The sequence below is a fragment of the Petaurus breviceps genome, unplaced genomic scaffold (genome assembly GCF_028583685.1).
Source record: "Petaurus breviceps papuanus isolate PSGF00001 unplaced genomic scaffold, PetGlider_PUasm1.0 185, whole genome shotgun sequence".
NCBI classification, from domain to species: Eukaryota; Metazoa; Chordata; class Mammalia; order Diprotodontia; family Petauridae; genus Petaurus; species Petaurus breviceps.
This window is the reverse complement of record NW_027185797.1, coordinates 24,103,094-24,225,169: the sequence shown is the minus strand read 5'-3', so window position 1 is coordinate 24,225,169 and position 122,076 is coordinate 24,103,094. Positions and strand designations below refer to the sequence as shown.

General features: G+C 41.9%; 2 protein-coding genes across 8 annotated transcripts in view; both read left to right on the top strand.

Annotated features, from left to right (window-relative positions):
• The first annotated feature begins 37,622 nt into the window (after positions 1 to 37,622).
• On the top strand, positions 37,623 to 108,719 carry TOPAZ1 (testis and ovary specific TOPAZ 1). The gene is made up of 20 exons (XM_069088593.1): positions 37,623 to 37,709; positions 39,169 to 41,557; positions 62,432 to 62,499; positions 65,746 to 65,873; positions 67,525 to 67,589; positions 74,287 to 74,426; positions 75,727 to 75,812; positions 76,559 to 76,687; positions 78,498 to 78,561; positions 81,958 to 82,109; positions 82,321 to 82,413; positions 83,859 to 83,974; positions 85,988 to 86,054; positions 88,113 to 88,287; positions 88,879 to 88,979; positions 91,053 to 91,218; positions 96,516 to 96,680; positions 102,600 to 102,803; positions 103,289 to 103,472; positions 108,423 to 108,719. Exons 1-20 carry the CDS (start codon positions 37,694 to 37,696, stop codon positions 108,634 to 108,636), a joined length of 4,722 nt encoding a protein of 1,573 aa, XP_068944694.1. The 5' UTR covers positions 37,623 to 37,693; the 3' UTR covers positions 108,637 to 108,719.
• Positions 108,720 to 114,827: 6,108 nt separating this feature from the next.
• The window catches only part of TCAIM (T cell activation inhibitor, mitochondrial), a 39,042-nt gene continuing 31,793 nt past the window's right edge, over positions 114,828 to 122,076 (top strand). The window contains exons 1-2 of one of the 7 annotated variants that reach the window (XM_069088591.1): positions 114,828 to 115,071; positions 121,607 to 121,679. In XM_069088591.1, coding sequence (XP_068944692.1) covers positions 121,651 to 121,679 — 29 coding nt within the window. In that variant the 5' untranslated portion in view covers positions 114,828 to 115,071; positions 121,607 to 121,650. Of the gene's footprint in view, positions 115,072 to 115,535; positions 115,780 to 121,606; positions 121,680 to 122,076 lie in introns of those variants that run through there. The other 6 variants (XM_069088592.1, XM_069088586.1, XM_069088590.1 and 3 more) reach the window with 6 other exon arrangements.

The following is a 122,076-nucleotide window of genomic DNA, read 5'->3' as shown; positions in this document are numbered from 1 at the left end:
AAAGAAAGAAAGAAAGAAAGAAAGAAAGAAAGAAAGAAAGAAAGAAAAAGAAAGAAAAGAAAGAAAGCCAATACCCTCCTCTCAAGGAGCTCACATTTAATGAGGGAGACATAACAGAGGTAGGGGCTGTTATGATTAATAAAATACAAGTTCATTTAAAAATGTTAGTGAATCCCTCGTCCCTTTTTGCCATCATGTCTTTAAGCCCTGACAAGAACAATGACTGAGCTAGACCAGGAGGCAGGAAGCCTGGGAGCCAAGTTGGGTCTTGGGAAGGACTATAAGAACTGGTGCTTCCCAGGTATACAAGTCCTTTTCCTATGAAGCACCTTTTCCCAAGTAGATCTAAGCTTAAAAGGACAGACTCTATGCATTTGCACTGGCTGTCTCTCATTCTTGGAATTTTAGCTCAGTGGGAGGCTCCAAAATAAAGTGTAGGAGAGAAGAGGTATTAGACTGACTTCCAGACTGAAGGTCTACACAGCCATGGTGCTGACCTCACTGTTGGATGCCTGTGAAACCTGGACAGTCTACCAGCACCATGCCGCCAGGAAACTGGATCACTTCCATTTGAATTCCCTCAGGATTCTGAAGGTCACCTGGCAGGATGAGGTAACAGGCACCGAGGTCCTTACTCAAACTAAACTGCCAAGCATTCAAACTGCTTCAGAGTTTAGAATGTTCTACCACACTCAGGTACAAATATTCCATTGGCCATTTAATCTGACTCATTTTACAGATATGGAAACTGAGGCATGGAGAGGTTAAGTGGTTTGCCAAAGGTCACCTAGGTCCACAAAGGAGCTAAATCCACAAGCCTGAGGCTTCAGAAAAAGTTCCCTCTCCTCCCCTCCACACACTAATTGTTATTAAATGCCTAACACCGTGCTTAATCAATGTCTGCTCAGTTGGGCTTAATTTAACAGGTCTCTAATGGAGAGAGATACCCCCAATTTAAGCGATCCTGCCTCGGTGTTCCTTAATTTTACACAATTTTTTTCAATCACGTCCAGATATATCAGAGAAGGGAGTGTGGCAAAACATCCCCCTCCTTTCACCACACACACACACACACACACACACACACACCTCCATTTATATGGGTTGTACTTAATCTGTTTCTCTTAAAATAGCATAAAATGTAAAACTGAATTTTAGACATGTTACCATTCTTACTTGATGAGAATATTTTAAGGGGAAAGAGCATTGGATTTGCAGATAGAAAACCTATGTTTGAAGCCCAGCTTTGGAGCTCAGCCTGGGTGACCTTGGGATTTCAGTTACTTTTTCTTTACAATGAGAGGCTTGGACTAGAGGACCTCAAAGTTCAGGAGAGCCTGAGCTTTGGAACCAGAGGACCTGAGTTCAAATTCCACTTCTGTTACTTATGCGTGTGACCTTGGGCAAATCACTTAACCTTTGTTGGTCTCAGTTTCCTGATCTTTAAAATGAGGATAATGGATTAGTATAGCCCTAAGGTTCCTCACTGCTCTAAATCTCTGAGCTTGATGGGGAAGAAGGGTAAGAGAGTCTGCATCCTGGCCATCTGAAGACGAGAGGGGGTGAAGACAAGGGAGAGCTGTAGAGAAAGCATCATTCAACAGAGCTAGAAGTTACAGGGACAAGCAGAAAGGAGTTTGTCAATGAAACCAAGAGTGAGTCACTTCACTCAGATAAATGGGACTTGGAGTGGGCAGTAAGAATTTTGGCAGGCAGAGAAGAACTCAGGCCAGGGAAGGTAAAGATGCGTGTCTGGGCCATCTCTGGGGTTAGGAGCTGGAAAAGGGAGGAAGCTTCTAAAAGCAGGACCCAGAGAATAAGGGCTCTGTTAACTGAGACAAACTTCGACCCAATTCCAGGGAAAAAACAGCCTGCAGACCCCTATCACCTCGGACCAAAATCCTCCTCTCCTGTCCCTCTACTGCTTCAATACAAGGAGATCCCTGGGAGTAGGCTGGAGATGCCAAGTGTGCCCATCGTTGTGGCCCAGGAGATAGCAGCACTGAGTAAAAAAATGACTTATCACGCACCTATTCTGTGCCAGGCACCACGTGGGAGTAAAAAAAATGACTTATCGCGTACCTATTCTGTGCCAGGCACTGCTTGGTTGGTTGGTGGGGGTCCTCTGTTCTTGAAGAAGACCAAAATGACATCACTATGTTAGAGTCAAGTTACCATGGTCAGCATGGGCAAAGGAAGGCAAAAGACAGCCCCTGCTCCCAAAGGGGAGACAACAAGCACCCTGCATATGGACAAGCTAAGAGAGAAGAAACAGGAGATGGTCCGCAGAGGGAAGTCACTAGCATTAAGAGGGATTGGGAAAGTCTTCCTGTAGAAGGGGATCTTTAGCTGGGACTTGAAGGAAGCTGGGGAAGCCAGAAGGTGGAGAGGAGGAGGGAGGGCATTCCAGGCATGGGGCACAGCCAGAAACTCCTGAATCCTCAAACTGGTGCTTGGAATTGACATCCCTGCCCCCTAAGTAAGCCTTGGGCAGGAAGAGGGAGCAGGGAAGGGCCAAACCTCTCTCTGCTGCCTAAATAACTCCTTAGTGTAGTCCTAGCCATGGCTCCCAGTAAGGAGTTAAGGGGTTAGACCCCAAGGTCAAGGGCTAAAGAAGAGATGCCTTGATCCCTTGGAGCTGGGGTGGCAGAAGTCACCAGTGACAGAGATGGGGGAGTGTCCTGTTTGAGGGGGCTCTGTGCAGTCATTTAGTCAGAGACCCACCTTTCCAGCAGGACTCTCTCAGATCAGAGGCCAGGAACAACCCAACACTTTTAAGCTGCCATTTTCTTCCCCTTTATAGCCTTTACCTATAATATCATTAGAGTTCTGGCAAGTTCCAATCCTATTTTTTTTTAAAAGGCACTTTGGAGTCCTGAGACTCATGAACATTCTCTGAAAAACAATGTCTTTACCCAGAAATTAACAGCTCATTCATTCCTTAATTATTGTTCATTTTAAACTTTGTAGTCGAATTCATACTTATGAGAATACTTCACCCAGTTCAGAAACTTGCCATGTTAAAAGACCTTGGAAACACCTATGACCTGGGGAAGGGGTAGAGAAAAATGGAACATATGAGAATGGTGAAGAAACTGGGCATGTTAGACCTGAATAAAAGGCTAGCTAGACTAAAGCCAGGAGGCCTGGGTTTGAATGCTGCCTTCCCCTGGCCCTCGCCCCGGCCCTCCCCCAGCTCTGTTATTAACTAATGTGGATGAGAAACGTGGCTCTCTGAAACTCCATTTCCTGGTTTCAAGAAGAGAAAGTTGAACCAAATGATCTCTCTATAAGATCCTTCATTTTAATTATTCTATTCAATTCTGCTTTCCTGAGAGTGTATTGTGGAGCTACAAGAATGGGTTATTGAATGTTCTTTCCCTACAAGTCGCTAAAAATGGAATAGATGTATCTGCCTGGTGTGGAAGATGGGGCATGGGTCCAGGGAGACTGTAAAAAGCCTGATCTCGGGCCCTTTAAGTGCTAAAGGACAACTCCCTAGGATATACACACACACACACAAACACACACATACTCACACATATATACACACTCACACTCACACACACATACACACACACTCACACACACACACACACAGTGACTGGAGCAAAAGACATTCATTCCAAGAATCAACAGCCCAAGGCTCAAGACACTTCTTTGTTCATAACAGTTAAAGTCAAAAGACAAATCACGGCAATTACTGTAAAACAGAATTCAACCTTAGGCTCAAAGACTTTAGAAGAGGCTTGTGGTCAGCCATGGAAAACTTTACCCATGAAGTCGTTAAAAGCCTCCAAGCCCACACAGTAACTCCTGCACTTTTGTACAGGACATTTCTATTTATTTCAGTACTTTTTTTCACCACACATTTTCCCTTGACGATCTCTATTCCCAAGGCTTCAAAAATATCACCTCTCAGCAGAGCATTCCTACATCTCTATTTCTCTAGAGACAGACTCTCTCCCTGGCTCTAGATGAACATTTTAAAAAGACCACTGGTCATCTCCACTGCCAATTGAAACTCGGCCCAAACCGAATTCTCTCTTCTCTCCAATTCGTTCTCCTCACAGTGGCCAAATTGATATTCCTAAAATATAGTTTGGACCAAATCTTCAAATCTTCACCATCTCCCTATTGCCCCCAGGATAAAATACAAAATCCTCAGCCTGGAACTGAGTGCCCTCCATGATCTGGCAGCCACCTACACTTGCACTTTTATTTCATTTTACTCTGCATTAACAATGTCATATTTAGAAAGCAATTCTCTGGACTCAGTTTACAGAAATGCCTGGGGTTCTGGTCAAACTGGCCAGTCTGCTGTTCCCAACCCTCCGTACCTTGGACAGACTCTCTCCCTCCTTACCTTTGTCTTTTGAGAATCCCTCTTGAATCGACTTTGTATTGACTTCCTCTGATAACCAAGGGGAGCTCCACTGGTATTTCCCTGAGGACAGGGATCACTGCTGTTGAGTTCGCCGTCTCCATCCCAAATCTGCTCCTCCTCCTCCCCTCATTTCTGCTGGTGATGATTTCACCATCGTTCCCCTAGTGGTCCATGCTTGAGATCTTCGGGGCTCTGCCACCTCTTTCCACCCTCTTCTCCTGAAGGCTGCCGAGTCCCAGTGATCCTGGTCCCATAATAGCCCTCATAGCCCTTTCTTTCCATTCCCACTTTCACACTCATCGACTGTGTGATTATGGACAAGTCCCATGACCTTTCAGGGCCTTAGGCATCTCCCTCAGGCTACAAGGTATGGAGGAGGAGCCAATGCACATCAGTGGAGAGAGATTTCCCTACCGGGAGTTAAATCACAAGTCCAAACAAATAATAGCTAATGTTTCCACAGAGATTTAGCATCTGCAAAGCCCTTTATGTATATTATCTCCCTTGACCCTCACAACAACCCTGGAAGGCAGGTACTGTAGGTGTTATTACCCCCATTTCACAGAAAACTGAGTTCCATGGAGGTTCAGGGACTTACCCAGAATCACACAGCTAGAAAGACAGGATTCAAATCTGGGTCTCTCCTAACTCTAAGTTCCTCATTGTCACCTTGCCCCTGGACTCCGATGACCCTGGAGGAGACAATGAGGTTGATGACTCAAATCCAATTCACCCACATGTCAAGACATCACCCTCATGATGTCATCGATTCTCTTTAAGAATGAAGGAGGAACAGAAACAGCAATCTCTCTAACAAATGCCTATTTCTGCATTACTTGTCTAGAAACTAGGAAAAGGAAGAAAAGAAAGAGGAAGGAGAGGAGGAAGTTGGAAGAATATGGCTCAGCCTAGAACCTTGTTCTAGAGTCTGTGAGACATCTAGGGGCAACAGTAATTTTCACATCCAAGGTAAGCGGATTCAAAATAGACACCAAAAAATTATATTGTTAATATATATATACATACATAGGCACATATACATGTATATATGTATGCATATATGTATGTGTATGCATCTATGCATATGTATGCCATTAAGTTTGTTTATGGACTGAATTTGTGACAGCCTTTGAATTTTCCAGACCAAGCTCCAAACTTTGAGAGGTTAAAAATCTTTTTTGGTATTATGGACTCCTTTGGCAGTCTGGTGACACCTGTGGACCTCTTCACATAATTAGATTTTCAAATGCATAAAATAGGAGATTGCAAGGGAAATCAATTATATTTACATAGTTATCCAATTTTTTTTAAATCAAGTTCATACTCCCCAGTTTAAGTACCCCAGTTTTAAAGCATGCTGAAGAGCACAGAAAGCAGGTGAACTTTTATTCAGGGCTTTTGTTCAGTGCTTCATATATTGGGGTGATTTATATTTAGAATATGTATCAACAGGTAACTTTTTTTAAAAGTTCCTATGGGTGCTGGTGGAGAAGTCAAACTATCCATCTATCCTCCCTCTTTCTTGCTACATGCCTAGCCCACCTCCTTATCTTTTCATGCATTTTATCCATGACATCTGTGATAGGAGCAGGAAATCTGATAGGTGTGAGGTAGTACCTTGGAGTTGTCTCAATTTGCATTTCTCTAATCAATAGTGAGTTAGAGCATTTTTTTTCATGTAATTATTGATAGCTTTGATTTCTTCTGAAAACTGCCTGTTCCTAGCCTTGGACCATTCATCAACTGAAGAATAGCTTTTATTTTCATGAATTTTGTTCAGCTACCTATTTATTTGAGAAATAAGGCCTTTATCAGAGAAGTTTTCTTTAAAAAAAATTCCCAGTTTCCTGCTTTCCTTCTAATTTTGACTGCATTGGTTTTGTTTATGCAAAACCTTTTAATTTCATGTAATCAAAATTATCCATTTTATTTTATATAATCTTCTCTATCCCATAAATTCTTCTCTTATTCATTTTTTCTCATGTTCCCCTAATTTGCTTGTGGTATCATCCTTTATGTTTAAATCACATACTCACTTTGGTCTTATCTTGATATATGGTGTGAGATATTGGTCTGCACCTAGTTTCTGCCAAACTGCTTTCTAGTTGTCCTAGCAATTTCTTTCAGAGAGTGAGCTCTTGCCCCAAAAGCTTGGATCTTTGAGTTTATCAAATCTAGATTCCTATGGTCATTTACTACTGTGTATTGCGTACCTAATCTACCACTCTTTCTTAGTCAGTACCAGATTGTTTTAATAATTACTGCTTTGTAATACAATTTGAAATCTGGTACTCCTAGGCCACCTTCCTTCACATTTTTTTTTCATCGATTCCTTTGATATTCTTGACCTCTTGTTTTTCCAGATGAATTTTATTATTATTTTTATTAGTTCTATAAAAGAATTATTTGGTCGTTTAATTGGTATGGCATCGAATAAGTGAATTAACTTAGGTAGAATTGTCATTTATATTATATTGCCTCAGCCTACCTGCGATCAATTAATGTTTCTTCAGTTGCTTAGATCTGTCTCTATTTGTGCAAAAGATGTTTTGTTATTATGTTCGTACAGTTCCTGGGTTTGTCTTGACAGGTAGACTCCCAAGTATTTTATATTATCTGCAATAATTTAAAATTTGAATTTCTCTTTCTAGAGAAAGAACTTTACAATAGAATTTTCCTAAACAAATGGGAATTTTTATAAGGTAGTGAGTGCCCCAATCTAAAAGTATTCAAACAGAGTAGATAACCATCCAGAGGTGGGTTGTGGAAGGGATTTCTTCTTGGGTTAACCAGTGGAGATTAGATGTACCCTTAGGCGTCTTCCTATTCAGATTCTATGGTCCAACAGAGAAGAAGCTTGGGGCAACCAAAGGCAGGAATTGTGGACCAGAAGGAACATAGATTTTCACATAAGCAGGGAGAGAAAATTCACCTTGGACTAGGAATAAAAGCAGACTGCAACTAAAAAGAGAACACTGGCTTCTCAGTGAGGGAAATAGACAGGAGAATCTGGGCCAGGACAGGACTGGCCTCTGGGGACCAGGCAGAAGCACCTGGGATGGAAGAACTTTATCTAACAAGCTTGGTCATTAGTTCTAGCTTGAGCTGTGTGCTTTCCTGTTAAGTCCCTCAGCATCTCTGGAGCTGCCAGCCTAGATGAGCTCTGAAGTTACCTTCTACTCCCATGTAGGATTGCTGGTCTTTTCATCTGTACCCTCAACATCAGACTTGGAGCCAGAAAGACCTGAATTCAAATCCAGCCTCAGATACTTACTAGGCATGACATGAGCAAGACGCTTCACGGCCATAAGCCTCAATTTCCTCATCTGAAAAATGGGGTTAATATAGCACCCACTGCACAAAGTTGTTGTGAGGACCAAAAACTTGCTTTTTGCAGACTTTAAAGCCCTATGTGTGTTAGCTATTATCATATGGTTTTATTATTGTTTTCATGTCATTATAATCCAGGTTTCCAGTCTGTCACATTCACATCATTCTCCCCACCATTGATAAGAATTTTATGCAAATTCTCCAGGTTTGAAGCCTGCTTTGGTTTCACAGGTCCTAATGGATGGACAGCTGGTCTCTGAGCCAGGGAGGGCTGGGTTCAAGCCCTGCCCCTAACACACCTTGGCTGTGTGGCCCTGGATAAGTCACTTAACACCTCAGTGTCCTCTGGTCTATCAGCGGCTGAGAAGGAACTGACTAGTGATGGTAGAGGGAGCTTTCTCATGAAGAGGAGTTGCCTCTAGCAGCAAAATCACAGGCTCGATCCAAAAGCAAATGGCAAAGTTCTCTCACCACCTATACTAAAAGACTTTCTTTTTTAATTTAAGGAGATGGACCTGAACATGGTGCAAATTTCTCACCAAGAAAGAAAAAAGAGATGGAATTGCAGCCCCTTAAGGAGTGCCCCAAGTCCCCTGAAAGTGATGGTCAAGCCAGGGTCCCTTTGTGTTACTATAGAGTGAGCCAAATAGAAATGACTATGTAGAAAGAGGAGCCTGCTCCCCATCAACAGCCACACCCCCAGGCACCCCCTCAATAAGTGTCATGCCACATTTATTTTCTTTTCCTGTGATTTCATTGCTGTGGGGACCAAGCTGGTGTGACAACTCCCTCTGCTGACACAAATTAGCAACTCATGTGTAATAACCAGTTCTGGTGAATTCCCCAAGACCCTAAGAGATAAATAGGGGTAGCCTGGGATAACAGAGTGCTGGACGCAGAGTCCGGTCTCAGAAGAACTGAAATTAAACAAAGATCACCTATGAGGCAGTGGAGGGGCCCAGGGTGGACAGGAACAGGCTGTACCACATACAGGGGAAGCAGCTTGAAGGGTCTCCTCAAAAAATTGTGTGACCAAGAAAAAAGATGGGCTGTTGTCATGGGGGGAGAAGCCCCAGGCAGTGGACATCCTGAGACGTCAGGGGAACGCAAGAAGACCTTGAGCATGCTGGTCACTGCCTGTGGGGACAGCTTATCGGAAGCCCCGGATGAGGGTCCCTGGAGATGGGCGGGCACAGATGTGCTTCCACCTGCTTCTTTAGAGAGAACACACCAGCGGAGGAAGACGCTTATCCCTATCACATCCACATCCTATTCAGCTCCCAAAAGCCTGCTCTCGTGCTGGTCTTTAACATGTATTGGAGCATATACTAACAATAAGTATTTCTATATGAAAGTATTTATATTCTCTCAATACTCTTACATTTGATCCTTACAAAAACCCTGGGAGAGAGATGCTGCAATTATTGCCACTTTAGAGATGAGGAAACTGAAGCAAGCAGAGGTTAAGTGACTTGCCCAGGGTCACACTACTAATACATGAGCAAATCCCTAAGCATTTCAGAGCCCCAGGCAGCCACGTTAGACATAGGTATGCTAAATCTTCACTGGCAGAAAGAATGCCCTTTCCTAGAGTTCCCAACACCAGTGAAATCTGGACAAAAATTAAACTAAAAAATGTTACTTTTTACTCACTAATAAGAGAAATTCAAATTCGAATAATTCAGATTTCATGTCATACCCATCAAATTGACAAAGATAACAAAAGAAGGAAAAGGTCAGTATTAGAGGGGCTGGAGAAGACCTTTATGATGGGGAGGGGGGAACCTTGAAAATAAAATGGGTGCCTTTCCACCAAGGATTGACTAGGGGAAAATATGTGTGTGTAATGAGAGGGTGGGCCAGAGTTGCCTGACAAGCAAACAATGGACTGGTGCTGCCTTAGCAGGAATATATGGGCAGGTTAAAAAGGGTGACCAAGCTACTTTCCACTTACATCTAAGGCTTCTCTTTCCTTGGCAGTGAAAGGGAATAATAATAATAACAACAATTAATAATTGCTAATATTTACATAGCATTTGAAGGTATGTGAGGCACTTTGCATATACCATCTCATTATGATTAGGGATGTACACAGTTCTTCACTTAGAATTTATTAATGACTAGAATTCATTGGTGCTTAGGGCCATAGCTAGGGAAGGGTGATCAGGACTTGGCTCTGGGTCACTGATATTTAGAGGGCACTGTCGGCTCTTATATTCCTTCAGAAATAGAGAAATAATTGGACTTAGTACCTAGTCATCAGGAATCATTAGCGAAGACAGGAAGCTGCAAGATGGTGGACTTCCTGGCCATCCCATGGTGTGCTGCTCCCCAGGTGAGCTCCTTCCTCATCTGGCTATAGTTTGCTACCCACCCACCACAAGATTCCCAGCCAGCAGTGGCCTCAGTCTCCAGCTGTGGCAGCTGGCATCCAGGTGTCTCTCCCTACCCCTCACCATAGAACCTTGTGATCTGTCATCTCCTACAAAATTGAATTTGTCTTTAAAAAGTTGGTTTGAGGGCTTGACCCAGGCACCAAAACCACATGTGCATGAAACAAACAACTCAAGGGATCTCAACATCCACATGCTTATAAACAAAACTCCCATCAGGCAAATAACAGTAAGAAAAGAACTCAGAGACTTTCATCATCCCATTCCATATGAAATCCCTGCTATGTAAAGGAACAAGATAGAGCTTGGCCATTTTTTATATAAGTTATCTATACTTTTAAGATGTAAGTTCTTCAAGCCTGGGACTTGTCTCCTGCATCTAATTGCTGGAAGGGGCAACATAAAAATGCATTTATGGCCCCATAGAAATAGAAGCAGCCATCAAAGAAGTAATACCGATTAAGGAAATAAACATATAATTGAATGAGATTGCATTGGTCTCGGTGCAGTGATCAGAGATATGGTTTCAGAAGGGCCAGGCTCCAGTTACAACAAGCAAACAGACAGCCTATTTTCCTGCCAGCATTTGGGGAAATGTCCTTTTCTGGAGATATATACACAGAAGTTCTTTAAAATGGGGAGAGGGGTAAATTGTGTCTAACGGGCTTAAATCCAAAAGGTTAAAATTCAGTTTACTTAACTATCTCCTCAGCATAGGTTCAGAGCTTTTAGAGATGGAAGGAACCTGCGAGGTCAACTCCCTCATTTTTCAGGTGGGAAAACTGAGGACCAGAAAAGTAAAGGCATTTTCCCAAGTTCACACAGAGTCCAAGTACAGGTCCAGGATGTGAAACCTGATCCCCTGACTCTTTTGGTGTTGTGTAAATGAGTATGACAGAAAGATTCCCCCACAACCGAGCTCTGGTCCTTCTGGAGGACGAGCTTCTGGAGGGTCCTGGAATTCAGAGCTATCAAATCCAATCTCCATTTTTTAGATGAGTCAACAGAGGCCAAGAAGTCATAGGGTCATTGATTTCAAGCTAGAAAGAAGCTTGGAGATCATCCAGTCCGATCCCTGCATTTTACTAATGAGTGACTTGCCTGAGGGAACCCAGGTCCTCCTCCAAATCGAGTGGTGGAGTGACTTCCCCCAGACCATACAGACAGCAAATGACTTTCAAATCAAGGTCATCCGACTAAATCCAGAATCCTTCTCCAATATCCCACAGAATCTCAGAATTTGAGAGATGGAAGGGACCTCAGAAACCATTCTAGTCCAACCCATGCACCAAAGGAAATCCCACTAAGACATATTCTACAATTGCCCAAGTCTACTTAAAGACCTACAAGAAATTGGAACCCAATCGACCATCTTTCCAAAGCAGTCCATTCCACTTTTGGCCAGCTAGAATTGTCTGGAAGTTTGCCATGACATGAAGTCTAACTTTCTTTCTTTGCACAACTGCCCTTTAAATACTTCAACACCACTACCACATCAGTCAGTCAATTAACATTTATTAAGCAACCAATTTGGACCAGGTACTGTGTTAAGTGCTAGAGACACCAAGAAAGGCAAAAACAAAACCAGCTCTTGCTCCCAAGAAGCTCACAGTTGTACGGGGGAAACAGCAGGCAAACAACTATGTAGAAACAAGACATATTCAGGATAGATTGGAGGTAGGAGGGGGAAGGCGCTAAGATTAAGGAATACTGGGAAAGGCTTCTTACAGAGTGGGACTTTAACTAAGGCTCCAAGGAAGCCAGGAGGTGGAAATGAAAAAGGAGAGCATTCCAGGGATGGGGAACAGCCAATGAGGTGGAATATGGACTGTAGTGTTCAAGGAAGACAATGTATGGGAGGGGAATAAGGACTGTCCGGACTAAGCATGGAATCAAGGCTCTTTAGTATCCTGGTTACCATCTGGGCATTCTCCCAACTCATCAATGTCCTTCTTAAACTGTGGTGCCCAGATGGTCATGATGCCAACACCCCCAGATGAGGTCTGATAAAAGTAGAGAAGGGTACTCTCCCTCCCTCTGCTTGGGAGCTGAACCCCTCCCAATGCAGCCCAACATCTTAGGATTTGTGGCTACTATATCATATTGAGTTTGCAGTCCACTGAAACCCCCAGATCTTTGTCAGAATACCAGCTCTCTACCCATGCTTCCCCATCTTATACTCGTAGAGCTGAATTTTTTGTGCTCAAGTGTAAGATTTGACCCTTAGCCTTCCTTTAATTTCAGCTTATTAAGATTTCAGCCCAATGCTCTGGCTTGTTGAGATAGTTTTCAGCTCCAAACTCTCATTCCCAGTGTCCGTGCTCCCCACTGCGCGTCATCTATCCATTTCAAAGAATACCATTTCTGCCTTTATCCGATATTTAACGTTTATATTTAACTTCTTTATATCATGACTTTATTTTTATTTTTAATGTATCATAATATTTCTATTTAATATTAACGTTTATCCAAATATTGGATAAATAGCACAGCGGTGACACATTTGAACACAGTTATGGAATCTCATAGAACTAAAATGAGACACTAAATTTTCATATGCACGGTAGCTATTGTACAGGCTGCCAGCAAAGCCTTCTCTTTAAAATATTGATTAGGGGAAAAAAATGCCATGATGCTCCAGATTCTCAGAGAGTAATAAGATGCTCCCGCAGCCGACTGAGAGGACGTGAGCCACTCCACAAAGACGTTCTTCAGATGAGTGCACACGCAGGAGGAAAGCTGCATGAAGGCTGGTTAATTATCTAACACAGAAAGGATATTAAGCAATGTCAGACTATTGCATCCTCATGAAGCCGAATACTTCCTCAGTGCTGCCTGCGCCTGAGTGGTTTTTTCCCAGCTCACTCCCTAGAACTCTCTTCTTGCAAACTGCAAGGCAAATATTGACACTCAGGAACAAATGGTACTCGAGGCTTCCGATTTCCAGGCTGCATCCCCAAGTATGTCCATCAGCACAGCACCATCTAGTGGCTTCGAGAGAGAACGCTCGGGAGAAACGCTTACATTGGGGAAGGCCCAGGCCAGTGTGGATCCCAATGGAACTCTGGAGATGTTTTGTTTTCTGGACTGATTTGCCTCTAAGGAGGCCGTGCTTACACTTGTAAACCATTTACAGATGAAACTCACTACTATTTCACAATGCCTTTTTTTATCTCTTTTGGACACTGTCAACCCAGTGTCCAAGATGTGGCCTGTAGGCCACGGGCAGCCTTCCTGACCCCAACATGTACCCAACTTTAGGCAAAAAAGCCATATTTAAGAGCAGACCCAGAAGAGTCTAGACCACGGCAACAGCCCTCCTCTCTCAGTTTCCTCCCTTTTCAAATCCATCCTCCCCCTAGTAGCTGCTAAAGGCACAGTCTGATCACATGCCACCCCTTCTCAATAAACTCTACTGAATGGATCTCTATACAAACTGGTCCCAACCTCCCTTCCTAATCTTTTTGTACAACAAACACTCCCCTCCCTGCACTTGGCGGTCCAGCCAAACTGCCCTTTTTTCTCTTACCATTCTTCCTACATTATACTCCACCTTCAGACTGGGTGACTACCACCGGGTATCAGGCTACCAAGGCTTGAATTAATCATTGAAAGACATTCATGTCATTTGCATACACTGCCTATTACCCCTGGTGGCAGGGCTACTCTACTCTCCATAAAGTCCTAACCCTAGCCCACCCCTACCCCCCTCTTACTATCAGGCAATGGCGTCGTCTCCTACATTAGTGAGAAGATGAGTCCTTTAGGTCTCATCCTCCAAGCTCCAAGCTTCTGCACCTTCACTTTCCCTCTCTTGCTTCTCTCCTATTTCAAACAAAGAGATACCTCCTTGCCAAGGCTAATCTTCCATCTTTGGGCCTGATCTCATGCATCCCTTCCTCCCTCCTCTGGGACTTTCCTCCATCAGGCATCCCTTCTCTCTTGCCTGAATCCAATCCACTAAGCACCGATTATGTGTAAGGTGTTTTACTAAACACTTGAGATATAAAAACATAAAGAAAAACCTGTCCCTGTGCTAAAGGAGCTTATATTTATTTGAGTTTATAGTCTACAAATTCCTTTAGATGTGCCTGTCAATATAGTCAAACCTCCTCTGTCTTGAAAATCCATCCCCTCTGCCACCTCAAGCTACCATTCCATCTCTCTTTTCTTGCCAGGATAGTTCTAAACAGTCTATACTGGTCACCCCAACTTCCTTACCACTAACTATCTCTTCAACCCTATGTAATCTGGTTTTGAATCCTGCCACTCTAATGAAAAGCCACTTTCTCAAGAAGTCACCAGTCAATGACTTCTTCATCACCCGATTCAATGGTCTTTTCTTGATCCCTTCCTTCTTGACCGTTCTGAAGCATGTGACCCTACTCATCACCAATTTTTCTCATGATTTCCCCTAGTCTCGTTGGTTTTGGGGATACCGTACTCTCCTTTTCTCCTACTTCTATCTTTCTCCTTTTCTGACTTCTGTTCCTCTTCCTACTTTCTAAATTTTGTGCTCAAAACCTCTTTTCTTCATACTATAAACCCCCTCTTTTGGCAAGTCAGCCACTCCAATGGCTTCAGACACCTCTATACCAATGACTCTCAAATCTACATCTATAGTCCTAGTCTCTCACCTAAGAACCACACTTGCATTTTCACCTGCATATTTCCAACTAAATGTATCACTGGGATTTCAGGTTCAATGCATCCTAGGCCAAACTCATCACCTCTGACTCAAGAGAAGCTTTTTTCTATACTATCCTATGAAAAGTGCCTCAGAGCCTTGCTCACGGCGGGAGCTTGATCAATGTTTGATGAATTCTTTCTGTTTTTGGTGCCCTCCTTCTTCTACCTGCTCAAGCTTAAAAGGCATCCTTGAATCCCTTACTCTTCACATATTCTAACAATTCTTCCTTCAACATCTTTTACGTCTTTCCCCTCCTTCCTATCTCCATTGCCACTACCATAGGACAGTTTTTAATTGCCCTTCACCCCATCTATTGCAGTAACTTCTTTTTACCTCTAGTTTCTCCCTGCCCCGATCCACTCAACACACCCTTGCAGGCCTGCTGAAAGCCTTCAGTGTCTCCTCAACTCTGAGAAAATATGGTTCAAAGCCTCTTAGTCTGCTATTCAAAGCCTCTGCAATCTTCCCCAACAATCTCCAACCTACCTTCCAACATGTCTCCCATTTCCACCTGCAGTTCTTCAACCTTCCAATCCTTTTACATCAAGATGGGACACCAATCACTTTGATTCAACTTAGAAATTAGAGATCCCCTTGTCTAGCCTTCTTATTTTTCAGATGAAAAACACTGAGGCGCACAGAGTGAATGCTCACAGAGGTAGCTAGTGGAGAAGCAGCGTGTCAATGACAAACCCTGGTCTCCTACATTCTAGGGCCATGTTCTTCCCAATACTCGGCACTACCTTAAAACACACAGTCTGTATCACAGGACTAGAGAGAACTTTCAATATCACCATACTCAACCACCTCATTTTACAAATAAGGTAACCAGGATCCAGAAAGCTGAATTCACTGCTCATTATCACATAGATGGCAAATGGCCCAGTCTGGATTCAAACCCAGATCTTCTGGCTCCTAATCCATTGCCCTTCTCACTGAACCAATTCACATTTGGAGCATACCAAGATGATGGAAAAACCAGAATGGAGGCCAGCAGATGCTTCTATCTTCAACACCAGTTAGGAGCTGTTGCAATTCCCAGCTCTGTCTTCCTGCCTCAGGCTGTACAAAACCTAGAAAGCAAATAGTTGCCACAAGGCATATATTCTTATGTTACCAAGCAGCAAATCCCACTAAAAATTAGAAAAGGCAACTCTATCAGGGGGACCAAAAAGAGCCAGAACTAGCACAGGCAGCAGGAACTATATACTGACATCCTAGGGGGCACACTGCCCCTCTCCTTCCACATTGGGCTAGAGCTCCAGCTGGCCATGTTCCTCCCCTGTCCTCTCACCAAACCCCCAAGCTTTTGCCCCTATAGTTCACACCCTTCTAACCAGGGTGGGGCAGAGTGTCCCCAGCCCAGATGCCCCTTTCACCATGCAGGACACCCAGGATCAGCTCGGGATGAAACTCAGCATCAAAGGCAGCTGGTGCTGCCCACTGCGTTTTCCTTGATCTCTTTCTCTTGTGTCGCTTCCATGTTGGAAACTCACTGGAGTCTAGCTGTCTTCCGAACACCCCAGGTCCCTTGGTACCCTTAGAAAAGCTCACTACTCCTCCTCCCACAGCCCCAGGGGTACATGTCATCTTTTCTGGCATAGGACAAGGAGACGTACTACCTCCGTATTGTTTTTGTATCCTCACTGGCCAGCACATAACAGGGGCCCATTGATAGATGGACTGAGAAGTGTGTACTCTTCTCGCTTCCTGCTGTTACTCTCACTCCAAGGCTAGCTCACTTCTAGTACAGATCACTCTAAGTCCAACCACACTCAAGAGTGTCATGCCTTTTACACACACACACACACACACACACACACACACACACAACTGAGCGTGCCCAAGGGGCCAGAATTCCTAGCTATGGATCTGATCAAATATTTTCTATTTCATTTCCAGTCTATCTCCGAAAGGCCATAATGACTATTGAAAACTGGAAGCTGTTGTTGTAGCATATAAGGAAGTCTTCATCCATTTCCCCTCCTCATTCAGATTCTCCTCCTAACATCTACAACCAGCCCCTTGCCCCCTAATTGAGATTCTCAGCAAGAAGAAAACATTTCAGTAGAAATCATTTCGCGGAGAGAAAGGTTGACCCAGCCCCTTCAAGGACGCCGGTAACAACTCCAACGCTTCTCCCTGCCTTCACCTCCTCAACCCATGTCTCCTTAGAACAAGCGACAGGCAGGGAAGCTTGAGGGCTTCTCATGGGCAGTCGAATTGGCCCCAAACAAACGGAGGGTTTGGGGACGGCCAGGTTGGCTGAAGTCACTGGAGCCATCTCTGCCAGCGTACACGAGTTATTTTCACCCTTTCTGAAGTTAACATCCAACTATCTGATACTGTTTGGGAAGGCTCCAGTGCATGAGGCATCATGGCCCTCATGGTAGAGATTGAAGTCTGGGCTTGGCATCAGGAGAGACTTGGGTTCAGAGCCCATCTCCAATGCTTACCAGTAGTGTGACCATGGGTAAGTCATCTGATCCCTCTGAGCCTCAGTTCCCTCATCTGTAAAATGATCAGAGGGTTGGACGAGTTCACAACTCCACCAACAATGCATTAGTGTTCCAATTTTCCCACATCCTCTCCAATATCTATCACAAAATGAAGCATTTGTAAAGGACTTTGCAAACCTTGAGGTGCCACATAAATATTTGTTAACATGCTTGATTCTCACAATTACCATACAAGCCAAGTGCTATTATGCCCATTTTATGGATGAAAAAATGGAGCCTGAAAAAGGCTAAGTGACTTACCCAGAGTCACAGACAGAGCTGGTAAATGAATTTAAATTTGGGTCTACCTGGCATTCTTATACACTGTGGCACCCCCTCACTGCCAAAACCAAACTTAAACATACCCATATGCCCCCAAAGCCTTCTCTGTGTATTCCAACACTAATTTTTAAAAAGGAAACTGGGTACAAATAGAAAATAATGTTTCTTTTTTATGCAATATAACAATTATCTTGAACAGTCTTCCATTGCAAGGTCAAAAAGAGAGCCAAAGCCTTCAAACTGGTGTGTGGAATTCCTCTGATCATGGAGGTAGGTGATCCTGGCTGGGGTCTTGAAAAGCTCTATCAGTAAACCACACATCCTGGCAGGATCTACAAAGCTAGAGAGGCTTTGAATGTGGTGCTTTTGGGAGGACTTTGGTTAACTCTACTGTCTAAGGGCTAACTCTTCACCACCCACCCCCTACTCATTCAGGGAATCCCTTGCCCCAAGGAGCAAACACAAACCCCCTTATTTGACTTTTAAAGCCCTCCACAACCTGTCTCCTTCTTGCCTTTCCAGTCTTCCTACACTGTCTGCCCCATTCTATATTCTTCAGTCCAGCAACACTGGCTTCCCTGATGTTCTTCTCCAAGATGCTCCATCTCTTAACTGGGAGTTTTCACTGACATCCCAGCAGAATCTCTCCCTCCTCCCCTCTTCCTCCCAGCTTCCCTGGCTCCCTTGAAATCTCAGCGTAAGTTCTATCCTCTACAAGAAGCCTTTCCCAGTCCTCCTTAATCTTAGTGCCTTCCTTCTGAGATGATCTCCTACTTACTGATATGGAGATAGACAGATGCAGATATACATGTATCTCCTGTTTGTACAGTTATTTGCATGTTGTCTCTCCCTTAGATTAGGACTCCTTGAGAGCAAGGACTGTCCTTTGCTTTTTCCTTGTATCTGCAGTGTTTAATAAATGCTCATTGAAGAGCTGACCAGTCCTAGGAAGTGGTAGGCAGGGAGGGGGAAACTCACCACCAGGTTAGCCATGGGTCATTATTTTTTAGGACTTAGCAACTCTTGAAGACCTGCTAACTAATAGAGGGATTGTGATCTGTGTCAGCAGAAGTAGTGTTCATACTGACAAAATCACAAGTCCATCACATATTTAGATGGATACAGATAATAAACTATCCGGAATAGCCGTTCTGGAAGGGTGAAGAATACATACTTTCCCCATTGCGTTGACCCTCTTGATGGAAGAGAAACTCATAAGGTTCTAATCGATAGGTAGCTGAAATAGATGACAAACGCCCATACGAACACAAAGTGGAGCCCCTCAAAGAGATTCTGCAGGGATGGGGAACAGTCAGTGATAATTACCAGTTAGGAGATGTAGCATGTTGGAGAGGAGCATCAGGGAGGTCCCCTACAGCTTTTGTAAGAAGAATATGGCCACAGGCATGGGTTTTTCTCATTACAACATGAAGGAATGGGCCAATCCAGTCATTTTCATTGTGACATAAGGTCAACATTATTGTCACTAGGATGATATGCAAGAGATAAATTTAGAAGCATATTAAAGGTTTGGCCAGGTAGTCAAAGGCTAATAATATGCCAGTTATATTGAGACAGATAGCGATTAATAAGAAGATAACACAGATCACAGATTTAAAGTCGGAAAAGGCTTTCAAGATCAAGTCCAGCACCATAATTTGACAAATGGTAAAAATTGAAGTCAGGAAACATTAAATGAGAAAATGAATATGAAAAACTACGTAAAACAAATGTTAGCTTTTAAGTGACTTATCCAAGGTCATACAGGTGGAAATGGAAGAACCAGGGTTTGGAAGAGGACAGTAGGGGGAGAAGGGAGTAGACCTAGTAATTGAACAAAAGGCATCCATGTTGTACTTGGGCAAGCACTCTAAAGGGTAAAAAGAATTCACCATCTCTCCTAGCGAGGGCAATTACAGATTCTTCTGAGGTATACCACTGAGCTAATTAGCCTAATGACCCCAGGAGCTCTCTAATGGACAAGGAGAAAGGTAATATTGATTGCAGGGCAGGACAATTCAAAATAGCATCTGTCACCGGAGCTGTTAACTAGCAAGTCAGGTCAAGTCAACAAGCATTTACTATGGCCTACTATGTGCCAGGAACTATGTGAAGCCCTGGGATGTGAAAACAGTCCCTGACTTCAGGGAGTTCACAGTAGTCTACTGAAGGAGACAACAAGCAAATAATTATGTACAAGTGAGACATACACAGGGTAAACTGGAAATCACCTCCAGGGGAAAGCACTGACGAAGGGCACTGGGAAAGGCTCCTCATGAAGAGGAAATTCAAGCTGAAACTTGAAGGAAGCCACAGAACCAGCAGGAAGGAGGGGGGCAGTCAGTGCAAATGTCCAAAGCCCAGGAGTCAGGAGATGCAGGCATTTTCTTGTGCCCGAGGAAGAACAAGGAGGACAGTGTCATTGGATCAGAGTACACACGGAGGAACCAAGATGTAAAAACCTTGGAAAGGTAGAAAGGGATTAGATTATGAAGGGCCTCCAAAGTCAAAGAAAGGATCTTATATCTTATATCTTTGGGACCCCCTAGAGTTTACTGAGTAGGGTAGTGACATGGTCACACCAGTGCTTTAGAAAGATGACTTTGATAGCTGAATGGGAGAGACCAAGGCTTTGGCCGCCATATTACTACATGGACTCAAGTCGAGTTTACAATCCACTAAAATGCCTTGATTTTTATCAAACAAAGCACCATCTACATACCTCATTCTTTACCAAGGTGATTTTCTATATGATGAGATGAAATGAATCAAATTTGAGTAAAAAATGGTGAACTGATGAAAGAGTAGGTGGTGGAAACTAAGGCCTGAGAGGTGAAGGGGTACGAGGTGTTGGTAGACAGAGATGTCACAGAGCATGAAAGCCAGAAAGGCCGATTGGTGCTGGTTATCGGAGACTTTTAAGAAGGCAGTTCCAGGAGAATATGGGAGATGGGAGGTGGCATGTTTTGTACAGATACAGAAAGTCAGGTGAGTTGACTGGGAGAATGAGATGGAGAAGCTAAGGAAGGTGGGCTGGAGTCAGATTGGAAAGGGATCTAAATGTCCAATGGTCACTGGCAAGTGTGGCCCTGGGCAAGTCACTCTACCTCAGTTTCCTCCACTGTAAAATGGAGGTCACTACCTCCCAGAGTTGCTGTGAGAATAAAAGGAGATATTCTTTGCAAAGTGCCTAGCATGGTGCCTGGCATAGAATGGATGTTGTACAAACACTTCCTTCCTTCTTTCCTTCTGAACACTGGGGGGGGGAGCCGTGTTAGAAGCAAAAGCAACGAAAGCAGAATTTAGATCCAACCTTTTTACTTCAAACCTTGTACTTTTTCTACCACTCGCTGCCTCTCTCTAAAAAGGGATGGATTGGGATGTCCAGAGAGCAGCAGGACTGTCTGAGTCTGTGGAGAAGCTGAGCTATGAATAGCTGACCTCAGGGTCCCCTCCACCCCCAGGACACTGATTCTAATGGGTCACAAGGCCCTCGTCAACCTCTCTGCCCACTCCTGGAAAAGCACGGTAAGATTCTGATTTCTAAAGGCTTTCAAGCCCTCTCCCTCCTTGCCTGAATTATGGTTTTTTTTTTAAAAAAGCTCGTATAGAAAACCACTCGACTCCTCCCAATCTCACAAGAGGAGTGAACAAGCAATTGAAGAAAGAAGAGGGTCACCTGACAGAGTCTATTTATAGGCTGGGATTGGTTGGAGGACTCAGGTGAAAAGACTAATTCTACTCAAGTGCTTTTAAGTAGGGGAGGCCTGATGTTGGCAGGATGGCTCTATTTCCTAAATGTCAACCATTAACTCTTCTGTCCTCAAATAAATAGGAACCAGAATGACACTTAGCCTGTCAAGGCATGAGCCAGGGACCAGAGCTCGAGCTCAGACCTGGGGCTTCCCAGAAGCCTGCATGTGGGCTGGGAACAGCCATCTCTCCTCTGAGAAGCATTTGGGAAAATGTGGGGAGCAGTTAGCTGCTGAGGCAGGCAAAAGCTTATTATTGTTCTACGATCAGTTTATATGCTTCCCAATCTCATATGTGATATTCTTTCCAGCACAAGAAAATATAATACCTCAGACATGGTCAATATGTTGGTTTTGCTAGACTGATTTTTTTTTCCTTTTTCTTCTAAAATTTTTGTTATGAAGGAAAGCTTACTGGGTGAAGTGTGAGGGATATATTCAGAGATAAATGTGATGAAAAATCAAAAGATATAAATACCAAATGACAGAGTTGGACTGGAATCTGGGGTTCTTAATGTTTTGAGTGTGTTAGGAGCTTGTGGTATAATGAGGGAGACTATATGCAAACAACGATGCACGAGGAAGCTACTGACCAGATAAACTGGAAAGAGTCTCAGAGGAAAGGCTCAAGCAACAAGGGCATCCAGGAAAGGCTTTAGGAGAGGGATTTTAGTGGGAACTCGAAGGAAGTAAAAAAAAAAAAAGCAGGAGGGAGAGTCTCCTATGAGAGAGCAGGACAACTGTGTGGAAGACGGATAGGGAGAGGTTTGGGGCAAGGAGACCAAGTCAAGGGAATTAGAGTGGACTAGGGGTGAAGCAATGAAGACCCGCACCAGGCTGACAGAAGCGTTAGAGGAGAGGGAAGGTATGTGCTAAAGATGTTACCCATGTAGGATGGACGAGCCTTGGCAACTGATTGGAAAGACAAGAGAGGGTGAGAGAATGAGGCAGTGAAGATCATCATACCTAGATTTTGAGCCTGGGTGACTAGGGATGGTGGTGCCCTCAATAGGCAGGTGAAGTCTATAGATGCCTTCTCAGAATAATGTTTTAAATGCACAAAATAAAATACATAGGATACCAAGGAAACCAATTATATTGAAATCTAGTTACCAAAATATAAAAAAAAAATGTTCTGTACTGCCCAGGTAAAGAAGTCCTGAATAATCTCCAAATTCTGTTCTTACACTGAATCCTATCATCTGTTTCATCAAATCTCACCAAAATCATCTTAGAAATTTCTACGAATGAGTAAACTGAGGCCCAGACTAATTGAGTAGCCTGCCTAAGGTCACACAGCTAGTTAGTGGCATAACCCAATTTAAAATAACAGGTGTTCTCATTGCTAGACCAGTGCTCTCTCCTATAAACCTAGAGTTTGTGTACAATGACTGAAGTTGGATTCCAAGAATGGAAAATGTACAAATTGTACTCATTGTATTCTACAATCTAAAATACTTTGAACAGTCCTATTGCATGTGACTACAATCAAAAGATGGGGCTTTGTAAGGAAAGCTGGTGCTCTGCTATGAACTGCACCTGAGGACTTGGCTTACCCACAGGAAATCCATTCGGGCCGATGCCACCCACTTTTCATGTACAGTGAAGAGGATATTGATCCAAAGTTCAAAGCCAACAATTGCACCCAAAAGGCAATTCAAGGTTATTATTTCTCAGTGTAATTTCAGATAGCACAAGAACCCCTGTGACCAACAGACAAAAGGCTGGCCATCACAGTTTGTCCATTTCCAACAAACTTTAAAGAGAATTAGTGATACTGTTAGAAGGAAGTCCTTGTGTCCAAAAGTAGAGAAACAAATTATACTCAGAAGAGTGCTTTGCCATGACTGTCTTCTTCCTTAAGTACTTCCAAAGGACCTGCTCAGTTCCCAAACTGTGGTTAAGCTGTACGTTACTTTTTAAAAAACAACAACAGCCCTGCTTCAAAGAGCTTCTGGTACTTAAAATTCAATGCCATTAGTCCCAGAGCTCTGAGTATATGTACAATTCTGCTAGGCCTGACCTTGCCTGTCACTGTCGAAAGAATTGAAATATGATATTCAAAGGTAAAGATTATTAAAAAAACCTTCATGGCACTGAGTCAAGCTGAAAGGAACTGGGAATAACAATCCTTGACTATTTTAAATGAAAGAGGAAAATTCTCTTTAAAGTATACCTGAGTGTAAGACTCCTGCTACACTGGAGTGCATTCTCTGGTCTAGTGTCTTTGGGGCCAGAAATAGATAATATGCTGCCCAATGACATTGATAAGACTGATTAGAATGGATCTTTGGGGATCAGAAATTATTAGCCAGGGTATGGTTAGCAAAGACTGTTAACTTTGAAGGTATACATTATCATTTAGCCATTTTTAAAACTCAGTAAATAAAAAATTGTTATACTTTTTTCACAAAAGAATAAAAGATGATCAGGAAGGTTAGTCTAACATGCTATCATGTTAACACCAAAATATGTTTAAATAATAAACCCTCCAGCCCCATTAGAAATCTCAGAAAGGTATCCATTCTTTAATTTTTCTTTTTAAATTTTTTCATTATGAACTTAATCATCAAAAAACAAACATTTCAAGATACAAAGAACAAAAAAGAGGATTGCCTAAGAAACCATTCCTTATTCTTTAAGTGTGAAATACTCAGCATCAGAGCAAAATGCCCCCATCCTTTCATGTCCTCCATTCCAGAAGTGCAAGAGCTTCTCAAGTATCCATTATAGTCACTTATCCTGGGTTCATAAGAGTTATAAAGAACCTTTTTTTAAGTATGAGTCTTTGTTTTGTTACAATTTCTATTAGTTATATTTAAATACTGTCTCTAGATATCAATTTTGTCATAACAAATATCAATTCAACGAAAATGTCTATGACCAGTCTATTTGTAACCCCAGTACAAAGTCCATTTGCTTTCAGCACTATGCTAAGGAGCAGTGTAATGGAAAAACGGGACCAGCAGTCAGTAGAGTGCTAGGTATGAATCCTGATATTTACTAGTTATGTGGCCATGGGAAAATCCTTCCTCTGAGCCTCAATTTCCTCATCTGCATAATGGGAATAATTATGTGTATTCTCCTTCTCACAGGGTTGTTGTGAGGCCCATTTTGCAGTCCTTAAAAGATCCTGTGGATTCTTTTATATATTGTTATCCTAAAAAGTTTTAATGCAATCTTAAGCCATTATAGCTTAAAACTTTACTAAGACTTTTGGAACATGCAAAACTAAATTCCAATAACTAAATTGAAGGCTCTTTTTTTCCCTTCCTTGGACTACAAATCTATGTCCTACTGGAATGTTTCAAAACTTTGTAATTTTTCTGTTGATGTCGTAGCTAATTAACTAAGGCTTTCAAAAAGGGTAAGATTTATTTGTGATGGCTAAGGCAGTTTATTAGTGGTCATAAGTAAATTTATACAGATCCTATGTAGAATCCACTATCCTTTATTCTAAGAATCTTAAAATGGGGCGGCTAGGTGGTGTGGTGAATAGAGCAATGGCCCTGGAGTTAGGAGGACCTGAGTTCAAATTCGGTCTCAGACAGGTGACACTTAGCAGTGTGATCATGGGCAAATCACTTGACCCCAATTGCCCTGCCTTCTCCCCTCCAAAAAGCAAAAAAAGAAAAATCTTAAAATGGGTACAGAAAAAGTACCATCACATATTTGCAAATAGTTGTGAAAATCCTTTGTTTTCTTCTAAATGTTTTTACTTTTTAGAATAAATTTTTATTGCTATCTTTTTGTTTTTATATCAGCAAAATGTCTCCCTACATCCCTCCAGGGTATCTAATAGCTTTTGATTGACAAGCTTACTTACTGAACTTTATTTGCATTTAAAATCAGACAAAGTTTCTAAGTATAGTTTGGAGTACACATAAAAATGAATAATGGGAATTAGAATTCTAAAAAAATAGATTTTTGTCTTCTAAGCTGTTTCACAAATCTATTTTTTCTCTTGCCTCTTTTCATACATATATACACTGGAAATAGTTTAAAACACACACACAAAAATTACCCCTGCATCTCTTTACCAGAATTCCAACAACCAACTAGGGCATGTAATTCGGCACAATTTGTAGTTATAGGTTCCTTGAAATAACAGTTCCTGGTTTGGTTCACAGCCAGGAGTCTACAGCAGGTTCCTGTTAGCTCCAAATGAAGAAGCAGGAAGGGATGGAAACCAGCTCAGCTGAATGGAATCAAATAAGAACCAGTAACAGGAAGCTGAGGGTGAGGCCTGGGGCTTTATAAGCAGAGAGAAGCCTCAATCCCAGAATCAGAAGCAGGTTGGAGATGGAATACTTGAGATTTGGGGGTGCTCATCTTGAAGTTTGGGGGTGGAGGGGCACTTTCCAGGGCCTGAACAACTTCTTTGGATGACAGGATACTATAGCAGCATAACCAAGAAATATTCCAGTGTGAGGTCAGTTAGGGATTCTACTCTTCTGTAAGACCAAAGGCTTTTACTTGGAGACTCTTCCTTTTCAAACATAAGCTTTCTCTCCCTGTCAGCCTTGACCCCCTTGGATGAGAAGGATGTAGCCGTTATCTTAGTCTCTAAACAGTCCCTCTTTCTTGGGGTTTCTTTCTAACTCAATTCTCTCTGGCTAGCATTTCTTTTTTGTATCAGGTTCCAAGATCGGCACTGATGGAAGTAGTTTCCATACCAGGATTTCCCTACATTTAAAAAACTATAAATCCTGAAGGGAGGAGAAAATTTTGTAAAGTAGAGGGATGTTTCTTGAAACCCCATTGTGTCAAATCAATGTATAGGATGAATATAGGGTTTTGTTTTTGTGTTTTTTCTGTTTTCTATTAGCCATGTGATAGTCAAGTCTTAACTGCTCCAACTAGATTGACATTACAAAGGGCCCAAGGTTATGTCTAGAGAAAAGACAGTTCTGCTGTAGTTCTACAACGGTCAGACCCTCTTTGGGGTACTGAGTTCAGTCCTAGGTGCCACATTGATAAGCTGGGAAACCGAGGAAGGGACCAAAATGGAGGAGAACCTTGGAAATCATATCTTATGAAAATTGTTTGAAGGCGCTGTACCTGTCTAACCTAGAAACAAGAAGGATTATGTCACATATTTGAAAAGGCTGTCACAGGGGAGAAGGTTTAGGATTATTCTTCTTAGCACCAGGACTATTGATCAATGGTTCAGTAAATTCAGGTTTTATCATAGGGAAAAGCTTCTTAAGAATTGACCATCTAGTAAAGGGTTCAGCCTCAACAGAAGTCGCCTACTAAAGGTTAGATGGCCATATGTCTGCAGTACTGAGAGTGTACTTAGGTAAGGATTACTGAGTAACTAGATTTCCAGTAAAATGTACTTCTGAGAAAATCTGTCCTAATTTCTTGAAATGGCACCATATTGAGCTATATCTTCTCTGACCTTAATTATCCTTTCTTTCTAAATGTAGGTATTATTTATTTGAATGTTTACTTCTAGAACTTGGTCAGACAGATAGGTCCTAAACCATAGGAATCTGTAGGAAATAAATGCCTAGGTCAACAAAGGCATGGGAGATCTACTTTCACAACTTTTGTTCACTGAGGATAGAAGGATCTGAGTCCAGCAACTTCTTTCTTTGCTAATCTTTTTACTAAAGTTCAATGACAAAGTTCAGGTGTGGTGAAATTGACTTGTTCTCAATCCCCTAAAATTTCTTCCTTCATTTCTTGTAATGTCCCATTTAGACCAGGGATTTTTCTCCTTCTTGTGTCCTGGACCCCTTTGGCAATCTGGAGATGCCAAGGGACCCTGTCTCAAAATCATCTTTTTAAGTGTATAAAATACAGAAAATTACAAAGGAAGCCAATTTTGTTGAAATACTGATCAAAATACTTTTTAATTAATTCATGGATCCCAAGTTAAAAAACCCTGATCTAGAGCAAAAGACCAGCAAACTTTCCTTATTTCTTCTTTCTGGTTATTTTTTTTAATGGGGGGAGAAAGGAGGAAGAAAAGATTAAAATAAAATAATTGAAAGCTGGTGTGATAATGCATTTTAGGAAATGTTTTTTCAAGTTTCCAATTTGGAGTTTAAGTTGCCTTGATTTTGAAGGAAGGGCCCTATAGGGACTGTACCCCTCCTTCCACAGAGTTGGAGGTGAGCTAGGACTCCCAAACATCTTGCTTTCTTGAGGTGAGAAGTGGGAAGAGGCACGGACTGATTTCAACCTCTAGTAAACTTACAGCAAACGTCTTAGTCCTGAGAAGACCGTTGGCAATGGACTTGCCAGCCAAAGACAGGAAAGGAGTACCGTGTCCTGTAAAAGAAAGGTGGTCTCTCCCCTTTCCCCTTGAAAAATGAAAGTAGGAAAACATACCCAAATGAGATAGGGAGAGACATGATGCAAGAAATAGGTGTGTATAAGGAAAAGCAACCTCATTGTGGATTTTTATCACCCGAGTTGCCTAATTTGAGCTTAAAACTTCTATTTTCCCAAACGGTGAAAGGAGTGAGACAGAGGCAAAAACAAAGAACCTGGGTGTCATTCACAAATGCTTCTGGGAATTATCTAGAGGCAAAAAAATTCCCCAAAGAAAATAATGAACAGTTTACCTTCCGAAATCAAGGATCACAAATCTGTGCCAGAAGAGGCCTCTAGTCCAAGCTAAATGACTTTACAATTGAGGAAACCAAGGCCAGATATTGGACCTCTGGTAAATTGTTTACTTAATAAGACATTGTGACTTGTATTAAGCATAAGGGGCAGGGCCTCTAAACAAATGCTGAATGTCCTCTTCCAGTATGGGGCAGAAGAGATGTCTTCAAATATGGGCAGAATTGGCTGCTAAGGTTCCCTCCCAGTTCTGAGATTCTGACCCCACCATAATCGAGGACTAATCTGTATTTTGCTTGAAAAGCCTCAAGGGGAGGAGAAGACAGGTGGAGGAGAGATTGGCCGGTGCCTCTATCTAGTCCCAGATGGCAAAACTAGGAATAAGAAGTGACTGACATTCCAGCCTCTTCCCAAAGGCCATCCAAACATGGTGGAGTCTTCCCCTCACTCCCCCCCAAAAGACATCAGTGGGTAAAAGGAGCTGCCTAAGTTTCCACAGACCTCTTAAAACAGAGAGACCTTGAAAGTCATTTAAAGCATGACCTGAATGGGCACAGTTGGTCTCTATGAAGCTTCCAAGTAACTTGATTTTCAGTAAAAATGTACTTTGGAGAATCTGCAAAGCAGCCTTTCTGAAAGATACACTTTTGGTTAATTCTAGACTCCAGCAAAAAATTGCTAAACTTGGAGTTAACAGGTTGTTGAAAGGGAAGTCAGAGCAGGTGCTAAGGACACTGCATTAAGTTAAAAAAAAAAGTTGAGTCTGTAGCTAATTAGCTCGTTCGTGATATGACTAAAACATGAGCTGTGGTCTGATCTGCCTCTGGGGTGGGAAGTTTTTCTTTTCTGCCCTAGATCCATGCCTGCTTCCTTGCCTGATTACCTGTGTTCCTGCTCCCACACCTGGATAACTTTGTGCTTGAGTTGGCCAAATGGTTATTTGTTCTTTCCAGGTACACTTAGAACTTGATTTCTGTATTGTACAACGTGCAATATCAGATATCGGACTTCCATAATAAGATATACTGGATTTATCAAAACATCTGGGTTGAATCTTTATAATTCAAAGTATGTCTTGTTTGGGGTTTGGGGGGGGGGGTTAGTGGCTTTTTTCCCTCTTATTTAATGTGACTGTGAGAATATTAGCTTTGTTGGAGGCTGTAAGGAAAAAAATCATCACAGAATTAAATTTAAAATCACCCAACAAAAATGTTGCAAAGCCTCGCCTCACTACATCTGGGCTCAAAAATTCTAAGATAGAAAGGTCTTCAGAGGTCACGTCCAAATGCCTCATCTGATAAATTAAGAGACTTGATTATGGTCAGGAAGTGGCAAAGATGGGATCTGAACCCAGGACCTCTTCCTCTAAATTGGGTGTGCTGTTCACTATATCACACTACTACTTTCACATTCTGGGTTTGTCCTTTCCTTGGCCCCAGGGCACTACAAAGACTATACTTGCATTTAACTGTGTCCAAGATCATAGAAACCTAATGGTGGAAAAGTCCAATGGGGAGAAATCTGGTTCCTCTATTTGCCTTCATCCTGGATAGCCCTAAACCTTCCCACCTGTCATGCGCAGGTGCACTAACAAATGAGGTCGATGAAATGAACTGTATCCCCAAACATCCTTTAAAAGACAAACCAGAAGCTTTCGTTGGTGCAATGGATGACAATTAATTGAAATTAGGGGTGACAACTGTTTACCTTTTTAAAAAAATATTTAATTCAGTATCTAGTTGCCTAATGATAGGAAGCACAGTCCTTGCCCTCAGGTGATACTAGAACATTTGGACAAATTTTTTGGTCCCACAGATTTGCATCCCATCCTAAAAAAAAGTTTAGTAGGGCTAGGAAGAAGAAACTGGCTAAAAATTATAGAGAGCTTTGAATGAGGAGCTGAGAGGTTCCTTTCACAAAGTTTTTGGTCTGTTTTGTAAAATAGTTCATTTTGTGCCCATGTCCTCTGTCCTACTGGATCCTTAACCCCTTAATTGACAATGTCATGTTCTCCACACACACACACACACACACACACACACACACACACACACACACACACACTCAGCACATGGTCTTGAGGAAATGATATATAATTTATAAAGGTTCTATGCATGAACCCAGGGATTTCCTTGGGTAGGAATCAATGCCCTTAAAGAGCTGACTATCCAAAAGATGTCTGATCCAAGTTTTTTGAGTTTTCTCTGCCTCTTCTCCCTACTTCTGACTGATCAAAATCCCTGCTTGACCTAAATTTCTTTTTTCCCCTATCTCATTAATAGAAAAAGCTCTAACCTTACATTTCTTGACCCATAGTTTTTTTTTCCTCCAATATCTTGGCTCAAAATATTCATTTCCTCAATCCACATCATCAGAAAATGCAGGACTACCTTCATTTAGAGTTAGAGATCCTGGGTTCAAATCCCAGTTGTCTCATTGCTTGAATGAATAAGTCCCATTTACATCCCAAGCCTTGGTTTCCTCATCTGTAAACTAAGGGAATCTGGCTGGATGACCTCTACAGTCTCTTCCAAAGAGCCTTCATTCTGTTGAAGCAGCACAGATCTTATTCAGCCCAGTGCAAACTCATTAGGTGACTAAAAGGGAAAAATGCCTGACTCTTATTCCTTTTGGATTTCAAAGGGCTTTTCTTACAACCTCCCTGTGAGGTCAGGAGTACAAGTATTAGTATCACCTTCTCATAGGCAGGATACTGAGATTTGTAGGTTGTGATCTGCCCAAGGTTATATCACTCAAACCCAGGTTTTGTGACTGTAAGGCCACCATGTTTCCCATTATACAAACTGCCTCTGACACTTTTCTTCCTCTTTTATAAAATGGAAGTCTTAATACTTGCCTGTCCATGGATTGTTCTTATCAAAAGAGATAATGTAACTGATCTGCTATATGCATGCAAACTATTATTAATCGCAGATACAGAAATCTCCAGGGAGAAAAACAACAGCTGCTGACAGCTCTCCTTCATTCTCATTCTCATTCCCCATCGGACTTGCTCTCATGCTTTTTGCATTTTCATCACAAAGATCTAATTCATTTATTTAACAGATATTTCATGAGGACTTTCTATGTATAGGTTGGTTCTAGGCTGCAACCTGCATGAGAGAAAGGGCAGAAAAAGCGAACAGAGAATAAAGAGAAACCTAGTTTGGTTTGGGGAGGAAGAAGCAGGAGAAAAATGGGCTAGGGCCAAGCTATGGAGGCCCTTGGCCACCAGGCTAAAGAGTTCAAACACTATTCAGTGGACAATGAAGAGCTGCTGGGAGGACGCCTTTGAGTGAAAGGCTGTTGTGAGTCGCTGTGTTAGAGGGGTGGAAAGAGAATGAGATTTGGATGTGGGTGGAAACCCTGGGTTCAAATTCTATCTCTGTCACTTACTGCCTGTGTCACTGTGGATAGATCACTTAATGTCTGTGGGCATCAGTTTCCTCATGTGAAAAAATAAGGGGACTGCAGATGGTGTCTGAGGTGCCTCTCAGCTCTAGATCTCTGGTTTCTTGATCAGACTTGTGTTTTAGGAAGCTTACTCCAGCTGCTTGTCTAGAATGAACTGAAGACAGAAGAAATTAGAAATGGGGAGATCAGGCAAGAGATAACTGTAGAGTCACCAGATGTAGATCTCTTGGGCAGGAGAGGTGAAAGGGAGAAGACAGAGATTTCTAGTGGTCTTAGCCCAAGTGACTGGGGAAATGTGGTACTAAAAAAATGAGAGAAAATGATCTTGGCTTTGTTTTGTTTTTTGTTGTTACTTTTTGTCAGGGAAGAAATAAGAAGAAAATTAGGTATTGGATAAAGACAAAAGTATGGCATCACCTAAAATAAACTAGGGCATCTGTGCTAAAGTTCTGAATGAACTAAGGATGATGAGAAAAGATAAAGACAACCATTTTTTTTTTCATCTCTATGGGGAGAAAGATCAAAGAAATAGTTCGGATGCTTAAGGTGAAACAGATGATTGACTTTAAAGAGGGCGCAGAGCTTCCCCCTCTTGGTTTGTTTTTCTTTTCTCTGCTAAGGGGAATAATCTTTGGACTAAAAAAAAAAAGACAAAAGACTTCCCAAGAGTTGATGACCAAGAAAGATAAAAATGAGTAAGAGAATATTTAACTGCTTTTGAGTTTGTCCTGCCCCAAGTGGTTTACACACACAGGTGATAGAAGAGCAAGATGCAATTACTGAACCAATGTCAATTCTTCAAGCAAAATGTGGATGGCCGTATGTTGGACAGGGGATTCTTGTTTAGGCATAGACTTGGGCTATGAGAAATATTCAGATGGGAAAGGAGGTTAGATGGCTCCCCTGGAAAGAACTGACTGGAGTCCTAACATCCAAGTTTGAAATCCCACTGCCTCTTACCATTTTCAATCTTGTTTGGTTACTTACTTAGCCTCTCTGAGCCTGTTTCCTCAACTGTAAAAAAAAAAGGGGGGGGCAAGGGGAATGGGAAGGATGAAGTTGGTTACCTGCTGAAGTCCTTTCTAGCTCTGGATCTGATTCTATGATCCTACAAAGTGGAGATTCTGTGACTGATAAGTAGCTGGACAGAGCCTACAGAGCTGATCCATTAGTACATCTTAGACAGATGCTTCAGGGGACACTGATCTTCCTCAGGAATGAACAGCTTCTGCAGCATTGGTTAAATTTTTTCAATGCTTTTAATTACTTCTCCCCGGAATAAAAATCCGTATTTTTAACACACTAAATGCTATCGGATAATCCCAGAATGCTACAGTCTCGGAAGGACCGAAGTTGTAGGTCATCCAAAGATCAATGGAGAAGCCCACCTGGTAGATATGAATGGTCTACAGCTTATTCCCAACCAACAACTGTGCAGAAGAAGCCATGTGAAAGATTTCAAAAGAAATGCACGATTAGAAAATGAGGTGGACCTACCTTTGTCTTTTCAGTGGAGCAACTAGGTAGTGAGACCAAGAGAGAGATGATGGGTGCCCCTTGTGCTGCACTGATCCACAAAGAATGTGAAGAGATCCAGAAAAAGTGAGTAGATTTCCTGTAGAGTAGAAATTCCTTACCTCAGGTCCCTAATGTGTTTGTTTGTTTTTAATAATTTTATTACCATAATTTGACATTGTCTTCCTTCATAATTTTATGTTTTTGATTTTTGTGCATTTAAAACAAAATCTAAGAGAATGCATAACCTTGCCCTGAGTGCCAAGGGAGTCCAGGACATTAAAAATAAAAAAAGCATTCAGAATTCCTAGGCTAGAGAAGTCATGAGAGGATCTGGACAGCAGGAGGAGGCATGAATCCCTATCTTCAGAGGACCTACCAACATGGGTGAGATGGCAGAAAAGTTACCAATCTGTTTTACTTCCTCTTTTGAATATTTCTACCACTAAATGAAGCTCAGATTATTTTTACTAGTGAAATCTTTCCTCTTAAATTACACTTGTATTATTATTGTTGTTATTGCTTTTTGGAGCACAACTGGGGTTGTGACTTGCCCAAAGTCACACGACTAGTGTGTCAAACATCTGATTTGAACTCAGGTCACTCCAGGGCCAGTGCTCTATTCACTGCGCCACCTAGCTGCCCTACACTTGAATTATTAATTTTCCCAACCTGGAGAGAATGAGTTGCTTTGACCATTATGAAAGAGTGGGTTGAGAATAAATACCTGTCTAATATTTTTAGCTTAGTGAAATTTTCTTCATTTAGTGATTTTTTTTAATTTTAGTGAATTTTTAATTCTATCAAATAGTGTGAAATCAAGTTCTTGACATTCATCATTTAAGTGTGTATTGGAAATGAGGCAGAGGGGAGAAAAGAAGAGTTTATGGACCCACTGTAAAAAAAAATTAGGTAGAAAGATAAATAGTTGACTTAGATGGAAGGGCACTGCTGTACTCTCTGACAGATTTAATTTGAAATACTGAAATGGATTTATCCTTTCATTAGAACTGTCTAGTGAGTAGAGAATGATTGAAGAACAGAGACAGAGTAGAATAGATCATCGACAAATTCATAACTTGAGCCCAAATCTAGTACCCTGATTTTGGCTACTGTATCCCTAGTTTGAAGGCCACTAGAATAGGGTGGAGGAAGCAGGTGCCCCAAGTCTTTGCTCTGTTTATTCTTTTTTGTTGTTTTTGCTACTAGTTGCTATTTTAACTCTGTATGATTCACTTTAAATTAAGTTTCTACAGCTGCATTTAAGCAGGTAGGTGACTTGGTGGACAAAGCATCTGGTCTAGAGTCAGCAAGACCTGAGTTCAAATCCAGCTTCAGATACCCATGAGTTGTGTGACCCTGGGGAAGTCACTCAACTGTTTGCCTCAGTTTCCTCAAGGATAAAATGAGGGTAACAGCACCTACCTCCCAGGGTTGTTGTGATATTTATAAAGCATTTGGCATAGTAACCTGGCACATAAGAAAAGTGCTTATATAAATGCTTATTCATGGCCCCTCCCCCATGTGCAAAATGCTGTTCTAGGCAATGGGAATGAAAGGGGAAGGGGAAAATGGGCAGAGTCCTAATCTCAAGGTGCTTACATGCTCCTGGTGGGGACAGAAAAGGACATGGACTATAATACAAGGCCCCATGGAAATTGGGGCAGAGATCCTGGTTAAAAAATGTGCTAGGTCAGAGGATGCAGCCTTCAGATTCTCAGGGGCCATTTTTGTTTCTGTTGTTAAATAAAGTTAGTGAATTCCAGTTAGTGTGTTTGCAACAAGGCCAACTAATAAGCCAGCTGCTTTCAACAACCTACTTAACAATCAAAATGACTTGTATTTTGTCCATATTTGAGTTTGAGCTTTTTATACATCATGGTCTGTCTAAAGTTATTTGATAGTTTATGGGTTTGTAAATCAAAACTTTAAAAAGATGGAGAGAATGTCATTTGGGGGAATCAGCAAAGACTGCCTGAAGAAGCAGCAGCTCAGTTGAGCCTGGAAATGTCTTTTGGTCCCTGGAAAGCTGGTACCTTCTGACTCTTAAATTTTAAGATCATTTTTGACTTGCTAAAGTTTAGTTCTTCCTGGGTCTAATATCATAACTAGTAGATACTCTAAGAATTTAGACAGGAATAAATTAATCCATCTTCCTCCAGGTCTTTAGGTATTTTCTAGAGTTTAGGAAGGAGGAAAGGGAGAAATATAAATCCAGTATCTTTTGGTAGCTATGGCTCTGAGGTCCCCTAGTGGAAAGAAAGCTATTCAGGTATTCCAGAGACTTGAATCTGTTCCTAAATATTACTGGTAGGTTCCATGACTTTTGAAGCAGAAATTTTTTTTTTTAATGCTTTGGTTTTTTCTGTAGTTGAACTAGATTTATTGATCTTCAACACTTATCAGAAAACCACGTATTAACTTTGGATGGACCTAGAATTGGATGATGTCCCTATAAAGATAGACATCTGATAATCTAAAATTGAATCAAGGATCCTGAACCTGTTGAAAACCAAAAATTCATTTAGGAGAAAAGATTAGGATGAGGAAGTACATATCAGAACAGTGCAAAATATTTCAGAACATTTTCAGGAGTATGTCTTGAGAGGGTGAAAATGTTTCTGCCAATAATACCACATAGAAAAGTAGAGAGGATCTATGAACTTTTTTTTTTTTTAAACAAAATCACCCTCTTAAAGCAATCCTGTAAGTGTTTGTTTTTTACCCAAAGGAGGCCATAGAGATCCCAGGTCTACAGTGGGCCATCCTAGGGTAAAGAGCAAGTGGGGGGTCAGCTGGAAGGGCTCATGATTGAGCAGAGAAGCTAGGAAACCCTCAGGCAGCATGGGGACAATGACGACCAGACTATGATCACACCCCCAAAAAGTAATTTGTCCCAGATACCATTTACATTATGGTTCTGCTAAGATATGATATTTAAATAAAGAATTCCCACACAATTCATACGGAGGTGATTTTCTTGTTTAGAAAGTATACCCTGGGGGTGGCTAGGTGGCACAGTGAATAGAGCACCAGCCCTGGAGTCAGAAGGACCTGAGTTCAAATCCAGCCTCAGACACTTAACACTTACTAGCCGCGTGACCCTGGGCAAGTCACTTAAGCCCAATTGCCCTACCTTCCCCCTTCAAAAAGCCAAAAAAAAAAAAGTATACCTTATGGGTTTGTGGGGAGGGGAAAGACAGCGTGCATAGTATATAGGCTGAAGTGTCTCATGTCATTTAAAAGTTGAGATATCCTTGCAGTGGTGGTGGCTGGCCTTTGTTCTGGAAGAGGACCAAAGGGACATCATTATCATCAAGTTGAGCTACAGTTTGTCTAACTGTGGCTTATCAGATCATAAAGGCCATCTGGTCTGATCTCTTCATTTCAAAACTAAACAGACCATGTTAAAAGTCATAACGGGCTGGGGAGGGAGGAATGGGAAGGAGAAGGGGCTATCAGTGCCAGACCTTAAGCTATTACTAGTTTAAAATGTCAATTGATAGAAACGATTAGCTATGTGGCATACAGAAGCAAATGAACAATACAGCATAGTCTGATAGACCTAAAGCCCCCAGGTCCTAGGGAGAGAATTCACTATTAGGAAAACAAGTCATCTGGCAGAAATGATTAGGTCAACATCTCAACATCCCAGGATAAAGTACAAATGATAAAGCATAGACATAAAATATAATAATTTATTATTATTTATATATTATTATTTTTAATTTAATAAATAAAAATAATAATCTAATATAGACATAAAATATAAGTTAGATGAGCAAAGAAAGAAATCACCTTAAATCAACAGATAGGGTCTAAGAATGTTAATAAAACAAAGGGCAAAATTGATAAACAAGGGATAAATGTGGTTATATACAAAGATCTAAAGCTTTTGTACAATCCTAGCTAAAATGAAAACCAATATTTGTAGCAAGTTTCTCTAAACACGATTCTTTTTCCAAATTCGCAAGGAACTGATTCAAATGAGCCGATTCCCGAGAGATTGAAGAGTCAAAGGATAGAAACAGGCAGTTTTCAAAAAGGACGAGATCCAAGTTAGCAGCAACTATAGGGGAAAACGTCGCACGTCACTAATCCGGGTTAAAGCAGCTCTGAGCTCTCATACCCATCAGATGGGCGAGGGGGCACGGCCGTCCTGGAAGGCGATGCCGAACTGCGCCCTCGGACCACGCTTATACCCCTCCGAGACCGAAGGCGCCCACGTCTTCAGAATCGACTCCCAGGAGCTCCACACACTGTGCGTAAGCGCCCCCCAAACCACGGGGCGCACCACGGGAACCTGCCGGGACGCGTGTTTTCTGCTTGGGGGGCGGCCGTGGGAAAGGGGCGCACGGTCCCAGGCTCGGCTCGGCCGCGCTCTCCGGCCCGCCGACGGCCCCGAGCGCGGCCCAGCTGCTCCCCAGGGCAGCGCCAGCCGGGCCGTGACCAGCCCGCGGGGCTGCACTCCGGGTCTGGTTACACGCGGAGGGCGGGGGGCTTTCAGCCCGTCCGTCCGGGACGCGTCCCCAGGGCGGCTGGAAGCCTTCCAGGTGAGGAGCGCTCCGCAGGGGCCGGGGGCGAGCGAGGGCCGGGGAGCGCGGCACGTGAGAGACGGGGCGGGAGAAGGCCCGACGGGCCGTTGGGGGCACGGCCTGGGCCTGGCCGGAGGGGCCCGATAGGGGGTGGCGGGGCTGCAGGGAGGGGGGGGGGGGGGAGGGCTTTCAGCAGGCATGGAGGGCGGGGCGACGCTGCAGGCGCCCAGCTGAGGCTGCCCCGCGTGACTCTAAGTGGGTCCGTCCTTGGGGCGGGTATGAGAAGCCGGGAGTGGGCACTGAGGAAGCGCCTGCGGGATGGAAGGCTGTCCAGGTGAGTGCGGGCAGAATTCGGGCCGGGGGTCAGCGAGGACCAGGCCACCCAACCTGGTCCGTGGTCCGGAGGAGCCTGGGGCAAAGCGGGCGAGGGCCGAGGCCGGCTGCTTCCGGCCAGCTACCCTCCCCCCCCCCCCCGCTCCCCCCTACCCGGGGTCCAGGCTGGAGGTGGGGGGAGGGGTGAGAAGCCCTCTAGGACTGGCGCAAAGGCTGCTGGGGCCTGGCTTCCCGCGCTAAGCCAGGGGTGTCGCCGAGCGTGTGGTCTCGGGCACACAGGAGGCGCTTAATAAATGCTTGTGGATGGATGCTGGGCCTCAGTTTCCTCCTCTGTCCAAGGAGAGGGGCATGTGGGGTAAGAAATACTGTATCTTCTCGACTGGGACCCCCTCAACAGACCTCCCAGCGCCTCCCGCGCTGGCCTCGCCTTCTCTGGGGGAGCCCCCTGACTGACAGGTCTCTCTCCGCTTCCCCCTCCCGCGCTGGCCTCGCTTTCGCCCAAGAGGTTGCCTCACCCCGCGGGGTTCCGGCCGGGGCTGGAGGCCGACAGGGATGCCGCACGTCACTTCCGCTTTCCGCTGCCACGGCCTCGGGGTGTGAGGCGCGCTAGTGGCGTGCGGCGACGAGCGAGGCTGGCGCGCGGTGGGGGACGGAGCCGGGGTGCACGTCGAGGCGGCGGCGGCGGCGGCTGCTTGGGGGTGGGGCGGGCCATGCCGCGGTTACGGTCGTGGGGTTCGGGGCCCTCGCGGCCCGGCGGCGACGGCGGCGACGGCGGCGGCGGCGGCGACGAGGCGGAGCGGGAGTCGGCGTCGGGCCGCCGCCTGTGCACTCGGGCCTCGGCCTCAGCAGCGGGGCCCGGCCCAGAGCCCTCCTCAGTCAAGCGGAGGCGGCGGCGACGCCGGCGACGGGCCCGGGAGGCCGTGGCGGCGGCGGCCGAAGCCGAGGAGGAGGCGCCGCAGCGGAAGCGCGGCCGCAGGCCCGGGGCCCGGGAGGTCCCGGAGGCCTCGGAGCAGCAGCCGGGGCGGGGGCCGGGCCGCAGGCGGAGGGGGGCGGCCGCCGCCCCTCCCGCGGGGCCCCGCGGAGCCCGGAGCGAGGCCTCGGGCAAGGAGAGGAAGCGGCGCCGCCGCTGGAGCCGCAGCCTGAGCCTGGGCCGCGGCGGGCCCTCGGAGCAGCCGCCGGTGTTGGGCCCCGACCGGGTGGGGGCCCACGCCGCCCTGGGAACGGTGGCCGGCCCCGAGCCAGAACCGAAGGAGAAAGGTGGGACCTTGGGCGCGGGCCGGGGAGGGGGCGCGGCGCGGCGCAGAGGAGGAAGCTGAGGCCGGGGCGGGCTGCGGGCCGCGGGCCGGGGCCTCCCTGAGCCCCGCTCTTAGTGGAAGCCGTCACACGGCCCTCGTCCTTAAGGTGGACACGAGCCTTTGCTTTGGCGCCGCCTGAAACGCTGGTTTTTGTCTTTCCTTTAGCAAAGAGAAAAGCCCAGGAAGGGTCGAGTGGGAGAGATGGGCCCCTGCCGGCGACCCGGGACTGCGGCCTGACGGCATCCTTGGCCAGCCCGCAGCCGTTCCAGACCCAGGAGCCCAGGGCGCCTAAGGGCGTGCCTCCGATGCCGGCTGGCCGGGAAGACTTGGCCCCCGACAGCAAGAGGAAGATTAGGATCACCAAACCCCGAGTGGCCCAAGCCAGGGACGGCCAGAGTGGTCCGGGGGAGGGCCCGGCCCGGGAGAGGGCCCCCGCAGTGATTCCAGGTGACTGTACTTGCCAACCCTTCTTTAAGGATTCCAGGGATGAAAGAAAGCCTGCTTTCACAAGTGGTGAGCATGTGCGTGTAGCAGAAATGGCCTCCAAAATAAAGAGAGAGAATGTGGAGACAGGTGACAGGAATGGTGCCCCTCCACTTCTAGGTGAAGAAAAGACTGCAGGAGGGAAAAAAGTGTTGCTAGAAGGGAACAAAGGATTAGACCATAATAGAAATAATGGTTTATTTTCATGCTTTCAAAATACAAAATACAAGCACTCCAAAGAAGTAAAAAGAGGAGTTGGGAGAAAACCCCGGAAAAGGATGAGATTGTCTGAAAAAATGGATGAAACTGTCACTGAGAGAAGTTTCCCAAATGTGGATAACAAATCAGATGAATTACTGTTGCAAGCAAAGCAAATGTTCGCAGAGAACAAAGACACTTTAGAGTTTAAAACAAATTCAGTTTTTGTAAGAAAGGATAATTCTCTTAGTCCTCAGGAACTCACTGAAGAGAAGAATCACAAGAAGATGAGTGCAAGGCAGCATGCAAATAATGCATTTGAGAAAACATTTGAACCCTGTGGTAGAAAAGAAAAAAATAAGACTATTCTAGAGCTCTTTGACCATAAAAGCACAAAACCAGATCAGTATTTTAAGTTTGTGAAAAGCCCTGTAGTGAAACTATCTCGAGATATATTTGATATTCCAGATTACCATCGAATTGAAAAGAAAGCTTCAGAAAACCTCAGTGAAATTGAGGAATTAAAATTAAGCTGTAGAAGAACAGTTCCAATGACTGGTAAAAGAATTTGGCCTTGTTATTCGTGTGCTAGGACATCTGTTTGGTCTCACAAAAAAGGTATCTTAATTGAAGCAAATGCCTTTTCTTCTGGGTCGCAAGAAAGTTTATGTCAAGGTAATTCTGATAGTCTGCTTCTAAGGAATGAATTCTTAGCTGGTAACTCCAAATTAACATTACAGAGTTTTGTTACAGAAGCGAAGAAAGTATCTTCAGGTAAAGAAAAAGGGGACATAAAAGCAAGATTTTTGTCTTCTGTCACTACACTGTCATCTCCTTTAATGGATATAGAGGAGCATATAAACAGCAGTAACAAAAAAGGGAAGTCAGAAGATCTGAGTAGAATTGAATCAGAGGTGATTTCTAATTGCAGTGGAAATTCTCATTTAACTAATATGACCCCACACTTGACAGTGAATCCAAGAAAAGATAAAGGAATTTCAGCAAAACTTAACCTGTCTACTTCTCACAGTAGTCAGGATGTCAACAATGGTACAGGCAAAATTTTGAGCAGGAAAGCAGCTCTTGCCCAGCAGACACTTGCAGTGCCAAATTTAGTGAAAATGCTGAACGCTGGGCAGCTGACAAACTTTAAAATTCCTTTACTCAAGAAGAATACAGAATCCAAAAAGGAGGTAAACATTAAATCGGAGAAGGAAGCCTATAGTCCCCTAGAGCTCCTGGACAATTTCTCTACAACAGAGATTAGGCAGAATCGGATGAAAGAGTTTGACAGTACAGTAAATCCAAATCCAAAGACTCTGTGCATCCCGGCCAGTGTCCCGCTAATACAAGCCAATCCTGATGAGATCTACAGTAAAAATTCTAGTGCTGTTTCTCAGAGCTTGAAACACCCTAGAACCAACCCACCTGAACAGCTACCTGAGGTTGTCACAGCAACTGCCCCTCCTACTCCTACCTGTGAAAAGAATGGCCTTTCTTCTGATTCTGGATATACAAAGAAAAGCCCTACCTGCTCACCTTCCAGGGAACCTCACCTCTTTGATTCTTTTATTTCATCTGGTGATGAAGAATCTAGAAAAAGCTTTGCAGAAATTAAAGTTGCATTTCCAGATATACTTAAAGCTTATGAAGATGATGTCCTTTTAATTGATGTAATCCAGGATGACCCAGACCTCTTTGGAGTTGAAGGGGAACCTTCAGTTACTTCAGATGATGCTTTTAAAAACCAGGAGCTTAATGGTACTGAAGACTGCCAAGAAATCAATTCAAAGCCTATGAAACTGCCGGAGAAAAGAGAGCCAAGCAGTGACTCTAGGTATGCCTGCCAGGAAGCCTGCCAGCGTGTAAAGAGGTACCTTTTTAGATGCAAAATAATGCAGAAGTTCAGGCTTGGGGTTTTGTTGTTTTTTTTTTTTTTACTGTTTTAGGTTATGCTAATGTATTTTCAGTTACCTGGGTGGTATGTCGATTCCCCCCCCCCCAGACTTTTAATATAATTTCAGATCACAGTACTAAGACTAGGAAATAACTGATAAAAAACAAAGTGGAAGTAAAGATTTATCTAAATCTTAGATATCAGGTTAAGTAAAAGTATCAATTATACATATATTTTTAAACCATTTTTTTCACGTAGCTGCTGCATTTGGAGAAGTTGTACATATCAATAGTGAATATTAAAATTGCTTATGTAGTTAATGGAAAAATATACTAAGCACTAGTAGCAAATAGGGTTTCCAGTATACTTTAAATTCCTTTCCTGTTTTTTGCTCTCTGGATTAATACATTTCCTTTCCCTGAAAGATGCTTTTTCCTTGACACTTGAAAAGCCTTGTGTTAAGGGGGAGGTTCCTTCTCCCATTTTGCTTTAATCCTTTAAGTGAATTGAACTTAATATTCTGTATTTAATATAGATAAAAGTATAAAGAAAAGTGTGGAGTTGTGTTATAGACTTTATCTAGAATTTGAAGCTTGCAGTTACTGTAATGGATTATTTCTCTTTACTCACTGTCCCATATGAGATTTCCTAGGAGACCAAATTTAATAAATATTGCACTTTAAACATAATTATAGACAACTTTCTTATTTTCTAAATAATGTTGACATCATTAAGCCTAACACATGGTAGTAAGTAGACACAAAGAAATGTTGTTAGCTACGAAAATCTCATTCTTTCTTAACCAGATACTGACTGAGGTAGTTCTCTGGCTTAAAGTTCAGGTTGGAAAACAGCACCTAGATGCCTAGCACAGTTCTCACTAAGTATGTGTACTTAATAGATATTTGAATTGCATTGAAAACTGCAGGTACTGTACAATCCTAATCTTTAAGGTTTAAGCAGATTTTTTTAGTCATTACTGCATTCTAATGTGATGTCATCATAAGATCATAGAGTTAGAAAGGACCTGATCTAACCTCTTTATTTTAGGGACTGAGAGGTTGATTTGCCCAGTCACATGGAGGAAGTAGGAAGGCCAAGATTTGAAGGCACATCTTTCCCGACTTAAGTGCTTTTTTACACTAACTAGCCCATTTTGCCTTAGTTCTCAAGGGGCCGTGAGCATAGTGAATTTGAAGACAGTTTTGAGTGAACTGTTCTCTGTTAATGTTGTGGTGCAAAATATGGAAATAATCACGTTGACTGGCCTCTCTGCATTTTACTTCAGTACCTCATGGTGCCTTATGAGAATTCTCCTAAGTTGGACTGGTGTGCCACCCCCCCCCCTTAAAAAACACCTGGTTGTTCACCTGTATTATAATAGGGAAAATGTTTTTTTCTGTATGTCAGAAGGTTAAATTATTTCAGTGGTATTTTCTGACGGTAATCACAAAACAAAATTCCATACATTCAGATGTATTTCCCTATTTCTTACATAGTTTTCAAGCTGGGTAATAAATACCTATATCTGCAATTTTTGGTGATTGAGAAACTGGAGTTTGAAGCTTTAATTTTGTAGAAGAGAAAAGCATTATTAGCCTCTGTCTTTGCATAAATTACCATTATTGTTCAGTATTTGTATTTGGAGAGTCATGTTATAGGTATAAAACTAGATGTGTGAGCCTAAGTGTGACATTAGCAGAAATGTTGTAACAGAAATACCTTTCATTCTCTTATCATGGAAGCTTGAAGTAGACTTCTAGATGAGGATGATCAGGTTCCCTGATATTCAGATACTTGGCAACATATACAACTTTATATTATGTTTGGTTTTTTTATTGTTCAGCTTTATATTGTCCTTTTTTGTTCTTTAAACAGGTCTTTTATTTCTACATTAGTGGTTTTTCCCAATTGTTTTTCTTAAAAAAAAAAACACCTGATATTTGTAATAACTGCTATGTTCTAGGCTAAAAAAAAACCTGATTTAAGCGATCAAATGTTATGGCTATTTTAGTATTTGCTTAAATATATTTTCTCAGTTTTGTAGATTGCTTTCAGTCTAGCTTTATTTGATATAATTTTAGTTGGTTGTAGGTTGGGCCTTGAGTCAGGAAGAGTTCAAATCCAACCTCAGATACTTGCTAGCTATGTGACCCTGGTTAAGTCACTTAATCCCTTTTGCCACTGTTTTCCCATCTGTAAAATGAGCTGGAGAAGGAAATGGCAAACTACTCCAGTATCTTTGCCAAATGTGGTTGCAAAGAGTTAGACATGCCTGACAAACAGCAATAGTTGGTTGTACCAGAATCTACTTAGGAATACTAACATTTCGTCAAAAATGTGTACTTTGTTTAATACATGTTTTAATGGAAATTTGAAAATATCAAATACTTCAAAGTCATCAAACTGTCCACCTGTTAGATTCTCATTATATTTTACATAGTATTAATTTCAAGACTGTATCGATTTTTATTGTTAATATCTGCCCTTTAAAACTGTTCATCACCATGACCAAATCTGAGACTTTTGTATTACGAGTTAATATTCTTCATCCTCATTACTGTAGTCTGCAGTTTCTTTGCCTTTTTTTTTTAAAGCCCTTTGCTAGCTTTGTTTCATACACGTCATACATGATTTTCTCAAGACTGGATTAATAGCATTAACTAACCTAATATTATATAGATGCTAATTTCCTGATTTTTAGTAAGTGATATACTCACTTTAATTTTGGTCTAAATGAGGGACTAAAGTAGATGACTATCAGGCTTTATCATTTCGTAGTAAAGAAGAGAGATATAAGGGGGAAAATTCAGACAAGAGCTTGCTTGGCTGTAGTGTCAGATTTCATCTGTAAGAGCAGACGTTCCTATTTGTGGCTCAGACAAGCACCTTAGTTCCTTGCTACTTTACACTTATAGACACAGGCAAAGGAGCCCTGTTTTCCTGGCAACAGATAAGAAGGCTCTTGGGACCTAGATTCAAACAGGTTCTGAGGGAGACCGAATCAGAATTTGAGATCTGGAAGAGACCTCAATAGTCATATAATCCAACACGTGACATAACTGATGTGAGTTGTCATCCACCCACTATACAATGCAGCCTATTCAACTTTTGAGAAGCTATAATTGTTGTAACTTCCACACTTTGCTCTTAGTTCTACCTCCTGGGGCCAAACAGAACAAGTCTAATCCCTCTACATAAACAGCCTTTCAGGTACCACATCACCCCATGTCTTCTCCAGACCAACTGATCCTCCTCTGGCATGGTCTCAAAGACCTTTAGCATCCTGCTTTGTAATCCCATCCCAGGGGTGTTCTTCAGATGTGGTGCCCAGAGCTGAACAGCTAAAGTGAGCCTGAAGGGTGGAGTACAGTGGTGCTGTCACCTCCCTGTTCCTAAAAGCTGCTCTTCATTCAGCCCAAGACCCTATTAACTTTATTGACTGTTTCCCATCACACTACTGTTGCATATTGAGTTTTCAATTCCACAAAAAACTGAAGATCATTTTTAGACCACCCATTGTCCAAAAATACTTCACTCTTCTTATACTTTTGATGTTGATTTTTTTATTCAAATAGGATATTTTGTATTTATCATGTTAGTTGGTTCAGCCCTATGCTCTAGCCTGTCAAAATCTCTCCTCCAGTAGTGTTAGCTATCTCACTCAGCATCATTTATGAAAGTTTAAGCAGCGCAGAAATGAGCACAGATCCTTGGAGGCACTGCACTGGAGGAGACATAGCAAATTAACATAGAGCTATTAACAGTGACTTTGGAGTCTGGCCATCTGACTGGTTCTGAATCCATTGTATCATCTGTCTGATACGCCCCCTTCTCTCCACTGACGCTGCTGCCCCTCTGGCTTAGGCTCTCATCACCTCATCACCATAGTCTATAGCTTTACATCATCTCTACAAGTATAGTGTGAGACCTCTCTCATAACTGGATTATTAGACAGTGGCGTCCCAGCACCATAGTGAAAGAAGTCCTACAAATGCTTTACCCTTCTGAATCAGAGACATCTAGCTAGGCCACATTGGTAATATCAGAATGGGCCTGTTTTTCTTCCTATTAACATTCTTTCCATGCAGGCATGTGTGCTACTCTTCTTATAAGGAGGAGAGTACTTTTTGCTGCCAGAAATTCAGACATCTGCTTTGAAAGTAATGACACTTGGGTAGGACAAGATATAATATAGTGTGTGCTATGTCTGTGTATATAATAGTAAGGTGTACCACACACTACATGGTGTGATTTTGGATTGAGAAAATTTTTCAGCCTACCAAAGTATCCTCTAGAGTTTGCATTGACCTTACTCTAGATGTCCGCCTTGACCATCTTTCCCCAGAAATATGGCAGATACTAATCACACAGTCTGAATTGAAAGGGGATTTTTTCCAACTGATTGAATACCTGATAAAGAATCTCTTACATATAGATTTTTTATGGAACACCTCCAGTGAGGAGGAATTCTCTAGTACTTTGGAAAGCTCATCTCACTTTTGAATAGTTGTGATTGTTGCGAAGCTTTTCTTTACTTCAGGGATGATTTTTGTCCATTATTCCTAATTCTACAGTTGGGGTTAAGGGAAACAAACCTTGTTTTTTCTCCCACAAGACAATCTTCCAAATCTTGAAGGTGAATTATCCTGTGTTTTCTCTTTTCCCTCTCCCAGTCCCATTTTTTTCCCTAGGCTAAACATCCCAAGTTCTTTCAACCAATTCTTCTGAGAATGAATTTGAGAGCTTTCACAATCCTGGTTGCCCTCCCCTACTTAATCACTGCCCTTCCTAAAATATGCTGTAAACTAGATGCAGGATTCTAGTTTGCTAAATTCTAGTTAAATTATATCTGCAACATTCTACTAATCTTCATTTAGTAACTCCCCCCCCCCAAAAAAAAAAAAGGAAATTGGTATAGTTTCACAGGAAGTATTGCAGCATCCATCATATGTACCCTTCTCTGCTGGTACTGCCCCTACTAGATTACAGGCCCACCATGAATCTACCTATCTCAAGTCTCTCCCTACTACAACGCACCTCTGTTCAGCCACTGTAGTGGTCTTCCTAAGGCACAGGTCTGACCAGATCACCCATCAACACCCCCCATTCACAACTCTCTTATCCTACATATTTAATAAGTTGCCAAGTCCTGACAATTCTGCCTCTACACATCTGTCTCCCTCCCTCACAGACTTCTACAATCCTAGTTCAGGACCTCTTGACTGGACTTGCCTCCCAATTGGTGTCCCTGCCAGTCTATTTCTCCAGTCCATCTTCCACACAGCAGCAAAAGTGATTTTTCCTGAAGCACAGATCTGACCAGGTCACTCCTTAGCTCAAGCTCCAGTGGCTCCTTTCTTTCCTCTAGGATCAAATACTACAGTCTCCTTTATTTGGCATTTAAAGCGCTTTACGACCTGGGACTGACCCACTTTTTGAGGCTTATTTCTCATTACTTTTCTTTGGTCCTCAGTAGTTCGGCCAGATGGCCTTTTCACATAGCACTCCCTCTCCCACCCCACCCCCAACCCTTGGGGACACACCCTTGCCCTCTTCTTCAAAGCTCATCTCAAGCTTGGAGAAAATTGGTTTCCTTCTTGCCCAGACACAGTCAGGCAAGGGTCATGAGAATGAGGATGTGGGTTTTATTTCTGTAGCTCCTAAGTGCTTTAGGATAGAACTATGAAATAATTAGGTCATCAGCTGTCATAAATAAAGGAGATTGAACAAATATTACTGCTCCTTTGATATAGAGAGGGACCAGGGACAAATTAAGATGATGTGTCTGAGGTCTTAAGAGGTAAGTGAAGACAGAGAGACTTGGATAATATTTGATCCTTTATTTTGAGGATCTTGTTTTTTCAAAGTTAAACTCATACTTGGGGAAAGGGAAGGGAAGTGTTTATGAAATGCCTACTATATATGCCAAGCCTTGTACTAAGCATTTTACAGATTTTTTTTCTCATTTCATCTTTCTAGTAACCCTACGAAGTAGGTGCTATTATCACCCCCATTTTAAAGTTGAGGAAACTGAGGCAGAGTAAAGTGACTTGCCCAGGGTCACACAGTACCAGTCTGAGGCCAGATTTAAACTTGGGTCTTGCTGCCTTCAGGCAGCTAAATTTTTTTACCCTCATTTTGTATGTAGGCAGTGGGGAATGAAACTGGAGAAGTAGGCTGGGGGCAGATAATAGAGGCTTGCTTTTAACTACCTAGCTAAGGGCTTTGGAACTTACTGTGTTAGCAGTGGGAAGCTCTGGAAGAGTTTTGAGCAAGGGAATGCCATGGTCAGAACTGATCTGAAGCTCAGCATATGAGTTGGTTTGAAGAAGGGAGACTGAAGGCAGTTGAGTTCCAAAGGATGTTGCAGTGACCCATGGCCAGAGGTAATTAGGGCCTGTAAAATGGAAAAGGAGAGGAAAGCAGAAAAGCATTGGTAGGGTGGCCAACCCAGGATTCGAATGGGAATTGTTTCTATAGACAACCTGCCCAAATATAAGAGTAAGACAGTCCTGATAGGGAGATGCACCTTTCTGAAAGGGGATGAGCCATTGCCACCTCATGGGGGGGGGGTAAGATTAGCGGTAAGGAGGGTGGGAAGGAAGTACATGTGGCTGTGTGCTAACCAGTAATGCACAGGACTAGGGGATCAGATCAGAAGACAGGCTGCCCTCTAGCTGCCGCCTCCATGCCACTTCTCCCAACCAAGAATACCAGCAACACTGGAAACTACAGGGTCCCTAGAACTGAGTCAGCACTAAAAGAGTAGAGGTTAAGAGGCAGGCCATTCCAGGCTTGGGGAACAGCCAGTGCAAAGGTACACAGGTGGGAGATGGAGTAGCATATGTTAAGAACAGCAATAAGGCTGAACCAGAGGGTTCATGGAGGGGAATAAAATAGAAGTACAGAGTACTGAAATGGTGAGAAGGGGCAAAGTTCTGAAGAGCTATCAGTGCCAGAGGACTTCATCTAGGTAACCATGAGAATTTACTGAATGATTCTGTGTGTGAATGAGTGAAACACAGTCTGACCTACACTTTAGGAAAACCACTTTGACAGCAGAGCAGAGGCTGGCCTGGAGGCAGGAGAGACCCATTAGAAGGCTCTTTCAGTAGTTGCTAGAAGAGCTTATGGGGCTCTGAATGAGGGTGAGGGAGGTGAATGGAAATTAGGGGCCATATGCTAGTTCTGTTGTAACTGGTTGTATGTGTAAAATGAGTGAAAGCAAGGAGCTGAGAATGACACCAACATTGTGGGCCTGGGTGACTGGAGAGGTGCTAGAACCCTCAACAGAGATGAAAAACCAATGCTCCAGGACCCACAGCAGTCAATGAGGAAGCGCCCTTCACTGGACATTGTCAGAAACATGAACTAAGAGCCAGGCCCTGATGGTCTAGAAGGAGGCAAAAGACAAACCCAAAAGAACTCGAGTGAGAATTGTAATTAGTGCCTGCAAGAAAACTAAGTGGTTCTGTTTGAGGTATGGAGGACTAATTGGAGGGAGCAACTGAGCTGGGGCTTAAAAGAAAACAGACTGAGGATGTTGGGGGGAAATGCTCCAGGCATGGAGGATAGTGTGCAAAGGTACAGAGAGAGGAAAAGAGTGAGGCATGATTAGACATCAGCAAGTAGCTGGTTTTGTCTGGAGCAGAAAGTGAGTACAGCTTTATAATTGGGAGCCCTAGGACTCTCTAGCATATAGTTTAAAAATGTAGTTATCAGTTTAGTGTCATCTACAAAGATGGCAACAGTTGGGAAGGACTTGGCTCACAAGGAGAGAAGAATGTGAGGAAGAGGCCAGGTGAGGTTTGAGTGTATTTGTAGGAAGGTGGAAAGGAGGCAGAGGGCAGAGAGGGAGTGTAGATTTATTTGGGGCTTTGTCTCTTCTTAACCTGGATACATATTTTTTTTTAAAAAAAAACCTCTCTCCTTATGGAAAACTTTGGGGAGAACCCAGACGAGAAACCCGTGGTATCAGCAGGCGTTGGATGGGTTGAGGCTTGTTCATCGCAGGGGTTCCCACATCAGCGAGGTCCTGGAGCCGTTGGAGCAGCTACAGAATCACGGCTCCAGAAAACTCACTGCCAAGGGATGGCTTCAGAGACATTGTGCTGATATCAAGATGGGAAGAAAGCCACCATCGTTTTAAACTGTAAATATGGCATCTGAGAACAGACCGTTGGGCTTGGGGCTTAACTCCATCTCTGGGCTTGTCTCAACGTTCAGGTGGGTTGTGAGAGCTCCTTTGCTTTGCTTATGCTTCTTCGGCTACAGAGCCAGATTACATCGATTTTTATTGTTTATGAGAGTGCAAGTCATGTTCTTCTAGTCCATCAGATGTTTACTGATCTATGGAAAACCACATTCTGTCTCCTACCTTTTGATGATATAACAGTATGTGCTATGATTGTATGAAAAATATGCTCTTTGCAGTGCATGACCAATGATTATTTAATACTAGTCTTGACAGTAAGGAAAAGTTGATGGTTTTGTTGTTGAGTGTCTTCATAGGAAAAATCTTCTTGGATTTTACGTAGCCAGCTGGTGGTCAGCTCAGACTGAACTTCCCCAAGCCATTCATCCTGTCACTACATTATTTTCCATTTACACAGACTCAAACCCTAAGGCCCTCCTTCAAGCAATCAGTCAGTCAGTAAAGATTGTCGTTGGGTTCTCTCCATTGGCATGGATACTGGCATGGTTGGCCATTTCCTTCTCCAGCTTATTGCACAGATGAAGAAGCTCAGGCAGACAGACTGTACACAACCAGTAAGTGTCTGAGGCCACAGGCCCAGCACTCCAGCCACTGTGCCCCCTCTGCTGGGTGCAGGGCTAAGCCCTGGAACCCTGAAGCTCTGGCTTCAAACCCTGGCTCTTCGGTCTGTTCTCTGGCACTCTTCATCTGTCTCCACCTTTCTAGACCCATTTCCTCATTGTTTACGTGTTCTGTAAAATCCCTTCTAGCTACATTGTGATCCCTGTGCTCGCCCATAGGGATTGAACCCTATCCAATCATCAGTCCCATCAAATTTTTTTTCCCTGTAATTTCTATACTGGTCTTTCCTCTCTATTCTTGCTTACTTAGTCTTATCACCTCACACTCAGATTACTCTAGACTCCTTGACTCTAATACACCTAGCATATTAAACATTTTCAATGTTATTTCCATCAAAGTCCTTCAGGGGCGTTCCATAGAAAACCACAGTAGGAAGAGATCTGCTGCCTTGGATTCTGCTGTGGGTTTTCACATCTAGATTTGTCCCACATTCCCCAGGCCTTCTTATCTTCTAGAGCTGTTATCCCTACTAGGGACATGGGCCCGTCATCTTGGTGGGTAGTGTTTGGCCTGGGTTTTAGGAAGACTTTAACAAAGCCCTTTCATCAGACACAGTATATGCATTTTATAGCTGAGAGCCCTGGCACTCAGAAAGATGAAGTAACTTAACCTCACCCAGGTCACAGCTGTTGAGGCTGAGCTTACTCTTAATGAACAAGTTAACCCAGCACCTTGTAGAGTCCGCTTGGGTTACACCAGCATCTTTCAGTGGCCATAGATTTCCTCTCTTTATTCATTAGAACCCAAGCTCTGCTGGTTTAACTCTGCTATAACTTTACGTCTTCAGCTTTGTTGATTTATAGAGCAGAAAAGACTATCCTGAATTTAATGAATGGTGACATTTTCCCCGGGGTCTGGCCCCTATGTCTGACACTCCAGGCACTTGCTGTTTCCCTTTCCCCTGCCCCTCCTCCTTCACTACCTGCTGTTTTGCTCACTACTGTGTGGTCAGGCATGTTTGTTTCTTTTGCTGTGACTTTGCTCAGATTCTGACCTGGAATGCCCTCCCATTCTTTTCACTTTCTCAAGTCTACTCCAGCTCTAGTCTTTCATAGAAAACCTTCTGATTATTCTAGCTTTCATTGCTTTGAGCTCCTAAAGTGCTTCTGTTTTACTTCACTCGGTTTAACATTTAAAACATTGTGCTCAGGTTGCCACTTCTGCCTTAGTCATAGCCTTCCAGTAAGATTATAGATTCTTTGAGGGCAGGTAGGGTGCTTTATGCTTTTCTAACCTTTATAGTCTATACAGTGGCAGTGCACATGACTTGGAACAAAGTAAAATTATTAAATTTATTGACATATAATAAACCTTTTGTTTTTTTATAGTCCATAGGTTTGCGTTGGTGTTTAAACCTGATACTCAATGAGTATGCATCTCCCTATCTTAGAAAAATTTCTTAACCTTTTATTGACATGTGACATGGTATAAGGTGATATTGCTGTATTCTGTCTCCATTTGAAAATTTCTCAAATTCTCAAACAATTCTGCTTCCCAGTATATCAATATTTATCAGAATTCATCATCTCAATAGGAATAAGATTTCTAGACCCACTAAAAGTTAAAAATCTCCAAGACATTGGGAATGGTGGTAGATGATTTAGCAATCTAATGAAGTATTTTGATCTTATAGGTTGACCCACCTGGATTTCTAACATATTTTGGTTATAACCTTAAATAAAAACGTTAATTTTATCAGTTAAAATTTTTCTTTTTCCTAACTTCAGTACTCCAGTCTTTGTGTTGTCTTGCCCAAGACAAAGGTTTTTTCAATACCAAATTTAGTAGCTGTTTGGTTTTTTTCCCCCACTTGTTTTCCTGCTATTCTTCTAACCCTAAAAAGTCTACACTGTGCTGCAAAGGAGTGAACTCCTCTAGCTAGAAGATTCCTCTGAACATAATTAAGCAATTTCATAGTAATAGGTGGTCAGTTCTTGGTGTTTCTGTTTTCAACCACACTGGGCACCTAAGTGTAATTTGATCTCATTTCATTGTGGGCTTGACTAAACCTTGAAACACTTGGCTTCCCCACACCAGCAGCTGCTTCAGGATCTCTGATAGTCCTTGGCCTTGGCCCTTTAAGGAATACAACTTTGGCCCTTGGAGTGATTGCCCTTGTTACACAAAGTATTAAAATGAGAACGATGAAACCCCCTAATACAGAATCCTGCACACATCTGACTTAGATTTAACCAAAGGTGGGGAGATAAGCCCAATCCTGCTTGATCTTGTTGAGGTCCAACATTCTGAGTTAGCCTAGTTTCATTAGAAGCATGCGCGACCATTGCTTTCTCAAAATGAAACCGCGAGAATCTTTGCTCCCCTCCCCAAGTAGTGTGCGCACTATTGTAGCTCAGTGCAAGGAATAACTGGCTTATATAGTACTTTAAAAATTTTTAAACTTCTTTACATCCATTATCTCATTTGAGCTTTGCAGCACTCCTGAGAGTTAGGTTGGTTATGACAGGAATTAACTCTATTTTACAGGTGAAGAAACAGATAAATTATTCTTGGAGTGTGAAGTATTTCTTATAAAGATAGCTCTTTAAATTGTCTGACTGAATAACTTTCCATGATGACTTGCCATTAATTAAACTGGGCAGTCATTCTTATAAGATTGTTTTTCTTACATGTAATCATCACTTAAGACTATTATGCACTTGAGGGAATAGTTTTGAGATTTAACAAGTGAAAAAAGTATGATTCGATCTATACTTGGAGTTCATCAATTCTCTCTGGAGGTGTTTTTCCCTAGTTCTTTTCTTCTTTCACTTCTCTGTAGCTTTTTTATAGCCCTTTGTTCTGTGAATACTCTATTCCCTTTGTTTTCAGTGTCTCTTTCTGGCCGCTGTTTGGTCACAGATTATCATTTGTTTCCTGTCCCTCCACTTGTGGTTACTATCCAGATCCTTGGTGATCAGATCTCATGGACTTTCAGAATTTTCTTTATTTCTATGTAAATGATTGCTAAATCTCTATATCTAGCCAGAATCTCTCTCACAATCCCCAGTTCTGTATACCATCCCCCTGTGGAATATCACCACTTGAATGTCCCGTTGGCATTCCAGACTCAGCAAACACACATACCACCATCCTTTTGTCACCCAGCTTCTATCTCTCCAGTGCCCTGAAGGTCATCTTCTGTCTATGTTGAATTTCATGGGCACTAAGAGGGCTAAAATTGTCCGTCATTATTTTCCATTCTTGGTATAAGACAGTTTTCCCCCCCTTTTTTGGTTATTCACTTCGTCAAGATCTTTTATGATGAGCAAATATTAGAAACATTCCAAAGTACCCACTGGGCCCCAGGACTTTGATCCTTCAGAAGAGTGGTAGTGTCATTCCAGGGTACTACCACCAAGAGAATGGATTACAGATCTCCTTGTTTTATCGTTTATTCGATGTTAGTAACCAAAGGGTTGGTGAAGAAAGTTCTCTCTCTGGTTATTTGTATCAGAGAATTCTCTCTTGAATCCTCAGGCTCTTCTTGTTGCTGATTGTGTCCAGGCAGGCCCTAGCCTTGGATCACTCTCACCATTCATCATGGCCTTCATGTCTACACAGGTGCTGCTGAATGAAGTGCACTACAGATTTGTTTCACAACCTCAATGGGCCCTCACTGCTTTGGGGCAATTCTAGTGTTCTTCCTTTACCACCTCCCTGTTCCACTCTCCAGAGATGCTCATCCCCTTTCAGACCTCCCATGGCTGGTACTGTTCAACCCCCTCCCTGCCTACCACCAAGCTGAGAACCTTGCCTCATATTATACTGGAAAAAAGGAGGACATTTACCATGATCTCTCTGTTCCCTTTTCCTCATCTACTGTCACTCAGGTGCTTTCTTGCCACTTTCTTCTCTTTCACTCCTGTCTCACATGATGAAGTGGCCAGCTCTCTGCATTTCTTCTGGCTGTTCCCCATGCCTAGAATGCTCTTCATCCTCTGTGACAACTACTAACCTCCCTGGCTTCCTTTAAATTTCACATTTAAATTTGAATTGAATTAAATAAAATATAAATAATATAAATAAAATTCAATTTTAAAATCCACCTTCTATGAGGAGCCTTCCTTTATCCTCAGTTCCAGTGCTTTCCTGTTCATTATTTCCCGTTTTTCCTGTATATAGCTTGCTTCTGCTTTATATACATTATATAGAAATATACATTTGTGATGGGCGGAGTCAAGATGGTGGAGTAGAAACAAAACCTCCATGCGGCTCCAGCTTCCACCTTGCCCAATTCATGTAAAAGGGGACCCTGAACAAACTGTGGAGCTACAGAACCCACAAAATGACACAGAGAAGCTAACCTCCCACTGAGGGCAGGCCAGCAGGAATCGGCCAGCACAGTGCTCTGGGTGCCCAGCCCAGCCCCACAGAGAGGCTTTAGCCCCAGGATGGGCCTGACCAGCCACTGGCTAGAGGGACTTCAGATCACCAACAGCTGTGGCCGTTTCCAGATTTATCAACACATAGATGCTAAGGACAAAGTGAGAAGTCCGTGCAGTGTGGACTTTGGGACCAGTAGTTGGGAGAGCCTTGCCAGGGCCACATTGCAGCTTCAGCTCCTGGCCTACAGACTGTAGGGGGACCAAGCAACCAGTCTGAGGGGTGATCACTCTTGCTTTAACCTGCTTGGATCTGGATTGCAGTCTAGAATGGAGGTCCTGGGGTGTGTGTGACCAGCTTGCCAGAGTGTGTGGAGGCTTCAGAGAGGGCACCCAACTAATACCTCTGGCAGCTGAGAAAACCCTGGCATTTGGGATAGAAGCTCCCCTGTCTGGTGGCAGAGTCCTTCTGTGTCAAAAAGCCCAGTGGTCAAGTGACTGAGGGGCATCATGACCAGGCAAAGGAAGCAAAACAAACAGAAGAATCCAATATTAGACTCCTGTTTTGGGGATCAAAAGGATCAAAGCATGGAACAGAAGGAAGACAGGGAAGTCAGAACTCTTGCACCAAAAGCTTCAAAGGAAAATACAAGCTGGATACAGGCCATAGAGGACCTTAAGAAGCAGATAAGAGAAGTGGAAGAAAAATTGGGAAGAGAAATGAGAACGATGCAAGAAAATTACTAAATCAGAGTCAACAGCCTGACTGAGGAATGGCAAAAGAGGCTCAAAAAGGCAATGAGGAGAGGAATGCCTTAAAAAGCCAAATTTGCCAGATGGAAAAAAGAATCTCAAAAGCCCACTGAGGAGAATCATTGCCTCAGATTTAGAATGGAGCAAAGGGAAGCTAGTGCCATTAAGAGAAATCAAGATGCTGTTAAACAGATCCAAACAAATGAAAGAATAGAAGGCAATGTGAAATATCTCATGGGAAAAACCACTGACCTGTAAAATAGATCCAGGAGAGATAATTTAAAAATCATTGGACTACCTGAAAGCCACATTCAAAGAAAGAACCTAGAAATCATCCTCCAAGAAATTCTCAAGGAAAATTGCCATGATGGTTTAGAACCAGAAGGCAAAATAGAGGTTGAAAGAATCCACCCATCACCTCCTAAAAAAGATCCCCAAAAGAAAACTCCTAGGAATATTATAGGCAGGTTCCAGAATTCCCAGATCAAGGAAAATATATTACAAGCAGCCAGGAAGAAACAATTTGAATATTGTGGAAATACAATCAGGATAACACAGGATCTGGCAGCTTCTGAGGGATCAAAGGGCCTGGAATATGATATTCCGGAGGTCAAGGGAGCTGGGATTAAAACCAAGAATCACCTACCCAGCAAAACTGAGTATCCTATTTCAGGGGAAAATATGGCCTTTCAGGGGAATAGAGGACTTTCAAGCATTCTTGATGAAAAAGCAGAGTTGAATAGAAAATTTGACATCCAGATACAAGAAGCAACAGAAGCATGAGAAGATAAACATGGAAAAGGAATCAGAAGCCATTTATCAAAGTTGCACTATTAACATTCCTACATGGAAAAATGATAATTGATGAAACTTTTCTCAGTATGAAAATAGTTGAAGGGAATAGAAACGTGTGTGTATACACATACACACACATATATATGTATACAAGTATACATAGACAGAGGGCACAGGTCCAATTTAATAGGAAAGGATGATACTTAAAATGTGAAATTAAGAGGTGAGAGGAATATAATGAGAGGAGATGGAGAGAGAGAATGGGGTAAACTCTCATTTAGAAGAGACAAGGAAAAATGGTTACAATGGAGGGGAAGAATAGGAAGGCAAAAGGGAATGGGTCAGCCTTATTCTCACTGAATTTGGCTCAGGGAGGGAATGAAATACACACTAAATAGGGTATCTCACCCTACAGGAGAGTAGGGGGGAAGGGGATGGAAGGGAGGGCAGGCTTGGGGGGAGGGAAGTTGGAAGCACCACTTTTGGAAAGGGACAGGATCAAAGTAGAGAATAGAAAAGTGGGAGGTGGGATAGGAGGGAGGGAAATGTAGTCAGTGTTTTACAATATATCTACTATGTTAAATGTTTTGCACTAGCTACACATGTACAACCTATACTGAACTGCTTATCTCCCCAGTAAGGGTGGGTGACAAGGGAGGAAGGGAATGAATCTGGAATTCTAAGTTTTAAAATTATATGTGTGTGTACATATATATATATATTATTACATATAATAATATATATAATTATATATACTGTTATTAATACTATTTTACGTGTAATTGGGAAATAAGATATACAGGCACTGGAAAAGTCGAAGGGGGTATGGGAGAAGATACAGGAGAGAACAGATTGGAGGAGGGATATCCTGTGGGATTGCTGTTTTGGGGTGGTGGGTAGGGGGAAAATGGGGAGAAAATTTGTAACTCAAAATCTGGTGGAAATGAATGATATAGTTCAGAAGTAAATAACGCATTTGAAAAAGGAAAAAATATATATACATATATATACACATTTGCTTGAATGTATTCTTCCCCATTAGATTATAAGCTCCTTGAGGTTTGGTTTTTTTGGTGTCTCTAGGAGTTAGCACAGTCCCTGGCATATAGTAGACATGTTAATTCTTGTTCTATCTTAACTTTAAATATGCGCAAACCTTTTCTCTCCACCTCAGATTTAAATAAAACTAAGCTTCTTTTACTAATTTGTGTTTTTTTGTTTTGTTTTGTTTCTACAGTTGTTTTTACTTTTAGACAGGTTATTTTTTAATGCTTTTAGAAATTCCAACTTTGGAATAAGCTATAAAACAGTATTTTGAGTTAGCCCTGAAGTTGAGTAGAGAAGATACTTGACCTTCATGAATAGAGCTTTGGTATATGTAATCAATGCATTAGATTTCTTCAGAGCCGTTCTGGGCATGTTATTCCAAGTGTTCTACCATTACTCTTATAATTCTTTCTTAGGGAAACCAGTGAGTTTAATGGCTCTAAATAGGAAAAAAATAACTAACCCTAGAATTTTAAAATCTTTTTTAAGATATGTATGTTTATAGTGCCCTCCCTCTTTTTCCCCTCGACCCAATTTTAAGGTGAGTATAAAGATTTATTTTTCCTTCCTGTAATTGTCCCTTTAGCAGGCTCTCAAGTGTGAAAAGAAGTCCTGAATTTATGAAAGGGTGGTCAGTGTATTTAGTTCAAAAGCTACTCCTTTCTCTTCATTGTATAGTGGTCAGGTCTATAGGTATTAAATTTTATATATGCTGTCAAAAGCAGTTGATGGGTTGTTTTTGCAGAACTGATTTCTGTCTGTTTTTTAAGCCTTTGTTATCTAACAGTAATCTGCTCCTGGATCCACCAGGCTGGCATACTACATTCTCTTCTCTCCCTAAGGGACCCTTCTGTTCTAGAACCCAGATCAGGTTAAATCCTGGGGAATCCTGGCATCTAAAAGAGAAGCCAATCTGGGCACCGCTCTTGACTCCCTAAATATCCATCACCATGCCCTTGTTGTAGTTTACTTATAGTTTGGGTTTTAGGTTTACATCTAAGATTTCTGCAGAAGAACAGAGGGAGGGATTAGGGAAAACGTACTCAGTATACAAAATGGACCAGTATACACAAAAGTGATGCTAAACATAAAAGATTCATGGTACACATTTACAGAATGACAACTAGATTCAGTCATTTAACTTATAATTACTATTACAATCTGTAGGAGGATGTTGCAAACCAAGAATAACCAGACCAGTCCCTTGGTACTTTAGCACAGAAATTATAGTGAAATAAGACTTGTGTTCTTTCAACAGTTAACAAAAGGAGAATTTCTTAGCTATTATAGGGGAAGGATAGTCCACAAAGAGATTCAGTAAGGACAAAACCTTGATTCATCTGTGTGTGCCCAGGATGGTCTACAGTAGCATCAGAAAGGAGCTAGCCCAGCCCATATAGTGGGAGATGGGTAGAGATACCTGCCACAAACTTCCAACAAAATCTTTTCAGAGACCTTCCACTGCTGAAGTGGTGTTAGCTGTTACTGGACGACCACAGCCTTGGAGATTTGAAAAGCCTTGCAGAGGTAGCTCTGAAAGAAGAAAATTAAACCAGAAAAATGGCAAAACCAAAATACAGTAATCAGTGTAACATCCCTGAGAGAGTGACTGAATAAGGGAGAAAAAGACCAGAAATCCCAGCCTGCACCATCCCATTTTGGAAAGATCAAGGCTTGCACCTGAACAGTGTGGCCCAGGTGGTGGTGATGCCAAATCTCTGTGGATCACAGTGTTTCCTCTGATTTAAAGAAGTGAGCAGCAGGAGCTCCGGGGACGTCGTCATTACAGTGCAGAAGACATCTGCCTGCACAGGGCTGGTTACAAGAATTAGCCTCCAAGGGAAGGTTCTTAACCTTTTGTGTATCGTGGACCACTTGGGTCCGATGAAGCCCATGGATCCTTGGCAGAAGAATGTTTTAAAAACATAAAGTAGCTAGTATTACAAAGGAAGCAGTTGTATTGAAATACCGGTTTGTTTGTTTTTTTAAGTTCACAGATACCAGGGTAAGAGCCCCTGCCCACAGCCTTCCCTGGAATCCTGTCCAGGGACCACTGGGTAGCACGTTAAGAGTGTGTCAGTTTAGGCTTGCCTTTGTCACTATCTATGATGGTGCCAATCTGCTGCTGTGATGGGGCCCAGCTTCCATGGGGACTACAGGGGAGCCAGCATTTATGAATTACCTACTGTGAGCCAGGCACTGTGCTAAATGTTTCACAGATATCTCCTGTGATCCTGAACTGAAGCAGAGTTTCAATGACTTGCCCAGGGTGCCAGAGCTCTTAAGTGTGATGCTGGATTTGAACTCTGGCACCCTGACTCCAGGCCCAGCATTTTGCCTGCAACCAGAAAGCAAACCATCTCCCAGTAGCCATTTTTTTGTTTTTGTTTTCCAGGCCCTCTCTGAGAAGGATCTGTCTAGGCACTCTTAGGGTACTGTACTAGCAGTAATAAAGGGACTTTCTGGATTATGCTAAGCAGAGGGTTACACTGGGCCAGCCTCTGTCACTGCCCATGCCCCTGGGAGCTCTGGTGCCATCTTCTGTGATTGGGACCAAGCACTGCCTTCCTTTGCCAAACCTGGCAATCCCCCATCAGCGCTGGGACCTGAGCACTCCTGTTAACCACCACCACCTCCCATGGCGAGAAAGAAAGAAGGAAGGGAAAAAGTATCTGTTATGTGCCAGATGCTATGCTAAGTGCTTTACAAAATACCTCATTTGATCCTCAGGGTACCTCTGGGATTTAGGCACTATTATTATTTTCATTTTACAGCTGGGAAAACTGAGAACAAGCACTGCCACTACCTCCAGATCCCTGGGTACTTTCACTTCTGGGACTTGAGTCCCACCCCTTTTTACTAAGTGACGCAGACTAGGGTATCACTGTCCAGTTGGTCCACCATATTAATGAAGTTAGATATGCTCCCAGTGGCATAGTGACTCAAAAGGGTTTGACCAGCCAGGCCAGAGCTTGGGTCTTTGTTCTGTTGGTAGTCATCATTGCCAGTGCAAAAAAAAATGGTCCTGCTGACTGCTCCCATTGAGGGACTCACATTTTGAAATCTTGGGGCTGTTGCTAAGGCTAGGAATGCCCAGCTCCTTCTCTGCTAAGAGAAAGACGCCAAGCAAAAGCCGACATTCAGCCAGAGACTGAAGAATAAGCCGTGCTTATTCTTTAATTCTTGCAACATTCACTTTGTTTTGTGTTTGTTATCCTTTACATTTACACTGTTAGTTGTTTAGGTTGTTTGCTTGGATTTACTTCCCTCTGTATCAGTTCATGGGTTTCTCCATGTTTCTCAGTATTCAGCTTTCATTGTTTTTCTTAGCACAGTCATCTTCCATAGTTTGTTCTGCCGTTCTTCAGTCCGTGGACATCTGCTGCGTTTGCATCTCTGCCAAGGAGCGGACTAGGATCTCGTAACTTTTCTTTGAGGCCGCACTTGTTCTTAGTGACTTTGCAGCATTCCCTTGTGATTTTTTTGTGGTTCTTTCCACTTACCTTGTTGGGGCCATGTGTGTTTTTTCAGCTGTTTACTTTACTCTGCCTCAGTTTATGTATTTCTTAACATATTTCTCTGTAGTCATCCTATTTGCCATTTGCTCATTCATACTCTGTCTTCTACAGTGGGCCTAGCCATTCCTCAGTCAGTGGGCCTCTTTACTGTAGTTCTTTGCTACCATAAAATGTGCTGTGATAAATATTGTATACGTGAGGACTTTCTGTTAAATTTACAAATAGATTTTGTGATTGATCCCTTTTTTGTATTAATTTCCTATTGTTACATCTCTTTGGGATATCTTGCTTAGTAGTGGAATCTGGGTGTGGACATTTTAGTCACTCTATTTGCATTCTTCCAAATTGCTTTCCAAGGTGGTTGTACCAATTTACAGCTCTGGTAACAATGCGTGAGTTTGCCAGTCTTCTCATAATCTTCCCAGCACTGATAAATAAAAGGAAAAGAGCTAGTTCAGACTGCAGAGCAGGAGGTTATGGTAACCATTCTTCCCACCACAGGGGCTGATATTTAAATCTCATTGGAGCATAAAGCAGTTTGTAGATCTGCTGCTTAGGCTTTTTACATTTTGTCTTTGTTCTGTACTGTCCAATCTCTGGCACATGTCTACTATTAAAACTGCCAGGCTTGGACCAATGCTTTTGTTGGCGGCCGTCCTTTACAGTGCTTCCTCTGCTGCCAAATAGCATCACTGATTGGACCCAGGAGTTCTGGACCTCTTGAACTCACAAAGTCTCCTCTGTGCCTCAGTCCATTCATTCTAGCATCAGTATTCGTTCACCAAAGATCAGGAATGAATAAACACCAAAAATGGAAAGGAGGACCAAAACACAAGAATCTTAATTAAGTCTCCTTCCACTAGTTGCCATATTGATAAAATTGCCCTGATGTTGGACTGGAGTGGAGAAAGGCCAGTCCTTCCCCACTGCGCACTGCAAATCCAGAGTTCTGTGATGCCATCTGAGAGGTGAAAGGAAGAGAGCCAACTGGAAGGTCTCTGTTAAGCTTGATGGGTAGGAGAAAGGAAGAGAGATTCGGAAATGAGTGTGACAATAAAGGTATCGATGAGTGTCTACTATATGCATGGGAGAACATAGAGATTTACAGGAGCAAGAGTTCAACTTCTGAGGAATTTAGAGACTCATGTATAAGATCCTAGCTGGAGGAAATGACAGGGAAGATGACTGAGAAGTCATCTAGTTCATTTGCTTATTTTACAGATGAGAAAACTGAGATTCAAGGGGGTTCATTACTTGTCCAAGGTCACATCGATAGTAAGTGGCAGAATTTGGATTTGAATATAGGTCAATAACTTGAATTTGTGTAAATGCTTTAAAGATACTCCACATACTTCCATGAATTTTTTTATTTAAAAAATATATGATGAAATGCCAAATAATGGTAGAGATAAATGTAATTCAAAGGATATGTAGATATTTCTGTAGGCTAGAGCATTGGGTAAGGCTTGACAGGATTACCATTTGAGCTAGGCATGCCACACTATTTGTAGCCAATGATAGGTATCACTCGATTATAAATTTTGATTTTCAAATTTTATTTGCTTTATAATAGAGAATTTCCTGCACATGACCATGGATCACTGACATCAGAAATCTGTTCCAGTGCTTCATTTATAGCTGGTAATAACTTAAATTTTCAAAATTATGATGTAATACTAAAAAAGAATTTTTAAGTCATTTTTGGGCTTGATCGAAATTAGTTCCTTTAACTTGGGCAGATTCGTTTTAGAACCTGTTAAGTATTTGTGATCTGAAAAAAAGGCTTTTACAGGGTTTAATTTTCAAGGAGACATTTTCTAAATGTTCATTGAATTATTTTTGTGATTTTTTTTTTCTAAAGTCTTATAGTATCTTAACTTTATTTTTAAACCTGACATTTTGGGGCAGCTAGGTGGTGCAGTGAATAGAGCACCAGCCCTAGAGTCAGGAGGACCAGAGTTCAAATCCAGCCTCAGACACTTGACACACTCACTAGCCATGTGACCTTGGGCAAGTCACTTAACCCCAACTGCCCTCCAAAAAGCAAAAATAAATAAAATCTGACATTTGCTTTGAAAGATATGGCTTAGGGGCAGTCTAGTAGCACAGTGAGTAAGAGCACTGGCCCCAGTGTCAGGATGACCTGGGGATGGAATCCAGGCTCGGATACTTAGGACCACACCCAGAAATAACTGACCATGTAACCTTGAGCAAGTTACTTAACCCTAATTGCTTTGAAAAAAAGAAAGAAAGAAAGATATGGCTTAGTTGATTATAATTCTTTGGCTGCCAGATTTAAAAATGTTTTGAAAACTGCTTGACCTTACTACGGTCATATGATCAATTGTTATTAATACTGTTAGAGTGACTTATGTCACTTCACTTGGATGGGTCTGTGCTATGATGCAGATACTCTCCCACATGCTGACTAAAATCCATTTGTACTTACCTATCCTTGGCAGCTTTTGACGTTGTTATCCCATAACTCTCATAGGGACTTACCTGATGTCCTTGGGAAGAGCCTTCTTCCAGTTCCCTTGACATTGCAGGGAGATGAGAGGAATACCTTGGTCATCTCTCATTTTGTGATTGGCCTTTTCATACTAATTTATCTTTCTACTGATATCCTTTATACCACTCATCTTGCCCAATTCTTGTTTATAATGTATTGCAAGCTGTTCGCACCTCTCATGGGTCTCTCCATTGCCCATTGACTAGCTCTCAAATTTAGTTCTTTGGATATATTGTATTCCATCATTTACAATCACATAGCATCCTTGAATATTATTATTTTTTAAATAAGCCTTTATTTTAGGAAGAAACTTGGAGACATTAAAAGTACCATACAACTCTCCAAAGGCAATCCATCCATCTCTGTCCCTGTGCTCAATTCTAAGCCTATCTCATTGTCTGTTTCCTGTGTTTGTTTGAGATACATATGTACTGATAAAAGAACACTAAGGAGTCATGTATCAAGCCTCTCTGATAGTATATACAGTAAGCATTCCTTATCCAGTGCTATTTCTTGTATGGATAGTTAGGCCAAACTCTTGAGCAGCTACAGATCTTCTCTAAAAGCCTTTGTGGTGTTCTAGGTGTTGGAGGCAGTCGGCCCAATGGTATCCTCATATAAGACTTATCTAGAAGACTTCCTCTCAGTGGTGACCACTTCTGGCCAGAATGTCTCCCTGATTTATACCTCTCTTGATATCACCAGATAGGTCGTTTAAAAAAAAAAATTTTTAATTTCTATCTTGCAAGGCATCTTGTGATTTTGACATGGGCTTGGTTGATGCTTTGTGAGCCTTTAGGCTACATTTTGTTTTCCTTGATCAAATGCATTTTTTAGATTGGGAGGTGGGGTCCAAAATTACGGCTAGAGCTCCCTATGATGAATTTAGCATCTTCTCAGCATCTATCTAGCTGAGAGTGCTCCCCTAGGCAGTGAGAGGTTAAGAAGTTAGCTGGAATTACTTAGCCAATTACATTGCAAGGTGATATATAAACTTTATCCTCTGGACAGTCTTTTTCTTAATAATCAAAAACCCAGTAGCCCAGTTGAATCCTGTATTCTTTCTCTTTACCTCCACTTTAGTAGCCCACTTTTCAATTTTATCACAATTAACACACACTTATTTTCTCTACCTTACACCTGCTGCCCTTATTGTGAAAAACAAAACCCTCATCAGGAAATACACACAGGCAAGGAAACACATTTTGATGTAGCCACTGTCAGAATTTTCCTTATTCTGAATCTTGAGTCTGTTACCTCTGTGTCAGTCTTGGTACACTGGAATCCTAACTGGTCATTGCATTGATCAGAGTTCTTAAGTCTTTCAAAGTTGTTTATATTTATGTTGTTGTATATATTGTTCTCCTGGTTCTGCTCCCTTCACTTTGTGTTGATTCATATAAGTCTTTTTCCTGAAGCCATACTTATCATAATTTCTTTTAACACAGTAGTATTCCATGAGGTTCCATACTTTCAGCATTTGCCAATTAATGGGCACCTACTTAGTTTCCAGTTTTTTCCAAAAAGAACTGCTATAAATATTTTTGGATATATAGGTCCTTTCCCTCTTTCTAGCTGTTTGCTTGGATTTCTTCCTCTGAAAGGTGCCTTTCCATTTCCTTTATCCATGCACAAGTGATTGAACTCTTCAGAGTTCTATGTAGCTCTCTGAATTTTTAATTTAGAAAAAGTTGGCAATGTGCATTGATAGACCGAAGTTTCCATACCAGGAGTACCTTACAGTGATGAATCATAGGTCCAGACCAAAAACAAACTACATATTTTCTTTTCTGTCCAACTGCTTGGCAAGGCAATGTTTGCTGGCTGACATGGTTTCTAGTCCCTTTTGGTCTCCTTGTTAATGGTAGATTAATAATTATACATATTAAACTTCTTTAGAAGATGATGATGGCTTTCTGTAATCTGTTCTTTTATCTATTTCCTTTTCTTTTTATCTGTTAGTAGTCTGTTTTGAATTTTCCTCAGATGCACATTCATATCCTATTTTTATTCTTCTAAATTTGTATTTTTTTCTCTTAAATTTTTGCTCTGATAAATCTATAGTTGACTAGACACAGACAAGTATTTACATCATCATTATCCAGTTTCTTATATAGTAAAATGTAACAAACTTAATTTTTAATAGTTTAATATAGTTTTCTGTTTTATTACCTTTCTGATTTCTTTTATAAAAGAAAATATCCATACTATATAAGTATGAAGTTTAATTTGGAAATTATAATTCATATTTAAATTATTAATCCAGTAAATCTTTATTGCATTCTTGGTTCATTTGTATAACATTCTTTGTGCCTTTAAGTAATTGGATCTCTATACCATTGAAGCTTTTACAGTTGAAAATTTCATCTTTCCAGCAAATGAGATTAAACATGATTCTCCAGTTCTGAGTAATTCTTTGGGAAGAATTACTAATGAGACCTCTGAGGATGAAAAACCAGCAGAGTTAAATGAGCATAAAAAAGGGCTGGACATGGATGAGAAGGTATTTTGGGAAAGTTTGGCCTTTTTTCTCTCTCCTTAGTCATAATGCTACATTAGAACCCTGCCCACAGGGATCATATCATGTGCAGATCTAGGGAGGGCTGTGTGCTCCTTAAATACCACCTTGTCAGTTTCACAGCCCAGTCGCTTTATGTGTTTGGTATAGTAAACAGCGCTGGGCCTGGTGTGTGTGTGTGTGTGTGTGTGTGTGTGTGTGTGTGTGTGACCTTAGGCAAGTCACTTAACTTCTGTTTGTCCTCCCAGGGTGGTTGTGAGGATCAAATTAGATAAAAATAGTAAAGTGCTTAGCACAGTGCCTGGTGCATAGCAAGCACAATATAAAGGCTTATTTCACTTTAGGATCCTCTTTTTTCTAAATGCCCAGTAACCAAAATGTCTTTATCCTATTATGGAATTCAGTGTTTTCATAAAAGAAGAGGTTATAGATTTTTAACTTGTAAAAATCAATTTAAGATATCATATCCATGTGTCAAAACCATTATGAGCCTAATGAACCATTCTTATTGAAAATTTTAGGATCTAACTTAAATTTACCTTCGAAGTTTTATACACACACACACACACACACACACACACACACACACACACGCATATACATACACACATATATTTTAGCTTAAAGTCACTGGATTTGACTTTGTGTAAAAATCAAAATAGAGGATGAGTTATTACAGTTACATTAGCTTATCTAATGTATAGTAATTGTTAGTACACTCGCCACGATGGTGAATGTGTAACTCAGCAGCATTTTTCAGGTTTCCCAGCCCATTAGCTCTGTGACTTAACACTTACCAAAGACCAGGCGTCTTTTCAGAATCCTCTTCTTCGTCCTCACTATTTTGCTTCTTAGAGATTGTGTATGTCCTAGAAGTGTTGATTTCTGTGTGCTGCCTCCATGTTGTAAAATCTGTATTTGACAAAGCAATGTAGAACTAAACTTGCCATATTTGAACCCAAGGTATGTAGGGTGGTCTAAACTGCCAGTCTTGCTGTCTAGAGTGGTTTTCTTTAGGAAGAAAGTTTAAAAAATGACTTGCTAGAGCTTTCCTTCCTTACTCTTATGTCTCGTGGATAGGAAACAAAACCAGACAGAAACCAACAGCTAAGAGCTATATTAAAGAGAGCCTCAGGTGCCTGGGTTTAATGATTTTTAATGTTGACAGTTACTTGGAGCAAAATAATTATACATTGTTTTGTTTTTTTTTTAATTTCCAGTAAAATGTTTTCCTCATATGAAAATATTTAAACATTTCTAGTAAATTGTAAATTTCATAAGTTTTTGAAAAATGAAACGTAAAATTGTTCCAACTTGGCATTTTGTTTTAAATATTAAAAATCAACCTGATTTATCAGAACTTTTCAATTCTGGTTTTTGTGATCTTGGTTCAGAGGGAACTTGAAAAATGCATTGCTTCATCTATGATTACTATTTTACTTCAGCTAGCTATATAGAATAATGGAAAGATACAGTGAGCCTCCAACTTTTTAGAGCTATGTAGAAATTAATTCTTGAACTTTGACCGAATGTAGCTTGATAATTAGCTGCTTTAAAGTTAACCTAGCTTTTGGAAATTACTCTGATAATAACACTAATTTTCATCTAAATGTGTTTAACCCTGATCTCTTCACAGTGTAAATTTTCAGGTAGTGTGGCAATAAAAGAAGAAAAAGAAAACATTTATGAAGTTGAGAAAAGGTTTGTCAGAATATTGTAAAAGCACCATAATTTTACATGTTTCAAAAGGTATTAATACAATTTTTAACTTAAACAATGGGCCAAATATGGGACATAATTTAACATGTCAGAAAATGAGTATAATTACAGATGGTGGTAATTGTTGCTATTTACCAAAAGGGTTCTTGAGACTAGCATCTTTGTATTTGAGTCAGAAAAAGGGACTGAGAGATGTTAGCTACTACTACAAGGGAAAATGTATAGTCTGAATGTCATAGAAAGAAATATAAGGATGGACAAGATTGGATGACTTTCTCTTCTGGACTGGTGTGATCCCCCAATATATCTTGAGGAGGGCATTTAGAAATAATAAAATTTAACACTGGTATAAATTTTCTATCTTCTAGTTCAATTCCCTTATTTTACTGATGAGGAAACTGAAGCCCAGAAAAGCAAAATAGCCAAGAAATTAAAGATCATTGTTGTTGAAAGAAGCCAGGCAAGAACTAGACTGGTACATAGCATTTAAAGCTTCATAAATTGCTATATAGGATTACAGGATTTTAAAACAAGGAGGCATGTTAGAGGTCAGTCTAAATTAAACACCCCCTTCAGTTTATAGATGAGGAAAGAGAGGCCAGGGTCTCATTGTTAGTAACCCAGTTCTTTTGCCTACAAAAGCAGTGCTCTCTCCTCAATTTCATGCTTCTCATGAGTTAACCAGTTGGAGAATTTTAAAAAGGAGGAAAATTGACCAGAAAGACAAACTTCAGATATTGGAAGAGTTGAGCTTAAGCCAAAGCAGTGTATATTTCTTGTATAAAATATAAATCAGCTTGGCTCTGCCAGTACCTAACTTTTTGATTATGGGTAAATTGCCTAATTTCTCCAGGCTTCAGTTTCCTCATCTTTATAACACAGGATTGTTGCTATCAGATTTTGTGATTCTATCCTACTTTAAATTAGGCTCATACTTAAACGTAAACAAATTTTGCCCAGAGGGGCATAAACCGTCTCCTACCCTAACCTTGCTTTTCACCAGAAGTGATTGGAGAATGAAATGTGGATTGCTAAGTTCCTTGTTATTAAAAACAAACAAACACAATTCTTATGCCCAGCTTTCCCTTCTGTCTCCAGAATTGTTCCTCCTTCTGACTTCATTATTTCCATCACTCTTCTGTTTTCAAAACCTTGGTGTAACTTTGTACTTCTTTTCTTCGCATATCTGATCTGTTACCTTAGTAAATAAAAGGAGGGCCAAGTGGCCTCCAGTTGGGAATGTTATAGATTAGATTCTGGCTCAGATACAGGTGGGTCTAGAGGGACCTGTAGGCCCTTCCAACTCATGAGTTGTGATTCCATGAGTTACCATATTCTGTGGATTCTGCCTGCCTCATACTTTGTGCACCAACCCTTGATCCAGTGTCCCTATCATTGCCTTGACAGGAGCCTATATTGCCTCCAGCCCATACTGTGACCATAGCCCATTCCACAAGTGTTCTGACCTCTCCCCTTCAGCCAGTCTTTGACATGACTGTCAGACAACCATTGTCACTCTTGTTCAGAACACGGATGTGGCTGTCAGCTTCCTAATCCAGCTCAAACCCCCTGGCTTCCCCAATGGCTTCCCAGTTTTCTCTTTTATCCTGTTCACTTAAATTTTACAAGCACTTGATAAATGCCTGCTCTGTGCCTTGCACTGTGTTCTGTGCTTGGGGCACAAAGGTCAAAACCAAGTAGGCTTTGCCTTCTAAGAGCTGGTAATCTCTTTGGGGATGCAGTATCTGCACAAATAAAAAACTATAGACACTACATAGGGAGTATTTAGGGGAGGAAGCTAGCACCTGGGAATTGGGTGAGGCTTTCCATACAGAAAAGTCCTGAAGGGGACCTTTGAAGGAAGCTGGTGATTCCAAGAGACGGAATTGAGGAGGGGAGGGCATTTCAGATTTGGGAAACAACCTCTCCAGAGGAATGGAGCTAGGAGATGGAATATTTTATACAGGAAGCAACAGAGAGACCAGTGTAGCTAGTGTCCATGACAGGGAGCAATGTTCAGGTTTCCAGCCATGGCTTTGGCTCAGCAGGAAATCATCAAACACTCTTCTTCCCTTGATTCTTTTTTTTTTTTTTTTTTCAAGCAAGTTTGGCCTTTGTAGGACTATTTTTTTTTTAATACATGGGCAGCTGGAATGGGCAGGATACATCAAGAGTCCTGTGGGAGGCCAGTGGTGGGGGCCAGAGGCAAATAGTTAATGGTATACTTAGAACAGTCTGAGGGCTAGCAGGTCCCCTTAGCAGATGCTGGTGGATCCTAAATGGGCAGAGATCCCACCTCCCAGACTAGGGAGACTTCTTTAATGCCCTAAGACCCAAGAGGACGGAGGTTGGGTGGAGCCGTACAGCCGGGAGGCATTGGCTGCTTAAAGAGGAGCCTGGATGGGGGGCCAGGGTCCCATGATGCTGAAGGGGCTGGGAGGAGGGTGTCCAGTCATTTGAAGCTTCTGGCTCAGGAGTGATCTCTTCACTTATTCTTCTGGGGGTGAATCATGCCTGCCTTGGTTGAGAGACTCTGGAGGGAGCTGAGGAGCCACGTGGGAGGTCAGCATTGTCCGACTGTTAGCCAAGGCCTGGAGTCTTCCCTTGATTCTTACTAGATACTCTCATCCTGATGGTACATGTGGCTCTCTCTTATTCTTGGGGGGGAAAGGAGCTGATTCCTTCTCAGAACATTCATCTTCCTCCTTGTTAAGAAAAAAAATTTTCTTAAACCTCAAATGAAAACAAGCATTTCCAAATACAAAGTAGAGCAAAAAAGAGAATTATGCATGAAACTGTTCCTATCTATCATATGCAGTTTATTTTTTCTTTTAAGTATATAATAAATTCATCGTGGAACTTTCAAAACTGTCCTCATCTTTGTTTACTTTTCTGGCCTTCTGTTCTATTCTGGGAATTTTTTAAAATGCTTAATCCTTTTCTTTTTTTTATACACCTGTTACTGACTTCTCGCCTTCCCCAAAGTTGGGGGAGAAGGAAGAAAAAACAAAACCCCTGTAACAAATATTTCATGGTTAAACAAAACTCACATTGACCATGTTCAAAAATGTACATCTCTGAGTCTTGAGTTCATCATTTCCCAATCAAGAAGAAAGTAGAAGGTGTCATTAGTGGTCCTGTGGAATCACGGGTGGTCCATTGCACGAGTCATAGTTCTTATGACTTTCAAAGTTGTTTGTCTTTAGTGGTGTTGCTGTTGTATAAATTATTCCGCAGATGCTGTTCACTTCACTCTGCATCAGTTAATACAAGTCTTCCCAGGTTTCTCTGAAACCTTTGATCATTTGACTCAGATGCCACTACATTCATATGCCATAATTTATTCATTCCCCAGTGAATGAACACCCTCGTAGTTGTTTGCTATGAACAAGGAAAGCTGCTCTAAATGTTTTTAGATATAATGAATCTTTTTCTTCTTGATTTTTATCTCTTTGGGGTTATAGGTCTAGTAGTGATATAGCTAGGTTAAAGGGTACACACAGTTTAGTATCTTTTGGAATCTAATTCCATTTTGCTTTTTGTATTGACTGGACCAATTCAAAGCTCCACCAGTAATGCATTAGTGTTCCTATTTTCCCATGGTCCTTCCAATATTGTCATTTTTCCTTTTTGTCATCTTTGCCAGTCTAATGGATATGAAGTGGAATCTTAGAGATGTTTTCATTTGCATTTCTCTTACTAGTGGAACATTTTTTTCATGTAGTTTATCATAACTTAGTTTCCTTTGGGAAGTATCTGTTCATATCCTACTGGGAAATGACTGCTTTTTGTACATTTAAATCCATTCCTTATATAATTAGAAAATGAAACCTTTATTAAAGAAATATGCAAAGATTTTTTTCTCCAGTTAATGATTTTTCCTTTTTCTTTTAATGGCATTAGTTTCATTTGTACAAAATCTTGCAAATTTTCTGAAATCAAAATTGTCCGTTTTATCATTTTTAGTCCCCTTTTCCCTCATTTGGTCATGAATCCGTCCCCTAGCCAGAGTTGCAAAAGGTATTTCTTTCCTTCCAAGTTACTTATGATGTGACCTTCCTATATCTAAGCCATATATCCATTTGGAGTTTATCTTGGTACATAGTGTGAAGTATTGGTCTGAACTTGCTTTCCAGTTTTCCTAGCAGTTTTTGCTGAGAAATGATTCCTTATTCCAGGGTTAGTGCCTTTTAACGCTGTTCATTTGCTCATATATGTTCTGTGCCTATGTTCAGCTTTTTTTTTTTTTTTTTTTTTTTTTTTTAGCAATTGGGGTTAAGTAACTTGCTCAAGGTTACATGGCCAGTTATTTCTGGGTATGGGGTGTGGTGCTAAGTGTCTGAGCCCAGATTCGATCCCAGGTCATCCCGACTCTGGGGCCTGTGTTGTTACTCCCTGCAGCCACCTGGCCGCCCCTATGTTCAGCTTTTTAAAAGAAATTTATTTTTGAGCTCTTGGTGTTCAGTGGCCCTTCTCTTCCTTCTTTGTATAAGTCTTCCATTATCCAACTTTCTGAAGCAGGTCAAGATTCTCTTCAGATCTGTCTTCTGCATTGGACTTTTGGAATACTTTATTCTCCCTCCTAACATGGAGTGTGGCGTTCCAACCCCTTTGCCTTCTCTTCTAGGGGAAAAACTCACCGTCATCACTTTCATTAGAGATACCAGTCCCTGGACTGTGACAAATAAAACTGTCTTACATGATTGCCAAAAGACATTGCAGGATTCTTCTCACTTTCTACTTCCTAAAGAGATCCTCCAGCTTTCTGTTCAGTGCTCATGAGTACTTGTAGCTCCCCCTCTGACACTTCATTAACACCTTGACCACCTCTTCAGCACTTCTGAAGAGCCTGATAGCTCAGTTTCCTTTCTCTGCTTTCACTGAACTCTTACCTTGTTTCACCAGATAGTTCTACTTGCCATTTACCCCTTGCTTTATTTTTCCTCCTGTAATTCCTGGGATCCTTCTCAGTTCCAAAGCCCGGCAGATGGCCTTCATTTATGTCTCCGTGTGCAGCTCCTCTCTTCTCCTCTAGCGATGTCTTCCACACAGCTTCCTCTTGGGAACGTTGAAGTAGAACTATAGTTTGGCTATTGCTAGCACCTTGTACTTGAAGTTGGTGTTTTCACACCCAAGTCAAGCACTCTATATTTATCAGTAGGAAATTTCATCTCACTCGGTTAAACCCCTTGTTCTATCCTTTTGGCGTCTTTTGGGATCACAAGGTTGCCTTTCACTTGGGTATGCTATTCTTCCCTGGGTCTGAAATCGTACAGTTCCACAGTTGTCTAGCTTGTTAGCAAAGAGCAGCCCAGACTGTTCTGATTTTTTAAGAGTTTAACTGCACAGTGGAGAGAGGGCTGGTCTAGGAGTCATTGGCAGTCCTGGGCCTGGAACTCACCAAGTACCAGATCGGTCTGGTAACTGCTCCCCCCTTTTTGTTTCCCCAGCTAGGAAAATCGTGGGCTACAGCTTTTTAGGAACCTTAGAAATAATCTATTTCAGAGAATCCATATACATAGTTTTGGTTTTGTCTTTTTGTCAGCTGTCATTTTTGGTTGTCATTGTTTCTACCTGCACAGGAGAGAATAGAAGAAAGGCTCTACACAGGAGCCAAAAGGATGAAGGAATCAAGACCCTGACGGTCAAGAGCAGTGGATTAAATCTAAAAAGTGCCATAGAGATTTTTTTTTTTTGCTTTAATCTACTATGATCTGGGAGAACTTTTTTGGGGGGGTTCCCAAGTGACCTCCAGATAATTAGGATCTTGCTGTAATTGGCAACAGTACTCTCTGCCAACATCATGTTATACACTTGCTTAAAATTTTGTGAGAATAAGAGATTGGTGTTTTTCAGGCGACTTTCATATGCCTTTGTTTGGGAATGGTATATACAGCATCCCTGAAGAATACTGGCTAAGTTAGACTGGTTGCTTGGTTAAGTACAGGGATGGTGATTTGTTCTGTAAAACTTGGTCAAAAGGCCACACCCAAGGAACTAGAAGGCCATGAATGGCCTCAGGACCTCAGGTTCCCCATCCCTGGTTAAGTCAGTCATTGGTGACTGTTAGAATCTCAGTGAGGGCTTCTCATATCATTTCCATGCTTCACATACATAATAAATTCAACTCACTATTTAATTCCCTCCAAGAGTTACTCATACCTTTTAAAAAGTCATTAATCTTAATCTTACCATAAATTTTCTAGTACAATGTCTGTTTGGTAAGAATGAAACATTTGTCTTGTTATTAGATAATTCAGTATTTTAAGGCTCTGATTTTTCATCTTGTATGAATACCCCCTCAACTGAACTCCTCCCTAACTCATTAAGTGGTCTTCAGAAGCGTGCTATGGTGCACTTGGAAGTTAGCCTTCCAGAATTTAGCTGAGCTAGTCTTTAAAACAACCCATCTTGTGACCCTGCCCATATGCTAAGCCTATACCTCTCACTAGGACCAGCCAGAGCTTATGATCTCCCCTGACACATTCTTCTGAGAACCCAGGGTTACCTTTGGACTATGTTGGGACATGAGGATAGGGTTTTAGGAAAGGTAATTAATCATAGAAATGTTATTTTTAAGTTCTAAAGATATTTTGCAAGATTTAGGATACTATAAGTAATACCTGATACTTCATTGATTTAACAAGTTTTGGTTGTAATTTATTTTCTTTTAATACAGCATGGATTCTAAAATTGCGGAGATCCCCATGGGTGAGCATTCATTAACATCTAATTGTCCAACAATCCCATGTCTACCACTACCTTCTATGAATCTAAAGACTCATCTGGATGGCACGATCCTGAAACCCTGGATGAATGGTATTATTTTCTGAACAAAAAAAAATCAGTCCTGTTCTATTTGTGGTGTGATGCAAGAAAGCCCATGTTCACAGCTTAGAAGATCACTTTGTTAAGACTCGTTTTAAAATCAAAAAGCTTCCATACAGTAGCTTGGTACTGCTGACACAGTGAAAGCCTGATTATGCATAGCAGGGTAAAGTTGCAGTAGGGCAAGTGAGTGGAATTTAGAAGGCTTGTCTTTATCAATTATTTAAAGATAAAGTTGCATGATTTAATAGAAAGGATGCCAGATTTGGAGTTGAAAACCTCTGATTCAGACCCTGTACTGACTCCCGCTCACCCATGACACGGGCAGTCACTGATGCTCTCTGAGCCTCGGTCCCATCATCTGTGTTTTGGAGCTAGTGACAGCTACATGAACTGCCATATAAGCATCAGAGGCTTAAGTGAGAGCATTATGTAAACTGCTTCAGAGGTTTGTTATTATTTCCATCTGACTTCCTAAAATTCATAATGTTTCAGACAGAATCCTGAACCACACCTGCTTGATTCAGGAAGCACCATCCCAGTCCCTGCCTTGCTCTTCTTATTCAGTCCTGTTATTCTATGCCTCTTTCCTCTGGATTCCATTGATGGCATTTCTGAAGCAGACCTGCTATCTTACTTGCTACCCTTGGGGGAGAAAAGAGATAATTATTGTGTTAGACCAAAAGACCTTTTCAATAGTAATGGCTTTGATGCCAGTTTTTTTTTTTCTGCTTCATTCCTTTATGTTAACACCACAATTTTCTGCTGCATGTAATGATTAGTAACTCTGTGTGTGTGTTTATATATATGCACATATATATTTCATGAAAAAGTCTTAACCTCTGCCTGCCTCTCCTCTTGTACACATGTGTGCGCACTCACACACACACACACACACACACACATCAGGAAATGGAGAGGATCGCAGTAGAGAGCTGGAACAGGCAGTGACCTTGGGTCAGAGCAAACCACAGTTCTCTCTGGACAAGTGGATGCCTCCTATGCCCTTAGCTCTCCACTTCCCTTTAGGGGAGTTTAAAATCTATTTTCCCAGTGCTGTATTAACATGTTCATCGTAGATGCCTAAAAAGAGGCTTTATCTTGTAATATCAGTGAACACTTTGACTTTCAAGAAAATGTGTCCTCCTGTGGTGGAATAGATCCTGTGTCCCTGGCTCCTGTATCGAAATTGATACTCCCTAAAGTTCTAAGAAAATCTTCAACACATTTAAGTGAAGTTTTGCATGTATGAAAGAAAAATGATAGTAACTGACTTATATCTTTTTTCCAGATTTTAGATTTTCAGGAAAATATCCTTTCCTGATGTTGCAAAATCCTGAAAATTGTGAGATATTTAAAAGGGAAAAAACTACAGGGGTGAGTCAGCTTTTTGTATGCACTTCCCCTATAGGACTTTCTTTGTCCCTGTTCATATTTTCTTGCTTGTCCTTGAGTAGAACAGAGGCCCAAGGAGGAATTAAGTGGGAGAGTCAAGACTGGTAGTGTAGAAGTTCTTCCTGAGAAGATAGTCCAAGGGGGCTTAGAGGCAAGGTGCAGAAGGATGCTGCAGGGAAGGGGGGGCTCAACAGCAGCAGCGTCTATCAGTAAACACTGATTACTGAAGGAGGCACAGCTCTGCCGAGAGGGTTGGGGGAGAGGCAAGGAGAGAGAGCATTCTCAGGTGTGGAGCAGAATTCCAGTCGATTATGGGAAGTTGCCTCTTAGAAATGCTGAAGGAAGATTTCCTTCACTTTCATAAATCTTCTGATGATCCCAGATCAAATCAAGTGTCATTCATTTCCTCCCCAGTTTTGTGATTTTTTTTTTCAGTTAAACATTTAAATACTTGTTAAATAATATGTAGGAGAAATTTTATTGGGAAAAGTAGAGAAAATTGGTAGAAAAGCTAAATTTTTCTTTTGCAAATATAAAATAAAGGTTGAGTTTTCTTATTAAATAAGTCCTGTCTAATCTTGCTCATTTTTGGTGTGTAATATTCCCACCTGTTCTTCATGTCTCTTTCCTTCCCTCCTACCACCCGTATAAAAAGTTCCTATTTTTATACTAGCTGAAAGCATTTATTGTGCTTTTTTTTCTCCCTTTCTTTAAAAAAAAATCCTTAGATGTTCCAGAAGCCCCTAGGGTTGATGGTGTTACCCCATGGATATTGCAAATTTCATTTTAATACATTACGTGGTTGTGAGCGATCACTGTGTAAATTTACCCACATTCCTGAACAAGCAGATGAAAAGGTATGGTCTCTAAGGGTTTGAAATGTTAAGGAGAAATTTTTTATAGTAAATAATCTAAGAAAATTTGGCGTTTTATTTTCGTACCTATCGTTCATGAAAAATGCATAAAATGGTGTGTTTAAATATTTTCTACACCACTAAGAGCTTTATTTTCTCTTGAAAGTTAGTCGTTTTTATTAGGCTACAACAGATGGCAAAATGGGAGATGCACAGATAAATGGCCATGGATAGTAATTACTTCAGTCCTCAGGTGACATCTCTGAAGTTTTTCATTTTTAAGTTTTATTGATAAGTCAGTTCTTGAATTTTTCTGATCATTAGATTAGATAAGATAAGCCATCCATTTTTTTTCCTATTTCCTAAAATGTATCTTCATGAGTCCCCAATCTGAAAAGATTTTTGTAGCTGCAATCAGTCCTTCCAGCTATATATATATGTCATCCTTTTAATTTTGAAAATCATTTACAAAAGGGTTTCTACCTACAAGCGAAGTAACAAATGAAAAGCTCGCTAACTTACTAGACTACCAGTGAAGGGAAATAAGCCCAGTCTTGGTAACAAGCATAGGGCTGAGGCCACATTACCAGAATCAAACCAGATACAGCGGACATTTACATTTTAATTCTGATGGGCCCTGTGGAGTGGAAAGGAAATGAACAGAGGGAAAAAGGAGATGAATGTGAGAAACATTACAGAGGGGTAGATTGGACAGAACTTGTCCGCTCATTGGGAAAGGGGTGGGGGAGCATTAGAAATCAAGGATAATTGCAAGGTTATAAAACTGGATGACAGGAAGAATTTCTGTATAGAAATAGAGATGTTAAAAGGGTGAGTATGTGGTGGGGTAGAGATGAGTTCTCTTGGCAGATTGAGTTGGTGATATCAGTGGCCATGTCATATGGACGATTCTTGTTCACCATGTGTGACGCTAAAAGACCTCTTGAGATCCCTTCCAACCCCCATTCTGGGATTTGGCCTTAGTCTGGTTGACAGATCCCAATCTGTAAAGACTTGTAAAGAGACTAACACTTGTCTCATATGGAAAAACAGTGGCTTGCTATAAAGCACTGTAAGCTTGTAAAGTATTACCCTGTGGCCCCCAGTGATGTAAAACACTTCTACTCTACTTAGGATATTCATTTAAATTAGTGATGAATATCCAAAAATGCTGCTAAGTACTACAATCTATAATAATGCTTATTATAAATTGAAACTGAGAAAAGTCTTGTTGGTCAGGAACTAAAAGCTAAAGAGAATTATATTTTTCATTTCAATATAAAATTGTCTTGATCCCAGACTTATTGACTAGATTTCACAAGCAAGCAGTCTCCTTTTGGAAAAATCAGTCTCTTTTTTGGAAAAGTCAGAAACACCATTATACAGCATTAAGTCTCTTAGGAAGGCTTTCTAGAGGTAGAGAAGGAATTCAGTTAACCCTAACCTTCTCTTGGCCTTGTTACCTAAAAACTGTTAACATAAACTCATTTTTCACTTTCTAGAAATTTAAATATTTAAATGTTTCAGGTACATGCCTAATAAATTATGGCCTGATACTCTGAAGTAATCAGTAGAGTTTTGATTTTTTAAGATTCATAACTGCATACTTTTAAATGACTCCTACTAATATGTCTTTAAAATTGGCTTTTTTCATCTCTGTCAGTATGAATCAAGACAATCTTTTTTATTGCAAATAATTTAAACTTAGGCAAAAATGTGGAGCAGTCAAGAAGATAGAAGTACTATTTATGTAAATTTTATTCTTATAGTCTGTTCAGGAATGAGTCATAATAATTTTTCATGGCTTCTACAGGTTTGCATGGAAATACTTAAGAAATATATAAATATCGGTGAGGTGTGTTTGCTTCAACGTGCAGGTATGAGACAGTCTTGCTGAAATGTAATTCAGTAATGTGTATATTTTAAATGTAAAGTTTAGTTGCATATGTTAGGCAATAAATATTATGTCTCAAGCACAAAAATGGCATGACTTACTAGAAAAAGTTCTACTGACCCAAGAAAATACCAAATTAAGTATGATATTTTCTTTGTTTTAAAATATATCTGTAACCACTTAATATCATAAGTAATTATTAAGCACTATTTTTTTCATTATTTAGACATTTTCCATACCCACCCAAATCATGGAAAGAGATTTTGCTAAATAATTGGGTTTGCTTACATATAAAATATTTATGTCCTATGCTACTAGAATTACATGTTGATTCTTTTATATAAACATGCACAAATTGCATTATGTCTCCCAATAGCTTATGCAAATTCACTCTTTATCTCTTTTGTCCTGGAGAATTTGGCAAATGATGTTCTTATTTTATGAAGATGGAACACAGGTGAGATTTAAAAACAGCCCTCTCAAAGCCAGGTAACATGTGCCGAGAGCGCACAGTCAGCTCGTGGCGGGTCCAAAATCTACTCCTCCACTTCTCACCTGGGCTTTTATTTCTGAAATCGCATTCGAAAATTACTGGGTGAGAGATTGGGGGGAAAAAATGGTGTGACTTTTTGAAAGTATTCTCTTCTGAAATTTACCATTTGGTTAAATATTGCAATCTTTGAACAATAAGAATACAAAGCAGTAATGTTTCAGTGTCCCCCAAGAGATGACTGTCCCCTCAATCCCCGTGCCTCCCTCCAAATACTGGACGTATCCCAGAGAAGTTGGGAGGCTGGAGAAACACCCATGCCACTTGGGGAGACTTGAGAGTATAGGAACCATGAGGAATGACTGGTCTATAACATGTGCCAGAGAATGACTGTAGGGACTACGGAAACTGCCCTGATGCCATAGGCACAGCGCCTGCAGTCTGACACCCACACACCCCCAGACTCCAGTGGGCTCCCAGCATGGACTTTAATTCTGGGTTGTTGAGAAGTCAACTATCCTGAGAACCGAAATTGGAGCAGGTTTTAATCCTCCTCTGCAGCTAACTTGAGTCCTATTATGTGAGGCCCAGATACCCACAACTTGAAAGTACCGATATACAGAAATCTTACATACCTTTCTTTTGAGCAGCAATTTCATTACGTCTGGCACTTTAATACTCCCTGGAATTTGTGATTCACATGCCACTGTTCTGATGTTATGAAATCATGCTTTCTCCTACACACTATATAGAATTGATGACCATATGTGTTGAGAAGTCTTAACAATACAAAACAGATAACTTAAATCTGTTCTTAAGCTGTCTGAACACCACCAAATAATACACAAATGAAGTCATGCTTTATTATTGTGTCCTGTCATCACTGCCCACGGGTACATAGCCACAAAGTTGAATAGCTTAATTATGTACCAAAACCCACTGTATAAAAAAGAAGGCACTTTGACTGGATATACTCATGTCATTCTCAGGTAAAGGTCTTTGATGTTTTATATACAGATTTGTCACATATAGGCACAAGCATAGGAGGGAAGTGGATGCCAGAAGCTGGCCCTCCAGGATCACTTGTTCTGAATGGAGGAGCAAATAGCTGTCTCTAAGGTTGAATAATCACGCATTCTTCTTAATACATGCCTAGTAAATTTAGTAACATCTTCAAGAAGTCTATAGCACGTTCTATTTTCTGTAATCTTTTTGTATGTGCTAATATTATACGGAAATTCTCCCATTTAAGAGAAATAAAACTGACTTAATTTGACCGCTCAGAATAACTAGATAGAAGAAAGACACTATGGGACCGAAGGATCTGAACTAAGAGTTCTCAAGGACTGTGTTATCTAAATTACTAATGAGAAGGGCACATCAAAACAGCCCGGAGGTCCTGTCGTCTCACATCCAGCCAATTGGCCAAGGTGACAACAATAGGAATAATGCTGGAAGTGTGTGGGAAGATAAACACACTCAATGGCTTCTTGGAACTAGGAGTCTGTGCAGCAGTTGTGGAAAGTAGTTTTGAGTCATACAGATAAATGAACTCAAATGTCATGTCCTTTGACCCAGAGATTCCACTATTAGGCCTATTCTCCAAGGAGGTAAACTGATAAGAAAATCCATATAGACACCAAAATGTTGATAGCACTTTTTGTGGTAGCAAAGAACTGGAAACAAAGTAGATGCCATCGCTTGAGGAATGGCCAAACACAGGTTAGGGTCCGTGAATGTGAAGGAATGTTACTGTGCAATAAGAAATGACAGATGGGATGAGAAGCATGGACAGGGCTGCATGAAATGATACAGAGGGAAAGCAGCGGTGCCAGAAAAACAGGAAACACAGTGACTCCAGTAATGTGGATGGGAAGGACAAGCACAGAGCAGTCAAAAGTGAATGGTGCAAAAACAAGTCAGAGAAGACAGCCTCCATCCCACACCTTTTCAGAGGCGCAGGCTTCATGATGAGTGTAGAACACTGCCTTTTTTTCTCCATGTATTGATCAGTTTTACTGGGGTATTTTTTTCTTCCTCTTTTTTCTTTAAGGAAATTACTTGTTATATGGAGTGTAACCATCAGGAGAAATTTTGGCAATGTGAAAACAATAGATATCAAAATTTTATTTTTTTAAATTAGATACTGCAATAGTTGTCCACCTATAGAAATACAAAATTGGTCACATGAAATGAGCTTGTATTTTTTAATTTCCCCATTGATCTGTTAACCACTGATTTCACAAAAAAGTTTAGTTGATACTAATCCCTGATATTTAATTGAGAACCAATTAATTGAGTCATTTGATATCTATAGAATGCTATTCAGGGTACAAAGGAGAGAGTAAAGCTGTGAATGAGAGTCACTTCAGACAGCCAAAGGCCTGAGAAAAATATGTGGAGGCGCTGGTGTTCATTTTCTTGCTATGTAAAAATAAGCAACACTTAAGGAAGAAAAAAGTGGGCCACCTAAAGGAAATAGCATTCTTTGTTTTATAAAGCACTGTCTCGTTGGCAGTCTTTTTGAAACTCTGCTATTATATATTCTGTCAATTAAGTAGGAAGTCAGTGAGGTTCAAATATTCTGATGGCTAATTACATAGATGAAGGAAATTTGAGATTTGTCCCATTCCAAGAAATAGCATCCGCACTGTAATATAAAGAAAATAGACTGTAGAGTCAATTGGCCCAGCTCTTTTGCTTGTTATGTATGTGTGGGATGAGTCGGTCTTTTGGGGCCTCAGTTTCCTTATTATAAAGTGAAGAGGGTAGACTAGATCACTAAGGGCTCTCCCAGCTATAGATTCTTTTTTTTTTAATAAAGCTTAATAAATTGTGTTTAATTTCCAAATGACTTAAAATCGTATCATCTAAATCTTATATTTTCAGTAAACCTCTTTATGGAGTACTACAGAAAGTTTCCTCCTGGGCTACATTTTGAGTCACAAGTACTAAATGACCTTCTGATTTCTTTACTCAAACACTGTTTATTGAAAGAAGTGTTTCAGGTAGTGAACATCAGCATAATGGTCAAAATGCTGGTAAGTAACCTAGAAATACCTGAAAGTGTTTTCACTAAGTGAATGTTGTTTCATTATGCATTTGTTTTTGTAATTTAGTGGCTTTATGTTTATTAAATACCTCCTAGAGAACAAGTGCATTTTCAGCCTGAATTAATTTGAGAAAGCAAAAGTATCCTGAAAGAGAAGAAATTGTGAAAATGAGTATGCATCTTTTTTTTGTTTTATCCAGCCTGCTCTAAAAGTATTAATAAAAGTATTTGAGCATGTGGCATCTATGAACTTAAGGAATGCTGTACCAACTCTAATTGATATATTTTGCAAGGTATGATTTCCTCTTCCCTTTTTCTTTTTGATTTAAAACATTTATTAAGTAGCTCCTGGTACTGGTGATAGAAAAACATGAAGTAGTCCCTGACTTTACCAAGCTTGCCTCCTCCTAGAAGGATACAACATGTATATGGAGAAGTCCGTGCAGGACAGGTTGGGGTGGGAAAGAAGGGGGGGAATGAGCACATACTGAGCACCTCTATGGGCTAAACATGGTGCTGAGTGCTTTCCAGATATTATCTCATTTGATCCTAGCAGCTGCCTTTGAGGGGCATTCTGTTATTATTCACAGTTGAGGCATCTGAGGCAAGCATGCTTGGTGCCTTGCCCAGAGTCACAGAATTAGTAAGTGTCTGAGGACAGATTTGAACTCGGGTCTTCTGCACTCAGTACCAGTAGTCGATCCACTGCCACCACTTAGCTGCCCGATTCTAGGGTAGTGAACTGGACATAGGAGAGCCCTAACAACTAGGAAGATTAGGGAAGGGCTTTCTGTAGGAGGTGGACCTGAGGGATTCTGAGAGAAACAAGTTAGAGGGAGGATTCCAGGCTGTGAAGACACCCTGCTCCAAACTGCCGAAGCAAGAGGTTGGAATGTCAGGTCCAGAGACTGACGGGAACATAGGATACTTAGAGGCAGCTAATGTGAAATGAGACTGGAGTGGAGGGCCTTTAGTGGTGGGCTAAGGGAGCTTGTATTTCGCCCTCTGGGCAGGGTAGTAGGCCAGCCACTGAAAATATGAATGGGAATAACGTAGTCAGGACTACATTTTAGGAATTGTTAACTTGGACATCTGTGTAGAGGAAGACTGGTTGACTGGGTCTGGTTGGAGGAAAACCAGTGTGGAGGCATCATCGGTAGACCAGCTAAGGGGTGAAGGATGTTGGAGCTATGAAGTAAAAGGCTTTGGAGAGAGAAGGGAAAAGAAACAGGACATTCTGTGGGATAAAGTTGAAAGGATGTGACAGTGATTTAGGCAGGAGAAAAGAGTCGCTAAGAACAGCAGGAAGAAAACTCAAGAATTTCTCAGGTTGTGTCCCTGAGTACCTGAGAGAACAGTGGAGCCATCAACAAGGATGGGATCAAAGGGGAAATGAGTTAGAGATGGCTTGTGGTCCAGGTAGGTGCAATCCATGGGCAGCTGGTATTCAGGCCTGGAGTCGAGGGGACAATAAGGACGGAGACTTTCTGGGTGGATTTTTTTTAAAACTAGCAGCCATTTCCCCCTGCAGATAGCACTTCCCTGAGTAAATACCAGAACTCTTTGGTTAAGTCTTTCCTGGTCCTGGTAGGTACCATTCTCATTCTTTTTGGCAGTTTTTTTTTTTAATCCACTTATTCAGTTGAAGGAAAAGAGAGACTGAACACGTTTTATATTTTGTCTAAATGTTTGCAAGCAAAAAGTATTGTAAATATTTTTTTCTCTTCCTACTTTACAGCTTGTAGAATCTGGGATGATTCTTGACTCTGAACATTTTAACTATCTTATTAAGCTCTTATACCAAGTACAGGCTTCCAAACAAGAAATAAATGCTGTTTTAGAAATGAAATCCAGGTAAGAAAGCTGTTCATATTAAAATACTAAAAATGTTTCTTTTTTTTTATTTCAGGTTTGGAGATAAGTTTGAAAGTTAAGACACCAATACAAAATTTTAGTTGGTCACAAGTCATTCATTCTCTTATCCGAGTCAGCCTCATGCTCAAGGCCTGCCCAGATGGCAAATGTAGAAATGTCTCTTGCTTGCGTTTGTCCACCTGCCCTAAAGCTGTTCCAAAAGTCAGTCTTTGAGTCCTGAGCTAATGGTCCTTGCTAGTGGCCTCAAGGTTCTTCCTCAGCCACCTCCTTTCTTTCCCTTCAGTAGGATTTTTAAATATGCTCGCCCTCCCATTTTTCTTCTATTTCCTCTCACTTCATGGTTTAGATAACTTGTTACTTTTAGTCCACATTTGATCGCACTTAAGTTCATGTGAGCACCCAAATTTCCCCTCCAGAATTACCATAGTCATCTCTCTTCTCGTCTACCTGTCCTCACAATGCTGTTCAAGTTGATAGAAAAAAAGGATTACATATACCAAATCAAATAGAACCTTTAGTCGGCACCTCTCTTCTGAATATAAAAAATCCTCATGGATTCAGGAGTGGAGTAAGACTTCACACCCATCTAGTTACACGTTTAAGGAGTTCAAAGAACTCTGTGGTGTCCCCTGTCCTGAAAGGCAAGATGGGATGGGTTTCACAGAGCTAGGTTTTCAGAGGAGTAGTATGTCAACTGTTGACATTTTACTAGTTTCAAATAACTATATTTTCCCATAACTTGGACTTTACAAATTTAAAAAAGGTTCCTGCCCATTCATTCAAAAATATAAGATTGCATTGATACACCCTTGGAAAATTGATTGCAAACTTTATCATATTTTCCCAGTGATTTATATAACTAAACAAAGAAAGAAAAATAAAACCCATTACAGGCAGCTTCCATGTTTCTCAGGGAGAATTCTTTCTGAGTTCTGAACAGCTGGCTAACAAATGAACTTTTAGATTGTGGCCCACTTGTAAGTCACAGGACTTTTTTTGTTTTTGCAGGTGGAAGGTAGGGTAATTAGGGTTAAGTGACTTGCCCAAGGTCACACGGCTAGTTTTTTGTGTGAAGTGTTTGAGGCCACATTTGAACTCAGGTCCTCCCGACTCCAGGGCCAGTGCTCTATTCACTGTGCCACCTAGCCACCTCATCACCATACACTAGTGATGCAAATATCACCACCAACAGGCCGTTCACACAGTCGACCTCATTTGAGCCAGTGTTGCATTTTATGCTTTGAAGCCGCATAAGGAATGTGGCTGGCCAGATGTGAGCAGCTTTTTCCCTTCCAGCACCAAGGCACAGAGAAGGACACTGGGGGACAGAGGGGCAGTTCCACACTTACCCAGAGCCACCATTGTAAAACAGTTTCAGTTAACAAAACGTCTACTCTTTCTTCTCCCTGTTGAGAAAAGAAAAACAAACCCATTCGACATTCCCAGTCAAGCAAAACAATTCCCCCATTGGGCAGGTCCGAAAACAGACGTCTTGCTCTGTATCTTGTAGCTGCAGGCGGCTTCCCCATAACTTTCTAAACTGCTCTAGGCCTTAACAGCTGCAGACCCTCCCCCCATACTAACGGAAAACCATCTCATCATTGAGGGAGGACTCAGCTGTACATTAGAAAACCTTAGTTATTCATACCTCAGACTGCTGATTTCCTATCTTTTTGCCATTACACCCTCTTATTTTTTTCCCTGCAACATTTTTCTGAGCCACTCTATATTAACAGGTGGTATATGTTACTGATTTTATTTTGAAATTTCCTGGTAACTCCAAAAATATTTCTCAAAAAACTTGGGTCTGGAAATTACTGATTTGATGACTGATTTTGTTTTTTAGAAGTTGGAAATTTTTGTAGTATTCTGAAATTTTTCTATTTAAGGTGAAACACATGAACTTTTTTCAATGTTCAGCTTCATAGCCAGGATATTTAGGAATTCTTGTTAGTAAACATAAAAATAATTAACCTTTTTCCGTTGTTAAAGGTTACGAGTGAGACAGTTTAAAAAGAATTGGCTCTCTGACTTAAATTCAGCAATAATAGAAATAGAGGTAAGTGACCTATAGATTTAGAATTTTTGTTTGTTTTTAGACAGATTGCTTATTTTCTACTCATGCAATGAAAATACAAAGAAAAAACTTAATTATATCTTTAACTTAAAATTTTTGGAGAGAGGGGTAGCTAAGTGGTGCAGTGAATAGAATACCCACCCTGGAGTAAGGAAGACCTGAGTTCAAATCCAGCCTCAGACACTTGAAGAACTAGCTGTGTCACCTTGGGCAAGTCACTTAACCCCAATTGCCTTGCCTTCCCCCCTCCAAAAAAGGGGAAAAAAATTTGGAAAGGGAAGAATAGTCGAATTTTTAGCAAACCAAGATTGAATAACTGATTTAGAACATACTCCCACTTTTAACACTAATTTCTGTATCTTGTAGGTTTTTTTAACTTGAGAAAATAAAATTCATTTTAATTAGAAAATGTATTCTATTAAAGAGAATTGTTGGTTGGCAATTTTAAGCTTCAGGATCTACATTTTTTTTTCATTCTGATGACCTAACTATTGATTTAGTAGTATTAGTAGTATGAATAAGTCAAGTTGGTGTTACTTACCATTGTAATTTGATCACAGTCGTGTACCATCTAATGTGATTTCTTTGAAAAAGGAACATTAAATGAAACATTACACATCACAATTGTTCCATGGGAACATTTTATTATAAACATTTTAATTATATTATTATAATTATTATAAACATTTTAAATGAATGATCAGCTAAACAATATTAAAGTAGGGGTTTTGTTGTTCAGTTAAGTCATGATCAACTCTTTGTTGAACCCATTTGGGGGTTTTTTGGCAAAGATGCTAGAATGGTTGACCATTCCCTCTCCAGCTTACTTTACATATGACAAAACTGAAGCAAGCCAGGCTTAAGTGATTTGCCCTGGGTCACAGAGCCAGAAAGTGTCTGAGGCTGGATTTGTCTTCCTAACTGCAGACCCTAGTACTTTATCCACTGCACCCCCTCGCTGCCCTAAAGTAGGAGTCTATGATGTATAAATATGTGGGCAGCATTTTTAGGGCATACCTGTATCATGAGGTAAAAATATCTGGGCTCAGATCTTTAAAATATGTAACACAGGAATTATGACCTTTAGTACATTTTTAAATATGGAATTTGTAGCAAACTAATATTTTATCACTAAGTATTTGTTCAGTCATTTTTCAGTCATATCTGACTCTTCATGACTCCATTTGGGATTTTCTTGGTGAAGATATACTGGAATGGTTTACCGTTTCCCTCTCTAGTTCATTTACAGATGAGGAAACTGAGGAAAACAGGGTTGTGACTTGGCTTGGGGTCACACAGCTAGCAAGTGTCTGAGACCCAGTTTGAACTCAGGAAAAGGAGTCTCCCTGGCTCCAGGCCTGGCACTCTATCCACCAAGCCACCTTGTTGTCCCATCATTAAATATATTCTTCTCTTTAAAAAAAATTACCTTTAAGGATGAAATACAGCAGGTGTTGTTAAAAAAGAATATGCCATTGAGTATAAGCTTCTCTTAAAACACCTACTGTCTTTACTTCATCCTTAAAGGTAATTTATATGTCTTTGGGTGACTTTTTTTCCCCATGTTAATGTAAACTCCAGTTATATACTAGAAATTAGTTGAAAAATATGATTGTAGAAATGTGTTTTGCAACCAGTTTTCCAAGGATATGTAATCAATACAATCTTGTATTTTTGAGCAGATGGGCAGAAACCTCTTTTTTAAATTCATAAAGTCCAAGTTATAGAAAAATATAGTTATTTGAAACTAGTAAAATGTCAACATTTTACATACTACTGCTCTGAAAACCTAGTTCTATGAAATCCATCCCATCTTGCCCTTCAGGATAGGGGGACACCATCACTGAGTTCAGTAGGAGTTGAACTACTTAAATGTGTAACTAAATGATTGTGAATTCTTATTTCACTCCTGAATTCATGAGGATTTTTTTATATTCAGAAAAAAGGGGTGCACCTTAGCTTAGCATAGAGTTGTAATGCCGATTAAAGGCTTTATTCAGTTTGGTGTATGTAATCCTTTTTTTCTATCATCTTAAACAGCATTGTAAAGAAAAGGGTGACTGGACCAGTTTGGGAAATTTGTACGTTAATGTAAAAATGGGTTGTGAAAAATTTGCCGATCTTCAGAGATTTTCATTGTACATTGCTGAAGCATTAACAAAGGATTACAAAGAAGAAAGACCAGGAATTCCTTTTTGTGAATTTGCTGATACAGGTAAAAGTTACTGTTGTGGAACTATTTTGATCTGTATTGTGTTATATTGTGAGAACCAGGTGATCCAGAGGTTGCCTCCAAGCTTGCACATGGCCAGAGGAGAGCTGGTGGGGCTCTTTCTAGGCCATAAAATAAGAGGAAAGCCTACATGACATAACGTGCTCCTGCCTATGGATTTTACTTCTTGTAATGACACATACTCACTACAAATTGATTTTTATAAACTAAATTACATAAATAATGGCATTCAAATCCAGGATTGTGGTGTTCTAATCTCCATTGTTTCATAAGCATTATTTTTTTCTTTTCATTTGAAGTAACAGCAGTGGTGCTAGTGAATTGGAAAGAGCATCCCAAGTTTTTAAGTTCTTGCTACTGAGAGCAAATCTCATAGTTTCTCCCTAATTTAATTCCCCAATAACTGCAGTAAAATTTGAGGTCTCACCTAGTTTGAAGTTATTTGAGATCATATATATTACTATAAAATATTAAAATGTTGGTTTCAGAATATTTTAATTTACCATTTTAAAATCTCTACAGGTTTGAGTTGCTATTTCACATTCTGTAACATTATAACTACTTACCTTTCAGTCAGCAAAGATCCCCAAAACGATGAGATTGATAAAACTTTACTGGGAAGAATTGGGATCAGTGCAATCTACTTTTATCACAAACTACTACAGTGGTCTAAGGTATTTCATTGGTGGGGGGGAGGCGGGGTAGAAGGAGACAGGCATTATTTTGTTTTGGGAATGAAATGTGTCCATTTTAAATATTTAGATAATTAATAGTTTCCATGCCCAAACTCTGTACTTTCCAAGGGAGACGCAAATGGTGTCCAGGCAGATGACTGATGAGTTGAAGACCAGGGATGTAGAAAGACCTGAAGAAACAGTGCCCTAACTTATAGCTGTCTTAAAGACCCTCTTGCTGGCACTAGAATCTTAACCCTGTGTGGGGACATATAAGTTATATAAAGTCATTTTTAGTGTCACCTTTCTTGTGAAGTAATGCCAGAGATAGTTGGCTTGGTCCAAGTGACTAAAGGACAGTTGTATTTCCCCCTTAAAATGTGCCCAGTGCATATTTTGATGTTAGAAATTGACTTCTAGTATGAAAACAAGGCCTTCTTTCAGTGTTGTGCTTAACCTGTCAACTGTGCTTATTATAATACTAGTCTCCATAAATTCCTAAGAAGTACAAACCTGCCCTTTGTCATAAAAAGACCCTCAACAATCATTTCTTTGAAATGGGAGCCGTTGGAATACAGAGCAGAGAGGAGAAATAGGGCCTAAAGAGAAAGTAAGAAAGAAAGTAAGAAACCTTCCCTGGGTTAGGTGTTCCAATGTCTTCTATCACTGCCCTCACTATTAAGGCTGTTCTGTACTCTGTAAATTGCTGAGTTCAAATCCTGTGTCAGATACTGAACAATTATGGGATCCTGAGCAAGTCACTTAAACTTCTCTGCCTCTTTTCTTATCTCTAAAGTGAGAAGAGGAAGGAGATTAGTACCTTCCTCACTTTTATTGTGAGGACCAAAAGACACAATACACAAAGTCTTTTATTGACCTTATAGCACATAGAAATGCCACCTGTTACTGTTAATAAACATATACCTAGTCACATTTCTCTCAGAAGAAATATAACCGGTGTTTAACAAACTTAGTATTATTCCTGGGGTTATTCTAGGATTGCTTAGATTCCCACTTTTAGGCCTAAAATCCTGATTACTTCAAATTCAGGCATGTTTTAATATTTTAAAAATATCTATTATTAAAAATATTTTAATAGAACTTCACTTAGGTTCCATATAAAATGGTGAAATTCCTTGTTTGTTTATCTTGATTAGATCTTTTTTAGTCCCAGCTAGAAATCCCACCCTCTACCGAAAGGCTTTTCCAGTCCCCCTTAATTCTGGTCCCTTCACTGTTAATTATTCCAATTTATTCTGTTTTTAGTTTGTTGTCTTCCCTATTAGACTGTGAGCCCTTCAAGAGCAGGGACTGTCTTACATTTCTTAGTTCCCTCAGTGTAGTAATCTAATCACCTTTGGTGACTGGTATTATAATTACTCAGTTGAGTACAATTCTGGAGGTGTGTCCTCTGTAGTGATCAGTGTATGTAACAATGCTGTCTGGCTTTCCATAGATAACCTGTGTTATCTACCTCTGTGATTTTTAGGGATTTCTGTATAGCCAAAGTGTTCTATAGAAGTCCTTCATATTGACCTCCAACCATCTTTTGAGATCCCCTTATAAGACCTGGCAATATATTAAATGACTTTAGAATTTATATGCCTTCATGCTAGAAGGAAAGACAGAATTTTTAAATGGCTCAATTTGGCAATACTCTTGATCCTCTGGTGGGGAAAATACCAGTATGCAGATTTTGTTACATAGACTAAAAGAAAAGGTTCATCAATAATAAATAAAAAATAAAAAACACAGAATCTAAAATTCTGATTTGGGCTATAGTTCCATTCTGGTGTAGAACTGTATCTGAACTGATAAGAAAAGGCAAATTTTGGTAAAACTCTGTTATTTTTACTTTTTTTTTTGTTTTTAGAGTAGCTAAATCTACCCTTTGATTAAAGAACCAGTTACTATTGAAATGCCCTTTAAAGGTAAAGTTTTTTAAAAGTAAAGTTAAAGATAGTAAAGTCCTAGATAATTCACAAATTGAATGATTTTCCCAATAATAAGTGGGTGACTCTTTATTTCTCTGAATATCTAAAGTTAATTTTGTTTTCTTTGTTTTTGCTATAGGGAAGGAAGGTACTTGATAAACTACATGAACTACAAATCCAATTCACAAGTTTAAAAGGACTTGCTGGCCCTGAAAAGTTAGCCTCACGGTGCCAGATTGTCAATGTGGCAGCAGAGATTTTTCTAAAAAGTGGGAGTATGGATGGTGCCATTTGGGTATTGAGGGGTAAGTGATGTTTGTGTGCTTCAGATATAAAGGAAATGAGATTGTATTTTGGCCTGTACTCCAGTTGACATTTTCCTTGTTCTAAATAGTCATGTTTTCCTGCTTCTTGTTTCCTGAGTACAGTGGAAATTGAGTGGAGTGGGGAGTGGCACCAGGTAGCGGGGTGGCTGGTGGACAGCTGAATGGGTGATCTAGGGCAGCTAGGTTTTAGATAGCAAAGGCAAAGATTGACCCAGAGTGAAATGGATTCAGTAATATTTTATCTTACTAGTTGAACGTGTCATCTACTTATAGAACAGTGTGGTTTGGCCCAGGGGGCCTCCACAGTCCCTTCCTTCCTGTCACATATCAGCCATTCCCGTTCTGGAGTTAAAATTGGGCCGGGCTCTGTGACCTCTGGTGAGCATCTGTGAGGTCCAGGTCAGGTGGCATGGACTAGGCAGGCGTTTGAAGAGCTGGGTCTGTGGCAGACAGACACCGGAGGGTATTGTAGAGATACCACTGAGAATGCCAAGGCAGAAGATCGATTCTTCACAGTGAGTGAGGTAAAACCAGACCCAAGGAAGACAGACCGCTGGAGGTTGGAATGCATGCTGCGCCATTGTTTGTGGAGCTGATTCAGATGTAGAAGCTGGAACAAGGACAGACTCTTACTGTTAGCTAAGTAGTCAAGTAGCCAGAGGTACCAGGAGAGCGCCAGGAATAGGACCTTAACCAGGTTAAGCCATACTGGAATGCCTCTATTATGGCAGACCCCTGCATGCTGGCCACAGGAGCAGACATTTGAAGATGGAAGGATCTTAAAAGGTATAATGATGCCGTTTGTTGAAAGCCATATGCCTGTTTCTCAGATTATCACAGGATCATAGGAAAGCTGTAAGGGAGCTCAGGGGCCATCTAGGCTGACCCATATGTGAAAAGACTCCTCCCTATAACTGTATGTGCCTGAGTGATTATTCAGCCTCTCCTTCACTAACAGAGACCTCGGAGGCTTACACTTTATTTTCAGCCTTCCACTCCCATTTGTTAACCCAGAGTCAGAGTTCTGCTGATTCTCTCCATATTTCAAGAGTAGATATTTTTCTTTCATTTCTAAATGGCCACAGACCCTTGTTACCTCCTGCTTGCTGTGTGACTGCCTCCAAACTTTCTCCAACTCTTCCTGCAATCAATCACTAAAGTCTTATTAAAGAACCTACTATGTACCAGTCACTCTGCACAGTCAGGGCTGGAAAGATAATCAGTCTCTGCCCTTGAGGAACTCACAACCTAATGGTGGAAAGAACATGGCCAGATAAGCAACAGACATGACAAACTGGAAGTCATCAGCAGAGGGAAAGCACTAGAATGAAGGGGGGTTGGGAAAGGCTCTCCATAGGACAATTTTAGTTGGGGCTTGAAGGAAACCAGGAGATAGAGATGAGAAAGAAGAGCATCCCAGCCAGAGAGAAGGCCCCGAATTGGGAGATGGAGTGTCCTGTTCAAGGAACAGCAAGTGAGCCAAGAACTTGGTGAGAGGTGGGGGGTGTGAGAGAACTGGGGAGAGAAGAAAGTAGGTTATGAAAGGCTTTAAATGCCAGCAGAATTTGTATTGGATCATAGAGGGGATAGAAAAGCTGCTAGAGTTTATTTGGGGGACAGGGAGGTGACATGGTTAGATTTGCACTTAAGGAAGATCTCTTTACCAGTTAAGTGGAAAATGGACTGGGTTGGGAAGAGACTTGAGGCAGGCAAGACCCCTCCCCCATAGTCTTTTGCAGTGGTCCAGGCTTGAGGATAAGAGGGGCCTGTGCTAGAGGGGTCAGAGGAGAAAAGGTTATGAAGATGTCATTAAGGTAAAATCAACAGGTCTTGGTAATAGATTGGACAAAGGGTGGTGCCCTTGACAGTGGTAGGGAGATTTGGGAGGAAAGAAACCTCATTCCATTTTAGACCTGTTGAGTTTAAGATGCCTGCAGGACGTTGGGTTCATGTTGTCCCCTAGGCCGTTGGAAATGCAGAGACTGGAGGTTAGGACTGGAAAAGTAGATTCAAGAATTGTTAGCACAGAAATAATAATGGCATCCATGAGAGCTGATGAGATCACCAAGGAAAACAGTATAGAAGGAGAAGAGATGAGGGCCAAGAGCAGTCCTGTGAGATGAGCCGGGTGAAGATCCAGCCAAGAAGACTAAACAGCGGTGAGGTAGGAGGAGAATCAGGAGAGTAGGGACCTGAGCATCTAGACAGAAGAGGATTTCAAGGGGAAGAAGCTGATGGGAATGATGAGGATTCAGAAGAGACCATTTCAGATTGTTAGTGACATTGGCTAGAGCAGTTTGGCTAAATGATGAGGCCGGAAGCTGGAATGCAGAGGTAAGAAGAAAGTGAGAGGAGAGGAAGTGGAGGCACTTATGCACAAGGTCTTCTGGAGGGATGTAGCCACAACAAGCAGAGAGAGATGGGCTGACAGCAGAGATGGCGACCTCAAGGGTGGGGGAAACGGGAGCATGTGTGTAGGTAGGGAGAAAGAGAAGGTAAGTGAGAGAGTAAGGAGGCAGTCTGCCGGAGGAGTCTGGGGTAGAATGGGGGCACTTGTCCACGTAGAGGGCTTGGGCTTGGCAAAGAGCCTGTGAGACGGGTGAAAGAGGAAACGGGCGCATGTGAGGGCAGAAGGAGACAAGAGGAAACTGGCAGCAGATGGCCGTTTTTTTCCTCATATAAAACATGAGATCAAGTTCTTGGCTGAGAGGGTGAGGGGAGGAGTAGCCAAGGGGCAGGTTTAAGGAGGGATGAAAAGGTTTCCTAGAGCCACTGTGGGTGACTGAGTTCATTAGAAAGGTACAAAAGGTCACCTGTTTGCATTGGGAGCCTGGTTGAGGTTATGCAGCATAAGTTTGTAGCAAACCCCATTGAGACAGTTGTATGGTTTCTCCACCATCATTCAGTAGCTCAAGCCTAGTGCAAAGGCAGCAGATGGTGAGAGTGAGCTGAGGCTGAAGTTTGTCAAGGCAAAGATCAGTGATGTGACAGGAGGTGAGGGACTCAAGAGGACAGGATAGAGTTGAAGTGGACTACCAGCAGGTCAAGATGAAGGAAGGAGGCAAGGAGCTAGCAGCAAGGTGATAGCCTGGGAGAGAATTGAGGATTCAGATTGGAAGTGATGATGAGGACAAAAAACAGGGTTTGGGATTGGGAGACAGGGAAAGGAAATGGTGTGTCAAGCGACTGATCAAATAAGGGAATTTCAGAGTTCATGGAAGTGGTAGGATTTGTGGGTAATGGCAAGATCAGTCATGACCATCTACGCATGACTGAGATGGAATAGAAGAATAGGTCGTGGGAAGTAAGTTGAGGAGCTATGCAGTTAGGGCGTTAGAGGGAGTATCCAGTATGTGTGATGAAATCCCCTAAAATAAGGACAGGAGTCGACTCATTGAGGAAAGGAGAGTGTCCTGGAGATCAGAAGATGAGATTGGAGTAGGTCAGGACTGAGCGAGGTTCCTGAGGGATAGTGGAAGAGGAAAAGCCGGGAAGTGGAGGTGGGAGCCTGGACTAGAACAGTGGCCGAGGAAGCCGTGTCATCAGGAGAGAGCCACAGATAGGAGTGGTAGAGGGTAAGATTTAGGATGAAGAGAAGTTTGGTGCTTATACCACAGGTATTCCAGAGAGCACAGGAGAGGGAGGTGGCTTTGGACTGGAATATGGTAGGGGGCAGTGAGGGGAATGAGAACAAAAGGTTGGATAGTGGGGGCATGAGGTTTTCATGAGGACCACCCAGGGTTTAGAATCCCTAGGATGGTGAGGGTTTGACCAGGGGAAAGTGTATCATTAATCCTACACACAAATACCTTATAAAAGTCCCCCTCTGACACTGTTCCCCTGTGATCTCATTCCTCAAGAACCAGTATAACTCCTGCCTGCTCATCCTGTTTAACTCTGAAGTGTCATTTCTAAGTACCACACCACCCCCTTTGTACTGACTTGGGATTCCACAGCCCACCAGCATAGATACCCAGCTGTGTCCAGGCTCTGGGATTCCATTGGGATGGAGAGTACCTGGCATAGGGGAGCTCTCCACCAGCTGGCCAGCTGTGACTCTAGATCAGTTCTGGTGAATGGCCTGAGACACACAGAGATGAAAGGAGCCGCTTCTCTTCCAAATTTCCCTATTTAGGGCTGGGGCACCAGCTCGTTCTGTCCCTCAGATCTGTAACTTTGAAATCATACTGAGTTCTTGACTGTCCTTCACACAGCTCACAAGTATCAGAGCTGGTTTGGAACCCAGCACTTCCCCATGTCAAGACCATTGTTTTACCACATCACACAGTCAGTCTCTTCCAGCATTCCTGTCACTAAGTACAGTATTTGTATTTGTCATTCTGAGCACATGAGCACACCTGTGTGCATGCACTTGCACTTTGAGGCAAGCCACGTGCATTTACTTCGGGATCCAAATCAAGTTTTCTTTAAGATACTGTCAGTGACTGACTCTACCCCCCTCTGATTGCTCCTCAGCATTCTGAACAAATAGTTTATGTATGATGTTAACTATACATTCTTTCCTTTCATCCTCACAGGCTCTGAGGGACACAGACAAGTCCTAGCACCATTCTACAGATGAAATAACTAAGGCTCAGAGCTTGTGCCTTCCCCACCTTTTATAATAACTAGTTATTGGCAAAATTGGGGAATCAAAGCCAGATATTTTGAATCTAATGTTCTTCCTTCTGTACCATGTTGTATACAAATCTAAATACATAGATGTATGGTCATGTGATTGTTATCTAGTTTAATGTAGACTTGCATGTTTTCTCTCTTGTTAGTCACAGACTAAGCTCTGCATTCTAGCTTCCAGCCTCATCGTTTTTCTAGAGGAAACGCCGCACTCCATTTTTGCTTCCCCCCCCCCCCATTCACTGTAGTTGTTGGAAAAAATATCCAAATGAATGAACTCACAGTTCTGTTTTAATATTTCTGTTATTCAAGTCCTAGTAAATGTTTTTATTTTTACTATAGGAATGTGATACTAAGAATTTATATTGTCCAGTATTAGTGAAAAGTTGTAGACTACTTTTTAATGAAAAAAAATTTATATGTTTAGAATAGCAGCCACTACATATATATCCTATTATGAATTGTTTCTTAATGATTTAAGCTTATTTTGATTAAGCACTAGTTGAAATTTTGCTATTTTCTCCAAGAAGAAATTTATAAAATGTTTTCAAAAATTGTTAGACTGTGGGTAATTGAATTTCAATAACCTTAATTTGCATGGATGAAATATTCATAATTAAATACTTTTTTCTTCATTTCAGAGTCAGAATGGATAATAAACACACCTCTGTGGCCCTGTGATAGGATGGATGTCCTCAACAGACATAACCTGCTCTGTACAATTGCACATGAGATCTTGGCCAAAAGCCTGTACCGACAAACATTTGAAGTTCTCCAGAATTTACCTGGTTTCCAAAATTCTCAAGGTATGTTTAGAAAAATCCATGTCTGTTATTACCCTTTTAGATCTGTTCTTATATGAGACTAGTTCTTAAACTTACTTCCTCACTTTATTCAGTAACTGATGTGTCCCTTTTTTTATAAATCAAATCATGCCTTCATACTTAGATTAAAATTTCAGATATGTTTATCTTTATTTTAAATCGGTCTTCATTCATCAGTGACTTCTAATACTAGCTTCATTTTCAGTTTTATCTTTCCTAGCCTTTCTATCAACTAGTGAATCTATAAATAGAATGTTTAAGTATCCTAGAATTTTATATTTAAAGAAATATTTTCATAAATTGAATAAGCCTACATCATCAGTAATTATCCCCAGTGTCTGTTGTGTAAAAAATTTAAATATAGTCTTAAAGTTGGGCGTACTTCAGAGAATTTAGGTGATAATGCTGAGTTTAGTCTATATGGTTAGTTACACTATGTTTTCAGTGTTACTAATGACTTAATTTTAGAAAGTTTAATCATTTGTAATGAAGCGGGTTAGAACTTATAAAAGTAGAGGAAACTAGAGCATGAAATGAATTGAGATATGTATTTTTCACCTGTCTTCAGACCTTTCCCTCATTTTCAGAGGAAGAAGTAGCCCTTTCCTGTGTATCCTTAAACCCTTTCCTCCTGTCTCCTCCAGGAACCCACTGAGCAGTCCCACGTCCTTTCTTCTCTGGATTCCTCCCCCTTGATTGGTTCCTTCCCATTTATCTGCCTGCAGAAATTCTCGAGCCTCATGCATCCTTTAAGACATCTTCCCTTGACCCTGCTGTCTCTTCACGCTTCCTTTATCTTTCCTGTTTCTTTACTCAACTGCCTCCTCTTCATTAGCCAGTCACTTCTCCTTCTGCATGTTGTAGCTTCTGAACCCAGTGCACTGATAAAACTTTCTTCCAAGGTCTCCTTTGACCTTCTCTTTTCTAAATCCAATGAAGCTGACTCGTATCTGTCTAGGGCCAGAGGGCTCTCAGCTGTTATGAAGCACCCAAGCCTACAAAATATAGGCAGCTTAATTTAGACCAAAAAGCCCTTACCAGTGGCATCTAGGTAATGTAGTGAATAGAGCAACAGCCCTGGAGTCAGGAGGACCTGAGTCCAAATCTGGCCTCAGACACTTACTACTTACTAGCCATGTAACCTTGGGCAAGTCACTTAACCCCAACTGCCCTGCCTTCCCCACTCCAAAAAGAAAATAAAAAGCCCTTATAACAGAACACCCACACCTGAACCCATAAATGGTCAAAACAGCCCCCCTTGTTGAGTGAGCCCTTTGTAGTCCTCTAGACTCACAGTTCTTCCTAGAAGACTTTAACTTGTTAGAGGGTCTCAAGATTGTTAGCAACCCCACTTCCCCAATACTGTAGAGTATCCATAGTACCAGGAAAAAGGAAGGCACAGATCCAGTCCTTGAGTGCTAGTGACAAAAGACCTGGGGTTGACTCCTACTCCTGCCATTTATTACCCATGTGACTGGGCCTCAGTTTCCTCCTCCATAAAATGAGGGTCTTTGGAGCTGTGAACTGATCTAGCCATTCTGGAGAGCAATTTGGAACTATGCCCAAAAGGCTATAAAATTGTGCATACCCTTTGACCCCACAATACTATTTCGAGGTCTGTATCCCAAAAAGATATAAAAATGGGAAAAGGACCCACATATGCAAAAATATTTATAGCAGTTCTTTTTGTGGTGGCAAAGAATTGGAAATTGTCCAATCAATTGGGAAATGGCTGAATAAGTTGTGGTATATGAATGTTATGGAATATTATTGTTCCATAAGAAATGATGAGCAGACGAACTTCAGAAAAACCTGGAAAGACTTATATGAACTGATGCTGAGTGAAGTGATCAGAACCTGGAGAACATCATACACAGTTAATAGCCACATTGTGCAGTGACTGACCTTGATAAACTTAGTTCTTCTCAATTCCAAAAGACTCATGATGGAAAATGCTGTCCACATCCAGAGAAAGAACTTTGGAAAATGAATGCAGATGGAAGCACCACTATTGACTCTCCTTTTCTTTTGTTTTTTTGGTTTCTTCTTTCTCATGGCTCCTTCTTCTTTATATCATGACTAATGTGAAAATATGTTTAATATGAATGTCTAAGTGCAGCCTATATCAGATTGTGTACCATCTTAGGGAGGGGGAAGGAGAAAGGAAGGGAGAAAATTCAAAACTCAGAATCTTATGGAAGAGAATATTGAAAACTAAAAATAAATTAATTATAAAAAATAAAATGAGGGAGGGGCAGAGTCAAAATGGCAGAGTAGAAACAAGACCTCCGCGTGGCTCCAGCTTCCACCTTTCCCAATCCATGTAAAAGGGGACTCTGAACAAACTTTGGAGCTACAGAACCCACATAATGACACAGAGAAGCTAACCTCCTGCTGAGGACAGCCCAACAGGCCGGCAGGAATTGGCCAGTGCAGTGCTCTGGGAGCAGAGCCCAGGCCAGGCCTGATCAACCACCGGCTGGAGAGACTCCAGATCACCAGCAACTGTGACCATTTCCAGATTTATCAACACATAGATGCTAAGGACAAAGTAAAAGGTCAGTGCAGTGTGGATTTTGGGATCAGTAGTTGGGAGTGCATGGGCTTTTGCCCCCAGGGCAAGAAACTGCTGAGCAGCATGCAGCTGGGGCACATTGCAGCTTCAGCTCCTGGCCTACAGACTGTAGGGGGACCAAGCAACCAGTCTGAGGGGTGATCACTCTTGCTTTAACCTGCTTGGATCTGGATTGAAGTCTAGGGTGGAGGTCCTAGGGTGTGTGACCAGCTTGCCAGAGTGTGTGGAGGCTTCAGAGAGGGCACCCAACTAATACCTCCGGCAGCTGAGAAAACCCTGGTGTTTGGGATGGAAGCTCCCCTGTCTGGTGGCAGAGTCCTACTGTGGCAAAAAGCCCAGGGGTCAAGTGACTGAGGGGCATCATGACCAGGCAAAGGAAGCAAAACAAACAGAAGAATCCAACATTAGACTCCTATTTTGGGGACAAAAAGGATCAAAGTATGGAACAGGAGGAAGACAGTGAAGTCAGAACTCCTGCACCAAAAGCTTCAAAGGAAAATACAAGCTGGGTACAGGCCATAGAGGACCTTAAGAAGCAGATAAGAGAAGTGGAGGAAAAATTGGGAAGAGAAATGAGAACGATGCAAGAAAATTACGAAATCAGAGTCAACAGCCTGACTGAGGAAAATCACACCTTAAAAAATAGACTAACTCAAATGGCAAAAGAGGCTCAAAAAGGCAATGAAGAGAAGAATGCCTTAAAAAGTCGAATTTGCCAGATGGAAAAAGAATCTCAAGAGCTCACTGAGGAGAATCATTGCTTCAGAATTAGATTGGAGCAAAGGGAAGCTAGTGCCATTAAGAGAAATCAAGAAGCTGTTAAACAGATCCAAACAAATGAAAGAATAGAAGGCAATGTGAAATATCTCATGGGAAAAACCATTGACCTAGAAAATAGATCCAGGTGAGATGATTTAAAAATTATTGAACTACCTGAAAGCCATGATCAAAGAAAGAACCTAGAAATCATCCTCCAAGAAATTCTCAAGGAAAATTGCCCTGATGGTTTAGAACCAGAAGGCAAAATAGAGGTTGAAAGAATCCACCCATCACCTCCTGAAAAAGATCCCCAAAAGAAAACTCCTAGGAATATTATAGCCAGGTTCCAGAATTCCCAGATCAAGGAGAGTATATTACAAGCAGCCAGGAAGAAACAATTTGAATATTGTGGAAACACAATCAGGATAACACAGGATCTGGCAGCTTCTACACTGAGGGATCAAAGGGCCTGGAATATGATATTCTGGAGGGCAAAGGAGCTGGGATTAAAACAAAGAATCACCTACCCAGCAAAACTGAGTATCCTATTTCAGGGGAAAATATGGTCTTTCAGTGGAATAGAGGACTTTCAAGCATTCTTGATGAAAAAGCAGAGTTGAATAGAAAATTTGACATTCAGATACAAGAAGCATGAGAAGGTAAACAGGGAAAAGAAATCATAAGGAACTTACCAAAATTGAACTATTAACATTCCTACATGGAAAAACGATAATTGTAACTGATGAAACTTTTCTCAGTATGAAAATAGTTTAAGGGAATAGAAATATGTGTGTGTATACATATATATGGCTATATTGGAGGGTGTACGGGCGTATGAATACATATGTGAATGTGTGTATATATGTTTACAGGTATACATAGAGGGCACAGGTCCAATTTTATAGGAAGGTATGATACTTAAAATGTGAAATTAAGAGGTATGAGAGGAGATGGAGAAAAAGAGAGAATGGGGTAAACTATCTCATTTAGAAGAGGCAAGGAAAAATGGTTACAATGGAGGGGAAGAATAGGAAGGCAAAAGGGAATGGGTCAGCCTTATTCTCATTGAATTTGGCTCAGGGAGGGAATGAAATACATACTAAATAGGGTATCTAACCCTCCAGGAGAATAGGGGGGAAGGGTATGAGAGTGGGGATGATGGAAGGGAGGGCAGGCTGGGGGGGAGGGAAGTTGGAAGCACCCACTTTTGGAAAGGGATGGGATCAAAGTAGAGAATAGAACAAGTGGGAGGTGGGATAGGAGGGAGGGAAATATAGTCAGTCTTTTACAATATATCTACTATGTTAATATTTTGCATTAGCTACACATGTACAACGTATACTGAACTGCTTATCTCCCCAGTAAGGGTGGGTGACAAGGGAGGAGGGGAATGAATCTGGAATTCAAAGTTTTAAAATCAAATGTTTAAAATTATATATACTATTATTAATGCTATTTTACATGTAATTGGGAAATAAGATATACAGACACTGGGGCATAGAGATCCACCATGCCCTACTGGAAAAGTCGAAGGGGGTATGGGAGAAGATGTGGGAGAGAGCAGATTAGAGGAAGGGATATCCTGTGGGACTGATATTTTGGGGTGGTGGATAGGGAAAAACAGTGAGAAAATTTGTAACTCAAAATCTGGCAGAAATGAATGATGTAAATCAGAAGTTAATAAAGCATTTCAAAAAGGAAAATAGGGGGCGGCCAGGTAGCACAGCGAGTAAGAGTACCGGCTCCAGTGTTGAGAAGATCTGGAGATCGAATCCCGGGCTCAGACACTTAACACCCACCCAGAAACACCTGGCCGTGTAACCTTGAGCAAGTTACTTAACCCCGATTGCTTTAAAAATAAATAAATAAAAATTTTAAAAAAAGGAAAATAAAATGAGGGAATTAGACTTGACGTCCCTTCTAGCTCTCATTCTCTAATCTTCTCATCTTTTCCACTGCCCTCTCTCAAGCGGATGTGGTTTCCTGGAGTCCCTCCATAGAGAAGCTTCTTTCCAGAGAACCAAGTCTCTGTGTTTCTTATGACCAGCTTAACTCTGACCTCCAAACTCTTACTGTCTTCCCAGTGAGTTTCCAGCTTTCTCTTAAAAGTCTAACTCCAAAGATATGTAGCTCAGATATCCATTTAGATTTGAATCATTAGTCAGTCATATTCATTGTAGTGTCCTTTTGGCTCCTAGGGCCAGGCAGTTCAAACCTTATGAAAGAAGGAACCTAATAAAGGAAGTTCTATACTTGTTTAGGATTGGGGGGCAAGGGGAAGAGGCCCAGCAATATGGCATCAATCCTCAGAACAAGAGCTCATCCGTGGGATAACAAGGCCCACATCACAATTTAGGCACCAACATACAGGGACATAGACAATAGCTGTGGTACAGTCGACAAGGGCTGTGGAAATGAAATCCCCGTTGCCTAAATAGGCATCTCACACTTGGAGGGGTGGGAACGTGGTGAGGGTTTGGGAGCTGATTTGGTATCCAAGGGGAGGAAGTCTGAGAACAACTAAATCATATCCGTTTAGTAGATTTTATATCCTTTCTTCATTTCAGAAACTGTGGAGGTCTCGCAGTACAGCCTTCTTTTTAACAAGCTTCTGGATGCTTGTATAGACAGCAATAGTCTGGGTGTATCATCCTCCGTAGCAGAATTCATGTTTTCAAAGAATATCACCATTGATTTTTCTTTTCTTAGAAGATTAATTACTGCTTTAGGAAGAAGTTGTTTATGGCCAAAAGCCAGAGCCCATTACAAAAGTAAGTTACAATTGAAATCCATGTGAATCTTAAAATCTCAGATGTATTATTTATATGCTTTTGATGTTTTTTAAATGATTGTATTTTTTGAAATTAAATTTTTATCTTATTAAAATAACAAAAGATACATAAATGCAGTTTTGAACTATATATCATACCAGCCTCTGAGAAAAGATGTGTGACTTTATAATAGAGAATTCATTTTAAGGGTTTCAATAGTCTTTTTGCAGAAAAATGTTTGCAGCTTCATTTTACATTAAAAAAATTTGTAAATTGGCTCATTTTAAATGTATTAGGAAGAATTATTTTTAAGTCTTTCATAAAAATTTTTTATGGAGAATGGCATTACTTTGCAATGCAAATAATTGATCCCAATGTATATTTTAGATGTTTGGATGTTTATATTTGCATTTGTGTGTGTCTGTCTATAGATATAAAGTTTTTGTAATATTTGGCCTATAATGAATGTATTATTTAACTTTTAGATGCTCTGTCACTGGGCTGTTACCCACCATTGGAGGGAAATTTGTACCGAAAGCTTCTGCTGATTCCTTCGCACCTGTCTGAGATTGAAATGCTTTTAGCTATCGAAATTTTTCTAGTATCTAATGCTAGTAGTATTCAGTGTCCTGGTGCTTCTTCACAGACACTACAAATAGTGCTGAAAAGGTTTGTAGACTTTTATGTTACATTGAAAACAGACAAGGAAGTTACTTAGTTGAGTATCGGCCATAGGAGCATAGTAGATGGTGACAGAAAGTCATTAGTAAAATGGAGAGAGCCCAGGAAACCCTCGGTGCCTCACTTACTATGTGTGTGACCTTGGGCTCTGGCTCAGTCTGTAAAACAAGGAGCTTGGACTCTGATTTCTAAGGTCCCATCAAGCCAAGTACCTATAAAATGCTTAGAGATAGTGTGGAGAGTATCATAGTTAGGTAAAGACATTTTTGAAGGCACTGGCTTTAGATTTTTCTTCAAATTTGATTTTCAACTCCGTATTTAGGGTTGGATACAGGAGATAATTCATAGAGAAAGTAACATTTGACCTCGTCTTTGAAACATAGGTAAGAATTAGACAGGGCAGGGAGATCTAAGATGAAGAGACTAGTTGAGCAAAAAAAATGTAGGAAAGTATTGAGATGTTCAAAGAACTTCACAGTCAAGTTTGACCAGAACAAAGCGTCCATGAAGGAGAACAGCAAAAGAAATGGATGGAAAGGTAGATGGGACCAATCACTGGAGAGCCTTAAATGCTATATTGAGGAGTCTAGACTATATTTTATAGCAGAGAGAAACCTTTGGAGGTTTATGATCACAGATGTCTTTAGGAAAATTGATTTGGAACAGACTAGAGCCAGGAAACCCAGTTAGGACATTGTTAAAATAACCCCATGCCAGAAGTCACAAAAGCTTGACTAGGGTGGTAGAAATAGGGATGTGGGTTTGAGAGAATGGTTTCAAGAACTGACAGGATTTAGTGATGTTGGAATTTTGTTTTGATTTATTATATTATGGATCAGATTCCCAGATTAAGCTAACCAGTTGCCATATTCTGTCCTCAGGATTATTTTTAAACTAAGTATGGAAGCTTTTAGAAGAGTGACCTTACAAAAATGTTGAAAAGGCACGTGCATGCATATGTGTGTGTGTGTGTGTGTGTGTGTGTGTATGAGTTTGAAGAAGTTTGCAGGCATTTTCCATTTGTAGCTCTCATACTCTAGTACATTATAATTGGAAATTCCCCAAAGATTTTTACTTATGATCCTAGTTGAATAGAACAAAAGGCACTGTGCCCTTAAGTGTTCATATTTCAGTTTTCTTTATCCAATTTGACTAAATTTTCATTTCTATACAGCTGACAAATTTCTTTAGGAGTTGCTGATTTTAGCACTTAACAGCTCATATATTAAGGCAGCCTTAGTGGGGAAGGGGAATGTAGCACAAAGAAGTCATCAAATATTCCATCAGGAAACTAAATTTCCCATGAATAGGTCAAAATTATAGAAGATTCCTTAAAAGACATAGGAAAAAATAATCTTGAATATCCCTCGATTATCATCAAACAAGGTTAAAAATAAGAGTGTATATATTCTCCCAAAGTGTTCCCTGCTGTCATGAAGTATATCTCACACCAAACAAATGGAAAGGGGAATCCCTGTCGATGGCAAGATACTCCTGTTTGCAGATAATAAATTGATTGCCTTATGCCTTAGAGTATTGCAAAGTGTCTTTATGAGATCCATAATCACTGAAAAGAGTTAAGCCTAATTAGCCACACAGGACAAGCCAAATGGGTGAAGAATGCTTCATCCAAATATGCCATTATTTTAATATAGCTGTTCCAGCAGAATATATATCTTAGGCAGATATTGGCCAATGAGCTGGATCTAAAACTGAGCCGGAGAAAAGTGACTGGATTACCTTTGGAAAATTGTACAGAGCTTTTTAACAATTTTTAATCATTTTAACAATTCCAGGTTTTCTTATCTTTTTAACAATAGTATTCTTTAGGTGAAGTTTTATGGCCTTGAGTCCTGGAATACCACAGTCTGGATAATTAAAGTTTAAACTCAGGGCCACCTAAAAGGTAATGGAGAGGCAGACAGTTGATGTGAATAGGATGCAGTCTATTCCTAGAAAAGAATTGCACAAGAGAAGAATTGCACAGAAAATGTTAACAGAGAGATAGATGACCAAAAAAGATGATATGGTGAGAGTGAGAGAAAACAGGGACAACATGCTGCTCCACTGGTACATTCGTACTTTTAGGAGAGCCCAGGACACAAGAGAATGGAAGGTGGCCATCAGCACCATTGGACAGAACACTGATAATCAGGGCGATGACTGACCTCTCTATAGAAGCAGCTTTAGGGAACCTAGGAAAATAATGTTCTGTTTTATGGGACGCAGTAATTCCCCATCTTTTCATGTAATGTTCTCTAGTTACAAGCATCTGTTTTCTTCACTCTACACCATACTCTAAACAGGAGTCTTGCTGTAGCTCACTAGTTCTCATCCCAGCCTTTTGACTCTATTCGTTATTATATCATATTATAGTATATCATAGTTCCTGCAAATGTAACCCTGGTGAAACTGTCCTCTCCCAGGATCGTCCCCTGAAGCACCACCATCTTAAGTCTTCCCCTTCTTCTTGTTCAGCGTGTTTTCTTCTTTCAGTTGTTATGTCCCTCGGACTTTTAGTCATCTTTAGACCTTAGAAAATTGGACTAGGCTACTCTGTTTATAATGCTGTATGTCTGTTGAAGACTCTTCCCATGCCTTCCCCATCCAGATCATCCCCTGTACTGCTTTTAACAGTCCTAGACTAATCTGCTCCCATCATCTGAAGACACTGAAATCCATAAGGCATTACAGGTCATGTCCCATTTTGTGACAGCTAGGAACAGAATCATGCTTGATTCCTCGCCCTGTGTTTCTTCCCATTGTTGCACCATGTTGCTTCCCATTTCAAAAGAAAAATGGCTTCTTGCATTTTCTTGCCTCTGCTTGGGATTCATTGTTGTCCTAGGAGAGGTAGGCCTCTAATCTGTCAAGGCAGGCCTACCGGGCTGAAGATAGACTAGCCAACAGCTGTCAAGAGAAGAAAGTAATAAAATATCTCCATCTAATAGTCAAGGCTTTCTTGGGAGTGAGGGAACCTACTGCCAACTATGACTAGTATTCAAATTAGTAGTCTAATTATATACTTCATAGGTTTGGTGTCAGTCCCCTTTTTTCAGTAAGTCCAAAAGAACTAGAAACGTAATGTTCCATTTGTCTAGCCAACAATGCTGACTTTTTAATTTAACTATTCATTTAAAACTAAAAATGGTGAAGGAGTAGGTTGGAGAAAGAGGCTAAAAGCAGGGTGACAAGTTAGAACATTATGGTAAGAGTCACCAGTAACCTCAGAGTGGGAAGGGACATGAGAGGCCGTCCTCTCCCAACATCTGCCTGGACATTATACCCAACAAAGATTCATCCAGACTCTGCTGGAAGACCTCTCTTCAGGGCAGCCAGGTACTTCCTCAGGTAATTAATTCCACTTTGCAATAGGTCTAATTGTTAAGAATTTTTCTATCCCTCCAACACATAATTGTATCTTTACAACATCTGCTCATTGTTTGTTGTTCTACCTTCTGGGGCCAAGGAGGAGTCTGTTCCATGGAGCAGTCCTTCAAGTACTTGACATGCAATCATATCCCCTTCTAAGCATTTCATATCCCTAGTTCAGTCCATTGATCTGTATAGGACAAGAACTCCGAGGCCTTCAATAGTCCTGCTGCCTTTCTCTGGATGTTTTCCAGCTGGATCAGTGGCCTCCTGGTCTCGTCAAAGCCAAATACAATGGGATTCTTGCTTCAGCTGTACTGGACATGATGCCTCTTTAAATGCAGCCCAGTCGGTTAGCAGTCATCAAGAATTTATGAAACACTACAGTGTGCCAGGCACTGTATAAGACCACAGGTGTTTTGGTCTCCACCTCACATTGTTATTGAATGTGAAATTCACTAAATCCCTCAGATCTTTTTAAGACAAACTGTTGGGACTGCCAGGTAGCACAGCGAGTAAGAGCACCGGCTCCAGTGTCAGGGTGACCTGGGGATCGAATCCTGGGCTCAGACACTTAGCACCCACCCAGAAAACACCTGGCCCTGTAACCTTGAGCAAGTTACTTAACCCCGATTGCTTTAAAAAAAAAAAAAAAAAAAGACTTGTAGGACTGAATTTTTTTTTTACCCAAGTTTAAGATTTACCTTTTTCCCTACTAAGTCACATTGTATTCAATCCAGTGTTTTAGCCTGTCAGGATCTTTTGCGATTTTCATCCAGTGTGTTAGCTATTAGCTCTTTCTTCCCCAGCTTTGTGTCATCTATAGAGTTGAAAAGAATGTCATCTGAGACATTAATAAAAATGTTAAACAGCACTGGACCAAGCACAGATCCTCGGGGACTTTACTGGAGGTTTTATTTCATATTATGTTGCAAAATGTCCATCAATACACGAATGACTACTTGTTGAGAGATGATAAAGGACAGAAATAGAGTTATTTGTTAGTGTGAATGGAGACAATGGAAGAGATCCAAGAGTCTTGATGAGGTAGAATTTATCTGCAAGCACCTGGAAAAGTATTATGTTCATAATTCATGCAGTACAGCCAGCATTAAGATGCATTTACCAAATCTGAAGCAGTCCTAGATTCCTAACAGTGGCTAATAACATTTATATTCTGCGCGATAGTTTGTTTACAAAGCACTTTCACATTCATTTTCTCAAATGAGCATCACCTCCAGACTGTCAAGCAGGGAAAACAGCACCTCCCCATAGTAGAGCAGACAGAATGCTAGGTTTACTGTTGCAGAACCTGGGTGTGACAAAGCCCAGCTCTGCTATTCCCTAGTTTTCTGTGGCCTCGGCCTTCATTTTACAGATGAGGAAATAGCTTCCATGAAATGCAGTAACTTGCCTGTGGTCTCTGGCTCCTGGTCCAGGGCTTTTTCACTACATCCTACATAGTAGGAAAGCTGTGTGGTGTACTGCTTTGGTTGTAGCATCATGTAAAGGAAACACACTTTATGTTGCTCCTCTCAGTTTTTGTGTTTGATGGTCCTTTTACAGGTGTGAAGAAGACAAAGTACGGAGTAAAGACGACTACCGAACAGCAGTAGAAAGACTGATCATGGCTGCTCGTATATCGGACCCAAAGCTTTTCATTAAGCACATGACCGTAAATATTACTATGGAACAGGTTTACAGTTTGGAACATTGTTCTGCCCTGAAATGGTTGAAAGAGAATATGAAATGGGCTGGGAAGGTTTGGCTTTTTCAGTAACTATTAGGTTATAAAGACTTTTTTTTTTTTAAGTTCCAGTAATCATTGTTGAAAATGAATGATAATAAAGACAGTTCTCACTACACCCAGACTCATTGATTTACACGGCACAGTTTTGACCACCACCATACCTTTGGTCTGGACCCGTGATTTTACTGGTGTAAGGACCTCCTGGGCATAGAAACTCCCCATCCTATAAAACAACAGATAAACATTGTTATTGACCGATGAAATGAAACTGGTTCACTTATGAACCAGTCTCTTACAGCAGTTCCCACCTCCTGCTTTTTATTGGGCTTATAATAGAATTAAGTAATTTCCCATTTATCTGGATTCCAAATTCTGAATACTCAAAAAGCTACATTTTTTTTCTACACAGCATTTTCAAAAAAGTAAATAAGCTAATATTTCCCCTTTTTTGTAATTTTCAGAAAAGACTTTCAAGGTATATTGTTGGGCCAAATGGGGCCTCATCTGCATTCTCCAGTGATGCTCACAGAACTGTATAAGAACCTTTTGGGGGGTGGAGGGAAGGACAATTGGGGTTGAGTTGCCCAAGGTCATGTGGCTAGTAAGTGTTGCATCTGAGGCCACATTTGAACTCAGGTCCTCCTGACTCCAGGGCCAGTGCTCTATTCACTGCTCCACCTAGCTGCCCCTCTGTATAAGAATCTTAGAGCTAGAAGGAGCAGATAAGATAATTTCATCCAACTTCACACTTATGGTTGAAATCTTACAATATAAAGGCTTCCCTGAGCAGTGGACAGAGCATGGGACGTGGGGTCCATGAGGCTTGGGTTCAGATAGGTCCTCTGAGCTTGACTGGAAGATCTCAGAAGCTCCTTCCAATTCTAATTCTGCTTTAATGCCTTCAGTGATGATTTAAATTAAGAAAGCTTTTTTAAGCCAATATCTCCCTCCCTTCAGAGTTTACCTGACTGTCTTCTCCCATTCTTTATCATGAAGTGTTGTCCCTATTGCCCAGTACTTTTCCAGCAAGACGTTACAAGTTCTTTCAGCCTCTCCCCTCAGCATCCATTTCTCCTTGGTGATACTTGGGGGTTTTTATGGTGCTGGATGGCGTCTTGCTGCTGCAGAATGCCATGGTACTCGTTACTCCTCTTGTTCCGGAATTTTACTGCTGTGAGTTAATCTGAGATGACATCAGCCACTTTAGAAGTGCCATCACACTCTTGAACCCCTGCCTAGCTTCCAGTCAGGTAAAACCACCAGGTCTTTTTCACATGAAATGCTAGTGAGCCACTGCTTCCCTGTCCTGTGTTTCTATGGCTGATTTTTTTTTTTTGAACCTCAATTCAGGCTTTGAATTTAAACCTACTCAATTCTTTATTATTAGATTTGGCTCATGATTCAAGATTGTTGAGATTTTTCGAATCCAGTTTTAAAATCAGTATTGCCTTCTTCCTCAGATACAGGTTAGCCCAGATTCGATAAGCATACCATCTGTGACCATGTCAACTTAAGTGTTGGAGAAACTTCTAGAAAGAAGGCAGAATGAAAAACTATGATCCTTTCAAAAATAACTCTGAAACACCTAAAGGAAATACAATCACTAGAAAATACAGTACAATAATGTGAGGGATCTGAGGGTGAATGTGGGTACTCTCCCCACTGTGTTGGTCACGATGCACAATCCATCCACCCTGGTCCATGTTCTCCCACTGATCCAGTCTGCTTCTCTTCTTTTAGCATAATGGGGGTACCAGGTGAGCATTCTTGATGGCCTTTTGTTATCCCTCATATGAGCAGACAGCTTCCTAGTCCAGTCATTCATCTCCTATATATTACATGTCACATTGATATTTTACATTAAATTCTTGCACAGCTAAACAATATACTGAAACGTAACCATGCTGTAGTTAATGATTTCTGCAGTACAAACTACTCAGGCCATACCTGTGCCAACAGAGGCCAAAAGTCTTTAAAATGAAGTCTAAGTAGTCCTAGGCATTGTTTACAATAGGGCACTAGAAACCTTTTGCTTAAATCTGGGAGAGCAAGTTATAGTTTACCTGTCAGATTCATGGAGAAGGGAGGAATTTATGACCAAACTATTTAGAGAGCATTACGAAATGCAAAATGGATAACTGATCACATTACATTGAAAAGTTTTTGTATAAATGAAGTTAATATACCAAGATGAGGAGGGAAGTGGAAAATTGGGAAAGAACTTTTACAACCTCTGATAGTGCCTCCAATAAAGGCCTCATTTCTAAAATATACAGAGAATTGAGTCAAATTGATAAAAATACAAGTCATTCCTCAGGTGATAAATGGTTAAAGGATATGAACAGGCAGTTTTCAAAGAAAGAAATTAAAGACATCTATAAACATGAAAAAATACTCTAAATCACTATTGATTTAGAGAAATGCAAATCAAAACAACTCTGAGGTACCGCACCTCACCAGTCAGATTGGCTAAGATGGCAAAACAGGAAAATTATAAATGCTGGAGAGGATGTGGAAAAATTGGAACACTAATACATTGTTGATGGAGTTGTGAACTTATCCAGCCATTCTGGGGGGCTATTTGGAGCTATGCCCAAAGGGCTATAAAAAAGTTTGACCTAGCAATACCACTTTTGGGCTGCATCCTAAAGAGATCATACATGTGGGTGGAAGACCCATTTGCACAAAAATATTTTTAACAGCTCTTTTTGTGGTGGCAAAGATTTGGAAATCAAGGGGATGCCCATCAATTGGGGAATGGCTAAACAAGTTGTGGTATGTGCATGTAATGGAATACTATTATTGTGCTCTAAGAAATGAGGAGCAAATAGACTTCGTGATAATCTGGAGAGACATACAAACTGATGCTGAGTGAGGAGAGCAGAACTAGGAGAACTTTGTACACAATTACAGACACGTATTTCTAGCTGCTACTATGACTACTAACTTTGGTAGACTGGGCTCCTCCCAGCAATGCAAGGTTCTAAGACAACTCCAAAAGATGCATGATGGAAAGGATGTCCACATCCAGAGAAAAGAACTACGAAGTTTGAATACAGATCGAAACAAACTATGTGCTCTCTCGTGTTTTGTTTCATTCCTTCTTTCTCATTGTTCACTTCATTGGTTATAATTCTTCACAACCTAAATAATGCTTAATTCAAAGGTATTTGTAAAGCTTATATCAGATTGCATGCCTCCATGGGGGAAGAGGGAGGTGAAGAGGGGGAGAAAATTTGGAACTCAAGGGGTTGTGGAACTGAATGTTGTAAATTAAAAGTAGAAAAATGTAAGCGGCCTCTACCTTTCCTAACCTAAGGGCCAGCCTTAGGTTGCATTCTTAGGAGGGATTGATCAGAGGCCAGGGAGAGAAACAATTTAGAGTTTATTCTAAGAAAGAGGGGCTCTCAGACTGGAGGAAGAAAGTTGGCTCCTTATATAGAGCATATAGATTCAGGCATGAATTCCTCGTGCCTGGGGAAGGTGAACCAATGGAGGCAGCCCCCCCCCCCCCCAACCAGCCATGTCAGCTGCTGCTCATCAAGCGAGCGGTCTCGTGAGAGATGTCCTTGTGAGCCAGCAACTGGACTGTGGCCCTCAGCACCTCCTCATCTCCCACGGGCACAGAGCAGCCTCTGAACCAAGAGGCCCCGAAGCAGTTCCTGATTTCCCGTGAGACGAGAGGAGCTTGGAACTCACACTGTCGCTTCCAGATAAACATATTTTAAAAAATTTAAAAAGAAAGAAACGTGCTTAAATCAGCCAAGTGGCAGTAGAAGCATCCTGACTGACTACATAAGACTTCATTCCAGTATGAACTTTCCCAAGTCTAATATGGTCTGAGGTGCAACTGAAGGTTCTCCCACATTCATCACATTAGAAAGTATTTTTCTCTACTATGAATCTTCTGGTACTTAGACACTTGTCTCAAGTCATTCTCCTATCATCTGGTGTCTCTTTACTTGATTCTCATTTTCCCTACCTTGTTTTCAGTTGGAAGGGTGAAAAGTGTACCTTTTGCATCTTTCCCCCGTCATTCCCAAGGAGGATTCCTCTTAAAGAGTGTCCCACTTTGGATTTTTTTCCTTTGACTTCAGCCTCATTCTGCCCTGAAATTAGAAAGCTACATCAAAGGCTCAAGCCCTAATCCTCTGGACCAATCAAGTCTTTTAGAGAAAAACTAGCCAAGGCTAAATGGCAGGAACCCTGGTAAATCTTGCCCCTACCACAACTATTAGACCATGGCTCTCTGCCAGGTTTATAATCTTTTTTCCTAGGGGTGTACAGGTGGTGCAGTGAATAGAGGGAGTCAGGAGGACCTGAGTTCAAATCCAACCTCAGACACTTGACACACTAGCGGTGTGACCTTGGGCAAGTCACTTATCCCCAATTGCCCTGGCTTCCCCCCTCCAAAAAGGAAAAAAAAATTTTTTTAATATAATCTGTTTCCTAAACTCCTTATTTCCTCCTTCTGTCCTCATGACTTGTAGTACAGTCCAATGACATTATTTTTCTTTCCCCCTCATTGACTTTCACTTAAATGTCATCATCTGCACTTCTCCCACCCCCTCCAGTTTCCTCACATGATCTTATCATACGCCTTTCACCTTCCACTGCCTTTGACCCATCCTGTTTCTTCTGAATAAAATAAACCATTTTAGAACCACATTCCAGTCATAATTGTCAGCCCAACTCTCAGGGATAACCATAAGGTCAAACTTGCCCTCTTTTAGGACCCCCTAACTTCACATGCTTCTTATGTAAACTTGGAACTAACAGTTGGGAGCCAAGGGTTTTTCTTTGTGGATTTGTCTCCTGTGAACTTAGGAATAGTATTTCTAATACTCTCAAGTGCTGTTCTTCATAGCAGCTGTCTCTAGCTTGTTGTGTTTGAAGGAGGACCATGAAATCTGGGAAACGATGACGTGGCTTGCAATTGACTTTGATTTGATTGAGGACTGTGCAAGGGCATCAGCCTCACTTTCTCTTCCGGAGCATCTGAGTCCAGGGGCCAGATATTCACCAGGATGACTGGAGATGACCCAGGAGCAAAGGGAGACCCTGTTGAGGCTCTCACTTTGACCGACCTCTTTAAGAAGTTCCTCAAGGGGTAGGGGCTGCCAGGCGGCTTGGTGAGTGAGAGCGCCAGCCCGAGTCGGGATCACCTGGGATCGAATCCCGGCTCAGACACTTAGCACCCACCCAGAAACACCTGGCCGGGTAACCTTGAGCAAGTTACAGAACCCCGACAGCCTTAAAAAATTTTAAAGTGCGTCAAGGGGGCAAAAATAAAACTGGGAGCGGGACCCTCAGGGATGCCGGCCAAAAGAGAAGGTTAGTACTGAGGGGACCCCAAATACAGCCCTTAAGCGGAGCTCGTGCAGGGCCAGCGCGAGGACCTTGCCGCTTGTTTCCCGCCGTGCATTTTGCTCGGGGTCTTTGCCCAAGTCAGGGGTTCTGAACTGCTGTGTGTTACGGAGCTCTGACAGTCTGGTGAGATCTGAGACCCCTTCTCAGTGGCATTTTTAAGCGCACGGAACAAAACACGCAGGATTGCGAAGGAAGCCAATCGCGTGCAGATAAATGGGCTGCAGCCCGGATCTCAGCGCTCTGCTGTGCGGCCGGAGGCGCGCCGCCAGTGTTTGCACATAAGGACACTGAGCGTGACCACCACGGGGGGGGGGGGGAGTCGTGGCCGAGTGGAAAGCGCGTGGCAGTGCGGGGCATTTCTAACAAATCTGGTCACTGCAGGAGGAGGGGAAGCTGGAGAGAACCTGAGCGGAACCGCCGGTTCCTGAGCCTGCCGGGAGCGTGCGCTTGGAGACCCCTGGGAATAACCCAAAACGCGAGTCACGCCAAATGCTTCCGCGGAAGCCCTTCGCGCGTGGATGCAGCCGCAGGGTGCGGCTGCCGGGGCTGACGTCCGGGACGCGGCGCCCAGCTAACCGAGAGCCCGGCAGCTGCAGCCAGAGGGGGGGCCTGGATCGGAGCCCTCACAGAGCCCAGGCAGCCCACGGGCCACCGAAGCTTAAGTAACGCAAACTGCAATCCTCGCCCAGCACGCGCTCGGCAGGAAACAGCGGCACCACTGCGCAGGCGCCGAACAGCCGGCTCTCGGAGCCCCGAGGAGCTGAGACCAACCAACCAATCGGAGGAAGAGAACCTAGGCCGGCTCTAGCGCGCACGCGCGGGCGCCACGCTCCTCCCTCCCCGCCCCCGAGCTCGGCCACCTGCCGCTCGAGTCCCCCCCGCCCCCGCGCGCGCGCGGGACCGTGAGGCGCGTCCCCGTCTCCCCTCCCTTCCCGCGGGCTCACTCTCCCTTAAACCAGACGACGGGAGTGGGCGAAGCTCTCCCGGGACAGGCTGGTAAGGGGACCGGGCAAGGGCCGAGGGCTGCGGGCAGCAGCAGGACCCCCTCCAGGGAAAGGGATGGAGGAGAAGCACACCGAGCATCCACTAGAGCCGGTGAGTGGGGAAAGACTGGCTGAGGAGGAAGGGCCACTGGGAGCAGCCTTAACGGCTCTGTGGCTGCGCGTGCCGTGGAGCAAGGCCTGGCACGGCTCAGCCAATGGGCGCACGGTTCCCGCGATCACGTCCTCCTCAGGCCTGACGCAGCCCAACCAATAAGCTCTCGGAGGGGCGGCTTGCCTCACCGACCGCCTCGTCCTGCTCGAGTCCGGGGCGGGGCCTGGTGCCATTCAGCCAATGAAGTGCAGGGATGTCCGTCTTGCCCCGCCCCTTTCCGCCATGCCTCGGAGACCCTGGAAGGGGCGGGGCGAGGTCTGGCATATCTCAGCCAATAGGCGCGCGTGGTGGGGGCTTTCCCCGTCTCTTTATGCTCCTCTGGCATGCTTTGGCATCTTTTCATCCGGTCAGAGACACGCTACTGGATAGGGCGGGGCCAGGGAGCGAGGCGTGGCGCGGATCAGCCAATGGGCTCGCGACCCGGCGGCTCCTCCCCCACGTCCTCACCTCCTCCCGAGACCCGCCCCCCCAGCTGAGCTGGGGGGGGGGGGGGGGGGGTGGCCCGAAAGACAAATGGACTGGCCGGGACCTTGGCCCTGTGTGGGCGGCCCTACGCGAGTGCTTTGGGGCCCCCTCCGTGCCGCCTCGGGGGAGGGAAGGTGTAGTCGGGTGAGCCGCGCCGGCTGCGGGTCCGGGCGTTCGGCCCAGGTGAGCCCCTGCCGGGGCTAAGGGGGGGGGGGGAGTCATCACCCTGACCTTGATCTTGACCCCCCCTCCCCCGCAGCCCGGGCAGGCCCCGTGGACCGCGCCGGCAGGCCTCTGCCTCAGGACGGCCCAGGAAATCGGCCCCGAAGGCCCCCGGGTGTTTGCTGGGCGGCGGGAGAGCTCAGGGTCACCCTGGCCGTGGGGGCGGGAGGGGGCGGGGTCCTCCGCCCTTTGTATCTCACTGCTTCTTGCCCAAGTCTAGAAACCCACGGGAAACGCCCGAGCACGTCCACGCACGACCCCTTTGTCCAGGCGCGTGGGGTTGCACGCGTCTGCTTCCTTCCGAGCCTTTCGGCCCTCTCCCCGCCCTGGGCTGCCCGCCCCCGCGCCACTTTGCGCTTACTGTAGCCTTGGCGATCACTGAACGTTTGGTTAGAGGGCCACCCGAAGCCCACGCTCAGCCACGCACCGCTTGGTGAAGGCAGGCGAACGTCCACCTAGCGGTCAGAGCAAGGCCGTGTGGCCGGGCCGGTGTGTGTCCTGCAGGCCGTCGCGGGGTCCGAGCCGGCATTACGGGGTGGCTAGGGGGAGCGAGGAAGCGGAGGCAGGAAGGCCGGTTAGGAGGGTGACCAGAGCCCAGTGGCGGAGAGAGGGTGCTGCCTTCGACCGGAGCAGGGAGCATCTAGGGGGAAAGGTCAGGAGCCCAGGCAGATGGTGATGCAGGACCCAAGGAAGCTCGGAGATGATGGTCAGTGAGGGACCAGAGAAGAGAGCCCGGCGCAGAAGCTGGGGCATGTGAGCCCGAGCCAGGAGAATGTGGACACTGTCGGATGCCCGGAAGGGGTTCGGGAGGTGACTGGAGAGCAGCTTTTGCGGAGCGCCGGTCTGAAGCCACATTAGAAAGAACTGAGCGAGGAAAGGAGAAAAACCGAGGCTATTTTTTCAGAGCATTTGGCTGGGAAGGGGAAGATGGATATAGGACAGATAGCTCAAGGAGATGTTTGGTGAATCTAAGGGTATTTTTTTTAAGGATGGAGGAGTCTTGGGCATGTGTGAAATTAGGAGGGAAGGAGCCAGTTCATAAGGAGAGATCCTGAAAATTAAATTTCACAAGTCTAAGTTGGGACACATGAGACTAGAAAGCAGTCTGTCTGAAAAAAATCTGGAGGGTCTTAGTGGACTGGAAGATAGATCACTGTGAGCCAAGAGTGTATTACTTGGATGGAGCTGTGAGCTCATCAGTTTGAGTATTTTCTCCAGGGAGGCAGCTCAGAGCCGGCTATGATGACTTTGACCAGGCAGGCCCTCCTATAAATATACAGCCACCCACCACGATGGGTGATATTTGTCCTGGACCTCAGCAGAGGCCACAGTGGGTCCATTCCCTCCTCAGGCCACATGACCAGCTCACCTTCTCTCATGACCTCGTTAGGCCTCTTCTCTTGCACAATCCTTGAAGGTAACATATTTAATGTGTTTCTGCCTGCTCATGCCAGCCATGCACTTCTCTGGTGCCCTTTGGTGACCCACAATTGTAAATCTTCAGAGACTATTGTATTGCATGATTCATAGCTGTACAGCATCAGAGGGAAGATAGTGCTGCTGGAAAATGGGCCTTTGTTTCATGGCAATTTGTGAAAGTGTTAGAACATCCCTGAAAGTTCACCAAATGCCAGTCTGCAGTAAAAGAGCAAGTGTCTAGGACTAGGGAGGTGAAGGGACTTCCTTTCATCTTAATAATGACTTGCCAGCAGTCCTTCACTTGTGGTCTTTGAAATATTTTCATGGTTTGGTTCATCTAGCTGCAAATCAATTCCACTTATGGCCAAAGTGTTTATGCATTAACCTTTTGCCCTCTTCCTTTCAAATGAATAATCTCCTTATGTAGAAAGATGCCCAAGAAGAACAGAACTGAGAGTTGGGTGAATGAAGGAAAGGTTCTGTCTTTGTACTAGACTAGAAGCGCCCTGAGGCCAAGAGCTGTGTCTTATTGGGTTTTGTATCTTCTAACATGGCTTCTTGTTTCATGACTGTCTAATGAATGAATGAATTGGCTCCATCTAGTTGTTGGAACTGGTGTTTGGGAGTTACTGAGGATGATCAGAGGTTTGCTGTTGTTCCACAATCTTAATGAAGAATTGGCATTAGGCTGTTCAGAAAACATAGTCATTTACTGTACAGAAGACATTCATTGGGGAGTGCCTTGGCCTCCCTACTACGCACTCTTGATTACCTGAAATAAAATCAGGGCCAGTAGAAGTTCAATATTAAGTACAGTTGGTTTTCATTTTTCTTAATGATCTTGTCTCTAGAATAAACTATAAACTCCCATACTTGGCTCTTAAAAACCCTCCCAAAGTTGCTATACTTCAGCCTTTCCTCTGCCCCTATAGCCTCCTCCCATTTGTGAATCCATACTGGAACCTCCATTTTGTGGAAGGGTTCATAGCACCATCCTCTGTTCCCCAGACTAACTTGCCCCCCATCTTTTTCTGGTGCCTTTTAGGTGTTATCTTCCCCATTCAAATGTAAGCTCCTTGAGGCCAGCATCTTGACTTGTCTTGACAACCTGGCCCCCCATCTATCTTTGCAGTCTCATTATACATGACTCCCTGTCCTGCACACGGGTGATCTAGCCAAACTTGACCTCTCTGCTTCTCACACATGGAACTCCATCTCCAACTTTCTTATGGTGACTATGCCTGGGGTCTGGAAAGCACTTCCTCTTGACCTTCTAGACTCCCTCCTCTTTCAAGACGGAACCCAAGCACCACTTTCTATTCTGTCCCCCCAAACACCTTGTCTTTATTCTGTAGCTATTACCTGCTGCCTCCCTGGGTGAATGTAGGTGCCTTGGCAGTAGAGATGAATTAATCTTCTCAATCCTCAGAGCCTAGCACAGTACCTGCTCAGCATTGATGTAAATGCTTTTTGATTGATTAATAGAATGAGAACTGCTCTGTACGTGGTGCCTTAAAGTTGGCGAAGAACTTCCTGCATGCCCTCATTCATGTAAGCCTCACAGGCACCCTGTGAAATAGATAGGGCCGGTTTTATCCCCATATTACAAATAAGGCAGCCAAGATTCAGAAAGATTAAGCAATCCCATAGTTACACCTTTAGGAAGCGTCAGAGGCAGATCAGAAGGCAGGCCATCCCATCAGCACCCCGCTCCTTCACAGCTGTTTTTGGTCCAGACTGGGAGGTCTTTGGTATCCAGAGCTCTGTCAGTGCAGACTGACCCTCTGCTCTGCCTAGAAAGTTGCTGGGGACGCTGAAATGTTAAATGACCTCTGTAAGGTCACACTGCCAATGCTGTCAGAAGGCTACTTTGCCGTTGTCTCGGCTCAACCACACTGTAAACATAACACAAGACAGGCTTAACAGAAAGTACATGGAGGAGGTGATTACTTCCATTACAGAGCAGTTCTTACTGTGACCCTTGAGAGTACCTCTCCTCCATTTCACAGCCATACTCCTCGGAGAGGCCGTCTGTAATCAGCATCCACTTTCTTCCTCTCACTCTCTTCTAAGCTCTCTCTAGTCTGGCTTCCAGTCAACCCAAACTGCCCTCTCTAGAATTAACAATGAACTCTGGATGGCTAAGCCTAAGAATTTCCCAGTCATCACCCTTCTTGACCAGACTCTGCAGCCTTGAACACATCAGTCACACCCTTCCCTTTAATGCTGTCTTCTCTCTCAGGTTTGATGACAGTGCTCTCGATTGGTTCTCTTCCCACCTGTCTGACCACTCCTCAGTTTCCCTCATGGAATCTCCATAAAGGTCGTGCCGTTAAGCATAGGTGTCCCACAGGGTTCTGTCCTGGGCTCTCTTCTCTTCTCCCTCTGTGCTATTTCACTTGGTAACCTTATTGACTCTCCTGATTTTAATTACCATCTCTCTGCCAATGATTCTCAGATCTGCCTATTCCACTCCAGACTCTCTAGTGTCCTCCATTCTCATATTTCCAGGTGCCCGTTGGACATTTGGAACTGGATGTTCCATAAACATTTAAACTCAACATGTCCAAAACTGAATTCAGTCTCCCTTCCTCAAGGCTTTCCCCACTGCAGGCCATCATCCACTCAGGTGTGGAATAGATCTTCCTTAGGCCCAGCTCTGACTTTGTTACCCGCTCTTCCATAAATTCCACTGGTGCCCTGTCACCTCTAGGACCAATATAAACTCGTGTGTGGTTTTTAAAGCCTGCTTCCATCTTACTCCCTTCCACACGCTCGGTGGTCCAGTGACCTTGGCCACCTGGCCGTTCCATCTCCCAATCCTAGGCGTTTTCTTGGGCTGTTCTCCATGCCGGGTACTCTCTGCCCCCTGGCTTTCCTGGCTTTCTTCAAAGCTCAGCCAAAGTCCTACCTTCTGCAAGATGCCTTTCCCAGTCCTTCTTAGTCTTAGTGCCTTCCTTTGGAGGTCATCTCCAGTTCGTCTTCAGCGTGCATCTTATTTGTCCATCGCAGGTTGTCTCCCCCTTTGGACTCTGAGCTCCTTGAGGAAGGGGACTACTTTTTCCCTTTCTTTGTATCCACAGGGCTTAGCACGTAGTAGGAACTTCATAAATGCCGTTGACTTGATTTTTTAAAAGACAATTCACCTAAAGAGGCCTTTAAAAATTGTCCGTTTTTGCGGCACCCTTAAATGTTGTTCATCCTTCATCTTCAAAGAGGCCCAGTGACATCAGTGGTGATGTCTTGACTGGGTGTGAATTGGATTTCAGGGAGGCAGAACTGCAGTTTTCAGCCTCACTTTCCCTTAAATGGGATTTCATGAGCCTGAACATAAATGTCACATAAAGCAAGTTCCAAGTGTAACATTAATTTTGAATGATAAGATAATTATGAATACAAATACAAATGAACAAACAGGCTCCTCTAATACATTACATGAATTTTTAAAATCATGGCATCTTTTTTTTTTTTTTTTGCAGGGGGTAAGGCAGGGCAATTGGGGTTAAATGACTAGCCTGAGGTCACACAGTTAATAAGTGTTAAGTGTCTGAGTCCAGATTTGAACTCAGGTCCTCCTGACTCCAGGGCCGGTGCTCTGTTCACTGCCCCATCTAGCCACCTGAACAGTATCTTTTTTATTAAATCACCTTTGAGAATGTTTAAGTGTTTAAAAGGTTATACTATTGATGAATCAAATTTCTGACGTGATTTTGAAGTTTTTTACATAGAGCACTTTAATATTGTCATTGTTTGATACTATAGTGTTACATTCTAAGGTAATATTATTTCAAGAAAATATTTCCCTTTCTTTGTAAAGGACTGGAAAAATTTGTGCAATATCAGTGCGTGGAATACAAGACCCTTATCCAACTAAAAAAAACCAGAGGTTTCTCAAGGCAAACAGAAGCTCTTTATTTCCCTAGTCAAGTATCACAAGAGTTGGGCATCACCTACCCCAGAGCAAGCTGGTATAGGGAGGCCCTGCACAGAGATCAAGCAGACGGGTATATAGCCCTATAGAAACAAGTCTAAGAAAACCCACAAAAGCCCTCCCCAATATCTGGACCTCCCTTCCCATTGGTGGGATGTATGGCCTCACATTCCAAGTACCCAATGCAAACACACATTTCGGCTATTTTCCTTATGGAGCAAAGGCAGGGTTAAAAGAATATCTAGGAGGGAGAGGGCGGGTATCCCCTGAATTCCCTGAAATCAGGTGTTTTACAGGAAAATGAAGCTCAGGCCCAGAGGGGGTCAGGACCTGGCTCAGCTCCGGTGACTGTTGCCCCCACTTTATGAGAATGCTTTCACCCATTTCCCTCAACAGTTTTTAATATTCTCCTATTTCTGTTATGTTTAATTCTTTTAGTGATTAATGGATTCCTGGAAGTTGACTTGAAGCAATATATAGAAATGTTTTTCTATATGAGACCCATAAGGAGGTAAGGTTCGCTGTCAAATTTGTCTTAATATTCAAACAAATGTTCATTATTTTAGCTAACTTACAATTGTTTTTTCAAATGTATGAAGTTATTCTTGTCATTGGGGGAAAAACTAATGGGAAAGCAAGGATGGAAGACAAAAAGAGAAATTGCATCTAAGACAGACCAAGTCTTTGGAAGGCCCTTCGTGGGACTTAGGAGAAAACATACTGATCCGTAAAATACTTGGTTATGAAAAATAACACAAGTGGGGAAAGTGCTTTGTTTTTTTGTTTTTTTGCTTTTTTGGAGGGCAATTGGGGTTAAGTGACTTGCCCAAGGTCACACGGTGCACACGCGTGCGTGTGGGTGTGTGTGTGTGTGTGTGTGTGTGTGTGTGTGTGTGTGTGTGTGTGTG

Excerpts from the sequence above, each read along its gene's own strand:
- TOPAZ1 (XM_069088593.1), top strand. Across the intron at positions 62,500-65,745 it reads CAGTGCTTCATTTATAGCTG|CAAATGAGATTAAACATGAT; the intron begins GTAATAACTTAA and ends TCATCTTTCCAG. Across the intron at positions 88,980-91,052 it reads AACTACTACAGTGGTCTAAG|GGAAGGAAGGTACTTGATAA; the intron begins GTATTTCATTGG and ends TTTTTGCTATAG.